The sequence below is a fragment of the Solanum lycopersicum genome, chromosome 1 (assembly GCF_036512215.1).
Source record: "Solanum lycopersicum chromosome 1, SLM_r2.1".
In the NCBI taxonomy this organism is placed as follows: Eukaryota; Viridiplantae; Streptophyta; class Magnoliopsida; order Solanales; family Solanaceae; genus Solanum; species Solanum lycopersicum.
The window spans coordinates 53,145,350-53,289,528 of NC_090800.1; the positions used below are offsets into that span (position 1 = coordinate 53,145,350).

General features: G+C 35.7%; 3 protein-coding genes and 1 non-coding gene across 19 annotated transcripts; 3 read left to right on the top strand and 1 right to left on the bottom strand.

Moving 5' to 3' along the window:
- Positions 1-16,847: 16,847 nt before the first annotated feature.
- On the top strand, positions 16,848-68,722 carry LOC101259478 (uncharacterized). 16 transcript variants are annotated; one of them, XM_069297770.1, is made up of 12 exons: positions 16,862-17,008; positions 19,644-19,850; positions 20,110-20,319; positions 28,062-28,706; positions 28,816-29,520; positions 33,529-33,618; positions 33,702-33,863; positions 41,450-41,617; positions 44,449-44,565; positions 44,654-44,819; positions 47,097-47,215; positions 54,087-54,998. In XM_069297770.1, the coding sequence occupies exons 5-11, from the start codon at positions 29,467-29,469 to the stop codon at positions 47,210-47,212; spliced, it is 873 nt and encodes a 290-aa protein (XP_069153871.1). In that variant the 5' UTR covers positions 16,862-17,008; positions 19,644-19,850; positions 20,110-20,319; positions 28,062-28,706; positions 28,816-29,466; the 3' UTR covers positions 47,213-47,215; positions 54,087-54,998. The 16 variants fall into 16 exon arrangements, 14 of the variants coding, with proteins under 14 accessions (XP_010319582.2, XP_025886027.2, XP_010319577.2 ...); XM_010321287.4 differs by lacking the exon at positions 16,862-17,008 and adding an exon at positions 29,600-29,718 and having other exon boundaries at positions 19,832-19,850; positions 20,213-20,319; XR_740996.4 differs by lacking the exons at positions 28,062-28,706; positions 28,816-29,520 and having other exon boundaries at positions 16,851-17,008; positions 54,087-54,381; positions 54,471-54,998.
- LOC138342269 (uncharacterized) lies at positions 59,189-60,292 on the bottom strand. Its single transcript, XM_069294622.1, has 2 exons — positions 59,947-60,292; positions 59,189-59,628 (listed from the first exon to the last, which is right to left on the bottom strand). The coding sequence occupies exons 1-2, from the start codon at positions 60,290-60,292 to the stop codon at positions 59,189-59,191; spliced, it is 786 nt and encodes a 261-aa protein (XP_069150723.1).
- A 43,710-nt stretch (positions 68,723-112,432) lies between the features above and the next one.
- LOC101259190 (large ribosomal subunit protein bL34c) lies at positions 112,433-113,675 on the top strand. Its single transcript, XM_004229005.5, has 2 exons — positions 112,433-112,773; positions 113,299-113,675. The coding sequence occupies exons 1-2, from the start codon at positions 112,560-112,562 to the stop codon at positions 113,553-113,555; spliced, it is 471 nt and encodes a 156-aa protein (XP_004229053.1). The 5' UTR covers positions 112,433-112,559; the 3' UTR covers positions 113,556-113,675.
- A 1,413-nt stretch (positions 113,676-115,088) lies between these two features.
- LOC104644290 (uncharacterized) lies at positions 115,089-126,263 on the top strand. Its single transcript, XR_011221073.1, has 3 exons — positions 115,089-115,601; positions 117,240-117,807; positions 125,460-126,263. It is a non-coding gene; the product is annotated as an uncharacterized protein (transcript).
- The last annotated feature ends 17,916 nt before the right edge of the window (positions 126,264-144,179 follow it).

A 144,179-nucleotide genomic window follows, 5' to 3' on the forward strand; every position in this document is an offset into this window, starting at 1 on the left:
CACTTGAATTCGAGTTTATTTCAATCATAGCCCCTCTTTTATTTTAATTCTAGCCAATTTAATTGCAATTTTATCCATTCTATATCTTTGCAATCTAATTTCAAGATTTGATCTTTTGATCTCATCCGTCCATCTTCAAAATAAATCCTAGATCGAATCATAGCCCTTTAAATCAACGGTTGTGATTAAATTCCCTTTTCTTCTTGATTTCAATACACTAAAAAATCAAAACCTAAAATTTTCTATTTTTCTCCCTCCTCTTCCTCTCCAGCCAGCTCCCCTCCCTCTTTTCTCTCCCTCTACTCCATTTTTCCCGGCGAGGGAGAAAGCCAGACGGAAGCCAAGCAGCACCGTTGCTCTTCTCCTCACCTTCTCTCTTCTCCCTCCTCTTCCTCTCCAGCCGCCATCCCCCTCCTTCTCTCCTCTTCTCCCTCTCGTTCTGCTCGTTCCCTTTCCCCTCTCCCTCCTCTTCTTTTTTTTTGCAGGATCCAACAGCCACATGAACAACCCGGTGAGCTGCCAGGCAACAAGTAACAACCAGCAGCCATGGTGAGCAGCAGCCAGGCGGCGCCTCCCCTTCCTCCCTCTCCCGTCATTCTCCACTTCTCCCTCTCTATTTCTCCCCTCTTCTCCTCTCCTCTTCTCCTTCGTCCTCTTTTTCCTTTTTTCTTCTTGCAGGTTTGACGGGGAAGCAGTCCAGCAGCAGTGACCGCCGACGACACCATAACAGCAGCAGCTACACGGAAACATCAAGCAGTCCGGCGAGCGGCAACAGTTTTAGCCACCAAGAAGCCACCGGTGAAACCCATCAGCAGCAGCACCGGCGAAACCCATCAGCAGCGGCCCCCGCTAGCCATCTCCGACCAGGTGTTCCCCAATGAGCATGTAGTGTAATGGAGCTCGTTTAGACGTAAATATTTGGGTTGGTCTAAAAAAAAGGATCCCAAACGATCCGTTTGGTTAGTTTTCTTATTAAAATTTTCAATGCTAAGTTCATATATTATAAAAGGAACTTGATTCCTATATGTTTGTGTCACATGATTCATTAGGATTTTCAGATCTTGACTGATTTTTAGTTTATTATGTGCTTTTAGAATTCTATCCATAAACTTCAATTTCAAATTGTATGTGGAAATATGCTTGCGTTCTTGCTGAATAGGTCAATACACAAAAGATGAAACTAATGTACAAAAGTGTACAATTCGAAGGTTAGCAACCCAATTCTTTTTAAGTAGGGAAATCCTCTATAGGAGAACTCCCGATTTGGGGCTGCTAAGATGCCACAAAGCAAGAGAGGCTCGCAGGCTGGTCGAAGAGATACATGCAGGCACTTGTGGCCCTCACATGAACAGTTTTACATTAGCAAAGAAGATTCTGAGATCAGGATATTATTGGCTAACTATGGAGACAGACTGCATTCGCTACGTCCAGAAATGTCGTCAATGTCAGACTCACGCAGATATGATTCAAGTACCCCCCGACGAACTCCATGTCTCTAGTTCACCTTGGCCGTTCGCATCATGGGACATGGATGTCATTGGTCCAATCGAGCCAACAGCATCCAACGAGCACAGATTCATTCTTGTCGCAATTGACTATTTCACTAACTGGGTTGAGGCCACCTCCCATAAATCAGTGACAAAGAAAGTTGTGGATGACTTTGTCAAAAATAACACTATTTGTAGGTTTGGAATTCCTGAGTCAATCATCACCGACAATGGCACCAACCTAAACAGTGACCTAATGAGATCAATGTGTGAGAAGTTCAATATCAGTCATCGAAACTCTACAGCATATAGGCCACAGATGAACGGGGTTGTTAAGGAAGCAAATAATAAAATCAAAAGGATATTGCGTAAGATGATCGATAATCACAAAACACTGGCAGGAAAAGCTACCTTTTGCACTGCTGGGTATCATACCACAATCAGAACTTCCACAGGGGCCACACCTTACTTCTTAGTATACGGCATTGAAGCTGTGATACCTGCCGAAGTAGAGATACCTTCCCTAAGGATAATCGAAGGAGAAAAATTGAGTGATGCTGACTGGATACAAGGTCAGGCAGAAAATTTGGCATTAATAGATGGAAGAAGAATTAACGCCATTTGTCATGGTCAGCTCTATCAGAATAGAATGGCCAGAGCTTTCAACAAGAAGGTTAAACCCAGACATTTCTCACCTAGGCAACTAGTTTTGAAGCAGATTTTCCCAAATCAAGACGAGGCAAAGGGTAAATTTTTTCCAAACTGGCAAGGTCCGTACATAGTCTCTCGAAAACTGACAGGCGGGGCCCTCATACTTGCAAAAATGGATGGAGAAGTTTGGCCAAAACCTATCAATTCAGATTCTGTGAAAAAGTATTACATCTAGAGATTGATTCATGCTTTTTGTAATTTGGAACTACGTCAGACCTAATTTCCGTTTAAGAGGGGATACGTAGGCGCTCTTATGGGGTTCGATTTTATTATAAATAAAACTTTCATTTCCACTTTTCTATTGATAACTGGGGCAAAGTTTTTGAAAGGATCTCAAAAATTCCATCAAGATTTATCTTGGCACATCTTCACACTGGGGCAAAATTTTTGAGTAAACTCAAAAATTTCGCCAAACAGTCAGCTTACAACGAAGATCAAATGATAGCTCTACTTTTGAGTCAGACGTTGTAAAGTCTCAATCTATGCCATGATCAAAGATTCGACATCAACTTTTACTGAATGATAATTTCAAAACCTTTCAAAAAAATTCCCTTTTTTTAATGAAAAAACAGACGCTCAAAGAGGTGTGGATGGCGAACCAAAGGAGCACGCTGCGCCAAATCATGGATACAGATCAACCTCCCCCCTTTAAACTAACTATTTTTTCTTTGAATGTAAAAAATACAGGTACATATACAAAGGCAACTTCAACAATAAACATTACCACATTTGAACCGACAAATGACACTCAACAAGGAGGATGTCCAAGCTACTGCATACCCTCCTCATTCAATTATGAAGTTGCACTATGCCTGAGATCTAGGTTTGCATGACTACATTATACCCGAGATCGCATTATGCTCGAGAAATGCATCATTGCATGTGCTCGATAATGCATGTGCCCGAAGAAATTCATCGTTGCATTGTGCCTGAAGAAATGCATCATTGGATGTGCCCGAAGATATGTATCATTGCATGTTCCCGATAATGCATGCGCCAGAAGAAATGCATCATTGCATTGCGCCTGAAGAAATCCATTATTACATTGCTCGATACTGCATGTGCCCGAAGAAATGCATCATTGGATGTGCTCGATATTGCATGTGCCTGAAGAAATGCATCATCGCTTTGTGCCCGAGACTGCATTGTGCCCGAAGTCCGCATAAGCCCAAGATTGAATCGTGCTCAATGTTTACATGTGCCCGAATCAAATCAAGTCATAAGTATCAACAGATGTCAAAAACAGATACGCTCTCTTTACTCATTACTTATATCCCAAAGGCGTCATCTTTCATGGCCTACACACATTTTCATGGCCTGAGGATTTATTTTATGCATATCATGTTCCTAAGGCGTCATAGTCTAAAGGCATCATCCCCATGGCCTGCGGACATCATATCATGGCCTAAGGTTTTAATTTCTGTCTATCATGATACGAAGGTGTCATAGTCTAAAGTCGTCATTTTCATGGCCTACAGACAACATTTTCATGACCTGAGGATACACCATGCATATCATGGACCTAGACATCATAGCCTAAGACGTCATTTTCTCACGATCTTAAGGCAAACATTCAAGGTCAACATGGGAAATGCATCATGTTTACATTTACCATTTATTTTGATTTGTATGTTCTAATTACTCTATTTAGGCTATATTACAAGTTACAGATGAGCAGATTACAGACAAAGTCGCCTTTTGAATGGTTGTTCACTTTTTTACAAACAAAGGCTCCTACAAATTCTTGGCTACTCGCACTATCGTTTTTCTACTCATATATCATTCAGGCTACCATGAAGATATCTTCGGATTCAACTCGCCATTGTGACCTACTGTCTCTTCATCTAGGCTCGTCCTCCTTACAACGTGACATCTAGGCTCGTCCGCCTTACAATGCGACATCTAGGTTCATCCGCCTTACAATGCGACATCTAGGCTCGTCCGCCTTACAATGCGACATCTAGGCTCGTCCGCCTTACAATGTGACAGCTAGGCTCGTCCGCCTTACAATGCAACATCTAGGTTAGTCCGCCTTACAATGCGACATCTAGGCTCGTCCGCCTTACAATGTGACATCTAGGCTCATCCGCCTTACAATGCGACATCTAGGCTCGTCCGCCTTACAATAGGACATTTAGGCTCGTCCGCCTTAAAACGACATTTAGGTTTGTCCATCTTATAGGACATTTAGGCCATCCACCTTAAAAGGGACATTTAGGCTTGTCTGCCTCATAAGTTATTTATTCGTCCTCTTTATAAGATATTTAGGTCGTCCGCCTTAAAATGACGTTTAGACTCTCCTTACAACTAGGTATTTTCGTCTATATTATTATACCTTTATAGTATCAAATCTATTGGAGTTTGAAGTTATTATTCAGAGATGGGTTCAATCCTCCAAGAAGTTAAAGACTTTCAAGGCTTGCACTACGTCTCAAACAGATACGCTTTTTATCACCTCTTGTCTATTTAGAACTCATATTTTATTATTATTGGTCATACTTTATCTATTTATAAGCTAAGATTTTATCTAGAATTTGCAGATATGATAGATCGCCCTTGATTACAATTATCATGCTATCATCTATCACAACAACGACTCTATCAATTCATTGCTACTCATACTCTGAACCGTGCTCAAAGGCTGATGACCTCATTCTATCATGCTCTTCTCGCTTCTCTGTCATGCTCTTTTATCCACTCTATCTTTCTTTTCTCACTACTCTAATCTTATCCATTCAAGCCGATATCGTGCCTTGCAAATACCTTAGAGCTCTTTCAACTTTTAAGAGTTTCATTTGCTCTTGAATCTAGAACTACACGCGACCTGATTCTCGTATAACCAGAGATATGTAGGTGACTTAAAACCAAAGTCTCGGTCGTACCCTTTTCAACTCTAAATCATTTCAATAAATCCCACTGACATTTGTCGTCAGTCGAACAAAATCGGCTACTAAGTCAACGTTGGTTGCCTGACAATTTCATTCTTCATTCTCAATCAACCAAGGGGCAGCTGTTGACAACCAATTTTGACCGACCTTTAACCATTTTAGGAATACTATTCAATTAAATACGTATGTTAAATTTTTTTTAAAGTTTAAAATTTTAGTCGATGTTTCTTGAAAATTATATTTTAGTATCTTTTACTTTATAAAATTATCGTAAATATTATTAAAATATTTTAAAATTATTTATGAATTCCAAATGTTTTAAAAAATAAATGATTTTCAATTATATAAAAATATTTTAATATATGTAGTATTTTAATTAAATAGTAATCTCTACACTTTCCCTAAATTTTAAATTCTAGCCTATTCTGTCATAATTTCTTTCAATTCTAGCAACTTGAATTCGAGTTTATTTCAATCATAGCCTCTCTTTCATTTTAATTCTAGCCAATTTAATTGAAATTTTAGCCATTCTATATCTTTGCAATCTAATTTCTAGACTTGATCTTTTGATCTCATCCGTCCATCTTCAAAATAAATCCTAGATCGAATCCTAGCCCTTTAAATCAACGGTTGTGATTAAATTCCCTTTTCTTCTTGATTTCAATACACTAAAAAAATCAAAACCTAAAATTTTCTATTCTTCTCCCTCCTCTTCCTCTCTAGCCACCTCCCCTCCCTCTTTTCTCTCCCTCTACTCCATTTTTCCCGGCGAGGGAGACAGTCGGACGGAAGCCAAGCAGCACCGCTGCTCTACTCTCTCTTCTCCTCACCTTCTCTCTTCTCCCTCCTCTTCCTCTCCAGCCACCATACCCCTCCTTCTCTCTTCTTCTCCCTCTCGTTCTGCTCGTTCCCTTTCCCCTCTCCTTCCTCTTCTTTTCTTTTTGCAGGATCCAACAGTCACAGGACAACCCGACGAGCTGCCAGGCGACAAGCAACAATCAGCAGCCATGGCGAGCAGCATCCATGCGGCGCCGCCCCTTCCTCCCCCTCCCGTCATTCTCCACTTCTCCCTCTCTATTTCTCCTCACTTCTCCTCTCCTCTTTTCTTTCGTCCTCTTTTTCCTTTTTTTTCTTGCAGGTTTGACGGGGAAGCAGTCCAGCAGCAGTGAGAGCCGATGACACCATAACAGCAGCAGCTACACGGAAACATCAAGAAATCCGGCGAGCGGCAACAGTTTTAGCCACCAGAAGCCACCGGCGAAACCCATTAGCAGCAGCACCAGCGAAACCCATCAGCAGTGGCCCCCGCTAGCCATCTCAGACCAGGTGTTCCCCAATGAGCATGTAGTGTAACGGAGCTCGTTTAGACGTCAATATTTGGGTTGGTTTAAAAAAAAGGATCCCGAACGATCCGTTTGGTTAGTTTTCTTATTACAATTTTCAATGCTAAGTTCATATATTATAAAAGGAACTTGATTCCTATATGTTTGCGTCACATGATTCATTGGGATTTTCAGATTTTGACTCATTTTTAGTTTATTATGTGCTTTTAGAATTCTGTCCATAAACTTCAATTTCAAATTGTATGTGGAAATATGCTTGCGTTCTTGATGAATAGGTCCTAACACTCATAAGCAACTATCAAGAAACTGATAAGTAATTAATTCCCACAATTTTTGTAGTCCTAATGTGAGTATTTTCTTGCTAAACTTTATTAATTTTCTTTTATGGATTGGTCAAATAATTGATTAAACATGTTTTCTTTGTTGATTGGTAATATTGTCAACACATTTGCTTATGTGGTAGAACTGATATTTTGATTATGTCCTTAATTTAAACTTGGTGAAATTGTTTTTACCTGCTCCATGTATGAGGAAATACGTAGTTGAATACTAAATATGGATTATCACAGCTCATATATTCGGAGTAATATTGTCTTTCCTTTGCTTGATCTCCCCTCATATATTTTTTTTTGTATATAGTTAACATCCTCATTGGTTTGAATAATTATTTGATTGATTTAGCTCTTAGTTAAATAAGGAATATCTTACTGTTCTTATTTCCTTACTTATTTATTTTGGTAATGAACATTTTAATTATTTTGTGATTTTTGGCTCCTCTTTATTTAAGGAGAAAATAAATTACTCTCTATTAATTTATTCTTACTTGTTTATATTTGGTAATGAAATATTTTAAAATTTTCTAATTTGCTCCTCTTTTATAATAAGGAAAACAATATATTTAATTGATTCCTTTAAATATTTTCTTTCTTTATTTGTTTCTCTCTCTTTGCTATATAAATAAGACCTCCTCCCTTCATTATTTCATCAACTCATACAATCATTCACTCTCAATCACAAGTTCTCTCATCACTCTTCATTCTCTCATTGCTCTCTTGCTATTCTAAATACATTAAGATTTCGGTAAACATTCAAGTGCTCTTCTTCGCTACTTTGCTATTTTGCTTTTGTTCGAGTAAAGGTTGGATCAACTGGTTCTTCCGTTGCTACCATTCCTAATCTACTTAACCGGTCAGTATTCGGAATTAACATTTAAATTATTTTTGTATTCAAACATTTGTGTGAGCTCATTGTTCTATTTTCTTTGTTATGTATAAGTTGTTAAACAATTGCATAATGTCTCACCTTGACTAATAGATGTGATCACTTGTGTAGTTATTTGATTGCTTTGACAGGTTTCAAACTTGAAGTTCAAGTTGAAGATTAACCATGAAGAAAGATTTATTTGCTTATTTGAATCTATATTTTTTCTTTCTTATTTTATTTATTCGAATGTTGTAACATTTGTAACTCCAAAAATCATATATATAAATTTATTTGGGGGATCGTCTAGGGGAGGGGGATTTACATGCCTACTTGTTCATTATGATTTTTTTTAAAAAAAGTTAGAAATCATGCCTATAGGTTTATCTTTAACCACCTAGAATTATTGTTTGTAGGTGTTATAATCTAACCAATTTTAAATTTGCTTGACGCTTTATTTATAAGTCTTTAAAAAAAGTAATAACTAGATTCCATTAATTTTTGAATGTTAAAATCAAATCATAATAATTTAGTAGGCTGATTAGGTATTTTAAAAAATGTTATAACTTCTTAGCATTGTCTTGTCATGTAGAAACCATGCCTAAGGATTAAACTGTTCATATCATTTAGGTTTACAAAATCATGCACGTGTTACTCTGTTTTTTTTGAACACCTAGAAATCATGTCTATAGGCTTAAACTTTTAACATATCCATAATAAAAATAAAGTTTGTTGTGCATATTTGTGCCCTCCCCCTAAAATAGTTAATTGGTAATCTTATTTGTCCCCTTGAATATTTCCGCATTTATGATTCAATATGTTGTTTTCTTAAAATAATAGTGATAATAAATTGAAATTATTTCATGCATTTAACAAACTACTTGGCTTTTGAATATTTCATATCAAAACCTTTGCATTTAATAAATTTCCCACCTTAATATTCTACTAGTTTTTTTTTTTACTTGCATGGTTTTGCAACATAATTTTCTTAAGAGTCATTATTCAATCATCCTTTAAAACTTTGGATTGATTATGACATTGTTTATTTTGAAAATAAATTATAAGAACTATCTCCTAACCTATCGTTAGTGGGAAAGTCAAAGGAACTACGAGGTCTAGTTCCAATTTTAAAACCCGCCGCGTTCCCGGAAGTACCACCTACTTATGAATTTCAAAAGGAATTATGTGTATTTATGTGTAAATATTTATGTGCCTACATGTAAACTAAATCTTTAAAATCATTTTCAAAAACATAAACTATTTTTAGACCGACCTCAAATCAAAATTGTTTTTATGGTGGAGGAGCGCGATCAACAATATCGTGGCATCTCCCTATAAAGAAACAAACATTTTTTAAAATAAAAAAATTCATATTCAAAACTTTCTCAATTTTCAAAACATTATTTTCTCACATATTAATTGCGTAATATTTACAAATTTTGTTTATAAGTTTGTGTCATATGCTTAAATAAAAAATAAAACTTGATTGTTTATTTATTGTTATCATCTAGCCTTGCATGCTCAAGTTAATAAAAATAATTAATTGTTTTATATCACTTAGCAAGATTAAATAAATTAATAAATGAAGTGACTTTGATTGCTAATTGTAACCCCCACATAGATTGCATGAGATACGGCCGGGACCCACACTTGTGGACCTCGAGGGGTGCCTAACACCTTCCCCTCGAGATAATTTGAACTCTTACCCTAATCTCTGGCTCGTTGACCTTAGTTAGACTTAGTTAGGTTAGATAGGTGCCCTAACGCGCCTTAATTCGTTAGGTGGCGACTCCAAACTCAAAATCCCAAAAGAGTTGTTAGGTCGTGCACAAAGCCCGTTTTCTGCGAAAATGGGGCGCGACAACTAGTGTCCAACTTTACATAGCATGTCATTAATAGTACATATCATCATACTTTAGCAATAGAGATCAAACACATATCATAAATGAAACTAATCATCATATAGTATCATCAATGTTCAAGATTATATATATATATATATATATATATATATATATATCAAGTACAATTATAAGCATATACATATATAAGAACATCCTCCTAAAACTCCCTCACGGCTAACTAATGCAATGTTTAGGTAGAGTCTCATAAACCTACCTAGACTAAGCTAAACCCCTTAGGTCATCCTAGTCAGAGTTCATTCCTTTAGTTCATTTTACCTTTTGGGAACATCTTTCTTTAAGAGACATAGGCCACATGATCTAAAGTGGAATATGGTGTCATGGAACCCTACACCGAAGGAATGCGGACTACTTGTCAAGGTAGTACACATGAGCATAGCAACCACGTGGATCCACTAGCTATTATTCCTATGTGAGCAACATAGTTTAAGAACTAGTAGATATAGTTGAGACCCTCTTTATGCTACATGAATTGTAGTCTCCAATCTTAAGAGTACATTAGCGATCCTACCTTCCCTATGTAGGAAGGGACACTCCTCACTCTAGTTCACTTGGTGCTAAGCTAGAGTCCCTTTTTGAAATGTCTTTAATACCTTTATTATTCATCGTAGCTTAATGTAGGTCATAGGGTCTATCCCTTATATAATCATCATCATCATAGCTCAATAAGATATGCATGAGAACACCTTTCATTACAACCCTCACGTATGAGATTAACACATTAACATCATTATATCATAGTAAGACATATAGGTACTTCATCACCAACTTTATACCAATACATCTCAAGCATAATCTCACAATCACATGATCAAGACATTTCAGTTCAACATCATACCAACCCTATCAACCTTAATATAAGGTATACTTCAATACAACACTACCACTTAATCACAAGTAACCATAATTGAAGTAAAGAATAGAGATCACAAGACTTACTCAATCTCCTTCACCATGCCATAATCAAGGTCTTACCATCAACCCTTAAATCAACCAAAAAATGGATGTAATATAATCACACAATAATAATAAAATAATAACAAGTCCAATTGAATCATTACACAACCACTCATCACTAGTTCATAACCTAGAATTAGAGACTTAGGTCAAGTTCAAACCTACTTCACAATCTAGGTCAATTACTCAAGAAACTAGGATGGTAGGACTACAATTCATCTCAATATATTCATAAATTGGCACAATAACATTATAGGATAGTAATTCACACATCAACCAAGACAATTACATCACTACTAGACAGCTCAATTCAAGATCACAACCTAGGTTTAAGGGGAATAGGTCATCTTCTACAAACTGGACCAATCCATCAACAAATAACATAATTGAGTTATAATACATGTTAATATATTCATGATATCCAAATGAAATCATATATAAATCAAATTGAAAGATCAATTTTGAGATTGGAAAAGACCCACATGAAAACTCATTTTTTGAAATCAATTAGAAGGAACCCTTTGGGGAAAGAAGTTTGAAAGGTGAAACGAGTCACATACCATGTTATTTGAAGAATATTGATGGATAAACTTTTAGTTTTTAAGCCATAGAACCCACCTCTAGCTTGATTTTCAATGGGGTTTCTTTGGGGAGAGAGAAAGAAGAGAGAATGAGGAGCTATTTAGGTTTGGGAAGTTATGAGAGTTAGGTTAGTTTAATTAGGTTAGGGTGTTTATATAGGTTTTAATTAACTTAAATAGACCTCCCTTCACCCCTATATAATTAACTAACCACCTAATTAATTAATTTAACTAAACTAAAAATGAGTAGCAAACCAGTTCCCTCACAAACGACACCACGACAGACGGTCTGTTTGTCAAACGATGGCCAAGGGACCAACCGTCCTGTTGGTCCGTCGTTTATGACTGAGACTGTGCAAAATGACCCATAGGCCAAATTCATTTAAGTTTCCATTGATTGAGGCCATCGACGCCCCGTCAATTGGACCACGAGTCGTCGACTGGTTCCGTTTGTGGACACTTTCTCTTGGCAGCTTTTGCCACTAATTGTTAGAGTGCTTCTCAAGGGCCCTTGGTCGGTCCTTGGGGAGTCGTACCCAGAAGTTTGGACTATGAACTAACTATAATATGTGTTAGACACCCTTCCACCAAAATTCATCATTTTCTGACTCCTAAACCTTAGTCAAATAGGCTAAGGCACACTAGCACCTCATTGAACTAGTTTCCGGACGTCATGCACATTTGTTGATGTTTTGATTTCTAGACTTGTTAAATGTCGTATATACATTATATTTGACCTTAAAACAATTTCTAAACCCTTTGACACATATTTTAGGTTCTAGAACACATCTTGACTTTCGGAGTGTTACATTTATGGCTTTGGAATAGGGTGGTACGAGTGTAGCTTCTTATGATGAGAAGTTCCATCCATTGTCCTGATATGATAACTTGTTTGTGACTACAAAGGAGGAGAGGATTCGTCTATTCATCAAGGGATTTAACCCCGAGATACATGTATTGTATATTCACATGCCCCTGTAGATAAAAGAATTAATCAGGCGACGAACTTTGTAAAAAGGTGGAATGAGTTCGATGTGAAGGGCAGGCCATGGCTTTTCCTAAGAAGCCTAAAAGCACATGCAACTTCCATGGTTCCTACTCTAGAGGTTCAAGTAGGCTGATAATTGTAGCCCATCGAATTTAGTTAGCCCTGCCCGCTTCTAAAGGTGGTTACTCAGGAACTCCGCAACAGAATTTCTTTCAGGATAGTCCAGGAGTCACAGCTTTGTCTGGCGGCAGGTAATCTTTTGACCACAAGTCTTACAATTGTGGATAACCTGGGCATATGAGTATAGATTGTCCACATCTGTGCATGTTTGACCACGTGTAGCAAAAAACCAGAATAGTGGTACCAGTGGGCAATGGTAGTAATAGCAGGGGATGTCCACAAAGAGGGTGAGGAGGAAATTAGAGAGGTCTTGGAGGCCGAGAAAATTCACCCACCTATGTCAGCTGTCAAATTCTTTTAAAAGAAATATTATTTTTGAAAAATATTTCATTTTTACGTTACCCCCTACCTCTAATCCACGAACCCCAGCCACACCCAAGCCATTCCCGTTAATTTTTTTCAAAAAAAAAACTGTTTTTTGGAAAGTATTTCAAATCTATTTTTTTCCATTCTTTACGCCACTCCCACCACTACCCCCCTACCCAGTTTTTCTCTCTTTTTTTTTTAAAAAAAAGAAAATTACTTTTGAAGAATATTTTAAATTTTTAAAAAAATCATCTTTAATCTAACACCCTCTTTCCCCTCGTGACCTGGACAATTTTTTTTTCAAAATTGTTTTTTGGAAAAACATTTCCTGGGTCATTATTCAAAAATGAGAGAACTCTCTTTATTTATAGCCAACAACATGTGTGACCGAACTTATTCAAACAAGACATGTTTGTTCATAACGTTTGTGTCTTTTAGAAAAAGAAGTATTTGTTTGGAAGAAATATGTCTCTTTTAATCGATTTCGCTGTTGTACAAATTCTCAAATAATTTCGTTACACAAAATCAATTTCATCTATTAATTAATTAATGTTCTAAATGAATTTTAAGAAGAAAAAAAACAATTACTGAGATTGATTAAATAGTGTTTGCCTAAAAAAATTATCCATCAAATCATTTGCTAAAGTCAAAGTCGAGCGAATGACGACGGCGCGAGGGGACACCTTTTACTTAACTCTTTAAGAGCTAACGAAAGTGCTTCCTAATGCAAGGACAACCCTTTCTTTTCTTTTACGGGAAAATGCACAAGTACCCCCTCAACCTATGTCTGAAATCCCAGACACACTTATACTATACTAAGGTCCTACTACCCCCCCCCCCAAGACTTATTTTATAAGTAATTTTCTACCCCTTTTCGGCCTACATGGCACTACCTTGAAAAAAACTCAACCATCATTAAGCCCACATGATAGTGCCACGTAGCCGAAAAGGGGTAGAAAATTATTAATAAAATAAGTTCAGAGGTGTAAATAGGACCTTAGCATAGTATAAATGTGTCTGTGAGATTTCGAAAATAGGTTGAGGAGGTACTTGTACATTATCCCTTCTTTTACCAATATCTTATAAATGACTTTTCATCCCCCCCCCCCCCCCAAATTGGTTCTCCTCACATTTTCAATTTCTCATTCATTCTTATTTCTCATTCACATTTTACACATTGCTTAAGCTGAAGAAATTATGCATACGTCATTTATTAAGCAATATTTAATACATACCCTATTTGTTAGAAAATAAAAATATTTACTCCAACTTTTTTACCGTAAGAAAGTTCACAATACAAGTCCTTTTCCCTTAAAATAAAATAAAAAGTTATTATCTAGAAGCAACATTTGGTGAAAATTCGAGATGAGAACATTTTTGTACCACATGTTTACGTAAAGGTTGCAGGGCCACCTTTTTAGTGAAGGTGCACAATGGAGTTGTGAAGATTCACTTTAGTCAATTACATCATTCCATTTAGATAAAATTTATAGAAATATCCCTCCGTCAACAAGTAGGTGCATGTTGACTAAGGAGTAAGCTTATTGATATTTATTAGACAGTAAAATATTTATTTATTTGTTTTTCAGTATTCTTTTTACTTCTACTAACACTCAAATGTTATCTTTTTAAGGAGTGAATATCTAATCTATTGTTAGGTATTAATACCTAAATCTTTTGTTATCCACTTCACAAATGATTGTGCATTCACTATGGGCTTAAATTTCACCTTCAAGGTTGAAATAATCAATTAACACACATGTCTATTTAGCAAATCACAATATGATATTACATTTTTTTGGCTCTAATTCTCCGTTTGTATATAATCTGTTAAATACTTTGACTTTCTAATCAAAATCTTTTAACATCCATTAACTGTAGAGAGTGAAGCAACAAAATTTAATTAATTGGAGGTCAAATATATATACTAGGAGAGTGTTTGGATTGACTTAAAAGTTGGTCAAATCTACTTTTAAGTCAGTTTTTTGACTTCTGAAAGTGTTTGACAAATATTAAAATAACTAAAAATAAGTTAGAAAGTGTTTGACAAGGTTAAAATAACTTAGAATAAGTTTAAAATCAAAAGTAGGTCTTACCCCACTTTTTATTTTTTGACTTAAAAGTCATTTGAGTTTGACTTTTTATTTTTGACTTAAAAAGTACTTTTAAGTCAATTCAAACAGACTCTAAATCATAAACACAAAGATGGAAATCACAATAAGACAGTAAAGTTAAGGACTAAAATTCCTATTTTTCCCTTTCGGTGTGCTTGGTATGAGTGAACATTTTTCAGAAAAAAAAAAGTATTAACACTTTTCAAAAAATGTTATCCAATCTTCATGACATAAAATATTTGGAAAATGTTTTCCACATCAACTCATTTTCCTCAAGTTAAAAAAATGACTTCCCTTCCAAAATTAAGGAAAATATTTTTCAAAACTCTACTTTATCATCTAATTTTATTTCTTACCCAACCCATACCCTGTATCAGATTCTCCCATTCAAAAAAAATTAAATTTTAAATTTTAAATATATTTTTATTTGTACCCGCAAACCATCTCTATAAAAAAATTATTTTAAAAATATATTTCAAATTTCTAGGTATTTTTTACCTCACCCTACCCCTAACCCTCCCCCCCCCCCCCCCAAAAAAAAAATACTTTTTAAAAATATTTCAAATTTACTTTTTAAAATCTTTTTACGCCACCCCCCCCAAACTAGGCCACCCCACTCCCCCCCGCCAACCTTGTCAATTTTTTTTTTTGAAAAACTTATTTTTGCAAAGTATTTCAAATTCATAAATTTTTCATTTTTATGCTCCCCTCCCCCCATGACATTCCCACCACGCCATCCTCGTCATTTTTTTAAAAATTATTTTTGAAAAGTATTTCAAAATTTTTCATTTATACACCACCACCACCCTGATACTCCACCCAGACCGATCTCGGTAAAAAGATTTTTTTTGGCAAATATTTCAAATTTAAAAGAAAATCACTTTTTAGTCACCCACACCCCCTACCCCCCTACCCGCACCACATAATTTTTTAAAAGAAATATTTTTAAATAGTATTTTGAATTTTAAAATTCTTTAGTTTTTTCATCCACTCCTACCCCCACTCCTACCCCCCCCCCCCAAGCGACCCCGTCAAAATTTTTATTCTAAAAAAATGGTTTGAAAAAAATTCTTGAGTCAAATCTCAGTGTCGGATTTTTGATGGTCATTGAGATCTTGTCCTAGTTTAGATATTGGGGTCTAACCTATATCAATTATCGAAGTTGATTGTTGAATCCGAAATTATTTTCCTAAAGAGTATTTTCTTAGTCTCAAGCAAAAAATAAATGATACTTTCTGAACACTTTTTTTTCCACTAACCAAACATTAAAAAATATTTTGTACTCGCCAACCAAACATTAGAAAATAAGTAGGAAATCCACTTGTTTTCCAAGAAATTTTTTCCATGGAAAACATTTTCCTTCAACCATCTCCAACCCTAGTCTAGTTTACTCTCTATTCTCTATATTTGAAAACTAAAATAGAGAATGCCCTCTCCAATCACTCTCTATTTTACCCTCTACTCTCCAATCATGGAGAGTTGAATAGTAGTTTTTCAAATTTGAAAAACTTTTATTTATAGTCTCTATTTCACTTGTTGAATATTATATCATTATTTCTATTATTTTTATAATTACCATATTATTTTTGTATGTAAGACTATTAATTAAATCTCGGATATTCGTAATTGTTTTAAAATGTAATATACATTTTATAAAATATATTAATTAATATATACTACTTTCATCTCGAATTAATAAAAAATTTTTTCTTATTTTCATTACTCTGTGATACAATTTGATGTTATTATTAATTTTCACTATAATGAATGCACAAAATTTAAATGACAGGATACAAAATTTAATTTAAAAGTACAATACGCAACATATTAATTTAAATGTAATATAACAATATAATATAATAAATAACATAACAATTTTAAAAATCACAACAATAATTTAGTAATTCAACAGTGTATTTCTAGATTTAACAGTATTCAAAAAAGGAAGTATTTAGTGTATGATCTAGAGAAATTGTGATTGGGCTTGTCGATTTTTTAAAAATTAGTCATATTTATTTTTTAGAAACTTAGAATAAAACATAATTTAATATTAAATAAACAATTTTAAAAAATTAAGTTTTCGATAACAAGGAAATAATATTGGATGGTTATTAAAGAAATAAAAAATTTATATTAAGAAATAAAATAAAAAAAGAAATAATAAGATAATATTATAGAGAGAGAAGAAAGTTCCTTTTTTTAGAGATCACTTCTTACCAAAAACAGCCTTTTATCTTTCACTATTTATCATTTCCGTCAACACACGTCTCCTTCCGGTCAGCGCCATCCCACACTCAGCCCTCAGGCGAGTGGAGTGTCTCTTATGTTTATGTAAGTTTTTCTTCCATTTTTCTTTTCATTTGTAATTATAAGTAGAAACCCTTGCTTTTGTTAGCTAAACATATAGTTTAGATTTATATACGACATTATAAGCTGTTGTTTGAAAGAGATCATAAAAATATTCACAGGGAAATTTGGCCTTAACATGTACGACTTGAGCAACAGAAGATGTTATTCAATGGTTTCACTGTGGTTTTTCATTGTTTATAGTATTTTAAATTACAGGGTACGACTCCTTGCTTTGATTTACCCATGCAAGGAGTATGTGTTTTCAGGAGTTTATTGTACAAATTTGAATTCTAACTATCAAAATTGTTGCATCTATTTATTTGCTTGACTTTTCCCAATTAACTTGTGAAATTCAAAGAGAACATACTTCACTTCATCAATTTGGGGAATCTTAATAACCCGTGAAAATTTCCACCTTTCAAACAATTGCACAAAGGGATGAACTTTCATGACTATAGTTTTCATGACATATAAAAGTTATATAGGTAGGAGAAGAAGGCACAAAGCTTGGAATGTTACTCCTCTTGCTTTTCTGTGGGTCATCTGGTAGGATAAAAATAGGAGAGATTTGAAGGAGTGGAGGTGAGTTTCACTCAATTGAGGAGTAGTCTTCGATCCCTTATAGTTTTTCTGATGCACTCATGTAGTTCCTGTTTGTATAGAGGATCGAGCGTCTTTTGGAGAAAACCATATTCTGTAGGTTTCTCCTTCCTGTATATGGCCAACTTTTTGACTTGCTCCATTTTTTGGCATGATCTTGGCCTTGTTTGATTGAAAACCCCTAGTTTACTTTAAGTGAAATTCATCCAAGATTCTTTCAGTTGGTAGTTTCCAGATTTGGGTTTCGAATTCGTTGAATTAATTTTTGGTTCATTTTCATTTAATTTTGGCATTTGCACTATGCCTCCTATGACTTTTAGCTTTGTGCACAGTCAAAAAGGATGACTTATTTCTTAATAGTCAGACATGAATTGAATTCTTGGGGTGTTCCCAAGAGATAACTATTAAGTCCATTTAAATTTGTGTTGATCTCGCGTTATGAGAACATAAATTCATCTAGATCTCTGCATATCTTTTTGGTTAAGTAGCTAATGATTATTTTTGGACCTTCCTTTATTTTCCCAATATCTATGAGAAGAGGGAATGGGAGAACGAAAACCCTGTTCATCTTTGCATTTGCTGAAGTTTCTTATTCAAAAATTGTAGCTCCTTGACTGCCCATATAATGGCCCCAAAATCAGTTTCTTCCTTTACTAACAAAGAACATGTCTCCTTCGGCATCTTGATGCCATTTTCTTTCCAAGGACGTGTTCATGTACTACTGTCGTTGCCAACTGCCCCAAGGGCAACGAGAAGATATCTTTTTCCTTAAGGTGCTACTTTATCGATTGTTTCTGAGTGGGTTAACTATTACTAAGTTTTTGACTGAATTCCACGTCCTGTGAGGAAGACAGAGAGCCTATATTGTTTGAGTGTATACTAGATGTGAAGGCTGAGACGAGCAGAAGTGTGGATTTTGATATAATCTTTCTGTTCACACATCTCTCCACATCCATAATCAAGATTCCGGAAGTAATGAAATTCAACTCTCCAACAGTATATGATATTTCTATGAACCATTAAGTTGGTTCTTAGTGTTATTGTTGAGCTGATTCTTAGTGTTACTGTTGGAAAATCAACAAAAAGGCCAAGGTATCACTAAAAGTCTTGTAAATTCACGAGGTGTTAAAACTTATACAAAGCATTAAAGGAATGTGAAAACACTCGTAAATAAAGTGAGTTGTTAAAATTGAACAGGGAGAATTCGACTTTTTTGAGAACAAGAAATTTTATATGTTGGATGTGGATGATGATGACTACAACAGTTAGCCTATTTATAAACACTAAAGCTAGCTGCTGGGCTCCCTTTCCCGCTTGACTGCTTTCTACTAGATTTCCTCCATCATTCTTGTATATTTGGATCAATGCCTAATATCTTATGCTTGATAGGCGGATGGATTGGCTGAATCCTTAATTTTAGTGGTTGGATTATCTGACGAAGAAACACTCATCCGTTCACAATCTGTGAGAACTTAGTTGTTAACTAGTTCCTCCAACTGTAAGAGCTTCCTTGAACTTGGTCAAATACGGTAACCCTCACATACCATGCTAAATTGAGTTATAGCTGTCTCTTGAATTTATCTTCTTGGACAGCCCATTCTCGTCATGATCTTTGCCAAAGAACTTCTTTATTGACTGGCCAAGCCCATTTTAGGCCTAATCCATCACTATGAAGATGATTATAGTTCTGCAGCAAACTAGCTTCAAAGGATTTTGTTTTTGACTTGGATTTTGATCCTTAAGTTGATATGTGTCGAATCTTGGCATTTACAATAGGAAAAGAAGAACTAACTTCCCAATTATAGTAATTATGATTCCAAATTCTTTTCAATCAAGGACCTATGAAAAAGGCAAAGAAAATCTAGCAGAACGATAAGGAAGAGATGAAAAAGATCTCTGTTTATACACTTCTAAATATCTACTTATTTTTTTAAGCACACTATTTAGTAGTATTTACTTTAGTATAACATTTTTTTGGTGCTTTAAAGAGAATCTTTTATATTAATATCTTTTGCAGGCTAATGGTGTGAAAGTGTAAAATCAACCAAAATCTGGAGAAGAATAGCGGGTGACTTGGTGGAGTTTTTAACAGTCAGCGAGCTGTGTATATCCTACTCTATAGTTGAAGAATATCTGGAGATATAGGATCGTTACAGCACAATGTAAATCTCTGACCAAAACAGCAATGCTCGAGAAGGAGAGGATTGAAGAAGAAGAGGCTGTTGTAAGCTCATTAATCCTACTTCTGATACGTGTTATTGTACCTTACCTTTTTGGTCCTATTTGTTATTGTGGGCCTTCAAGAAGGTTACCGAAGGGAGATTGTCTCGGATTCATTTTTTAATGTTTCTTGCTACTTCCTATCATTAGTTCTGGACAGAGTCAGATTGAATTTAAAAGCAAAATGATCATAGGCATAGTTGTTATTCTTTTTGAATATGAACCTCCTCTTGTGAAGAAAAAGTGTCTTTAAATTCTCTTAGGCTGATGGTTGGAAAGAAGATGATAAACAAAAAGATGGAGCTGAAATTATTGTTGATGTAATGGCTTCAACAGTCACTGAACAATGTGCATGCTCCCCTGAAGGTGGTGAAGATTTGTCCGTAGATATGGGGTGCTCTTCAGCTCAACTTACAAGTCAGTCGGAACCACCACTAGCTGAAGAAAAGAGGAGTGAAGAGCGAGAGACCATTGTAAGTCATTTGTTCTACTTCTCAGTGTGTACACTATTTTTTCTCTGCCACTTCACTGAACTTGTCATTCAAATAATAGAGTTTTAAGAACAGATGATAAAAGGAGATCCAGTTTTGAATTTGTGTTTAATTGCAAACTTTTGTTTCTTTTGACAATAGTTAGAGCTAAAATAGATGCAAATATTAAGTTGTTCCTTTCATAAACTATTTAGTAAGCATAATTACTTGTTTTGTGGTTACTTTTTAGTATAAATTTGCTTATGGTATTTTCAAAAGTTCTTTGTCAATGGATCTCTCTAGGGTAATGGTGAGGAAGGTTATAATCACGAGCACTAAGTGATGATGTTGTGGTGGTGCCTTCAATGGACAATTAAATCTGGTTGTCCAACAGTGAAGTTGAAGAAATGCCCGTACAGATGGGGAGCTTTGGGTTCCACTTCAACTTTTGACCAGACAAGCAGTATTTAAAAGAAAGAACAAAGATAAAGAAGTTGGGGATAATAAATTACCCTTAGGCCTAACTCAACCCCAAAAAAACTATCTCAAGAAGCGAGGATTACTCAAAACGACCACCTATTTGAGATGCTTAACACTCTTCTGCTCGCCAAAGTCTGGACATTTGGAGGAATATAACATGGGACCCAACCTTTCATAAACCAAGAATTACATGCTCATGACTGGACATCTGGAGCATGAACAACATAATATAGGGGCTTAACATAAGGGTCCAACATTGGGTAAACCAAACATATGATTGAGTATGGCTCTAATACCACGTGGGAAATAAAGTCGCATGAAAGAATGTGGACAGAAAGCTTAGATTGATTATTGCCTTAAGCCTTTTGGGTGTTTAAATAGTGAAGTACACCTATTCTAAAACGGGAAAGAAAATTAAGATTACTGTTTATTAATATTGATTTCCTGGCATAATTGTAGGAGTAATTGATATAGTATTGATGATAATTGATTATGTAATATTTCTTTCCTTATTTAGTCGTAGGTATTATTGTATAAGTACCCATTCTCATGTGATGGAAATTCATCAAGTAGTAGAAAGAACCGTTTTCTTCTCCTTAAAGTGCTCATGGTATTAGAGCCATTGCTGCCTTTTTGAGGTGAGTTATCCTCGCTTGCATCACTAGGGTTCTTTTTTTTTAGAGTGGTAACTTTTCATCTATATATCTACATGTATGCTACATCAAAAAATGTATTCCCCCATAAAAGTATTACCGTCTATATCACTGGATTTTGTTATGAAGTGAAGATCAGTGTAGCAAAATTATGGAGAGGTGGGGATTCGATATCGGAACAAGGCTACAGTAGTAACTGAATTTTGGAAGAAGTAACTAACGTTAGAAAGGAACGGCTAGGATTTAATGGGAAGCAATGGTGAGGATGATGTAGAGGAGAGAGAAAGAAAACTAAGTTTTGGAAAAGTCACATTTCTTTCCTTTCCGCTTCTCACGTTTCTTTCCTTTCTGCTTCTCTGTTTCTCTGTACTTCCTTTTGTTCTCATCCTTCTTCTTCGTTTCTCACTTACAACTTTCCTATGGAGGTTATGAAGTTCTTAGTTGATAGTTCATTACGTGTAATTGAGACTTCCGATCATCAATAAAGTTGGTTTGGTTTCTGTGATTTCCAATTCAAATTGTAAATTGAATTTGTGATCCTATTAAGGTCATAACAGTTGGTATCAGAACCTTTGAACCTGTGTGATGGCTGAGGGTACATGCTGGAAGATTATAGAGGATAAGCTAACAAGGCACGATGAAATGCTAGCCGATCTGCTGAATTCACAAGAGGAAGTACGTCATGCTCAAACTGGAATTCAAGGAACACTGGACTTAATTTTGGAGAGATTGGGAGTGTTGGAGAGAGCTCAGGTGGTTTCGAATGTGGGAGCAGGTTTACTACCTATTACGAATGTGGATAATCGCAATAGAGCTCAGCCGAATGCAGTGACATTACCTAGGTGGGAGTTACCTTGTTTCGCAGGTCAGGAATCGAAGGTGTGGATCCGAAAATGTGATAGATTTTTTACACAGTACAGAGAAGGTAATGAACAGAGGGTAGAAATGGATGCGTTGTATTTGACTGATGTAGCAGAAGTGTGGTATCAGTCAATGGTGTTAAGTGGAGGAATACCGAATTGGATTGAGTTTAAAGAGGATTTGATAAGTAGGTTTGGGGAAATTGTAGTGAGTGATGTGGCGGAAGAATTTAATAAATTGCAACAGATCGGAACTGTGGAAGAGTCTTTAGGACAATTTGAGGATCTAAAAGCTCAAATTCTTATACGAAATCCGGCTTTGAATGAAGCTCACTTCCTATCTAGTTTCGTTAGAGGACTAAAAGAGGAGATCAGATTAGAGGTGAAAATGTTCAAACCGAGGACATTGAAGGAAGCTGTAGAGAAAGCGAGAATGAAGGACATGGCAATTGAAGCTGGCTGAAGGTGAAACAGAGTAGCAAACCGAGTGTTGCCGGCAGCTGTGCAAGGAGTAGGAAAAACATCTACTGCAATGGTTAATCGGAATGGACCTTATCGGCTTACTCCTAAGATTTACGAGTTTAGGAAGTCGAATCACTTGTGTTTCCGATGTGGTGAGAAATATGGGCCGTGACATATTTGTAAAGTAAGGCAGTTGAATTATTTGACTGGTTTCGTTGAGGGTGATAAAGAAGGTGATCAAGTTTCAGAATTGGATGACAATGAAGACATTACCATTGAAGGAGTAGTTGAATAGGAGGTACAATAGGCTGTTTGTTTAAATGCATTGACGGGCCATAATATGGGGAAAATACAATTTTGGTGGGAGGAACTGTAAAGAAGAGACACTTGGAAATACTGATTGAAGAAAGGTCAAGCTATAGTTGCTCATCTTTTTATGATGAACATGATAAAAAAACAGCGAGGATGAAGTAATTGAAGAGGGACAACAGAAACTGTTAGATAAATATGGGGACATCTTTGCGGAACCAAAGTCTTTGCCACCAAAGAGATTGTTTGATCATGCGCTACCCCTCAAACTAAGAGCTGTACCTGTCAGTTTGAGACCCTATCGGTATAATTCCCATCAAAATAATGAGTTGGAGAAGCAAGTAAAAGAGATGTTAAGCAATGGAATCATACAGGCTAGTCAATCACCTTATTCATCACCGGCATTGTTAGTAAAAAAGAAGGATGGTACCTGGAGGTTCTGTGTCGTTTATAGAGGGTTAAATGACTTGACCATTAAGGACAAGTATCCAATACCAATTGTTGACAATTTGTCAGATGAACTGCATAGAGCGTCGATATTTTCTAAGGTGGATTTGAGAGCTGGGTATCATCAAATTAGGATGAAGATGGAAGATGTACACAAGACTGCATTTCGTACTCACATGGGCCATTATGAGTTTCGAGTAATGCCCTTTGGACTCACTAATGCCCCAGCAATATTTCAAGCCTTAATGAACCAGATTTTTCGATTGTTTATTCGAAAGTTTGTCTTAATATTTTTCGATGATATACTAATCTATAGTAGAAACAATGCAAAACATTTACAGCATCTGCAAGTGGTGTTTAATATTTTGAGAATGAATGTGTTGTTTGCAAAGAGATCTAAATGTTCTTTTGGTCAAGCAAAGTGTACTTAGGCCATGTTATTACTAAGGAAGGGGTGACTACTGATCCTCATGAGGTTCAAGCTATGGTGGATTGGCCTAGACCCAAGACTTTACGGGCTCTAAGGTGGTTCCTTGGTTTAACCGGCTACTATCGAAAGTATGTACAGAATTATGGACCATCAGCAGACCACTCGCTGATTTGTTAAAGAAAGAAGCCTTCAAGTGGAATAGTGAGGCTGAAAATGCATTTGAAAGTCTTAAGAAAGCTATGAAGACTACACCGGTGTTGGCTCTTCCTGATTATACTCAAGAATTTGTGGTGGAAACTGATGCGGGCCATGGGGGTATTGGGGCTGTGCTAATGCAACAAGGGAAGCCAATTGCGTTCTTTAGTAAAGTGTTGGCTCCTAAACATCGAGGTAAATCTATTTTTGAAAAAGAGTATATGGCTCTACTTAATGCGGTGGACAAGTGGAGACATTATTTACAGTTTAAACACTTTGTTGTTAAGACTGATCATCACAGTTTGAAACACTTGTTAGAACAACGAGTGACTTCGGCTATACAACAGAAAGGTTTAACAAAATTGTTGGGTCTTGATTATGAGGTGTGTTACAAAAAGGGCGCCGAGAATAGAGTGGCTGATGCTCTATCTAAGCGACAAGAAGGATTGCAGGCAGACGAGATTTCGGAGGTAGGATTATTGATGGCTGTGAGTATGATCACGCCCATGTGGATCCAAGAAATTATGCACAACTATAGTGAGGATTCGTTTGTTCAAGAATTAATGACCTTGTTATCAGTAGACACACACGGGCCTAGTTTGTGGCATAATGTTACTGGTGTTTTGAGGTGTAAAGGCAAGGTTTATGTGGGTTCTCAAGGGCTTTTACGGCAGCAACTCATTTCCAATTTTCGTGATACTCTTTTGGGTGGGCATTCGGGTCTGTTAGGTACTTTGAAGAGATTAACTCAATATTTCTATTGGACTTAAATGAGGACTATGGTGAATGACTATATGGCTCAGTGTGAGGTATGTCATCGTAACAAAGACGACAATGCAGCATATCCGGGTTTACTTCAACCTTTGCCGATTCCGAATGAAGCTTGGAGTCATGTTAGCATGGATTTTATAGAGGGGTTACCAAAGTCTCAGAATAAAAGTTTGATCTTGGTGGTGGTTAATCGTTTCACCAAGTACGCTCATTTTATAGCTATGGCTCAGCCCTTTACTGCTCTGATAGTGGCTGAATTATTTTGGAAGCGAATCCACAGGTTACATGGAACTCCAGAGTGTATTGTATCTGATCGAGACAAAGTATTTTTGAGTAAATTCTGGCAGGAAATGTTTCGGCTATTAGGTACATAGTTGCATTATAGTTCAACCTATCATCCTTAGAGTGATGGCCAAACTGAGCGAGTCAATCGATGTTTGGAGAACTATCTTCGTTGTATGACTGCTAATCTACCTATTCAGTGGAAGAAATGGTTGTCTGCTGCAGAATGGTGGTATAACACCAACTTCCATACGGGCTTGCAATGCACTCCATTTGAAGCGTTGTATGGATATACTCTGCCTCAACTTTCGATCGGGCCTCTTCTGGAAACAATAGTACAGGAAGCAGAGGATGTAGTGATGCATCCACAACAGTTTCTTCAGTTATTAAAGGATAATATCGCTAATTCCCAAGCTCGGATGAAATTTTTTGCGGATAAGAGAAGAACTAAGCGTGAGTTTGCAGTCGGCGATTGGGTTTATTTGAAACTTCAACCTTATAGGCAGACTTCATTAGCTTTAAGAAGGAATTTAAAACTCAGTTCTAAGTATTACGGTCCATATCTAATACTTGAGAAGGTGGGGTTAGTGGCTTACAAATTAGCTCTACCTATGCAGTCTAAGATTAACCTGGTCTTTCATGTATCGTTGTAAAAAAAGATGGTAGGCGATCGAGTGGTAGTACAGTCGGAGTTGCCTTATACGAATGATGCAGGGCAGTTCTTGGTGCAACCAGTGGCTATTTTGCAGCGACAAATGGTCAAACGTAACAATGTGGCAGTGGTGCGCGTACTAGTGCAATGGTCTAATCTTCCACCCGAGGATGCTACGTGGGAGGATTATGAATTTTTGCGTGCTATTTTTCCCGGTTTTGACTCTATTCCTGGAGGTCAAGGATTCTTTGATGCGGTGGGGAATGTTATGAAGTGAAGATCAGTGTAGCAAAATTATGGAGAGGTGGGGATTCGATATCGGAACAAGGCTACAGTAGTAACTGATTTTGGAAGAAGTAACTAATGTTAGAAAGGAACGGCTAGGATTTAATGGGAAGTAATGGTGAGGATGATGCCACATAGATTGAAGGTGGTTATATAATAGTGGTTAGAGGAGAGAGAAGGATAACTAAGTTTTGTAAAAGTCACGTTTCTTTCCTTTCTGCTTCTCACGTTTCATTCCTTTCTGCTTCTCTATTTCTCTTCTATCTTTTTATTTCTCTGTACTTCCTTTTGTTCTCATCCTTCTTCTTCGTTTCTCATTTACAGCTTTTCTATGGAGGTTATGAAGTTCTTAGTTGATAGTTCATTACGTGTAATTGAGACTTCCGATTATCAATAAAGTTGGTTTGGTTTCTGTGATTTTCAATTCAAATTGTAAATTGAATTTGTGATCCTATTAAGGTCATAACAGATTCCTATCTGTAATTTTTGTTACTAATAGTCAAAAACATCAAAAATATCTTCTGGCTGCTCTAACACTTCCTGTTTACATCAAAGTAATAAAGAGCTGAACAATCATCTTAAAATTCTGTAAATTGTTCTGCTTGCCCTCAAAACATCTCTGATTACTTTCTTTCCACATTGTCCACCATATACACGCTGGGACAATCTTTAGTCTCTCTTCCTTTTTCAGTAGCATTGCCCACACTGATCCAGCATTTTAGAACACCCTCTATATTCCAAGGCTTAACCGATGTTATCTTTCTTGAGCTGATAAAGATCCCCCATAGCTGATCTACCCATTTCCAATGTATAAAAAACATGGTTGACTGTGTCTGTTTGTTCCCAACACAAGTAACATCTGGAACGAAGTTGGAACCCCCTTTTCTTCATATTTTCCTGTGTCAGCACTGCTTTCTTGGCCAGCAGCCAAGAAAAATATTTTACCTTATATAAAATTTAACCCTCCATATCATCTTCCATGACCAATTCTCCTCCCTGTTATTTAAGACAATAAGATCTCCATATGCAGAATTGACAGTGAAAATCCCATCGCTGCCTATCTTCCACTGTTGTCTCCTCTTCCCTGTTAAGTTACTGAACGGTGCTATTGTGTTGTTGAAAGCATCTATCCTCTCCATTTCCCAATCATTCAAATTTCTTTTGAGATGCAGATTCCACCCTTAACCTGTACACATTTCATGCACAATTGCCTGTTGTTGAAGGCATAAAATGTGGGTGTCTGGGTCAGTGATACAAAAGGCGAGCGCCTCCTCTCCTTTGGCGAGCGCCTCCTCGCCTTTGGCGAGAGGCGAGGCGAGGCGAGGGGTCCTCGCCATTCTCTGCCGAGGCGAGGCGATGGTAAAAAGGCGAGGTGTGGCGCTGAAATGGCGAGAGAAAAGGCGCCGCCTTATTAATTAAAAAATTTTGACTTAATAATATTAGTCAAAATTAGGGTTCTTTTTTTTTACTTTTGAAATTTCTGAAATCCACCGCGCGACTCTCTCTCTCTCTCTATTGACTCTCTTCTCTTCTCCTCCATCGCTGTCTCTTCTACCTTGCTCTCCATTGCTGTCTGTTCTCCCTCTCTCTCCATCGCTGTTAGCTTCTCCTTCTCTCAAGTTCTCCTTCTCCCTCGCCGGCCGCCGGCTCACGAGTTCCCTCCGACCCTCGCGACTCTCTGTTTTCAGGTATTGTTTTCTCTCTTCTTCTTCAACAATTTTTTTCTATTCTTCTTTTTCTTTTTTTTTTCAGTTAGTGTTTTTTGGTGTAACTTGTAAGGCAGTAAGGTTGTAAGCAGGCACTAAGTGCTTAGTTGCTTACTTCTTTGTGTGAAGTGCAAACATTTTTTTTAAATTATAGGCAGTTAATTAAAAAGAATCTCTCTTTTCCTAATTATTTATTCCAATATTTCTAAACAGCGAATTAATTGAATTGAATAATCAATGGCGGATGCTAGAAAAAAGAGGGACATTGGATGGAATTATGGCACTCAAGGAGCAACGAAAGATTCGGTTAAGTGCTTTTGCAATTTGGATGTATGATGTCAGGCTCCCTTTTTTAATTGCGTCAATCACAAATCATTCGATAAATTTATTGAGGCGGTTGGACAACATGGCCCCGGAATGACGCCTCCTACATTCCATGAAGTTAGAGTCACTCACCTTAAAAAAGAGGTGGATAAAGTAGAAAAAATTGTTGATGAGCATAAAATCCAATGTAAAAGTTTGGATGTTCCATTATGATGGAAAAATGGACGACATGAAATGGCAAAATGATCATCAATATTTTGGTGAATTCTCCAATCGGTAGTGTATTTCTTGGTTCGGTTAATGCTAGCAATGAATCTACTGATTCTACCAAAATGTACAAGTTACTTGAAAGCACTATCGAAAGAATTGGACCGAAAAATGTGGTACAAATTGTCACTGATAATGCTAATGAGAATGTCAAAGCGGGATGTATGATGATGGGTGCGTATCCACACATTTATTGGACTCCATGTGCCGCTCATTGCATCAACTTGATATTTGGTGACATATTCAAGGTTAAGCCATATGCTTCCGGTAATCAACCTATCCTTTAACTTTCTTTATAGTCAATACTCAATAATTCATTAGCTACTAATTAATATAATTTAATATTTTTGTAACAGTTTTAATCTTTCTGTAACAGTTTTTAAGAAGGCCATCAGAATCCATTCTTACATTAGTCAAAGGCCATTGTTGTTAAACTTGATGAGAAAATTCACCAAAGAAAGAAATTTGGTGAAACCGGCCAAGACAAGATTTGTAACGACATTCTTAACTTTAAGAGCTATGTACATACAAAGAAAAAACTTGAAAACTTTAGTCCTCTCAACCGAATGGAATTCAAGTAAATTTGCAAAGGAAACTTCGAGGAAAGAAGTTGCCAATCTTATTATTTCTGTCCACTTTTTGAATGATGTTGTTCGGGCACTTACAGTTTGTAGCCCTTTGACAAAAGTGCTTCGTTTGGTGGATAGGGAGAAAAAACCACCAATGGGTTATATTTATGAAGCAATGGATAGAGCCAAAGAAGCTATTGCACATGGTTTTCGTGGAGTTCAGAAGCATTATGAGAAAGTGTTTCAAATTATTGATGCAAGGTGGTCAGAACAACTCCATCGGCCTTAGCATGCTGCAGGCCATGTTTTGAATCCAGGATTATATTATAAAGCTGAAGAAGAGGGAACTTTATTACAGACTTTGTGGACCAAGTATTCTGCATGTGTTGAATAGTTGGTCCGGGATACAACAATTCAAGATGCACTAATCGCTGAGCTTCCTAAGTACAAAATGGCGGATGGACTATTTGGTTGTGGTCCGACTAAAAGAGCTAGAGACACAAGGTCACCAGGTAAGTGGGTTGATTTAGATCTTACTTAAATTATTTGACTTATTTATAGTCACTAACCTTTAAATTTATTTTATTATAGTTGAATAGTGGTCACTATTTTGTAGTGAAACACCAAACTTGCAAAAGTTTGCCATGAAAGTATTAAACCTAACTTGTAGCTCATCTGGATGTGAGCGAAATTGGAGTGTGTTTGAACACGTAAGTAAAAATTTATATCCTATTTTTCATATTATATTATTATCAATATCAACTAGTTAATATCAATAACTTATGCACTGATTCATTCCAAAAAGAGGAATAGGCTTACACTATCGCGTCTCAATGATCTAGTGTACATTAAGTACAATAGAACATTGAAACATCATTATGATGCTTGTGATCTTATTGATCCAATTCGCTTGGATAACATAGATGATTCAAATGAATGGTTAGTTGGATACCCTGAAGATCAAGATGATGAACTAGTATATGAGGATGATGATCTTAATTGGGGTAGTGTTGCTACGACAATTGGAGCGGACGAGAGTATCTATCATCTTAGGGGACTTTCTTCAAGATCAACAGTACTTGACAAGGGCAAAGGAGTAGAAAGTACATCTACAAGTTCATCTTCAAGTAGGGCTAGGACACTAATTGATGAAGAATACGAGGAGGAAGAAGCTGAAGAGCAATATAATGATGTAGAGGATTTTGATCTTCAAGAGTTGGATAATTTTGAAGAAGAATAGACTTTTAAAGTTTTGGTTTATTGTATTTTGAATTGTTTGGTCTTTAAGGTTTTAGACATTTTAGTATCTACTATTGGTTTTTGAATTGAATATTTGCTAATATGTGTTATTGCTATTAAGATTTTGGATAAAATATACAATTAAATATTTTTAATTTTGGTATTAATTGGCGCCTTTATTCAAAAAGGCAAGCGCCTCGCCGCTCGCCTCTCCGCGTGGCGAGGCAGGACCTTGTCGCCTTTTGTCGCCTCTCGCCGTCAACAACACTGGTCTGGGTATAACAATTTAAAGGGTCTATGATCTATCTATCCATTTGTCCTCCCAGAATGACACTTCCAAACAATTCCCTACCATAAAACTAATTCTAGATAGAACTAGTGGTCAAAAGTTTCAGAGGGGTTTCCAAATGCATAACCACCATCTTTGCTACCCACGAATCCTCCATTTCATATTTTTCCCTGATAACCTCCTTCTATAGCATATTTTCCCGTTACAAATTTCTATAGCCATTTCAAGATTAGTTTTTTTTATAACCGAAAAATGCGTTTGTGACCCGCCCTTTGGACCAATCATAGCCGTCTAATCCCAACATTCATTCAAAAAAGCCACAGAGAATCCATCATGCCCTGGTGCTTTGTCACCTGCACATGTTTTTATGCTCTCCAGTATTCCTGTTGTCAAAGACTGCCATCAACATAAATTATGTTCCTCTTCTCAAATTATAGGGCAATTCCTTATATAAAGTTGTGGTTTCCAATCTTCTGACTCTGAGTGAAGCTTCTCATAATCTACTATCTCCTCTTGCACCTCTTCTGATCAAGTCAAGATCTCCCCTCTCACTTTCAGCTTGGCAATTGTGTTTATTCTACTTTGTGCATCAGCAGTTCTATGAAAGAAAACAGTGTTTCTTTCCCCTTGCTTTGTTTACACTTCCCTGGACCTCTGCCTCCATGTAGTCTCTGCCCTTTTAGCTATGTTTTCAAACTCCATGTTAAGTGCTAATCTAGAGGTTATTTCTTCTTCCTCTAGTGCTCTGTGATCCTGTATCTCCTCTAAGTCAGCTAGCTGCCTCAAGAAATTTTATTTCTCAACATAATTACAAAAATCAATCCAATATTTTTGAGTACCAAAAAAAAATGTTCCCAAGCACATTTTACGAGGCCTAGGTAGCTACATGCTTTTGTCTAAAATTAGATATTTTTTGGGAGCTTCTTCCGGCATGGGTGTGTGTTTGTGTGGATTTCTTGCAGTACATTTAAACTTATACCCGTAGCCGAGTCGATGGAACATAAATTCATGTTGCTGCTGTTATTTACAGTCAGGTACAACAATTGAAAGATAGTCAGCCTCATATTTTATTTATTCACACCTTTTTGTAATTTTATAGTACTGGATTGTAACGGCAGAAATATAGTTTTGGTGCCAATTATTCTCCATGTGAGAAATATTGGAAAAGAATACTATTGAATTGTTGTCGTGTCTACACTATTACATTGAGACCCTATTTATAGACACTAGAATACAATCCTTTACCAAGTAGGATACTATTTACTGGTCCTATTTCTATATGTATTCATATTTCTATTCTAAATACGGTTGTATAAACCTATTCCTATTCTAATAGGATTATATAAACCTATTCATGTTCTAACACTCCCCCTCAAGCTAGTGCATACAGTTCATGTACCTAGCTTGTTACAAATGTAATTAATGCGAGGACCGATGAGGGGCTTGGTGAGATATCTGCCAGTCTTCACAAAATTGACAGTCAAGTCTTCTCATTAAATATTTGATTTGATGCATAATGTTAGTCAATCTCAATTTGCTTAATCTTCTCACGAAATACTAAATTTGATGCATAATGCCAATAAAACACACAGTGATAAAATTACACAGTAAACTTCCCAAACCAAACTTGCAAAGAGTGTTTCAGACCCCCCCCCCCCCCCGGGGTCAACACGGTGCTCACAATCTAATATAAAGAGTCTATGAATTGTGTTGGAATCAATAGATGAGTCGATATTAAACAAGTCACCGAAAAATTGGCTGGAACATGCTCATACGTAGGAATATTAGATTTGATGGTTGAAAGTGGTCACAGACTAAGAAATAGAATTATATGGGTAGGGTCTGAATGATGTCATGACCTAACTCGAGAATAGAAATTATATAGGAAAGGCGGATTGATGGCATGATCATATTGAAAAGAGAAATAATATGGGTAGGTCGGAATGATGACATGATCCTATTAATTTTTTTTATATGGGTAGGGTCGGAATGATGGCACAATCTTGCACAAATTTGATTTGAGGAATCACTGGAAAGATGAATGGAACTACGTAAATCAAATCTGAGGAGTCACTGAAAAGGCACACGGTGCTATGCAACTAAGATATGAGAAAGTAGTTCAGAAAAATCCATGGTACTACACAAATTAAATATGAAAAGTAGTTCGGAGAGATGCACACTGCTATGCAAATGAGATATGCAAAAAAAGGTAGTCACCAGAAGGATGGAACAGTGCTACACGAATTACATATGAAAAAGTAGTCACTGAAATGATGGCACAGTGCTACACAAATTAAATATGAAACAACAGTCACCTGAAAGATTGCATGGTGCTACAAGTTATATATAAGAAAGTAGTAACATGAATTATGGCACGATGCTTACATAAATCAAATAGGAGAAAAAAGTCACCGAAAAGATACACAACAACTTTTACTTACATAATTGTTGGGCAGACGGGAGGCATATATGAGTAATAGCCTCCTGTAGACAACGGAAACTCTTTGATTTTCTACCAAAATTATAGAAGCTCTGATACCATGTGAAAAATATAGGAAAAGAATATGATTGAATTGTTGTCGTGTCTACATTATTCCATTGCGACCCTATTTGTAGACACTAGAATACAATCCTTTACCAAGTAGGATATTGTTTACTATTTCTATTTGTATTCTTATTCCTATTCCTATTCTGAATAGGATTGTATAAATCTATTCTTATTCTAATAGGATTGTATAAACCTATTCATGTTCTAACAGTCCTAACCCCTTACTGGCTTATTATTTCATCATGTGCTTGCAACTTAATGATGTGCTGAAAGTTAAAAGCTTCTCTTTCTTTTCTTTTTTTTAATCCTTTATTTCTATTGGCGACGTTTCTTCTGTTTGTGCATTGAGTGAAGAACTTGGAAGCATAAAGCTCCTTATAAAATTTTATTTCATCGAGCCTTTGGCAATTGATTTAGAGGTTTATTAAGGAGAGTGCCTTACAGGTGCATGCTGAAACAAACGCGAAACAACTGATGGTGTTGGAGACTGAATTATTTGAACAAAAGGGAAGTGTGGTGTTGCAGAGACTTCTGGTGGGTTTACTTAAAATTCAGATGTCATGTTTAAATAGTTGCTTTCAACAACTGTGATAGCATATCATTACCAATTTTCGTAGCGGCCCCCCAGATATTTTAACTTCAAAGGGAGCATATGGAAAGCATGTCAAATATGTGGTGAAGAAAATCATAGTGCAGCAGGTTGTAGTCCTCTTGAAAAGAAGAAACGTCGATGCTTTATCTGCGGTCATTATCGGCATAATGGAAAATATTGCAAGAAGGTCTGGTTACAATTGTTTCACCAGTTTCACCATCGTACTAAGTTGCTTCACAATTTTATGATATATATTATTTACCATTCTCGACCAAAAACTTCAATGTGAGTTATGTCGACACTTGGAACATACTTTTCCCTGAGTTTCCTTTTAGTTATTTCTCCCGTCCTACTCGTGGTATGTGGACGTGAGTTTCCACCTATTTTAAATTGTTATGATCGATTTGGTGCAGCTCTGATATGTATTTGAATGTTTCAAATGATATATCCACATCTATATTCTACCCATTGGACATGTATATGTCTAGGGGATGAACAGCTGGGTTAATACTTAACATAGGACTTGGTTTCTCTTTGCACCGTTGAAGAGGTATCATTTATCTAATTGATATTTTACAGAAGTAAGTTTTCTTTTACTGGTACCTTAAAGAAGTAACTTAGAGTAAAAAACCTTTACAATAGTGTCTAACTGTGGTGGGAAAATACAAAATGATATGTTAAAACCTTTCCAATTATATAGTCCTCTCTCTCTCAAGTTGGTTATATTGAGTTCTCCTTGCGCTCTTTCTTGTCCGTCTTTTATTTTGTGGTTTCTACAATGATGTTAAATGTGATTTCCATCTATTGACTAAGTTTAACATTCATTTGATTTCGTTCTCTCATCTTTCATGTTAGATGTTTTAAATTTTGACTTATCTTTTTCCATGTTTTTAAAAGCTTTGGAACACTGGCGTTCTTCAAAGTACTAGCTAGTTAAGCATCTGACCATTAGGGTTTATCATCTGTGATCACATCTTATTTAGTACAGCGGAGATACTTATGACCAATAGTTGGAGGTGTTTGTGGTAGTTTATGCATGTGCAGTCTCATGCTAAAATTTGGGGTATGCTGAGATTGTGCATGTTCACCGTTCAACCTATGATTGGTTATTCTTCTAAATCATTCAATCTTCTCTAAGTTTATCAAGGTTAATACAAATGAGAAGAAGAAAAAGAACAAGAAATAGAAGAAGATAAGTCTTTCAGCCAGAAACCTTCGTAACTGTGTCTTTTCTCCAATCACCCCTTGCTTGCTTAAGATAATGGACAACAAGATCTATTTTAGAGCTGAGTAGAAGTCATACAATATCACAAATATGTTACTCCTTTAGAAACATGGTTTGACTGGATGGAATCGAGGAACAACGTGCTTCGAAGCATGACAATCAGCTGGAAAGTCAGATCTTGGATCTGTTATTTACTGTATCAGGCCTCAGAAGTTAAAGGAAAGGAAGTCGGAAGGTGGAAGCTTAGGGACCACAATGCCATTTACTTTGCGTAAATAAATTTAATGTCTTTGGCAGATTTATCTCCATAGTAGCAGTTTGGAAAAACCGCAGTTCATTCTGGTGAAGGCAACATCATCATAAGCCACCGGAGCAGCAGAAATCTACAACAAAGATATCCTGAGAAGATGGGTGGGGCATTTCGACAGGGAAAAGATCCGAAATCAGACTGTTGTTTGCAGGTGGGCACATGCCAATGGGGAAGTTCTGTCGGAGTTTTTGAGCTTTCAGACCATCAATTTCTCTTTGATTTTCCAACAAGGATATTGGCAGAATACACTATGATCTGTGATTGGAGGTGGGACCAAAAGAAGCTGCACTTATCTTGGTGTTCTCCCTCACCCGATTGTGTTCCAAAGATGCACCAGTATTCCAGCACTTGGATATGAGTGTTGGGTTTTCCTTTAAACCTGTGGACCAAAGAAATGATGAATGAGATCGACAACAAATGCAGAGACTGGATTTAGAATAAAGAGGAGACCGAGGAGAGGAAAATCACCATTTTTTGGGGAAAGACCTGGGTCTAGGGTACATGATGAGTCAGAAGACCTAGATTTAAGTAGGGAGGTTTTCAAATTCAAAAATTTAACATGTGAGTGGAGCACGTGGGGATAAAGATTAATATGAGAGCATGCATGCAATGATTCTAGGGGGCAATGATTACAATGTGCAACAGTAAGAAGTCACCATTGAAGGTGAGAGAACAGAACACAGAACCTGAAGTTACATTTTGGGTCCACCAGAATGTCTTAAAAATGAATAAGAAATTTGGTGCTCACTGTCAAGGGTGTGAATGGATGTTCATCTCTTTTTACGAAAATTGACAAAAGGAGACATAGGACCAAGGGTGAAGTCAACAGTTCAAACATCAAGACTACACTCACAGGGAATCAGAGGAGGGTCAGGGATCGATAAGTAATATTAGATACAAGGATGGTGAACAAAGAACCAGGGGAAGGCTTTTAAAAATGGGTGATCAATGAAGCTAAAAATTCTATCCTGGAATGTGAGGCGACTAAACAGTGAGAACAAAAGGGAGGTAATGAAGCTGCTGTTATTAAAATGGTAGGCAGAGGTGGTTATTTTACAATAAACAAAGCTAGAAGGGGATGTCATTAGTGTCTTCAGTCAAATATGGGAAAGTAGATGGGTAGATTTTGTTTACAGGAAGCAACTGGAACTAATAGGGGGGATAGTGATTATGTGGGAATTGGGATAAAATGAAGTTACAAGCGGGAGCTAGTCAACACTAGTGCTTACTCCAGTACTAGTTAGTTGACAGATTTAAGCAACAATATCTCTTGGTACATATCAGGAGTATATGGCCCTCATAACAGGTTGGAGAGGAGAGACCTCCCTGGGGGAGTTTGTTGCTGCTAGGGGTATTTGTGAGGGTCCCTGGGTGGTGTGTGGAGATTTCAACACCACAAGGTTCAAACAATCCTATTTTCACCAGAGCTATGAATGGTTTCTCTGACTACATCCAGGATAAGGCTAATTGATCCACTTCTCTTTGATAGATCTCTCACCTGGAACAGAGGGAAGTAATCAAAGGAAAACCTCAAGGATAGACAGGTTTCTATTCTCTACAGAATGGGATGAGACTTTCATGCTAATCAGGCAATCCACTTTGCCCAGGACTCACTGATCATTCACCCTTCATTCTACAGTTTGTAGTTTGGAACCATAGTAAATCCTATTTCAAATTCGAGATTGATGGCTCTAGACAACAATGTTCAAGGAGTGATTAGGGAATGGTGGAATTTTTTGAGTATTAGGCAGACCTAACTTCATACTAGCCACACAACTGAAATTTCTGAAAGGAAAGCTCAAGGAATGGAATGCTACCAGTCGTGGGAGCCTTAGAAAGAAGGAGAAATAATATCTCAGGAAAGGTAGCACAAATGGACTTGATCATGGAGCAAACAAGCCTCATTGATTATGAACTAACTCAGAGAGGTCATCTTGACCTAGTGTTGTAAGAATGTAAAATAGTAAATAAAACTGTGTTCTCTCTAACAACCTAAGTCGTAACTTCAGGTTTCAGATGAGATGGTCTCACACTTCAACATCTGAAGTTGAAGAGAAACCAAAAAGCACTCAACTTGATTGTCCTCTAGCTATTGGGATTTTAATTACTATGTTTATATGACCTAAAAGGAAAGGAAATAAATACCTAGTTACAATTGGAGTACATTAAGCTACCTACTACATTTACATATATTCTAGAGTATTCAGAAGGATTTTAATACTCCCCCTCAAGTTGTGTACCATGTTTGGTACATATATAATTTGTTTTGGGATCGATTTGGTACCTGATGAATATGTAGGCAAGTTGATAATTTGACTGCACAAACTTTGTGACAATGTCTCAGGACTGAAAGAATGACAATTTATCATTATGTGTGTGGTCCTCTTGTCAAACACTAGATTTGATGCAATGTGAAGTGCAATCTCATTACACACAAGTTTCATTTCTTTTATCTCTTCAAATTTCACCCTCCGGAAGTTGCTAGATCCATATGACTTTACATGTGACCATTGCCATAGCTCGTATTCTTCTTGTGCACTCGATCTAACAACCACATTTTGTTTCTTAATTTTCCAATACACCTTAAATTTCCCCCCAACTTGAACACGCTATCCAAAAGTGGATCATTTCTAGGAGGGTCCTCCAGCTGCATCTGTATATCCAACAATTTTTCATCTTCTCGTTCTTCGTAAAGTAGTCCTTTCCTCGGAGTAGATTTTATGTATATGAGAATGTGAATGACGACATTCCAGTGACGGTCATAAGGAGATTCAAGAACTGACTTACAACACTAACCTGGAAGGCAATCTCAGGTTGAGTCTTAATGAGATAATTCAGTTTTCTACCAGGTTCCTATATCTTTTGGGATCACTAAAATGCTTCCCCTAACCTGTTAGTTGCTTAATATTTGGATCTATTGGAGTACTAATAGGCCTACAATCTATCATCCTACCACCTCAAGAATATCAACTATGTTTGTCATTTGTGAACGACATGATTTGGATTGAGCAACCTCAATGCCCAAGAAGTATATTAGTCGAGCAAGATCCTTAGTATGGCAGTGCTAAGAAGGTAATGTTTTGACTTTGTAATTCCTTCGTCATTATTACCTGTGATATGGTGTCATTAACGTAAACTCCTAAGTACATGCACTAACATTCTTACCAGTTTCCAAAAAAAAAGTATATACACAAACCTAGAGAAGAGAGGATAAAATATAGAATGATTTGCTTCACTTAGAACCATGCCGAATTCCTGAATCACAATGCTATAAGTTTTCCAAACCATTCTCGAGGAAATCGCTTGATAATAATTAGGTTACTTGAATAGAAACAAGAAAATATTGCAGAAACAAAAATAATAAGATTAAAGATATGTGAAATTCAAGAATAAAATTCCCAAATTTCAAAATTATGTGCTAAGAACCCTAATCAATCTTAGTATTAAAAAATTAGCAGATTAAAGCTAATTATGATATTAATAGAGTCAAAGGGAAGAACTTAGATAATAAACTGATCTAGATCCCTATTTGAAGAAATTAGAGATTATAATTACTATAAGACTAATTACCTTCTTTAATATACAAAAAAGAGTCAAAACATCAAGTTAAAGAATTACTCTTACTTCTAGAAGAATCGTTCTTATAAAGTTGTTAAGATATATCCCGAGTAGCCAACACCCAAAGGTAAAGAAAAGAAACTCTTAAATCATCATATCGTATCATCATATCATCATATATTACTAAAAGTGGGAAGCTCCAAAGTGCAAAGTTGGATTACCATTTTATCCTACATTCAATCATAATACTATAAAATATTTAATTTATTAAATATAAAGTATTTAATGATATTATGTTATGCTAAATACTAAAGGTGAGAAGGTGTATTAATATAATTCATTCTTTTGAAAGACAATGCATTAATTTTCTTAGTTACTCTCAAAATGTTAAGAATTTGAAAGGTTACTTTGAATGGTTCAATAATATGGACTAGATTCAAATGCAGGCATACTGTATTCTTTCAAAATCTATGCATTGATTTCCTTAATTAATTTGAAAAAATGGATAAGTAATTTGAAAAGTTACCTTTCATGTATAATTATATAACAGATTCATATGCTGCAGTATAAAATGAATTTGAACAGTCATTTCCTAAAGTTATTTAGAAGCTAACGCAATGTAATGAAGTCATAGAGATTTAAAAGTTTCCTGACACAATAATTTTATGGGCTACACAAAGACCCTGATCAGAAAATGGATTTATTCACTTGTATTTATTGTTATTACAAAGCACAATCTTATCGAAATGATATGAGATGAAGTTGAAAGGATCATTCTTGACCCATTTGTTTTATCGGGGGAATCAGGTAAGGCCGAGAGGGTTCATTCAAACCCTTTTCGATGGAAAATTACACTATTTATACATATGGTTTAAATAGTTTTTTATGCATATTAGTAGATGTTGCGCCTTTGTGTGTTTAGTTCTTCATATTTTGAATCCCTTTTGGTGTAAATCTTAGTTCTACCGCTGTTTTATTGAATATGTTTTTCTCACTGTTGAATCTATTATTAATGTCTTAAAATCATATTTTTTGTGTGTTCAACTTTGTACTAAATGACTCATGGTTGATGTTGACTATTTGTTGCAATTTAGTGATTTTTTACACATAGATTTATGCTCAATATTGGAAGTGTTGGAAACCATAACAATGAATCAGCTCTTGCTTGGATACAAGTGCAACACAAGTACCTAGAGACTAGTGATATTAATAATCATGTTCATTGTAAAATAACAAAATCTACCCTTATCCCAAATAGCATGTACTCCACATCCTTGTTTTATGGAAATAACAACTAATAAAAACCTAACTAGGAAAACAAGTAAAATATAATGTCACGCTTCCCCAAAACTAGCTAAAAGAAAAGGTAATTGTCAAATTCTTGCTAACACACCAATTTTGTGACTTTTCAACTGCTTTTTTTAGTCTTGAGAAGTAGCCATTATGGTCATTAATTGCAGCCCTTTGGAGGCTTGATTCTCACATGTAACAAACCTTCTTGGGCCCCTCCTCTTGGTCTCCATGTGGCCCCAATCTTACTCCTATTTGACTTGGACTTAAAGTATGAAATACGTGTAGCACTTAGCCCACTCCTTGGCATAATTCTTGGGCTCATTATTGGGTACTTGATCTACAAAAAGCATCTTGTCGGCTCATTCCTGGCCTCTCCTTCAATGATAAGCATCTTCTTGATTTCCCAAGCCTCATATCCAAGCCCTTTACTGGAGGTATGCCACCATGAATGCTATCATTCTCCTCTTACTGAAAAAAATTCGTTCTCGAATTTAAACCTCGCAAAATCAAGAACACATGCACTAGTAAACAACATTCATTAATCATAACCAATAATGGTAGGAACGAAATAAGGTGGTGACCATGTGTTCACTTAACCCAATTAATGCTAGCATGTATAAATAAACCTTTCTCAAGCATGTGGATGACATCATCCCAATATTAAATTTTCTACTTATATAAACACAACATATTGTCGTCTAGATGCCATAGGAAATGATACATGCAACCCTAATTTACTTCTATCAATATAGTATCCCAATGCGCATAGCAACAGTGACACAAACTCCCTAAAATATGTATAAAATTAAACATTTCTATGATATAATCAAGGATACTCAAGTACGTACACCTCCCACAAATTCTTCCACATAAAAGCTATTCACATAAGCACTAGAGCGTTCAAGAAACTTACAAGAACCTTTAAATTCCAAAAAGAGATCTCCACTAAATTCAAGTTCATTGTCATATTAGAACTCAATCGATACTAGAATACGAGAAGAAGAAATATCCAAACCATAGATTTCATGCATGTATTTGGTTTGTACATATGATATATGCATGTTTTGCAACATTATCATATAAAAAGGAATTCTTAAAATATAAAGAAAGAAAAAAATATCTCTTTTCTTAGTCTTAGCTCCTTTCTAGTGTTAGGTTAAATAGCAAATCATGAACTCGTGCTTGTTCCACAAATCAAAGCAATCTGCGTGATAGGCAACATTTTCCTCATTCATTTGCTTCATCTTCCTCCTTACCATTCTTTTTTGAGGCCTTACTTTTCTTACATATATTATGCTATCTCCCTTTTCTATTCTTTTACTTTTCTTTGAGGGGGAGGGGTAACAAGGGACAAATATTCATACAAAATCATATTTTTCATTTCCAGGTCACTGCTTGCTTCATTTGCAAGAGAAGAGGTCATTTAGCCAAAGATTGTCTGAATGCTAAAACACAGATTCTACAAGCCCAATCTTGTGAATTTTGTTTAAAATGCGGTGACAAGGGACATGATATGTTCACTTGTAAAGATGGTTATTCCTCTACTGATCTTGAGGTACGTGAGGTTTATCAACTTAATTCTGGTATTGGCATAAATCCTTGTCTGGTAAACAATTATCGTAGTTTATACGTGCTATGTTGTCTATTGAGTCATTACTTCAGGAAACTGTTCTTTCAAGACTTCTAAAACAAATAATATTCACTCCACACTCCCTAATTCAGTGACGACAATCTATGAGCTCTTACTTAGACTATTATATTAATGTTTGATTTGCACAGTGTTAATAAGAAAATCCTCTTAGTGTTCTAAGAAAATCCGTATTATTATGTATTCTGTAATTTTATGTTTTTATTTTTGAATTGAAACAACATTACTATCAGTTATTATGGATATTATTTTTGCATAACATGGTGTTTGGGCCAAGTTGCAAGCGTCTTTACTATTCCATCAGGTATTTAGAACCTCTCACCAGCACAGGCACCCTGGAACTTTAAAAGCCAAGGATTAGGCTGATCATAATTTTATTCTCCACAGATAAGAACTCCCCAAGCTATGTCCCTCCCACATACGGGCAACAGTCGGGTCATAACTAGAGTCTCGACACAACCTATTACCACACTAAGAATAAACCAGATCCAAAATATGAACCATGAAACACAATAGCTATTAAACCTATTACAAAAATACTGGTCAGATCACCAATTATCAAAAGTGAAAACTGTCCTGTAAAATTAGCCATTTACCGATCTGTCTCTACATTTCATCAAGTGGTCAAGTCAGAGAGGAAAGAAATCATAAATATTAAATTACAAGTCATGCTACCCCAGGCAACACATAGCTTAGTGTAGCACTTGGGTTCTAGTTTTCGTTGATGAGTGCCCATCATGCTTAGAGAAGAGTTTAATCCATGCTCAGAAGGAACACGGAAGGAAATCATTTTTTGTGTGCCTCTATTGGGATTTGATCCCCCGATCTCATACGACTAGTTTTGACGCACGTGCATTGCATGTGAATATCAGACCATGTATCACACTATTTTTAAAAATTATGTGAAGATTATTAAAAAAAAGTCACTCTTAAAATCTCTTAGTTAGACCTCTTAAATATACTTTTTCCTCCATTCTCTATATTGCATTACTTTGTTATTGTTGTCTTGTCAGTGTTATTACTTTTACTATAATATTTTATGATATAAATAATTACTATTATAAAATATACTACATTTGATGTTTTTAATTTGAGTATTAGATTACTTTAACAACTATGTTAGTGAGTGTTCTAATTTTACCGACCTTTGAGATTGTCAACGTCTATAAATCAATCTTGAAATTTTTAGAAAAGAAGAATAGAAAATGTCAAAAAAGCATAGTATAAAAATGTAAGAAAATCCCTCCATTTATAGTAAAAATGTGTAGTATTAGTATGTGCATATTGTTCCTTACAAAAATATAGAAGATATACTAAATTGGGTTCTTTAAGAAGAAGAAGAATAATGAATATATTTTTAAAAAGATGTAGTTTAAAAATTTGAGGACGCCCCTTTTTGATAGCCAACAAAGGCTAGTGTATGAAAACTGTTTATTGTGCCTTATAAAAAAAATCACAACCCTGTAGAAAACTCACAACCCATCAGAAAAGTCACAACTCATCGGAAAAATCATGGTCCTTGGAAAAAGTCACAACTCTTTCAAAAAGTCGAAACCCTATAGAAAAGTCACAACCCTTAAAAAAGGTAACAACTCATCGAAAAATTTGTAAGTCTTTGAAAATGTCACAACCCTTCAATGCGAAAAAGTTCAAATATAATATAATATAAAATATAGAAGATATACAACATTTGGCATTTTAAGTTGGGTAGTGTAGATGGATAAAAATAGATATAGACTGGTTTAATTTTAATTTGATATGAAGTTTTCAAAAAGTAAAGAAGACTTTTAGCTGGATCATATGTAGAATATATAAAAATATCTTTTAACTGTGTGTCTTAAAGATGCGTCCCCACCCCAAGTAAAAGAACGTTCTATGTTAAACTGAATTAAAATAAAGTACACTAAATAAATTGAAAACGAAAGAGTACTTATAAAATGTAGTTGGACTATTCAAATAAGTTTTTGATCAAATACTTTTTCTCCAACACTTTAGGACTTTTCAGATGTTGAACACCAAGTTGTAGTTTGTGCAACGGAAAATCATTGAACTTCTTGTCAAGTAAAAGTTGCTACAAAAGTATATTCTATGACTATGAAAATGAGTATATATTAATTATCAAGATACTCTTCATGTTTGAAATTGTGTTATTTCATTCTCCTTGTTGCATCAATTTTTGTTCATTTATCTAATTTATCCACAAAAAATATTGTAATTGCATAATTGAACAACTCTCACAATCTTCCTTGTTTTAAGAAGAAGAAAAAAATACTTACAAAATTCGTAAATTTAAAAGTGTGATAAACACCATCTATTTAAAGACAACAAAGGATAGTAGAAAAAAGTTCTTATTGTGTCTTTTTAGATAAGTCATAACCCTTCATAAAAATCACAACTTTTTAGAAATGTCATAACTCATCAAAAACTCACAACTCTATAAAAAAGTTACAACCCTTCGGAAAAGTCATTACCCATCAATCTGAAAAGGTGTATGCTATATATATATATAGTGTTTAAGTTGGGGGTATTTTAGTAATTTAACATTCTAGTGAGGGAATAATGCTTTTAAGGTAGTATAGACAGATACAGATTTTTAGTTCATCTTTATTGGTTTTTTGGGAATACCTTTGGGTGAAACATTCTAGTTAGTTATCTCGATTACATTCTTTCTGAAAGTAGTAAATTGTAAACAATGTTCACTTTAAACTAATGGTGATCTGATGGTCTGATGTGGATAGAAAATTCAATGCGGGGTTTGCAAAGCTTTTGGCCATCTTTCATGCGTGGATTACAAAGATTATGGACCAAAACAAGTATCTTGCTACAACTGTGGGATGCTTTGTCATTTAAGTTCAGTAAGTCATATCTGCCACTTTCTACAATTTCTATTAGCAATCTTCACATCATATTGATCTGTAATTTAATTTATTATGTTTGTGTAAGGATTGCTTAAATTTACGTCGGAACATTCAGTTAGCTTCTCCTAGCTGCAAGAAAGGCGGGACAGGTCCCTCCTGCAGTGAAGGCAATAATTCAGCAGATCATACATTGCAAGACGAAAAGAAAGGAGATAAATATCTTTTATGTGAAAGACAAAGAATCTGCAAAGGTATGGCTCAGTAGATCTAGAAGCTATTGAATTTGTTTGCAATCAGGGGGTCCCGCCTCTCGTTCTCTTTGTGGATGTATTTTTTTGAACCATTTCCAGAAGTAGGAGAGGTCTTTGCTATGTGCTATTTTCTTGCAAATATATATTTGCTTTCTATATGAATTTGTTTCGTTCTTCTTAAGTAGGATCACATTGATTGTTCTAGACTTAGTCATGCTTCATCAAAATTTTGTAGCCTCAGAAATCATGGTTCAAAAGTTATGAACACAAATGACCTCACAGAGGACACCTTCAAGAAAAATTGTACGAATGGATCAATGTTAAGTGATGACTGTATGTTACTGTAAAGGCTGCAGTCTGTACATATTTTGGAATCTTGAAGAAAAATTGTGAGAAATATAAGAAAAGAATATTATTGAATTGTTGTAGATGAGAAATAAAGGAAAAGAACATTATTGAAATGCTGTTTTTTATACATTATTACATTGAGACCCTATTTATAGACAATAGAATACAATTCTTTACCAAGTAGGATACTATTTACTATTCCTATTTCTATTGCTATTCCTATTCTATTCTAAATAGGATTGTATAAAAGTATTCCTATTCTACTAGAATTGTATAAAACTATTTCTATTCTAATAGGATTGTATAAACCTATTCATATTCTAACACCCCCCTCAAGATAATGCGTACAATTCATGTACCTAGCTTGTTACAAATGCATAATGTCAGTCAATCTCAATGTGCTTAATCTTCACATGAAATACTGAATTTGATGCATAATGTTGGTGTTGAACTTCCCAAACCAAGCTTGAGAAAAATTGTTCTAGACTATAGAGTGATCTGCACAATAGTACAAGACTACTAAATTCCCTCTGAGCAACGAAGTTCTCAAATCTAGTATAAAGTAAATGGATCGTGTTGGAATCAATCGATAAGTTGATATTAAATAAGAAAGTCACCGAAAAGTTGATCGGAACGTGCTCATATACTGGATATTACATTTGATGGCAAAAATTGGTCACAATCTAAGAAATAAAATTATATGGGTAAGGTCGGAATGATGTCAGGACCCAACTATAAAATAGAAATTATATATGATAGTTAGAATTCATGGGACAACCCCATTGAAAAAGAGAAATAATATGGGTAGGTTTTGAATAATGGCATAACTCTACACAAATCAGATTTGAGGAGTCACCGCGAAGACGAATGGAACTATGCAAATCAAATCTGAGTCACTAAAAAAACACATGATGCTATGCAACTCAAATATGAGAAAATAGTTCGGAAAAATTCACGGTACTACACAAATTAAATATGAAAAGTAGTCCGGAGATGCACGGTGCTACCTCATCAAATATGCAAAAAAAGGTAGTCACTGGAAGAATGTCACAGTGCAACACAAATTATATATGAAAAAGTAGTCACGGGAATGATGGCACAATGCTACACAATTAAATATGAAAAAGTAGTCACCGGAAATGATGTCACGATGCTACAAAAATTAAATATGAAAAAGTAGTCACCGGAATATGATGGCACGGTGCTATACGAATTAGATAGGAGAAAGTGGTCACCAGAATGATGACACGGTGCTACACAAATTAGATATGAGAAAATGGTCACCACGAAGATACGCAGTGACCCAACTTTTGCTAACATAATCATTAGCCGAACGGGCAGCATATATGGATATAGCTGCCCGCCGGCAGCGGAAGCTCTTTGATTGTTTACCAAGATTGTAGAGGCTCTGATACGAGGTGAGAAATATAAGAAAAAATAATTATTGATTTGTTGCTTTTTTCTACATTATTACCAAGTAGGATGCTATTTACTAACTTGTTTCTATTTCTATTCCTATTCTATTCTAAGTAGGATTGTATAACCTTATTCTTATTTTATTAGGATTGTATAAACCTATTCATATTTTAATAAAAATTATAGACAGTTATAACAAATATAAACATATTATTGAAGGGAGATAGTTGTATTAGAGATTTAAGATGTAGTCCAATAAAATATGTTGTTCCTCCACTCCATTAAATTGACCTGGATTAAATTGTATAGATTTAGGAGTAAAATCAAAAGGACTGTTGTATTGACTTTTGATAAAAGAACATTTAGAGTGGATTGAGATGTAAATGAATGGATTAGAAAGTGAAAATAAATAGCATTAAGATTGAACTAATGTAATCTGGTATTTGTTGTAGTATTTTGAATTGTTGGAAGGATAAAAGTTTGGCATTTTAACCCTTCTTTCTGCTCTTCCAGGTCCAGGATCTTCTTCAGCAAATGGTGAATCTGCGTTTTCTACAACCTCTGATACTATTTCTAACCTCTATTCTACAAGTGATGTTAATGCTTACGTTGGCAACTTTCAAGAATGACAGGTTGGTATTTGAGTAAATCATATAAGATAGGCGTTTTATTTTGTTTAGATTATCTTGTGATCTTCAAGTCAATAATATGATTCAATGTAACTACTAAGAGTAAGCAATATTGTCCTGTTTTTAATAAGAAAGGAAATTATGGTATGCTGAGACTGGTTACTGTTGATTCTGGCACAGCTCTGATGAAGTCATTCAGTAATTTCAGCCTAGTCTCTGGTGATGTTAGGGATGACGGGGTAGCTATTAATTGGGTATTAATACATATTTACCGTAAATTAATACATTGTAGCAGAGAATGAGAGAATAGGATTTCAACACGTGCGATGTGGCAGCATGACCAACACCTGCTTCTGGGAGGCAATTGTGAACTGGAAAGGCTAACTGCTAGTATCATTTTTAGTCTCAGAAGGGAAATACAGAGGAGAAATCCGTTCTTGAAACATGTTTGGTAGTAAGAATTTATCTTCTGCTGCAGGTGACAATAGCTGCCTGTAAAAGGTCCAGACTGCGGGGGTCTAAGTTTCTCTCTCGGTATAGTTAACCAATAGGCAGAACTGCAGAGTATACTTGTGTATATATGAATGTGAATCATGATGCATTTTTTGGGAGGAACTGTACTCTCATTTCCTTATTCAATTTGGCCCGAGTATCAATCCTTGGTCGACCGACACTTTCATCATCCAAATTCCAGGACCGCCACCAAAGTTGAGCATCACTGGACAAATACATAGAAGCAATGTTGAACTTGTCGTCTCCACAATTTGGCTTGTTTTGAAATATTGTTCCACGTCCCAAATGAAGTTCTCCAGTTCCTTGGCACTTCTCGTATTACTGGAAGACCTAGTTTCAGGGAACTTTAGTTTAGAGACATCCCCGCCTGTTGGTTTAGATGCAGCAACGGTCATTCCCAACACCTTCACCTCTGCGTGAAGGTTGCTGTCTTCCTTCAAGCAGTCTGTTGATCGGTAGTGCTGCTGCTTTACGAAAATTAAGACCTTCTAGCAGTTGGTCTTCAAATCAACACGATATTGATTCAACTATGTCGGAAATGCCTTAAATTCCATCCTCAAGCCATTAATTTGGGAGAATAGATCCAAAAATGTAGGATCAGTCCCATGCGCATCCCTTATACCAACAAATGCCTCTATATTGCTCACCAATTCTTGTAGTTCTGTGTTCGTCACCTTCTCGTACATCTGCTGCTCTAATACCAATTGATACGGGCTCAATTTTTTCGTCTAACACCACTGCACAACAACCTGCAACGCTCGCAAACTTCATCAATACACTCGAATCTGTCTAACACTTAGAGTTTTCTTTTACTTTTAGGCAACATACTATATTGAGGAACAATCAGACATTTACAGGACGAATCCCAACCTTCATTAATATGTATTCAGCAAAGGAAAGGCTTCATGAATTTGACTAAGGGACAGAACACTCTCCTGCTTGCTTTGGCCGAATTTCCACCCCATTTTAAATCTATAGATGGCGGTTGACGACAGTTCCAAAACTGCCAAGCGTCTAACACATGTCAGGGCCAAATCTGTCCAAATAAAACTAACTCTAACAGGTCCTGACAATACGAATTCAAATAAATACAATACATGAACCTAGCACATATTATTTATTTGCCTTAGCCGAATTGCATCTGCCCATACTTATTTCAGCTGTCTCCCAGCCTTGGTTTTATTTTTCAATTCTGCCAACTTGTGCCAACACTGATCAAGCTTTGTCTTGCCATTGTCAAGTCTACACGGTCTTACCTTGTCAAGCCCACATGCTGTCCTGCCTTGCCTTCATCAAGTTCCCCCAGCCTTGTCTTGCCAAGTCAGCACGCTGCCTTGCGTTGTCTTGCCGATACCACTGTTTGCATGTATGCCCCTAAGGTGCCATACGCCTGTCATTGTCATCGTGCCCAAGTCTGCGTAGCCAACACTCTAGCATCCTTTGTCCTAAGTCTGCCTTCCCATACTCCAGCATACTTAGTCTTTTAATTCAAGCTGCTTAGCCAACACTTCAATACTTCGTCGGACACCCGCATTGTTTTCCCACGCCCGTGCCAAATCCAATGCCAAGTCCTTGCCATGTACACCGACGTCGCATAGCTAGTCTAGGGTTCTAACAACCTCCCACTAGCTGCAGGTAGCAGGTAACCCTTTCCACCAAGTCTTGGACAGATTGGATGCTTTTTATTTTTTTTAAATTCTTCATTCTAACAAGTTATTTCCTGTAAGTATGGTATCATCAAAGTGCACTTGTATATCAGTGAGATCATAGGGGATGGAGTTTAGTTCTTATGAGTGTGCTTAGTCTTTTTTTATTTTCCAATTTCTCCTCGAGTAAACCTGTAATTCCTTTGTATGTTCCATGTACTTGTCATTAATTGAGTCATGAAAAGGTTCTATTGTCTCATTTTTTCATTTAAATTATTTTACTCATTATCTCGTACCTTATCTAGGTTTTGATTACCAAAAGTACTATTTCTATCATGAAACCTAGAACATTTTGATTCTCACATATTAGGTCAATAGGATCCTCATAATCACTGGAATCTATGTTACATTTCTCCCCCCTGAAGATGAGTTCCAAAAAGCAGTTGATATTTTTAAAAGGTGACATCCATTATGATAATAATCTGCCTAGCATTTGGTTCATAAGACTTGAATCCCTTTTGACTGGGAGCATAGCCAACAAAAATACATTTCTTAGCATGTAAAATCAAGTTTATTCCAACTAGGTTCCACGGACATGAAAAAGTATACTACACCCAAAGATTCTGAAAAATAGATCAATGGTCAACCTAGAAGTAGGAAAGTATGTCATGACATCATGAAATGGGTTTTAAAACCTAAAACATAGGAACACATGCTATTACTAAGATAGGTAGTTGTCAAAAGAGCTTCTCGCCAAAGAAATTTAGGAATTCCACTTGTGAATATTAAGGTTCTAGTTACTTCCATAAGATGCCTATTTTTCCTCAGTACTTAAATCCATTTTGTTGGGATGTATCATGATAAGAACTTTGGTGCACTATTCCTTGGAAGTGAAAAAATTGCCTAGTTGGTCAATAAAAAGCTCTCCCATTCTCACTCCGAAATACTTGAATCTTTTCATGAAATTTTATCTCAACTTAAATAGAAGCCTCCAACGTATGTTTTTATTTCCCTTTGTCTTTCAGTTGATACACCCAACTAAGTTTAGTGTGATAATATATGAAATTCAAAAAACATCTTTTTCCATTTACAGTTGCTACCCTAGAAGTCCCCTAAACATCACTATGGATTAACTTAAAGGTTTTTGTGGGCATGATATTTTTGAGAAGAAAAGAATGGAAGGCGATGTTAAGCCATTTCACAAAAATTAAATTGGAAAGAAACAAACTTTTATCAGTAAAGTAAAGAGGTGATAAGAGTCTGAAATAATGAAAAATAGGATGTACACGTCTATTGTGCCATAACACAAGTTTGTTATCAACTAGAACAAAGTTCTAACAAGGTGAACTAAAATTTATTGAATCAAGAAAATACACCTTTAGACTCTTTAGAGTTGCCAATCCTCCTGCCCGAAACCTTGTCTTCCAGTACACATGAAATTGAGTCAAAAATAGCAACAACAATTAAGGGTTCTAGTTAATTTACTAATGGTGACAAGATTGAAAGAAAGTTTTGGACCATGGACATCAAAAAGAGTCAAAAGAGGGGTTAATTTGATAGTCCTTTTCCAGCAATTGCTGAGAAGGAACCACCATCAACTCTGACTTCTCTATTTCCTGCATAAGGAGTACAAGTTGAGAGAAAATGGGAATTCCATGTCATGTAATCAGGTACTCAAAAAAACAGATGGTACAATACTTGGTTTGGGAAAAAAACAAGTGAGAGTGGAATGATCAGGTTTACTGGTTTGTAGTTGAGATTGGAGAAGTTCAGTAACTCTAGTTGCTTCTTGGTGAATGGTGACATTATTGGAGAAGGTTTCAACCCTGATTCTTCGAGAGCGACATGGTACTCTAAAAGACCCAGCTGCCACTGTTATCTTCCCCTTACTCTTGCAGTTAGGAAATTTCTCGTGGATTTTCTAGCAAGTTTCACGAGTGCCACTGTATTTGCAAAAATCACACAATGACTTCTTTTTCTTGTGATTTTCATTTTTGCAGCAACCAGAGCGAGTGTGCAAGTATTTTTTGCAAGGATCACTTAATGGCTTCTTTTTCATATCATTTTCATTTTGTAGCAACTTGAGCAGAAGAATCAATATTTTTGCTTCCAAATTGGTGTTTCTTTTTAGCATAACATTCCTCCTTGTTTGTTCTCGTCTACTCCTTCAAAGTTGGCTGGGTCTTTTCAAAGAATTTGTGAAAGAAGTTTGTAGAATTCTTAGTTCAATCTTACTAGAAATTTTCTTCCTTTCTCATTTCTCATACGCTATCCTTAGGACGCTCTCATTCATCATTATAACATTTATCTAATTCTTTCCATATAGAAACCATCTTATTATAGTAATAACACCTCTCTCCCCCTGCCTTCCTTTCTACAATCTGACGAACATTTTCTACATCAGAGTAAGTCTCTCTAGCAGCTCCCCAAATATCTTAACAGTGGGGAGAATCAAATATGGTTTACCTATGGCGGCAGGTTCCATTGAGTTTAATAGCCAAGCGATTACCATTGAGTTTTGTTATCGCCATGCTTTCATATTTTGTGATCTTCATGCATTCATTTTCGGGTCTCTTAGTGGAGGCCTTCTTGTCTATTTAGTTAGGTCTCCAAGTTTTCATTGACCATCAATTACCAAACAGACAGATTGTGCCCATTCCAAATTATTCTTGCCATTCAGCTTGTGACAAGCAAGTTAAAATGATAAATGAGAGGAATCGTGACTTTGCCCTCATAGTTGTCTTGGTCGGAACTTTGTTGATAGAACTCTTAGCTTCTATTGATGCTGCTAGGTGAAGCTTCCATGTAAATGTTGTTTAGAGCCTGTTTGGATTGACTTTTCTTTTGACTTATTTGTAACACTTTCAGCTTATGCTAAGGGCTTATAGGAACTTTTTTGATTTAAGCAAGCACTCTAAAAGTGGTTAATAGTTATTTTGCTTTAAACCACTTAAAATAAGCCAAACCATACAGGCTCTTAATGATGAACAACACAAGAATAAACCAGTTCCGGTACCATAGAAGGAACCAAGAATAAAGTTGTTATGATATCATATGGTATGCAAACACTATGGCAATAGAGATGACGAAACAAACTAGAAATTTGATTCTTGATTTTAGGATTTTTGAGAATCAAAAGATGATTTAAACTGATCTAATTTCCTAAATACTTAACGACATTAGATCTGATTTCTCGGATAAATTAGATCCTACAAATTAAATCTGATTACTATCAAATATTCACAAAACAACTATATTTGCTCTTATTCAAACAAATAACTAGATCTACTAATAACTAAATAGTGAATACGGAAGAGGTATCAGTAATGGACAAAATATATATAAGCAAAAGGAAATTAGACCATAACGAAGAAGGGGAAAACACATATTTTAATATTAATTAAAAGTATAGACTTTAGAAGGAATAGCTATTCGATCTCATTTTTTTACCCATTAATACCTATTTATGATAGTCACCATTAAATAATTACCTTGAGTTGAGGGTCTATCAAGAACAACTTCTCTACCTTTGATGTAGGAGTAAGATCTGCTATATTATAACCTTCCTAGACCCTATTTTGTGGGACTACGCTGGTCTCTAGGTATGTTGTTGTACCTTTAAATAATTAATCTTGTACTTATTTGATCTCATAAAAACTCAGTCTCATATCACAATTCTTGCTTTCCTTTTTTTCCAACTTGAGTTATTAATTTTCTCATCCTTAATTTCTTTCATTTCTATCATCAATTTTGCTTGAAGTGTAGGAACAACTTTAAATGAAGAGAACCATTCTTTTATTTCTTTGGGTGAGGTAGGTCACATCCCTCATTTCCGTAGATTCTCTTTAAATGAATCTTGTATGGAAGAACTTAACTCTTCAGTAGCCACATATTTTCCCTTTTTAATGTATTCATACAAGGCTCTCAAACTATTCTGGAAACCTCTTTCAAATTGTGTCACATAAGCAATGGAATATCACAAGCCTCCGGAAATATTTTCCACAATATTTATCTTTAGTCTCTAAGGAATTTAGAATAAAATATTTTTCATCAATGTTGTGTCCAAATGCACACCGAAGTGTACGTGGTCAAACAAGTAATATAGTGACTCTTAAGATCTGGACTATGAAATCCAAAGGACTTAAACAATTCCATTTGTAACTATAAGTACTCGCTAGTGTGTACATAGAGTTCAAATTGTGTACTAGACTAGTAATTGCTAATCTGGAGTGAACTTTCTTACATGGATAACTGGTCTGCAATTTTGTTCCTTGTACTTGTTCTATTCTTTCTCCGGTTCAAATTCTTGCAGTAGTAAGATCCACCTAATAAGCCTCGGTTTCACATCCTTTTTGTTGAATAGGTACCTAATAGTTGCATGGACAGTGTAAATAATAACTTTCCTACCCACCAAATATGATCTGGACTTGTCAAATGCAAAGACCAAGGGAAGAATTTCCTTTTCAATCACAGTGTAGTTATAAAGGAAAGGAAAAGAAATAAATAAAGATAAGAAATCATCTCCTTCCCTTTGCATGTGTCCCAAGAGGGATGGAGGGAGAAAAATGCTAAATGTTGCTTTTTCTTTGCGTAGTCGTCTAAATGCTTGAGTAGAATCTTATTGGTTTTGAACATGCATGACTACCACCAGGAGAGAAGTGTCTTAATGCTTGAGTAGAATCTTATTGGTTTTGAACATGCATGACTACCACCAGGAGAGAAGTGATGTCTTAGGCTCTGAAGTTGCTTCCAAGAAGGTTAGCAGATCCAGATGGAGGAAGCGCAAGTGGCAACGAAGGAAAACTGTAAGAATAGCTGAGGGTGGAAGAATGGAAAATGGCAGTCAGTGTGGCATGCGGCAAGAATACCAGTCTTCGGAAGAAGCAAAACCAAATTGTTGTTGAAACTGACACCAACGTAACATTGAGGTACCATTTTGGTGTTTACTTTGGTGGACAAAGTACTACGCAGTTTCAGTCACCATCTGAGCTTCCTAGATCAAATGTTTGGGTGAACCCTACAACTTTTATGAATCATACTAGTGAATGCTCACACCACCCATCTCTCTAAACCAATGTCCACAACAATTTTTTGTTCAGGTGAGCAGAATTAAAAACTCAACTACTCTGCAATGATCTGTACGGAAGGTTCCTAACATGAACCAACTATAACTCAAACAGTTGAAGGCCCAGTACTGTTCTGTTTACTTTCTGATTAATTGTATTAGCCGGCAGTAACAAAATCGTAGGAACCCATTTCCTTGACAATTCAAGGATACTGTCAAAGTGCAAGGTGGCTGAGAATACAGCGACCTTTTTGATTTTCAATAATTAGTTTAAGGAAGAATCACTGTTTCTTTGTCAAATCAAAAAAAATGTTTGTTAGTTTAAGGAAGAATCACTGTTTTCTACATTAAGTTCCTTTGAGAAAGCACCGCAAAACACCATTAAGGAGCATAGTTCAAGTTGTAACCAACAGGTATAAATTTTACCAACAATCCTTGTTTCAAAGAGTGCTACTATTTGCTTATTCTCACATTGTCATCTGGTTCTGCCAGTAATTTTTTTAATCGGTTGTCTATATACTTTTTTCCTCTGGATAATGAAGAAAGTCAGTTTTCTTGTGTGCCTTTAAAGCTTTCTAGTTGAATATTTTTCTGATGTTGTAGATCCTGTACAAGTACAGAACTTTCAGTGAAATGTCAAACCTTGCCTATTTCAATGTGCGCTGTTATCACTGCAGATCACTATATTTAAGTGTATTCTGTTAGTTATTATCGAACTTATATATTTAGGAGTAACGGAGGTGCAATGAGAACATTACTATCGTACTAGTATGTGCATGATTGATTACCAAATATTCTTTGAGCTATATCATGACATGAAAAACCATATATTCTGTATAGAAAACCATAATAATAAAAGAACATAGTGTGTTTATATTTCAAGTTAAAAGTCTATTGTAGACTCTGCACATAGAAAACTAAAGTGGTTGGAAAAGGGAGATACAGCTATTTCCCCTACAGAAAAAAGAAAATAAAAATATGATAGCTGTAGGGGAAATATTTTAAAAAATATTTTCAACTTTAAAATTTTATTTTTTACCTAACCCCTGCCCACCCCCGTCAGCCCCCCCCCCAAAAAAAATTATTTCTAAAAAATATTTTCAATTCCATAAATTATATTTTACTCTAATAAAAATAAAAGATGTTTCTCAAAAAACATTTTCATTCATAAATCAAACATTATAAATCATTTCTAGAAAATATTTTCTACTCACCAACCAAATATGAGAAAATAAGTCTAAAATCTACTTGTTTTCAAAATGTTTTCCTTCCCACCAAATACGCCCTAAGACTAAACTATTTCTAATGCCTATACTCACACGATTGTCAGTCGACAGTGAGGTGCATATGCATATTTCTTCTGTATGAACCAAGCAAGGCCAACAAATATTTTCTATTCATGTTAGCCAATCAATTAGCACTCCCTATGGAGTTCAAGACAAAGTTGTACTTTCTCGTATTATGTTTGAAAATTTCCTCTTTTGTGTCCATTTGTCATAGACATTATATGAAAGATGATGATATAATTAAGAGGAAAAAGAATTAAGTAACTGCACGACCCGTAGCACATATCAATTCAAATTCATGTAACAACAATTATGCAACTACCGTAACTTAGAACGAGAAGTTTAGCTCAACAGACATGAAATGTTACAAAAATAATCCATAGAAAAACATTAAAAATAGAAAAACCGATTTTCTTTGACTTCTAACATGATTTCTAGCTTTTTCTGGGTCAAAAATTGTGTCCAAAATGTTCTTTAAAATATTAAGAGTAGAACATATCCTCTCCCCCCCACCCCCTCTCCCCACCCTCCAAAAAAACTAAATCTTGAAACTAGTTAGAAAAAATTGTTAGAACAAAAATACTCAAGAAACTGATTTGAAAAAATTAAATAGAGTGAACTTATGAAATTCTTTGTGTATATTAATTTGCAGAAAGTCTGAATTTATACAAAGAAAAAACATAAACATTAAGACTATAATAAGAACATGTGACACTAACTACCATAAAAGGGGGCCACTAACAGCCATAATGGGGCCACTAACTTCAGAAAGTTGAACAACTAAAGTTGACTAAATATAGCTAGAAAATAGGAAGCACTAAATTGAAATAAGTAAAAAACAGTAATAATAATAATAAGCTGAAAAAATGCCAATTGTCTAACATTTCTCCTTGGCATTTTTGTGGCAAACACCAATTCTTTGCCTCAGATCATCAAACCTTTCCTTTGGCAATGACTTGGTGAAAATGTCAACTAGCTGGTTCTCAGATGAACAATGAACAAGCAACACTTAGATTGTTGGACTTCTCTAATAATATGAAACTTGATCTTGATATGTTTAGTTCGACCATGAAACACTTGATTTTTTGAGATTGAAACTATTGAACTGTTGTCACATATGATCTTGGTAGCTTCTGTTTGTTCATGGCCTAAGTCCTTCATCATCTTCCTTAGCCAGATAACTTGATTCACAGCAGATGCAGCAGCTATGTATCAGCTTCTGTTGTTGATTGAGTTGTAGTTTCTTGTTTTCTAGAGCTCCAACTAAAACAACTTGTCCCCAAACAGAAAAGATATCTAGATGTGCTTCTGGAATCATCAACTCCACCACCTCAATCACTATCAGAGTACCCGATCAGGTTCATAGTTACTTCGGCAGATGTTGGAAAAAAAATTCCAAACTTGCTAGTTCCTTTAATATACCTTAACACTCTTTTAGCAGCTGTGAGGTGTGTATCTCTAGGCGAATGCATGAACCTAGAGAGCAAACTAACAACAAATAGAATGTCAGGCCTGCTTGCAGTTAGATATAGAAGACTGCCAATTAAGCTTCTATACATACTATCATCCACTTTTTCGGAATCCTCATCATTGTCAAGCTTCACACCAGTAGATATTGGAGTACTCACAGGTTTGCACTCTTGCATTTTGAACCTGTTTAAAATATCCGAAATGTATTTCTGATGACATATGAAAATTCCATCACTTGACTGCAACACTTCCATGCCGAGAAAGTACTTGATGACTCCAAGACTAGTCATTTCAAAGATTTTCTCCATTTCATCCTTGAACCTTTGGATTAGATCAATTTTGCTTCCTGTCACAAGCATGCCATCCACATAAATTGAGACAATTAAGGACTCACCTGCAGCATTGACTTTCACATACAAAGTAGCTTCACTTTGACTTCTACTAAAGCCAAGTTGGATGAGATGATTGTCCATCCTCTCATACCATTCCCTTGGGGCTTGTTTTAGTCCATACAAGGCCTTTGTTAAGAGATAAACTTGATCCTCTTTTATAGGAGTTGAGAAACCATCAGGTTGCTCTATATAGATCTCTTCAGCAAGCAAACCATTCAAGAAAGCCGATTTGACATCAAGTTGATGAATCTGCCAGGAACTATGAGATGCAAATGCAAGAATAAGCTTGATTGTGTCATACCTTGCTACAGGATCAAATGTTTTGTGGTAATCCACACCATATTGTTGTGTGTATCCCTTCACCACCAATATAGCCTTATGTTTGCAAATTTTCATCAGGATTGAGTTTTTTCTTGAAAATCCTTTTTACACCAATTACCTTGCGATTTCTAAGTCTGTCAACAAGCTGCCAGGTTCCAATCTTCTCTATCATGTCTAGTTCTTCTTGCATAGCTCTCCTCCATGCCTGAGAGTCTTGTGCTTCAGCATAGCTTGTTGGTTCAGAGCTAACCAAGTTACACCGCTGATAGACATCTTTTAAGGATCGAGTTCCCCTCACTGGTACATCATCCACTAGTTCATCTTCTGAAATTTGAGGCTGCTCTATTGAAAATTAATCAGAATAAGAGTTCTTCTAATTTTTCCAATCCCAACCAGCTGCTTCATCAATCATCACTTCTAGGCTGAGAATTAGTTTGTATGATTTCAAACAGAAAATCCTGTAACCTTTGGATGAACTATAGCCCATAAATATGCCTTTATGAGCCTTGTTATCCATCTTACTCCTTTTTGTTTCTGGAACTCGATAATAACATATACACCCAAAGATTTTGATATGGAGTATTAATGGTTTGTTCCCAAACCAAGCTTCATATGGAGTCATGTCCTGCAAGGACTTAGTAGGCAATTTGTTCAGGAAATATACAGGGGTATTGATTGCCTCAGCCCAAAATTGATTTGGGATCTTTCTTTCGAGCAAAAGATATCTGGCCATCTCCATTATTGTCCTGTTCTTCCTTTCAGACACGCCATTTTGTTGTGGAGTGTATGGTAATGTCAATTGGCATTCAATGCCTGTGCTATTACAAAACTCCGCAAATTGAGAAGAAATGTATTCTCCTCCATTGTCAGACCTTAAAGCCTTAATACTAAGATTACATTTATTATCTACTAAAGCTTTAAATTATTTAAAAACATCAAATACTTCACTCTTCAGTCGAAATAAACCCAACACATTCTGGTGTAGTCATCAATAAAGAGGAGAAAGTATTTGTTACCACTCAGCAAATCTTTTTTCATTGGGCCGCAAACATCCGTATGAATGAGCTGAAGTTTCTAGTTAGCTCTTCGTACTTGATTTGCTTGAAATGGCAATTTTGTTTGCTTTCCCTATTGGCAAGTTTCACAAACTTGAGCATTAGAAAGAAATTCAGGCATATTTTCCACTAGCTCTTTTTTTTCATCTCGGCGATGCTTCTCAGATTGAAGTGACCAAACCTTTTGTGCCATAGGTTTGTACATGTTTGTGAAGTAATAGTGTAAGCCTACTCAATTATTTTCTCCCAATCAACTGAAAACATTCTGTTGCTCATCTTGACATAAAATAACTCTACTCCAGAAGGGTCAGAAGCAACACATTCACGATTCTTAAAATGCAGAGAATAATTATTTTCAAGCATTTGTCCAACACTCAACAAAATTTGCCTCATATCAGGTATGTACAAAACATTAGAAATAGTTTTGATACCTGATATTGTTGAGATAGACACTGTACCTCTGCCATTGACTTCTACTGCCTCACCGTTTCCCACTTTTACTTTAGATTTGTAAGTATCATCTAAGAATTTGAACAGTTCAACATTATTAAACAAGTTATGTGTGCAACCACTGTCAAGAAGCCATGAATCAAAGGATTCAGTGATTGAAAAGTATGAAACTGCAAATAGTTGCTCTTCATGTGCATCGTCATCTGCTTCTACTTGTGCTTGCAAAGCACCAAAGGCCTTTGCTCTTTATTTGAAGACCTTGGATACATGTCCTGTCTTCTTACAGTTGCCACATATAGCATCGACTCTCCCCCAACAATACTTCTCCAGATGTGTATTTCTTTTACAATGTTTGCAAGAAGGGAACTTCTGCTTCACATCTCCACTATTGTTTCCTCCATCATGCTTGCCCTTATTCTTTTGGTGGAATTGTTGCTTTCCTTTTTGCTTTTGTACAGAGAAATCTCCTTCAATGAACTATTCCCGTCTCAAAGTCCTCTTTTGCTCTTGTGCTTGAAGAGCCCTCATTAGTTCACCTAATGAAAGTTTGCTCAGGTCCTTGGATTCTTCAAGAGAGGAAATCTTAGATTCAAATCTCTCAGGAAGAGTCACAAGATTTTTCTCCACAATTTGTTTCTCTGTAAATTCTTCACCAAGAAGTCTAATGTTATTAACAATTAAGGATATTCGATCATCATACTTACTGATAGTTTCATCCTCCTGCATATTCAAGGACTCAAACTCTCTTTTTAGGTTCAACACTTGCATTTGACGTGTTTTATTGCTTCCTTGATATTCTTCTTTCAACCTATGCCAAGCCTCTTTTGCAGTTTTGCAAGCCATGATTCTGTAAAACACAGTATCTGCCACAACATTCTGCATAAGTGCATGGCTTTAGATTTCTTTGTCTTCTCTTCGTTGTTGGATTTGATCTGAGCAAAGGTAGGATTTGCTGGTAGAGCAGCAAGTGGTTTATCTTCAGTCACAGTTTCCCAAAGTTCATAGGCTTCTAAAAAAGCTTGCATCTTCACATACCATATTTGGTAATTTTAACCAGTGAAAGTGAATGGTGGATTTAAAGGTAGGTTGTTGGATGCCATTTGTGTTTTAGGTTAAAACTTTTTTTTGTCTTGTAAGATCAACTACAGGCTCTGATTCCACTGTTAGAACAAAAATACTCAAGAAACTGATTTGAAAAAAAATAAAAATAGAGTGAACTTATGAAATTCCTTGTGTATATTAATCTGTAGAAAATCTTAATTTATACAAAGAAAGAACATAAACATTAAGACTAAAATAACAATATGTGCCACTAACTACCATTAAAAAGGGCCACTAACAGCCATTATGGGGCCACTAACTTCAGAAAGTTGAGCAACTAAAGTTGACTAAATCTAGCTAGAAAATAGGAAACACTAAATTGAAATAAGTAAAAAACAGTAAAAATAATAATAAGCTGAAAAATGTCAATTGTCTAACAAAAATCAAAACAAAGTTGGCGCGCCGCGGACGGTGAAGTGTCAAGTGACGCAGTAGGACATTCCTCTAGCAGCTCAATTTACCTTCTTGTCGTCTTGAATTCCTTTTTTGGGCCATTTTCATTGTCTTATCTTGGGGAACAATGGAAATGATTTTTGTCCCTTAATTATTCTCCCTTTTATGTTTTAAAGTAATACTCTATATTTTATTAATGAGGAATTTTCGCATATAGCCATTGAAAGATAGCCTAATTACGCTTCATAGCTATAGTTTACTAATTATAATTCGTAGATACATGTTATAGGAAGGAGAGTGACGAGTGAGATTGGGAGAGGAAGGAGAGATGCGAGCAAGAGAGGGTAGAGAGTGGGAAATAGGTGAATTGTATATGTATATCGGTTATATAATAGTATTATACAAATGTATTTATATATTTTGGCGAGAGAGACTGGGAGAGGAAGGAGAGAGGTGAGCGAGATTGAGAGAGGGAGGAGAGAACCAAGCGAGATTGAGAGAGGAAGAAGAGAGGCGAGCGAGAGAGGATAGTAATTTTTATTAATTTGCATGTACATTTGTATAATTCACGTTTTTTTTATAATTGAGTATTATAAAGTCTGAAATTATACGAATATAATAAAATTCAAAATAACGAATTGATACAAACATAAACATATGAACTTTAAGCAATGATACAAAATATATAATACAAATTACATTATATAAATTATATTATACAAAATTCACAAATTGCACATTTTTAAAAACTTTAAAAAGTTATACACAAAAAAGATTGACTGTTATCCTTAATGCTAAATGTTTACCTTTCTCGTCCTGATACTTAATGTTAGTATTTGTGCTTTGTCGTTTTTTATCTGTCTCCGGATGTGTATTAGAAGGTCTCAAAGGTTGTATACTCTCTTGTAGATTGCGAGTCCACCACCTCTTTTGCTAGTAGATCTGACACACTTTTAGCTTCTGTAAATGCATGGCTAATTGTAATATTTACTCCTTATAACCTTTTGCTTGCCCTATTTCATCTTTCCACCAATTCCTATGGTATCTTCCATTGTCCCATTATTATCTTCACTAAACTCAAAGAATCTATTTCTATTATGACCCTCTTACCTTTTTAAGAAATAATACTACAATGCTTCCTAAGTTGCTGAAGATTCTACCTAAATATTAGTAGTATTACCCACCCCTGCAGCTCTTGCATAAATTAAATCCCCTTGTGAATTTCTTAGGCAAAATCCATATTAACTTTGTCTTGGGTTACCTCTTGATGCTTTATCTGTATTGCATTTCATCTTTTGCATTCCAAGGGGTCTCCGTACCACGCTATGATAGTGTAGTTTTGGCTTGTACCTCCTCAACCTTCTAGTTATATTTAACCATTGGGTTGACTCCAAATATATCCAAGGGTATAACCTTTTCACTAGATTTTAATCATATCTTGCACTTGCATCACCATCCTATTGAAGATTGAGTTCCCTTCATGTTTCAGATTATTTCTCCCCATCCATAAAGCCCACATGATTATAGTTGTCATAGCCCTCAAAACTCCTTGCAATTGTGGTGAGCTTTTTTATTTCTACCATGCAATGATTAAAATGTTACAAATGCATCCCTTCCATATGTAAACCTGCAAAACCAGCAAACTGCTTTCATAGTCAATAGGCTATGGAGGTTTTTAGAAATAAATATGTCATTGTTTCCTCCGCTTTCTTCTCATAACATCAATATTTTGATACATACTACCTGAATTTTCATTCTCTCTAGATTATCATCAGTTAGGACTCCTTTTCTATACACTCCATAGAAAAAGAATCACTTTAAAAGTCAAACCCTTATTCCATATATAATAAAAAATTAGTTATGATCTCCTTCTTTTTCCTCATTATCTGCCATGCAGATTTTACCGTAACATTTCCTTGTAAACTGCTCACCCACAAAGTTATATCATTTTCATGTTTTCTGTTAGGAGGAATTATGTTATACTTAACATACTCCATTTCTGTAGACATGTATTCAAATAGTTTTCCTCATCCCATATTTCCTATATGACAAAGTCCATAAATTCAATTTCTTCTTCCCTATCTCCACTTTCAGTATAATAAAGAGCCCGAAATCTTTTCTAGTTATCAAACAAACATCTTGATGTTCTTACTTTTATCTTCTACTAGATATGATGCTCTACCTCATCCCTCACCCCAATCATTTCCTAAACACATATGATGAACCCCATCCAGTAGCTATAACTGGATTATATTTCTTGCAGTACTTGTCTATATGTATCCACTTAATAGTGATGATGTTGAAGTCCTAAAATTCCACAATAGCTTTGCAAATAAAGTTGTTGATACATAATGTAATGATCTGAAATCCAAACCTCTCTCTTTTCGTAGGGTAACATATAATGTCCCAAGACACCTAATGTTTATTGTTGGCCCCATTAACATTTCCCCCAAAATATCTAGCTAGCAGTTTATGTAAATGAGTTATGAAACTGGTTGGAGGGTTCAACACTGATAGTATGTACATTGACTGTAAGCCATGTTCTGTTAAAACATGCCTTCCACCAAATGTAAGAAACTTATTTTTCCACAGAACCACTCTTTTTGCTACTTTTCTGATCAAATCTTCAAAGTGACCTTTATTCTTTTGTCCATATAATATAGGAAATTCTAGATAGATGAATGGAGATCTACCTTGTTTGACCCCAGTAATCCTTTTTATTTTATAACATACCTCTACTGTCACCTTTTCATGCCGATAGCACATACTTTTGTCAATATTTATAATTTGACCAGAGTTAACCTTATATCTTCTTAGTACCTTCATCATCATCCTCATCACTTGGGTTGTTTTGAACAAAAAAGTACAGTATCATCTACATAAGATAAATGATTAATTTTGGGACTCCATTTTGGAAGCCCAAAACCTTCAAAGTTAGTTTGTTTAAATAAATCATTTTAGTTTCTCGCCAAGACCTTAACTACAATAATAAAGAAAGTAGGTGAGAGAGGCTCTTCTTGTTTAATCCCTCTTGATGATTGGAAGAAACCATAAGACTTTCCATTCATGAGGATTGAATACCAGTTGTTACTAATCAGTCTTACTATCATGTCACCCATTCTTTCTGAGAAGCCAAACTTCCTAATAACTTGAATAAGATACTCTAAGAGATTATGTCATAGACCTTTGACATATCTAACTTCATAGACACATTATGTAGTCTGTTTCTCGTGTTAATATCCCTTATGATATCTTGATATAATAGAACTTTTTTACTTATACTCCTCTCTTTAACAAACCCGAGTGATGATACTCATCCTTTTGACAATCTTCAACTGATTAACTGATATAATCCGTGGCAACATTATTGAGATTCTCTCATGTATAAGTCTTGATATGATCTTGTCAGAAAACGTGCTCAAACTGATTGTCCTATAATCCCAATAGCTCTTTACTACCTCCTAATTTGGAATTTGGACCAAGTTTGTGTGTCTTATGTATCTTGGTAGTTCAAAATCACTGAAAAGGCCCTCTTTATGTTCCATGTTTCATCTTCAAAGATTTCCTAACAATAATGATATAAATGGCCTTAGTATCCATCTTGTCCACTCGCACAAACTTCATTTAAGTTAAAAACCACATGCTTCACCTCCTCTTTTGTAGGCATCCTCTCTATTTCGTTATTCTCATCTTTTGTGATCTTTTTTGGGATATATTGAACCATTGAAAAGTCTACTGTATCTTGTGTTTCTTTAAACTGATCCCTGGAAACATTTATTGCTTCCTTTCGCCTTTTTTCTTCCTAAAATCTTCTTCCATGTTCACATATCTCTTTGACCCTGCATTAGCCTTGCTAAGTTCAGTCCTGCTGACTTCTGTAGGTACTACTTCAAATTGCACCTTCTTTCCTTTAATCACATCCTCCAATGTTGCAATTTTTTTAAAGATGTCCCAGAATGTCTTTTTGCTCCACTACACGAGTACTTTTTTGAGCTACCTCAATTTTGTATGAGAAGTGGTAAAAGGGGAATTTTCAACCTGATTCCTCCGATTGTCCTATAAAACCTTCTTAAATTCTAAACTTGAAAGACATGTTGATTGCTCCCTGATCAGAGTTACACTTACATGTAGTGGTGTGTGATATGATTCCTGCCTTATCAAATGGTGGACCTCACTTTCTAGTGCAAGATTCATAAAAATGTTATTTCCAAAGACCCTATCAAGTCTTTCAAAGATGCAATATTTTAATACTTCCATTCCACCAAGTATATCTACTACCCATGAATTTCAGGTCATTCATAGCGCAGTTATTAATACATTGAACTAATTCATGTGTCTAAAAAAAAGACCCTATTAGGCCTCTTAATTTCTCAGTGCCATCTACTAGTGTGTTGAAGCCCTCCCCCCCCCCCCCCAACTATACAAGGTACACTCTGGTTTTCCACAAATTCCATATCCTCCCATAACTCTAATCTATGTATCACACTACATCTCGGATAGACTGATCTAAGTGCAAATATAAATTGTGTGCCTTGTAATTTGTAATTCATCGTGAGCTATTTGATGGTATGTGTATAACCTTCCTCCTCCTAGTCTTCCTCCCAGAAAGTCTAAATCTTAGCCGAGCAATTCACCTTAGAATTTGGTAACCTCAGCTTTGTGCTATGATTTTCCAGTTCAAAAGGGACTTTGAAAAGACTAGTATTGTAATATAGGAGTAGTAATGTCTTCTGCTCAAGTCGATTACTCGCTCAAAAGCATTTTGAGTTTTAACTGACTTGATATTCCAAAAAGGGCTTTATCTATTATTGATATGATGACAATGAAGACCCTATCCTGCTCCATGTCTTTGTTATTGATGGTTGATTCCCCTTAGATCCTCTTTTGTTTCTTCCTTTCTATATCTCTATATGACTTGGTGATCAGTCCCTATTTCTTCATATACTATCTATATTTTCATCCATGTTGTTTTTCTCCTCTTTATCTTGGTAGCTCCCCTTCCAATCCATGTGATTTTTATCCTCAATTCAGTGCCCTTATTTGTTCAACTTGATGTTGGATCTTTTTTCCTTGTTGATTCTCTAGTGAGTTATTTGTACTCCTCAATGTCCCTATTTCATTTGAGTATTTTTCCTTGATCAAGTTTTTACCCTCATTTGATCCTTCTCTTGATTGATTTTCCTCCAGGATATTGTGTTCCTGTCTCACTTGATTATCTTCGTTTTCCCCCCACAGTTATCCATTTATTTGTTTCCTTCCTCTTTTTTATCACTATTTATCCCACTTTCACTATGTGACTTTTGTTGTTATTCCTCACATTGGTCGACATATTTTCTGTAATTTTCATTCATTATTCATCTTTCCATTTGTTTTATCCCACTCACTTCCCCTTCTTCCTTTTCTTTATTTTCCCCCAAAGCTTTGTACATGATATGTGTTTGAGCATTTCCACCCACTTCTCCACTATTTTTCCTATCTTCTTCCCTACTTGCACATTTCTTCTATTAGGGAAATCTCCCATTAAATCCATTCCTACCTTGAACGTTGCACAGGTAGGTCTTGTTTTATTTTGGGTTGCCATGTCAACTTGTAAGCCCACATCCGATGCCAATGAGAAAATTGGTTCCTTCTAAAGAAATTGGGAGGGAGCGGTGAGAACGCTATTAACGCAATTACAATTGATGTTTCCTACTCTGGATTAGACATTGGATCCCACTTAATGGTTAATATGACCAATAGTTATGCGTGATGTAGAACTATGGTCTTTACAATAGAGTTACATAATATTCCAAATATTTAGTCCTTATTAGAACATAATTATTACTTCTTAAGCTGATGTTTGCATCCCCTTTCTTCTTGCTTTGGTATTTCAAATTATTGGTTTCGTCATGCCTAGTATCCCCTTTATGCTCCACCATTTTTTCTTTCCCTTTAAATCTTCTTTCCAGTTCTTCCTTCTTTTCCCCTGCCTACTTTCCACGATTACCTTCCTCCTATTCTCCAGGGTATAACTCCGGCTGAATGTTAAAAATTCATTTTCATTATGTCCTTGTAGCTTGCATGTTTTGCAGTATTTTGGTACGTAGTCGTATTTAATTGCCACCCAGTTCTCCACTACTTTACTTGTCCTCTTCCTTACTCCCACACTGAGTCTATTAGGGAAATCCCCCCTTAAAATTCATTTCTACCTTGACTCCTGCACAACTAGGTCTTTTTTTTTGGGTTGCCATGTAAAATTGTAAAGGTTTTCCCACAGCCAATGCCAATGAGAAAATTGTTTCCTTCCCAAAGAAATTAGGAGGGAGCGTTGGGAATGCTATTCACACAATCACAATTAATGTTTCTTCCTCCGAATCAAACATTGAATCCCATTTCACGGTTTCATAGGATATGACCAATAATTATGTGTGATGTAGAACTATGGTCTTTACAGTAGTAACATAATCTTCCAATAGTGTAGTCTTATTAGAACATACCTATTACTTCCTAAGTGATGTTTACATCCCCTTTCAGTTTACATTGTTTTGATATTAATTTCCATAACTCCTGAATCTCCATCCACCATAGGAAAATGTTCCTACCATTCTTCATTGATGATCATATATTCTACCTCCTTTTCTTCCCACACTATCCTTGATTCTCCATGGAGATGTGCCACTTGTTTCATTGGAATAAGGCTGTGTTTTGAGTTCCTTTGTTTAGTGGTATTGGAGTAAGTGATATTCGATGGATGCCCTAAATTATTAATAACTCCTTTTAAGTGTTGGAGTAAGTTCCAATGGTGGAGGCTGCCCCCACAGCCGCCGCGGTCATAATTCGACGAATCTAGGCAAAGTTTAGGGTATTTTTGAAAGAATTCATGAACAATTTGATTTATTTACTGTATTCTCCCTCTTTTTTTTTCTTCTTTTTTAATTTGTTTTTGCTTCATACTTCTATACAATAAAAAATATTATATTATGCAAGAAATCATATAATTAATACTCAAAAGACAATTGAATGTACTAAACTATAGAATAAATAATGGATAAAATATATACTTTTTATTTTACATCATGACATAACTTTAGTCATTCAATGACCTAATTTCGCTAGACATAAATTTTGAAAAAAAATTCAAGCTCAACATAAGTTTGGATAGAAACCAAATTATGTCTTTTACAACATAACTTGTAGGTTCTAAAATTGAAGTTTTGTCTTTATCGACATAAATGTTGTATGAACTAAGGTAATCCCTTTTTTCAGCATAACTCGTGAAATCTGAATTGAATTTTTGCCTCAGTCGAAATAGTTTCTATAGAAATTAAGTGGCATAGCTTATTATAACTTTTAAGAATTAACTGAAATTATAAATTTATGCCGAGCAAAAGTTAGGTGTGCAAATGAGCCAACACAAATATATGTTCTAATGTTAGTAAAAATGCTTCTAAAATTTATTAGTCAAACAAAAACTTTTACACTTTATTAATACCGACTTGGCTATTTTATGAGTTGTAATTTGTGCTACATAATTTGTACTTCATAAACACGTTTAGTAAAATATCAAAATTATGTGTACAAAATTCAGGCCGACGAATGGTTAAGACATTGAATACTTAATTGAATTCCTTTAATTTTATATGTAATTCACCACATACACATTATAGTCTAGGAAGCTTTCTTGTTTGAAATTGGAACAGATACGAACTTATTTGAAATTTAGTTTGAGATGTTGCTTCCAACTCTACTTTGTGATAGGAGTGATCTTATCCCTTAAATAACTGTAAGTACACTGGTCAATGTTGACCCAAATTTTGCAGACAATCGCACAAACGCGTTAAGATCTTCCTCATGCAAACTAGAAGATTGTTGGTGAGCTTAATGTTTTCTACCATGGAAACTCGGATGTCTTTCTTAATAATCCATTCGTTATTTCATTTATTTTGAGAATTAGTCAGAAAACATACATCTTATGTAGTTTTCAACATTTTAGAAAGAAAAAAATTCATAAATAAATATTAATATTGGATACGGTTCTCTTTGCATGTAATTTATTTTAGCATTTCCAAATATAACAAAAGAACGATTTCAGTGTTCAATTTTTAAGCATATTTCCAATTTTCAAATGTTAAGTTTATCTCTTTTCAAAAAATATACATGAAATAGCAGAGAATTATGACAAAAAAAATAAGCCTAAAAGGTCTGCTCGATCAATATTTAACTATCAAAGTCTATTATGATTCTTTCCGAAAATGAACGATAATAATATCAACCATTCCACAAATGTTAAATGTAAAAAATCAGCCCCACTTCGCACAATATATACATACATATATATACACACATGCATATATATACATATATATACATATATATATATATACATAATACATATATATACATATATGTATATAAATATTATTATTTCGTAATGGTATTATGTATTTGATACATTAATATTTTTTAATTTAAAGAGTTTCAAAACCGAAAAAATTGTTCAGGGATGAAATTTTCATAGAATTTGAAAGAACTCACTTGTTAAAACGTCATTCATGAACTTGAGGTCATGATTAATGATCTCGATTACTGAAATAAAATGGACGTTAATAACCTATTGCATGGGTGAAAATTATACATGTTTAGAGGTCTAGAGCTTAGAATAATTGTGGATATCATTAGAAAAACAATGTTGATGATAAATTTTAAGATGATAAAGTACCTCTTGAACCAATTACGCGTAAGAGAACACTTACATCTAGAACTCTTCACAATTTTATGATGCAATTAGAAAATATAACACCGAAAATTTTGGATGAATAAGAAAAGTTAGAAATGAGCTTCAACTAGATTTACTTTTTTTTTAAAAAAGAACATTATTAATATATTTCACTAAATTTTATTAGATATATTTATAGAGAAAATGGTCAAATGAGCCCTCAATCTATTACCGAATTGGCAACTACACACTTATGCTTCACGGGGGTCCTATTACTCCATAAACTATTTAAAAATGGAATTATTACATCCTTAAAAAATCACAACCACATTTATGTTGATCTATGAAATTCACTCATTTGACACATGTAATTTTTTATTTATTTTATTCTATTACCTTTTTGACTAACATGTCTTTCCTTTTTTTTCCTTTCTCTTCCTCCCTTTTCTTTAAATCCCTGACACATCAATGTCATGTTTTCTTCTTCTTTTTTCCCCTTTTTTGATTCTTTTTTAATTAAATCTAAAACTATTATTAAATTTATTGTCATGAAATAGGTGTATAAATGATAAGATTTTATATCAATTTAATTGACCTACAAAATAAATATTTTGTCAGAATCTTTTTCGATGAGGAAATTTTGAGAACTTTTTTTGAGATCTCCATCATTATTAAGTTGTTTGAATGAATTTTTTTAACTGAAAAAGTTGGTTACAATAGCTTCAAAATGGCATTTCAACGGAGTCCTAGTGACTATAAGTTGATTCTGAAAGTGGGTGTAAAGTAATTTACTCAATATTTTTATATTGTGGAGAGTGGAAAGGATATTTCTATCTATGATTTGTGATGGTGGTGATAGATATTGTAATGGTGGTGATTTCTAGATCGTGAACATGAAATTTGATGGCTGACACTAATGCTCTACTAAGTTGCTAAGAAGAAGAAAAGAAATTAGAGATGGGATAGTTGTCTTGAATGAAATTAATCCAAGCTTTTTGTGCTATTTCTATGGCAGATATGATGATGAGAGTTATATAGCTTGCAATTTCACACTAATTTCGAGTTTGGTGTGATTGAGATTGGTTAACCTACGTACCTCGATTTTTCAGCATCAATACGATGGCATCTACCATCGTTTGGAGCTCCAAGGAAGAAAGGAGCTGAGTTTTCAAATTGTTCTATAGCCTTTTTTTTCCTTTTGATTTTGTTTGTTTTTGTTTTTCCAGTTACTTTGGGTGTTTTGAATTGACTTCCCTTTTTAAGTTAAAAAAACATGAAAAAAACATTAAAAATGAAATTTTGATATTTATTTTATGTCTTAACTCTCAAAGAGAGTGAAATACCATCATTTTGCCACGCAAGCATTTAGGGAGGTAAGAATTTCAATTTTAAATAGTTCAGGAGGTAATAGGACCCCCATAAAGTATAAGTGTGTTATTGGAAATCTGCTTGTAGACATTAAAATTTTGTGGGACTGTACAAGATGCGTTCAATTCGAGTTGAGACTCTAAAAACTGTATTCAACTCAAATAAGGATTCTTGGAGGCTGCTCAACTTTAAATCTTAGTTTATGCCTATATAAAGGGTACTACATTTCCTTAAAAGGCATTATCGAAAATTTTATAAAGAGATCAAGATCTCGAATACTCCACAAATTGATGAATTATTCATATAGAGAGGTCAAATATAAATAATCCTAGTTCGAGAAATATGCCACTAATGGCCCTCGAATCATGGATAAATCTTAAGAGAGTAGAATCCAGGGATCAACAGAATTGTACCCCCAATCTATCTTGATTAATAAAATCATGTTTCTTCATATTTTATTTGTATGATTTATTTATTTTTCGTATGCTTAAAATTTGTTGGAAACAAATTGGCACGCTAGTGGGATCAAATCTACCCTTCATCTCTTCCTTCTTAAATCAAATATGAAAATCTGAAGCTGCAAAGGTGGAAGAATGAGTACTTCAAGCCTCTTCTTTTAGTTTCACAAGTCTACACTCTCTCAAGCTTTGAAGCAGGGGGCAATTGTAGACATTGAATTTTGTGGGACTCTATAAGATGTGTTCGGTTCGTGTTGGGACTCTACAAGTTCTATTCAACTCAAATAAGGATTCTTGGAGGCTACTCAACCCTAAACCCAATTTTATACCTATATAAAGGGTACTAAATTCCCTTAAAAGACATCTCGGAAATTCCATAAAGAGATCAAGATCTGGAATACTCTGCAAATTGATGGATTATTCATATAGAGAGGTCAAATCTAAATAATCCTAGTTCGAGAAATACGCCACTAATGGCCCTCGAATCATGGATAAATCTTAAGAGAGTAGAATCAATGGATCAACATAATTGTACCCCCAATCTATCATGATTAATAAAATCATGTTTCTTCATATTTTATTTGTATGGTTATTAAAGAGATAAGTATATTATTTATCTTTTGTCACATCAAACGTTAGACTTGTATGAATTATTGATTGGTCAATAGATGGGGGCAAACCCTTATAAAGTGTGAGTTTCTTTAACAACATGCTTGAAGTATTTTTTAAATAATCTAAGTATACAAGTTGAAGTCTTCAAATCTTCAAAGTACGCAAATTGAGGTGTTTTGCTTTTTTAAGTCTGACATTGAAGTCTTCAAATTCTTTTCTGCAAGATGAAGCCTTATAATTTTTTTCTGCAAGTTGAAGTCTTCAGATTCTTCAAGTCTAAACGTTGAAGTCTTCAAATTCTTTAAGTCTGTAAGCCTTCAAATCCTTCAAGTAATGTGAGTTGAAATATGTAAGTCTACGAGTTGGAGTCCCCAAAAAAAATTCTTTTAAGTCTCTAGGTTGAAGTCTTTAAACTCTTCAAGTATGCAAGTTGAAGTTTTCAAATTCTCTAAGTTGAAGTCTTCAAATTCTTCAAGCATGCAAGTCAAAGTCTTCAAATTTTTCAAATTTACAAGCTGAAGTCTCTAAATTCTTTAAATTTGTAAGTGAAGTCTTCAAGTTCTTTAAGAGTGAGTTTTGAAATCTTTTAAATCTTAAACTCTGCAAGTTGAGGTCTTCAAATTTTTCGGCAAGTTAAAGTATTTTAATCCTTTATGTATGCAAGTTGAAATCTTCAAATTATTCAAGTCAGAAGGTTAAAGTTTTCAAGTCTTGACACCTTTAGATTAACTTTCTTAAGGAGGGGATTTACATCTATCCGTTTTTGCCTTAAGAACACCATAAAGTTACCTTTCTTAAGGTGGGGATTTTCATCTATCCGCTTTCGACTGAAGTATACCACAAAGTTACCTTTCTTAAGGTGGGGATTTACATCTATCCACTTTTGCCTTAAGAATACCATAGAGTCACCTTTCTTAAGGCCGGGATTTACATCTATCCGCTTTTGCCTTAAGAACACCATGAAGTTACCTTTCTTAAGGCGGCGATTTACATCTATCCGCTTTCACCTTAAGAACACAGTGGAGTTACCGTACTTAAGGCGGGGATTTACATCTATCCGCTTTCGCCTAAAGAACACCATCAAGTTACATTTCTTAAGGCGAGAATTTACATCTATCCGCTTTCGCCTTAAGAACACCGTCAAGTTACTCTTCTTAAGGCAGGGATTTACATCTATACACTTTTGACTTAAGAACACCGTGAAGTTACCCTTCTTAAGGCGGGGATTTACATCTATCTGCTTTCGCCTTAAGAACACTGCGAAGTTACCCTTCTTAAGGCGGGAATTTACATCTATTCGCTTCCGCCTTAAGAATACCAGGAAGTTACTTTTCTTAAGGTGGGGATTTACATCTATTCGCTTTCGCCTTAAGAATACACAAATCTTAAAATTACAGCATAGTAGAGCTTAAAGTTAACTTCAAAAAATCATCTATAAAGATTCTGAAGGTATTGAATCTTGAGTTTCGGATGTGTTGTGGATCATTGTTTCTAGATTCTAAATAATCAAGCATCTTGTGATTTCGTGGTTCCTACATCAAGGCACAAAAGTTCTAGTGAAGCCACACAAATCTGAAATTTTCAGCATGATAGAATCTAGAGCTAACTTCAAAAAATCATAAAAAAAGATTCCTAATGTATTAAATTCTGAATTTTGGATATATTAGACATCGAGAAGTCTGATTTCAGCAAAATCAAACCGTTAATGATTTGATTTTTCTACAATGAGATATGAATTTTTTATGACAAACGCATCAAGCTGTAAAAAATGTGACTAACATAATTTAGAGCTAACTTCAAAAAATCATAAAAAAGGATTCGGAATGTATTAAATTCTGAATTTGGGATATGTTAGAGATCGAGAAGTCTAATTTCAAAAAAATCAAGACGTTTATGATTTCAATTTTTCTACAATGATATATGAATTTTCTATGCAGACGCGTCAAGGTGTAGAAAGTGACGAAAATCAGAAAAGGTGAAGGAAAATTTCCTTGAATTATGCCCCTTTAGTCAATGGCTTGTATCTCACAATCCGTAATTAAAAAAAGTTATGGATACAATGCGTCTATTTATAGATGTCATGTGATGGGAATTAAATTCTTTTCCTAGTCCATTAACAAATCCTTTTTGGCTAGGACAATAAAAAATATAAATTTATAAAGTTGTTTGAATTATATTAAATTAATGAATATATTAGTCCAAATAAATGTTATGAATTAATATAATTGATATAATTATTTAAATTCAGATAAAGATGAATTTAATTAAAGTCCATAAAGCCCATATGATATTTCACTTAAATCTGTAGCCGAAGGGAGTCCTGTTCCAATCGCAACTCCTCTATACTAAAAATATAAATAGGGGTCTCATAATTCCGAAAAAAAGAACCAAGAATTCTATACAAAAAGCTAGAGAAAGCTCGTGGATCAAAAGCTATAAATTTCTCTACAAGTTCAAGAATTCAAGGATTCAAGGATTCAAGAATTCAAGTGTTCAACTTCAAGATTTGAAGAAGTCAAGATTAAGTTCAAGAACGATCAAGATCAAGACCACCGGATTCAAGATCAAGCTCGAAGCCCTTGAATTCAACTAGAAAGTCAAGATAAGGTTCAAGTCAAGATCAAAATCAAGTCCAAGTCCAAGTCCAAGAAGAAGTCCAACATCAAGTTCAAGAACAATCAAGATCAAGACCATCGGATTCAATATCAAACTCGAATCCCTTGAATTAAACTAGAATGTCAAGATCAAGATAAAGTTCAAGTCAAGATGAAAATCAAGTCCAAGAAGAAGTCCAAGAACAAGTTCAAGAAAAATCAAGATCAAGACCACCGGATTCAAGATCAAGCTCGAAGCCCTTAAATTCAAGTAGAAAGTCAAGATCAAGATAAAGTTCAAGATCAAGTCCAAGTCCAAGAAGAAGTCAAGATCAAGACCACCGAATTCAAGATCAAGCTCCAAACCCTTGTATTCAACTAGAAATTCAAGATCAAGATAAAGTTCAAGTTCAAGATCAAGTCCAAGTTCAAGTTCAAGATCAAGTCCAAGTTCAAGTTCAAGTTCAACTCCAAGATCAAGATAGAGATCAAGATCTAGATAAATCTCAAGTTCAAGATCAAGCATCAAAGAATATCAAAATGTCTTCCACTATAGAAGAACAACTAGCAAGCATAACTGAAGCAATTGAAGGCCTGACAAAGTGAGCACACGAACAAGATGCTAAACTTTCAAAGTTAACAAATAAGATAAAAAAAATGATTGAAAGAAGATCAAGTCAATCACCTCTGAAGCTTGCTAAAATTCAACACAAAGAAGTGTCTTTCGTAAAGCAAACAACGATCAAAGAGATTCATATCTCAGATGAAGGTTTGATTCCAATTGATCAGTTAAAGAACTTTATCATAGAGACAATCAAAGACAAATCTGAGTCTTCATCCAAATTTTCTCCTATATATGATAACTTGAAAATGTATGAGGGTTATCAACCTCCCAAGTTCAACAATTTGATGGCAAAGGAAATCCCAAAAGAACATATAGCACACTTTACCGAGACTTGTAATGCTGTTGGGACGTATGATGATTATCTTGTTAAAGAGTTCGTTTGATCTCTAAGAGAAAATGCATTTGATTGGTACACAAATCTTGAACCTATATCTATAGATAGTTGGGAGTGATTAGAGAAAGAGTTCCTTAATCATTTTTATAGAACAAGACGTGTTGTTAGTATGATGGAACTTACAAAGGCTCATCAACGTGAAGATGAGTTAGTTGTTGACTTTATCAATCGTTGGAGAAGTTTGAGCCTCAACTACAAAGATCGCCTTAGTGAAATTTCTAGAATTGAAATGTGCATCCAAGGTATGAATTGGGGTCTTCACTACATTTTGCAAGGATTAAAGCCCAATACATTTGAAGAGTTGGAAACTCGTGCACATGACATGAAATTAAGCATGACTTTAAGAGAAGATCAACAATCTCTTGTTTATGAACCTCATGAAGACGAAGATATAGAAGAACTCCAAAGTGAGAGCAAGTCTCCATCCGAAAATGACTTTGAAGAGTCAATGTATATCGAGACGCTCCTTACCGCATGAGCTTAAACTACAAGTTACAATGTTCCTTGAAACACGAGCTTAAACTGTATATCACTTAAATCTTAAAGTTGAAAAGCTCTTGAAACACGAGCTTAAGCTGTATGTCACTTAAATCTTCAAGTTTGAGTTAAATCTTCAAGTTGAAATTCTCCTTGAAACACGAGCTTAAATTGTATTTAACTTAAATCTTCAAGTTAAAGTTAAATCTTCAAGTTGAAATGCTCCTTGAAACACGAGCTTAAATTGTATGTCACTTAAATTTTAAAGTTTGAGTTAAATTTTCAAGTTGAAATGCTCCTTGAAATACAAGCTTAAATTGTATGTCACTTAAATCTTCAAGTTAGAGTTAAATCTTCACATTGAAATGCTCCTTGAAATACGAGCTTAAACAGTATGTCACTTAAATTTTCATGTTTGAGTTAAATCTTCAAGTTGAAATGCTCCTTGAAATACGAGCTTAAACTGTATATCACTTAAATGTTCAAGTTAGAGTTAAATCTTCACGTTGAAATGCTCCTTGAAACACGAGTTTAAACTGTATGTCACTTAAATTTTCAAGTTTAAGTTAAATCTTCAAGTTTAAATGCTTTTTGAAATACAAGCTTCAATTGTATGTCACTTAAATCTTCAATTTAGAGTTAAATGTTCAAGTTGAAATGTTCATTGAAACACGAGCTTAAAATGTATGCCACTTAAATCTTCAAGTTTGAGTTAAATCTTCAAGTTGAAATGTTTCTTGAAACACGAGCTTAAATTGTATGTCCCTCAAATCTTCAAGTTTGAGTTAAATCATCTAGTTAAAATGCTTCTTGAGACACGAGTCTAAATTGTATATCATAAAGCTCTTTAAATTTGAGCTAAATCTTCAAGTTAAAATGTTCCTTAAGATACGAGCCTAAACTACATGTCACTCCTGACCCGCAAGAGTATAAAATGTGTACGGCATAACAAAAAAAATACTCAATACCATAGTACTACGTTATGACTTGATCCTCTTTATCGAGGTACGTAGGCTCTTAGAACCATATTCTAAGTTCAGTTGCATGAGCGTCAAAAAACCAAATGTCCCCATTTAATCTGTTACATGAGTTAAAGCTATAAGTAAGCTTTTATAAAACTTCATACTTGCACCAAATGTTGGTGACTCAATGGAGACAAACCCTTATGAATAAAATTATTTCAAGATGCAGTTTTAAATCTCCAAGCATGCAAGTTGAAGTCTTCCAATTCTTCAACCCTAGACTTTGAAAGATAAAATATCTCGACAAGACTTGAAGAAGGGGGAATTTGTAGTCACTCAAAATTTATTAAATATAAATTTATAATGTTGTTTGGACTATATTAAATTAATGAATATATTAGTCCGAATAAATATAATGGATTAATATAATTGGTTTAATTATTTAAATTCAAATAATTATGAATTTAATTAAAGCCCGCACATAAATCCCATATGATATTTCACATAAATATGATTGGCCGAAGGGAGTCCTGTTCCAATCGCAACTCCTCTATTCTAAAACTATAAATAGGGGTCTCATAATTCAGAAAAAAAAAGAACCAAGTCTATACAAAGATCTAGAGAAATCTCGTGGATCAAAGCTATAAATTTCTCTACAAGTACAATAATTCAAGTGTTCAAGTTCAAGAAGGATTAAGATCAAGACCACAGGATTCAAGATCAAGCTCGAAACCCTTGAATTCAACTAGAAAGTCAAGATAAAGTTCAAGTTAAGATAAAAATCAAGTCCAAATCCAAGTCAATGAAGAAGTCCAATATAAACTTCAAGAACAATCAAGATCAAGACCACCGGATTCAAGATCAAGCTTGAAGCCCTTGAATTCAACTATAAAGTCAAGATCAAGATAAAGTTCAAGTCAAGATCAAGATAAAGTTCAAGTCAAGATCAAAATCAAGTCCAAGTCCTTGTCCAAGAAGAAGTTCCAAGATCAAGTTCAAGAACAATCAAGATCAAGACCACCAGATTCAAGATCAAGGTCGAAACCCTTGAATTCAACTAGAAAGTCAAGATCAAGATCAAGTCCAAGTCAAAGAAGAAGTCAAGATTAAGTTCAAGAACGATCAAGATCAAGACCACCGAATTCAAGATAAAGCTCCAAGTCCTTTTATTCAACTAAAAAGTCAAGATGAAGATACAGTTCAAGTTCAAGATCAAGTCCAAGTTTAAGTCCAAGTTCAAGTTCAAGTTCAACTCCAAGATCAAGATAGAGATCTAGATCTAGATAAATCTCAAGTTCAATATCAAGCTTTAAATACCTTGAAATTATATTTTAAAAGGCGGATTCAGAGGAATCATAGAGATTGTAACACTCACAGTTGAAATAGTATCGATTGTTGCTATAATCTTCCGTTCTTGATTATATTTTCTTGACGCAAATTTTATTGTATACAAATTCTAGATTAATATATTTATTAATTTAATGTAATTCAAACCATTTAACAAATTTATATTTAAACATATGGAAAATAAACAAACCATACAAATAAAATATGAAGAAACATAATTTTATTGATTAAGATAGCAGGTACAATGCTATTGATCCCTTGATTCTACTCTTTTAGGATTTATCCATTGATTCGAGGGTCATTAGTGGCATATTTTTCAAACTAGGATGATTTATATTTGATCTCTCTTTATGAAAAAACCATCAATTTATGGAGTATTCGAGATCTTGATCTCTTTATGAAATTTCTGAGATGCCTTTTAAGAGAATTTAGTACCCTTTATATAGGCATAAATTAGGATTTAGGATTGAATAGCCTCTAAGAATCCAAATTTGATTTGACCACAATTTGTAGAGTCCCAACTCAAATAGAACAGGGTCCTACAAAATTTCAATGTCTATAAATGCCCCCTACTTCAAGGCTTGTTAGAGCGTAGACTTGATAAAACTCAAAGACGAGGCTTGAAGTACTCATTTTCCACCTTTTCAACTTCAGATTTTTAGATTTGATTTAAGAGAGAAGATATGAAGGGAAAATTTGGTCCCACTGGGCGTGCAAGAATTTGTAGACAATAAAATTCATGTCAAGAAAACAATAATCAAGAACAGAAAATTATAGCAACAATCGATTTATTATTTAGAGTACGAGTATTACAATCTCTATGATTCCTCTGAATTCGCCTTTTCAAATACAATTTCAAGGGTTGAAGGTTGATCTTGAACTTGGGATTTATCTAGATCTTGATCTCTATCTTGATCTTGGAGTTGAACTTGAACTTGGACTTGATCTTGAACTTGAACTTTATCTTGATCTTGACTTTCTTGTTGAATAAAAGGGCTTGGAGCTTGATCTTGAATTTGGTGTTCTTGATCTTGATCGTTCTTGAACTTGATCTTGACTTTTTCTTAGACTTGGACTTGATCTTGATCTTGACTTGAACTTTATCTTGATCTTTACTTTCTAGTTGAATTCAAGGTCTTGGAGCTTGATCTTTAATCCGATGGTTTTGATCTTGATCATTCTTGAACTTGAACTTTATCTTGACTTTCTAGTTGAATTCAAGGGCTTGGAGCTTAAACTTGAATCTGGTGGTCTTGATCTTTATCGTTATTGAACTTAATTTTCAACTTGAACTTGGACTTGGACTTGATCTTGACTTGGACTTTATCTTGATATTGACTTTCTAGTTGAATTCAAGGGCTTGAAACTTCATCTTGAATCCGGTGGTCTTGAATTTGATCTTGGACTTGAACTTTATCTTGATCTTCACTTTCTAGTTGAATTCAAGGGCTTGGAGCTTGATCTTGAATCTGGTGGTCTTGATCTTGATCGTTCTTGAACTTGATCTTGACTTCTTCAAATCTTGATTTATAATACTTGAATTCTTGAACTTGTAGAGAAATTTATGGCTTTTGATCCATGAACTTTCTCTAGCTTCTTGTTTAGAATTCTTTGTTCTCTTTTTCTGAATTATGAGACCCCTATTTATAGTTTTAGAATAGAGGAATTGCGATTAGTACAGGGCTCCCTTCGGCCAATTAGATTTAAGTGAAATATCATGTGAGCTTTATGAAGAGGACTTCAATTAAATTCACATCTATCTGAATTTAAATAATTGAATCAATTATATTAATCTATAATATTTAATTGGACTAATATATTCATTAATTTAATATAATTTGAACAATTTTATAAATTAATATTTAATAAATCTTAAGTGACTACACTGCTAATAATTTGGAAGCTCATTTCGCCATTTTATCCATATTTGTACTACTAAAAAATTATTAATGTATAACATACATACTAGTTTTCGGACACGTGCATTACACGTGTGTTTAATTCGATATATTATAAATTTATTATAACGATTAAAATTCAATGAAAACATGTGTGTAATGAGTACTAAGATGCAACAATCTAAAATAAATTTTATGATAATAATCTCTTTTTATAGAAAATTAATTAAGGAAGACTATTTTTTCAAGTTTTTGTCAACACCTTCTCTCATATCCAATCAAAATTTTAAAGTCTTCTTCATCGAGTCAAACTAAAGCATGAATCAAATAGAAAAATCACTTTTTTTTGGTATATAATATATTATACATTAAATGGTGATGACTTCAGTACTTCAACTATAAAATTAAAAGGATAATTTTAGAGGTGAGTTTCATGAACCAAAATGAAAATGAATTTATATAGATAAAAATAGAGGAATATCAAAAGGTATATCAAAGTTTTCAATTAAATATTTGAAGGTTTCAAGGGGCCAAAATAGATAAAAGAGAATAACTTTAGGAATACGAAATATATGCAATGAACCTCCATTAAAATTTGAAAGAGTGAACAATCCTCCTTTGAACAAGTGATGTCTGCATTTACTCATTGTGATAATTGATAAACACTAATATTTAAACATTTAATTAACTAAATATTTATAATATTTTAATTTAGTGTAGGGGAAAACTGATATTTCAACTTTTTCTGTTCCCACTTTTAGTAATATATGATTTCATAATAATAGTGTTGTTTTGCCACAAAATCAAGAAAAAATGCTTAAAATCACTAGCAAACAAAACAAATCAAATCAACTTTGGGGGAAGTAAAGTCCTCCTAAACGATATCTATATTTTTATTCCTATTATGAGTAAAATATCATGTCAAGGCTAATCAAAAGCTCTCAAGCAGTAAAGAGACGGCAGGTTCTAAATTCAGAATAGTAATTGTCGAATTCAGGTCAAGAGGAAAGAAAGAGGCGGCAAAACTAACTAGAGAAAAAAAAGGAAAGTAAAGAAATTAAAACTAAAAGAATATTGGACAATGTAAGCACATATCTTGTAGAACTTAGGAGCCGATTATATTTTTATTATTTTTTACACCTGTTGCTGCTTCATGTACGCTTTCTTGTGGGTATACGATTAAATGAACTATCAAGAAAAAATGGATACAATATAAGAAAACGGAACTGCTAGAAAATATCTAAAAGAAATTTAAAGAATCGCTATGCCATGTAACGAGAGATAAGGCCAAAAGAAAGCATGCTTCGACCAATCTTAAAGACTAAACTACATAATGGAGCCTAAACTTGTGAAAAGCTAAGAAGGATAGCAAAATTCAGATTTCATACTGATTCAAACTACAAACATACATGCTTTTAACTAAGAAAGTGAGTAACTTGAATATGAAATACGATTTTACGAATTACTTCAAACACTAAAACAACAAAATGTTTGAGAAATGGATAAAATTAAACAATTGAAACAAACATAATATTTCACCATGTGCTGCCAGTCATTTACTTCTTAACAAAGAACAATATGGTAGGCAAAAGGCAGCAAGAATCACTTCTTCGCAAACCAAACGAACCAAATCGAATTATCTTTGACCTTTTACAAAAAGAAAGAAATGTTCGCTATCTCAAAAGATACAAACAGATGGATATCGTGACATGTTGAATCTCACAAATATTCTTAACTCGCGACTCAATCTAAAGATGTATAGAACCAAAAATTACGACGCAACTGAAGATTTCTAAAAGGCAAAGGGAAATATGTTAGGAACTAATACATAAAATCATATGGCCCATTTTTAAAGCAAAATTGGTAATAAGTTGGTTAGAAATGAAACAAAATGAGAACTCATTATTTGACTAAATCGTACTAGCATTTTTAAAGCGCTTAACAAGAGTTAAATAAAGGACGTCAAGCCTAAACCGACAACGATCTAGAGCAAGAAAGGACATAACCTTCAACCAAAATCACGAATAACTCGACTATCACGCACGAGAAAACGAACCTAGAATGATGCGAAACAAGAAATGAAGCAAATAACCCGCAATTCCATTTCGACTAGAAATAAAACAGAATAGAAAGTAAAGAAATGGGGGCGAAAATATGTTTACCTTCTTAGGTGCAGCGGCGAGACGACGAGCTGCCGGACACGATTCCACTACCGACCACGGAAGCTTCAAGAGTTCCGGAAAAATCCGCAACCACGAAAAAGAGCAAAAAAATGTATATTGGGTGTATTTTCTCTAAACACCTCTGTATACTTATAACCGAGATTTGAGAAACCGATGTCTTTTAATCAAAGTTCATAAAAAATACTCTCTCAACTTTTTCCGCCCCCAAAAGAAATCCTCCCATTTTGAAAAAGAAAAGAGTACTTATAGGCAAACTTTTTTAGGGTTTTAATTTTTTGTCGGGGGGGGGGGGGGATGATGAAAATTCCAATAGATTCTTGGGCCCCAAATCAAAATTCAAAACTCAAAAAAAAAAGCAGTCACCCTTTAGGATAGACACTCTTTTTTTTTTGCAAAAATCGACCCCATTCTAAAAGGGGAAGGGGATATGGATGGTATTGATAGAATCACTCGTCCTTGGTGCGAAGTGGAGCGATCTCAAGCCATCAAGGACAATTTTAGCGTGCTGCCTGCTTTTGTACAGATTGATATAGATGGGAGGAAGAAAACAAAAGGGTGCAGGGTACTAACCCTCCAACCCTGATATTTTTCTAATGTATTTTGTCGTGTATCACCTTGAATTTCGATGTTGTGAACGCCATCTGCGCTACCGGGAAAGTTCTGGGGACATTGGCTCTTTGAGGGTGACAATGCACTGGTCGGGTCAAAAGAAAGGGTGTGGGCTGAAAATTAAGGGAGTTGGAATTGAGTGGCCCCATAAAGTGGGCTGGATCCTGTAGCTAAGATTTTGGTCTGGACAAATGGGTTATTGGTAAAGGAGAAATGGGTTGGGCCTGATTTTGGGAGGAGAAGGAGATGGGCTGATCGAAAGTTGCTGGAAAAGGGAAGAAAACGGGCTGCTAGAGGGTTAAGGCTAAAGCAGGCTGATGTAATTTAAAAGGGATAGATTAAAAGGTCCAAATTCTCCCTTCAAATGGTAGAAATAAATCATCAAAGTCTAACTAAATTTAGATTGTAATCAGATCAAATCTAGACGACGAATTCGACTAAAGTTAAATAACGTGAGCCAATGAAATAAATTAACGAGCTTCTAAATTTTGACGAAAGAAAATAATTAATCTAATTAAAAGCTAAATAATTTTAAAACATAGACTATTAGATAGTCGAACTAATTAGTAAAATATTTAAACGAAGTAAAATCTTTTCGAGTCGGTTCTCAAATAAACATAAATATAGTAATTGTATACATAATTACGTAAAACACATATATTACTAAGAATTAGAAAAGTGATCAGACAAATGTGAAATAAAATTAGAAAGCACTTTAACCTTATAAAAACTAATTACTTCAGAATCATTTAGAATTAAGAAACTCACTAATTAATTTGGTATGGTCAAAATTGGGTGTCAACAACTGTCCCTCATTTACTTGGATTGATGCGAGAAATTTGAGGAAATGAAATAGACCAAACCCATTTTGACCGGCCACGTCTTCATCTTTTTTGGAGAAAGGATTTGGTACGGACTTTAGGAATTATGTTTGGACCCCGGAAATGGGTCTCCTACACATCTCAGACTATATGAGAACTCAGTCTACTTGTAGTTCAATAATCTTGATTTAATGCATTATTTTCAAAAGTCATATCGATACTCGATTATGAAGGGATTGAAATGCTCGAGAATAAGATTTGAGAGCGAATGATGAAATACAACCGAGTTTTTCAGCACTAAACTCGCTTACATATCCTTAACTTCGAGAATCAGGCTGCTTGTAGTTTGACTCAATCGTTTGAAAAGGAAATCTATTGTGCTAGATAACCTTTGGCTCTAGACAAATGACAAAATTAATCGAGTATGAAAAGGAGGCTTGTAACCTCTTAGCCATGAATGTGGCGCGCTTCACACACATAATTAAGAATTTACACGGACATAATTTTCAAAGTCCTTGGTCCATTGTCACTCAAATTGGGAACTTGCTTCTGGCAGACGCCAAAATTTTGAATGCAAAACTGAAACAGAAAACTAAGAAAAATCCACATGCCTTCTGATAGGGGTGTGGTTTAATTGTGGTGGAAGTCGCTCCTCTGCTCGCGTCCTAAGAATTTGACACTCCTCTTAAGACTATGTCCCAGTTCGCTCCTAAGAAAAAGTTTCACGTTGTACTGCATCTATTTTGAGATAAAACTCGTTAATATAAAAATGCAATTCAAATGGAAGACAGTGTCTTTTACCATATCGACACTTAATTGCTCTCCTCCAATATTTATCGTCAACTCAATCGGTTCGACATAAAGCAAATAAAGTTTATGCGTAATGTTTGTGATATAACCTTCAATGGATTTTTTATTTGATGTTAAAACAATTAAAAGTTGATAAAAAAAGTAAAAGCTGATGCATTGATGATATTTTCTTTCGGTCGTCTTATCTTTCCAAATAAAAGATGAATTTGATATTGATGGGTAAATATTTCTCTTGAGATGCATGATTTCGTTCTCTAGCTGTGCACGATTTGTTCTCTGCAGTGCATGACTTTCTCCAATGCATGAATATTAACTCGCGATGCACGATCTTCGCGATGCATGGATATTGACTCGCGATGCTTGATTTTCTTCGAGGCGTAAATATCTTCCCCCGATGCTTGATTTTCTGCGGGGCATGAACATATTCCCTTGATGCTTGAATATTAACTCGCGATGCATGAAAATTGACTAACGATGCATGATCTTCCGTGATGAATGAATAATGACTCGCAATGCATGATCTTCTGCGGGACATAAATATCTTCCCGCGATGTTTGATTTTCTGCAAGGCATGAATATCTTCCGTGATGTTTGAATATTAACTCGCGATGCATGAATATTGACTCGCGATGCATGATCTTCCGTAGTGCATGAATATTAAGATAAAAGACATAAAGTGACACCTGAAGTTATCCTGAATTTTTATAACGACTCCTTAACTATGTAGATATCCTATTACCCCCCTAAACTATTCCAAACATATATTATTACTTCATTTTTGGATTAATTCCAGATTTTAAATGGCAAGTGTAATCACACACCAATCATTGTGTGACACGTGTTAATTCAATTTGAAATATTTTTTTTTATTTTAAGTTTTTCTTTATTCCTTTCTCTTATTTTTTGACTTATTTTAGTTTTATTATTTTATTTTAATTTCATTTCAATTTTTAATTCATCTTCTACCCCCAACTTTTAAGATCCCTCCATTTTCTTTCTTTATCTCCTCTTCACCTCTCATCCTCACTTAATCCCACACCCATATCAAGTTGAGCCCCTTTCTTTCTCTTTTCTTCCTCTTATTTGGTCAAATTTCTTACTTTCCAAAATTATGTTTTTCTAGACTTTATTAAGTTATTGATAACAAAAATAATTTTTTTCTAAGAAATATCAAAATTTTGATGGTATCATCATTTAATTTATCTCATTTCTATATATATTCAAAACTAGAAATGATAATTTTGAAAGCATAAAAATTCTTGAACAATTGAAAAAGTTTGATTAGAATTTTGATAAAAAACTAAATAATATCTACTAATCATCTTGAAATCTAATAGATTTATCACATTGTTTGAAATGTATTAAATATCTAGATATAATTTTAAAATTTAGAGAGTTAAACTAATAGTAGAATAAAAGAGAGATGGAGTTGTGGTAACAAGTGACATTGAAAGTGATAAGTTAATTGAAGATGACAATGAATTTTTGAAGAAGAAGGAAGAAATAAAAAGAAAAAAATATTAAGGAGAAAAAGTTAAAATAATAAGAAACATAAAAATATATATTTTATAGTGAATTTCTTGTAAAAATAAAATTATATTCATTTTTTTAATTTGTTCATGCTCTTTAAGAGAGTGCATACACTCTCCATGCCAGGTGGACGAAAAATGATGTAATAATATGAGTTCATGATTGTTTAGGGGGGTAATAGGACACTTGCATAGTTTAAGTGTCTTTTTGAAAATTCGAGACAACTTCAGGTGGGGCATGAATATCTTCCCATGATGTTTGATTTTCTGTGGGGCATGAATATCTTCCCGCGATGTTTGAATATTAACTCGCGATGCATGAATATTTACTCGCGATGCATGAATATCATTTGAGTGCCTTCTGGATAATCATGTCATCTCGACCGACAATACAGTAAAATGATCCTCCAGGTAGTGTATAGTCTTCTCAAATGACAATACTAATAAAATCACTCTTCTGATAGTGACACTATCATGTCTGATAAAGTGACGCAAACGACGTCCTTTAGGAAAAAACGTAAACTATCTTTCTTGAGATTTTTACATGATTCATCTTTGAATCTAGCTGGGCGTTCCTTATACACTTCATGTCGTTGGAAGTCGACTGAAGTAAACCATTCATATTCCCAAGTCTCCGATATAAGCTTATATAAAATAATTCCTTCATCTACAGGAAAACTATTAATTTTGGGAGAGCTTTCTCCTCCCTTGACTTTTCATATTTGTCGATTGGAGGAATTTGCTGATTTCAGAGCAAAACTATAAACCTGCTTTCACAGAAAAATTGTTAGTCATAAAGGGAAAACTTTAAGAAAAACAAATTTTCAAGAAATTGTATTTGAAAAAGGTCAATTCCAAGTGTCATGTCACGTCAGGCTTATCGAACTTCCCTGAGCATGATGCTTGGAGGTATATCTGATTATTCGTTGGGGAGTATTCAAAGTCCCTCTAGACAGTTGATAAATACCTGGGTTGAAATTTTGAGGCCATCCACAAAATTTTTGTCCCAGTTAACTATCTTGGCTTATCCTTGACTGTTGGTGAGGAAATCACGGAATTTTTGAGATCCTCTCAAAAATTCTGTCCAGTTGCAAATCTCGAAATAACTTCAATCTTGGCTTGTTGAAAAAAAATCATCTTCTTGAGAATTTTTGAGTTCCTCTCAAAAAATTTGTCCCATTTTCTATTGTAAATAGGAATAGAAATATTACGGGAAATATGACCGAACCCTTCTGGCGCCTACATATCCCGTTGAGGTAAGAATCAGGTCAAATGTAGTTACCCTCAAAGGAATAAGAAATTTTGCAAAGAAATAGATCGAAGCTAAAATAGGCCGCCTACGAATCTCATTATTGAGAATTTAGGTCGAACGTAGTTCAAATTCAAAGAAATGCTAAAAGGCGTAAATGCGGTGACGGAGGCTGACATAGGCCGCCTACGTATCTTATTCTTGAGAGTTCAGGTCAGAAGTATTTCATTACGAAGGGGATAAAATTCTAAACAAAGCATATACAAGCAAATTGGACGATTACAAGGAAATGATCGAAGTACAAACTAACTTCACACGTAGTATCTCTTGAGAGCATCTGAGTTGATCGATTTCGGCCATGCGGTGACATCCATCTCTGACAAGACCAAAACACCTCCAAATAATACTTTGCGAACCATGTACAATCCTTGACAATTCGGTGCAAATTTTCCTTTGTATTAATCTTGGTGAGGAAAAATGCGCTTGAGGACCAACTAACCAATTTCGAAAATTCTAGCTTTGACCTTCTTGTGGAGAGCATGAATCATTCTCTGTCGGAATAGTTGACCATGACAAGCAACAACCATTCTCTTCTCGTTAATCAAGGTTAACTGATCAATCCGCTTGCTGGCCTACTTAGCATTACTTAGTTCAGCTTCTTGGATGATTCTCAAAGACAATATTTCAACCTCAGCAGGTAACACTGCTTTCGTTCCATGTACTAGCAAATATGGAGTGGCTCCAATCAAGGTTCTGACAGTCGTTCGATAACCCAACAATGCATACGGCAACATCTCATGCCAGCCTATGTGATTGTCAATCATTTTCCTCAGGATTTTCTTGATGTTCTTGTTGGCGGCCTCTACAGCTCCATTCATTTGAGGACGATAGCGATTGAGTTTCGATGAGTAATATTGAACTGATCACATTACCTCTCATCAACTGTTGATATTCTCACCATTATTAGTAAGGATGGATTCTGGTACTCCAAACCTGCATATCAGATTGTTGAGAACAAAATCAGCTATAACTTTCTTGGTCACCGACTTGAATGAAACTGCCTCCACCGACTTGGTGAAGTAGTCAATGGAAACCAAAATAATTTGTGTCCATTAGAAGCGGCCAGCTTTATCGTATCGATGACATCCATGCCCCAAGCCACAAATGGTCAAAGTGAACTCATAGCATTGAGTTCGTGAGGCGGTACTCGGATCAAATCACCGTGCACTTGACATTTATGATATTTCTGCACAAACTTGTAACAATCATTCTCCATAGTCATCCAAAAATAACCGGCTCATAGGATTTTCCTTGCCAAAGTGAGTCCATTTATATGTGTGCCGCAAACTCTAACATTTATCTATCCAATAAGCTTCGCTGCTTCAACAACATCAACACATCTAAGAAGACCTAAATTTGAATTCCTCCTATAAAAGATTTGTCCACTTAGAAAGAAATTGAGAGTCATACGACATATTGACTTCTTCTGGTCGGCATCGCCTTTTGGAAAATATATTTCAATGGGTCCATCCTGAATATAAGGTTGTCGTATAAGAAGACAAATAATGTCTCAACTTCTAAGAGATACAGGTCAAAACACTACACGTTCTTTCCAAAAAAGTATAACAAGACTCATATGGCGTGAACTTCTTGCTTATATAATAAATGGCTTGCTCCTTCTTCCCTGTTTTGCCATGTTGCCCAAGCACGCATCCAAATGCATTATCTGAGACGGCCAAATACAACAACAATGGACTCCCTTCTCGCTGAGGTACCAATACTGGTGGATTTGACAAATAGTTCTTAATAGCATCAAAAGAAATCTGATACTCTTAAGTCCATTTTGTCTATCTTTATTCAACAACTTGAAGATAGGCTCACACACCACAGTTGATTGAGCTATGAATTGGCTGATGTAGTTCAACCTCCCTAAGAAACTCATCACCTCCTTCTTAGTTTTCGGAGGAGATAACTCTTGAATTGTGTTAATCTTGGAAGGATCGAGCTCAATACCTCTCCTACTGACTATAAATCGCAACAACTTGTCGACTATCACTCCAAAAGCACATTTGGTAGGATTTAACTTTAAGTTATACTGACGCAGACGATCAAAGAACGACGTCGTCATAGCTCTCATATAAGTAGTGCCAGCATTTTTGAGACCAAACAACATCACTCTATAATGATACACACCCAGGGCGTGATTAAAGCTGTCTTTTCTGCATCTTCTTCGTCCGTCAGAATCCGATGATAACCTGCATAACAATGCACAAATAAATGTCTTTCATGCTTAGCAAAGTTATCGATCAGAATATGAATGTTTGGCTACAGAAAATTATCCTTTGGGATGGCTTTGTTGAGATCTCTGAAGTCAACTTAAATTCTAATCTTCCCAGCTTTTTTGGCGACGGGAATTACATTGGCCAACCAAGTCGGGTATTGTGTCACTTCCACCAATTGAGACTTGATCTGCTTAATGATCTTATTTTTTATCTTTAAACTTAACTCGTGCTTGAATTTTCGAGCCTTCTGTTTCACTCAACTGCATCTGGGAATGATCGACAACTTGTGAGACACCACATTGGTTCTCAGCCCTAGATGTCGCTGACCTCCCAGACAAACACATCAACATATTTAGTAAGCAAACGAATCAGATACTTTCTTTAGGATTCATTCAAGTGGATGCTGATTTTGGCCTCTTGGACACACTCTTGGTCGCCCAAATTCACGGTTTCAATTTCCTCTAAATTTGGCTTATGCTGGTTTTTAAACTACAAAAACTCTTCAGCAACCTATTCTGGTGCCTCATTTTCCTCCTCGTCATCACCTACATCATTTTGTTCGTTCAGCTTGTGACATGACATTGGCAGATTTAAAATTAATATTACTGAAACAATAAACAAACGAAGTTAGGAAAATAGAATATAGCAAGTAAATAATTAAGAATTGTTTTTAGTAAAGGAGGCTTTCGATTAAATTGGAAAAGCAACGAAACATTGGCCATGGCAAAGGCCATATTTACTTTTTTAAACATCAAAAGAAAATTTAAGCGTTCAATTAAGTAAAATGATGGGTCTCGAGCCTCTTTCGGTCTACCACCAATTTAAGTATGCATAAATGATACCATTCTACCAAGGAGTTCGGGGAATCAGGATCGGCGTGGAGGTCCAATTCTGCCGCATCTCCCCGGGCTCAGCATCACGGATACCAGCTAGCTCGACCTCTTCCTTAGTAACAACATCGATCTCCTCGAAAAGGCCACAAATTCCTTCCCCAAGTTCGTCATGCTCGGCATACTTTCGGACAGGGAAAGATTGATACAGATGTGGGATTGGCTTAGACAATGCTTGATCATTGGTCTTCTTCATCTTCATATCATCATTTGTGGGGGTGTACCCCAAACCATATCTAGCTCCTTTGAAGGGGACTGGAATAAGCTCAATAATCCCTTGGGAGTTCCTTTCTAATCCAAAACCTGGTTCAAACCCATTATGCAGCATCATAGTGGCGATCATCTTGTACAATACAAGCATAAGAAGTTGTGGGGAAAAATACTCATCGGTGGCATTTACCAGGTCCACCCGGTAGAAATCAGTACCTCGCGAGACTTCGTCAATAATGGGTGTCTGCCTACCGGAGTGACTCCCTTCGCCGTGAATAACTAGTTCTTCGTCCTTCCAAATGAGTTTCATCATCTGATGCAGAGTAGAAGGCACAGACCCAGCCATATGGATGATAGGCCTTTTCATAAGAAGGTTATAGCTGGTGTCGATGTCCAAGACTTGAAACTATGCGCTGAATTCTACCGGACCCATTTGGATGACCAAATTCACCGCTCCCAATGTGTCTCTTTGAACCCCACCAAAGGCTCTTACATTGACTTGGTTTTGTTCCATCTTCCCCAAGTCAAACCTCAACTGCCTCAGTATCGACAACGGGCAAATGGTTAGACCAGATCCATCATCCACCAAGACTCGATTTATGACCTTCTCGCAATAGACGACGGTGATGTGCAATGCCTTGTTGTGTGATCTCCCTTCAAAAGTCAACTCATCCTTGCAGAAACTAATCTGATGCCCTCGGATAACTTGGTTAATCATAGCGGCCACATTATCGCTGCTTATGCTGACGGAAACATACGTATAATCAAGAGACTTCATCAAGGCCTTTCTATGCAATTGGGAGTTCATTAGCAAGGCCCACATAAGAATTTGGGTTGGAGTCTTCTACAAATGCTTGACAATCGAATAATCTTTTAGCGGCATCTTTCTCTAGAATTCCTCTTCTTCCCCTTCGCTTATTAGCCTTTTACCCTGATCCTTCTTTTGTCCTGCCAGATCCAATTCTTCGGGTGTATAACACCTTCCAGATCGGGTCAAACCCTGAGCGACAGCAGTTTCAATCACAATTTTTGGCCTGACAAGAGTTTCTAATGGTACTAAGGCAACAACCTTTGTGGGTGTCAGGATCACAAACTCTTTTTTCTCCTTGACGCTCAACGAGGCCACAACCCTTTCTAACTCGTCATGAATAACTGGAGTTATAACCTTAGCCACGCAGCAATCACCATCCATCTATATGATGTTGATATTGACGCCTCCATGATTCTGTAAAGGGTTGGTATTCACATTAGGCGCGGCTTTCTGGAGAGAAACCACCTCTTGGTATATCAAATCTTGAATATTGTGCTTGAGGTTGATGCAGTCCTCGGTATTATGTCCAACACTGTTGCAGTGATAATCACACCTTTGATCGGTCCTGTAGAATTTTGAACTAGTATCCACTGCTTGGACCCCACCGGGTGGATATATCCGGCCGCAACCAGTCGCTCGTACAACTTTGTTCGGCTTTTGGCGACGCAGTAAAGTTCCTAGGAGAACTATTCTTGAATATGGGTCGAGGTGGATCTAACTGCCTTGTTGGGAAGGGGGTACCTGTTGATAACTTCTAGTATTTGGACAGGGAGCTTGGCTTCTGAGATATGGATTTGTTTGGTGATTTGGTGATTGAGCTTGGTAGTTTGTGGGAGCTTTTTGGTATACTGGATCTTGGATTTGATATACGGGAGGTGGTGCTCTGTAGCTCGACTGAACATTGGCACGGTTAGGAGCAACGTTTTGGTAGACTGGTGATGGAATTTGGTAAAGGTGAGGGGGACTTCGGTAGACAGGAGAAGGATTTTGGTAATTTGGAGGGGCGCATTTTGGTAAGTGGAGGTGGCATTTTGGTAGGTTGGAGGAGGATTATTTAGATTAATAGCCTGCGTGTAGCAAGCTTCAGGAGTTATGGAAAGGTTGAGGTTGTTTGGACGACGATGATCTTCTGGGTGTCTTCTTACCCTCATAAGAGACAACAACAATTTCCTCTCTCTTTTTCTTCAACAGTCCCGACGATCCGGGTGACGCGACAGCACAGGCTATTTTCCCTGTTTTCAAACCATCTATGATAGTCTCACTGATCTTGACTATCTCAGCGAATTTCGCTCCAACGAGCAACATGATTCTATCATGATATTCGGGCTCTTGCACCCGTACAAACACTTACACTATTTCTTTATCGGACATAGGTGGCCTTACTCTAGCTGCTTCCTTTCTCCACCTGTAGGCAAACTCTCTATAGCTTTCAGTGGATTTTTGCTTCATCTTTTCCAAGGAGTATCGATCAGTAATGATTTTTTCCACGTTGTAAGCAAACCGATCAATAAAATCCTTGGCCAGGGCATTCCAACAAGGCCATTGTCTGATATCATGTAAAGTGAACCATTCCAGAGCTTCCCCGCATAGACTTTGGCTAAAGAGACGCATCAGCAAGGCTTCATCCCTACCAACTTTGACAAGTTGGTCACAGTAGGCTCTTAGATGGGACATAGATTCCCTACTCCTCCGAAAGTGCCAAATTTAGGAACCTTGAACCCTTCTGGGAGGTCCAGATTAGGATGAATGCACAAATCCTCATAGTTAAGACCAACAACGTTGGGGATGCATTGGAACTCCTTCATGGCTTTTTTGATCTCTTCTTTTATATCCACCAATGCTTTTTCCTTTGACCTCCATTCTCTAATGTGTTCCTCGTAATGGTCCAGCTTAGAACCATGCACATCCTACTCAGTTGGGATAAGAATCTGAAAAATTGCTCTTTTAGGTAGAGGTAGAGCCACGGAAGGAAAACTTGCTGTACATTTCTTGGGCTTCGTGTTTTACCTCCTTTGGTTTGATTACAGCTTTGGATTGTCTTCTATACTAGGAAAACTACACGGAATTGGAGAGGAGATACTTTGTAGGTCATCTTTCAACCAAGCTTTGTACTGCTTATCATATCCGGCGTTGAATCGGTCTGGGGAAATGGTGTCTTCATCCATCTACTTATCCCCTTTACATTCTCTCAGCATCTCTGAAGCATCGTGCACTATGTCGTCCCCAATATCATACACATAGTCACCATAGTACACCTCTCAAGGTATGGTTTGCCTGCTCCCAAACTGTCGAAGGACTCAGAAGGGTGCATAAGGAAGGATTCCTCGAATACCTGGTAAAGGAAGCATATGCTGTTTGCGGCCCTCCACGATGACTTCTCTCGAAATGAAGAGATCGAGCATCCATTGGAGATCTTCTTCTCTTAGTTAGATTTAGATTTTCAAAAAACAGCATGTCATTCAAATCTCTAAGGGTGTTCTTGTTATCGAGAGTATGCAACTCCTGAGTCCCAGCACCCTTCGCTAGGTGACTCAAAATCCACCACTGAAAGAGTAAATTGCACCGTTGGAAATGGTGATGCCCTTCCTTACATTTTACTAGGGCTCGGTACATGTCATAGAGTATGACTGGGGCAAGAGGTTAGTATTTCGCTTGTCCTTGGTTTTTCAATACCTTGAATAGAGTGTGCTTGAGTGTTTTAACTCGGGTGTTGATGCTCAGAATCGCGCCATGCTGGAAAAACATTATTCCCAACAACGCTATGTCAAATCCTTAAGGACGAATTTTGTCCCACTCTCTGTAGGAGACCTTGAAATCCTGATTATAATTAGTGTAAAATGTTGTGTGCCCGAACCTGACATAGATGTCTCTGAATGATATGTTAGACTCTTGGCACTAGTAGACATAATATTTTCCTAACCCTATCCAGTTTGCGATATTCTATATAGAAGGTTTGTTAGTGATGAATATGTCTTCTTGCTTTCTTACTCTTCTCTCCAACCCTGTATCCACTGTGTTGTTGTAGTCTCGATATCTTCGATAGTTGGGGTGATATCCATAGTTCTGAATTGGAACACCATTCTTTCATTATCCCAGTACCCGGCGAGGACTTCGATCAGTTTTGGCCAACCCTTCATGTTGATCAATTCGGTTAGCACACCCACGTACTTGCTAAGGGTCCTTCTATAATCTCCGTCAAGGTTGTCATGCCACATTTTGAGTAGCAGGGGTGCTTCTACAACTATGTCGAATTTTGGCAAGCGATTCAGACCTACAATATAGAAACTAGTTATGTTGACCCCCCCCCCCCCGACATTTGGTTTCCACATGTACATCATTCAAATGTTAAGAAAAATGATATGTCGTGAGGCTGAAAACCTTGGACATGATTTTGCTGGTTTCAACTAATTGACTTATTACGCCTTGGGTATTAAGTCGTCTTAGGCTAATGCTTAAGTTCGGTTTGGTTTCTCTCTATCTTAGGCTTACTAGAATTTGTTTCAAAGTGACGGTTACCTGAGTCAAACAGACAACGTGGTGAAGCTAACAAACGATGTTGGATGGCCGCATTCCAACTATTCGTTTGTTACTTCCAAATGAAATTTTGTGTATTTCTGAAAGAAGTTGTGGTTAACCACGTAGCTTCCGTTGTCCTAATGCAAACTATTTGCCATTTGGTGGAATCGATACCATGAAGATGCAACAGTTTCAATAATAATACAAAGAAAACAAGTAAACAATTATATCACGTAGCCAAATAGAATTAGTTTTAAGATTAGAATGCTCTAACTCCCCAGGAGAGTCGCCATTTCTATTTTAGACTAAGTTTGCGAAAATATTATTTTGTTGTAGGTTTTCGAATTTTTAGAGTCGCCACTTAATTTTTTAAGAAAAAATCAAGAAAAACTTTATTTTCAAAAGACTTAACAGAAAAAACATTTTTTGAAAACCTTTAGGAGGTTTCGTGGATTCCTATTCATATTTAAGGAAGAGTTTGACGGCACCTAAAATATTCGCTAATGTGATTTTCCGACAACTAATCACTATGGCTAAATGATCTAACTTAAGTTTTGAGTTTAAAATTTTTGTTAAAGTTGTTTGCAAAGAAGCACTATCTAAGTTTAGCTATTTAATTTTTCAAATCTTATTTACTTTTTAATTTGTTAAAACCTGATCAATTTGATTTAATGAAATGCCTCGTCTTGCGGGGGATTTGGATTCGCTAACCCTAAGACTAAAGACTAATAAAAACAAGCAAATAGGCGACAAAGTAAAATAGAGAGAGAGAGAGAGTCAGGTTGGACCTAAACCCGATTTCTGTCCACCTGGACCAGTGTTTGCGGCATATTTTCCTATTCGACCATTAGGCCCACTTTCTTTGTACCTTTCCTAGTCTAAACATACAATAATAACAAAAAATAGAAGACGACAAGGGCTTTAGGCCCACTTTCTTTGTACCTTTCCTACTCTAAACATACAATACGACATTGTCAAAAGTAAAACTGGACTCTTTGGCTCCAACTTCTTCAATTCCTCCACTTGCTTCGAGTTTTGACTCTAAGATCTGTTCGCCTTTTCTATGGACAGATTCGAAAGGGAGAAATTAAGACTTTACGACTTTCTTGAAATGCAAAGGGAGGGAAAGAGTTTGTGGAGAACTCCAACAGTTTTCACATGAAACATGAGGAAAAAGAAAGGATTAAAATACAATCGCATAACGAAGAAGTTTAATAATAAAACTCAATAAGAACAACACCCACTGATGGTATGGCTACTGACTTACTGAAAATCTTACATTTTTTGTTTAAAGCAAAATCATGCCCCCCTAAATCAAATTTCTTTTTTTTTTCACAAATGGATCACTGAAAGGCCACTCCTAATATAAGTTTACACATTTAAAATCACTAGCAAACTAAACAAATCAATTCAACTTTGGGGGGAGTAAAGTCCTCCTAAACGATATCTATATTTTTATTCCTATTATTAGTAAAATATCATGTCAAGCCTAATCAAAAGCTCTCAAGCAGTAAAGAGACGATAGGTTCTAAATTCAGAATAATAATTTTCAAATTCAGGTAAAGAAGGAAGATAGAGGCGGCAAAACAAACTAGAGAAAAAAAAAGGAAAGTCAAAAAATTAAGAATAAAAAAATACTTGACACTGTAAGCACATATCTTGTACAACTTAGGAGCCGATTATATTTTTATTATTTTTTACACTGGTTGCTTCTTCATGTACGCTTTCTTATTGGCATACTATTAAATGAACTATCAAGAAAAAATGGATACAATGTAAGCAAACGGAACTACTGGAAAATATCTTAAAGAAATTTAAAGAATCGCTATGTCATGTAACGAGAGATTACGCCAAAAGAAAGCATGCTTCGACCAATCTTAAAGCATGCTTCGACCAATCTTAAAGACTAAACTAAATAATGGAGCCTAAACTTGTGACAAGCTAAGCAGGATAGAAAAAATCAGATTTCATACGGATTAAAACTACAAACATACATGCTTTTAACCAAGAAAGCGAGTAACTTGAATATGAAATACGATTTAACGAATTACTTCAAACACTAAAACAACAAAATGTTTGAGAAATGGATAAAATTAAACAATTGAAACAAACATAAAACTTCACCATGTGGAGTCAATCATTTACATCTTAACAAAGAACAATATGGTAGGAACAATATGGTAGGCAAAAGGCAACAAGAATCACTTCTTCGCAAACCAAATGAACCAAATCGAATTATCTTGACCTTTTACAAAAAGAAAGAAATGTTCCTATCTCAAAAGATACAAACAGACGAATACTGCGATGAGTTGAATCTCACAAATATTCTCAACTCGCGACTCAATCTAAAGATATATAGAACCAAAAATAACGATGAAAACGAATATTTCTAAAGGGAAAAGGGAAAGTTGTTAGGAACTAATACATAAACTCATACGGCCCATTATTTAAGCAACAAAGTTAGCAACAAAATTGTTAATAAGTTGGTTAGAAACGAAACAAAATGAGAACTCATTATGTTAACTAAAACAGACTAACATTTTTAAAGAGCTTAACAAAAGTTAAATAAAGGACGTCAAACCTAAATCAAAAATGATCTAGAGCAAGAAAGGACATAGCCTTCAACCAAAATCACGACTAACTCGACTATCACACACGAGCAAACGAATTGATAATGACGCGAAACAAGAAATGAAGCAAATAACTCGCAATTCACATTCGACTAGAAATATAACAGAATAGCAAGTAAAGAATTGGGGGGCGAAAATATGTTTACCTTCTTAGGTGCAGTGACGAGACGATGAGATTCCGGACACGATTTTACCATCGACCACGAAAGCTTAAAGAGTTCCGGTAAAATGCACAACCACGAACAAGAGCAAAAAAATGTGTATTGGGTGTATTTTCTCTAAAAACCTTTGTATACTTAAAGTAGAGATTTGACCAACCGATATCTTTTAATCACAGTTCATAAAAAAAACTCTCTCAACTTTTTTCGCCCCCAAAAATATCCTCCTATTTTGAAAGAGAAAAGAGTACTTATATGCAAACTTTTTTAGGGTTTTGATTTTTTGTCTTTGGGGGGGAAGATGAAAATCCCAACGAATTCCAGGGCCCCAAATCGAAATTCAAAACTCAAAAAAAACATTCACCTTTTAGGATAGACACCCTTTTCTGTAAAAATTGACCCCATTCCAAAAGGGGAAGGGGATGTGGACGGTATTGATAGAATCACTCATCCTTGTTGCAATTTGGAGAGATCTCAAGCCATCAAGGACGACTTTTGTGTGCTGCCTGATGTTGTAAGGATTGAGAGAGATGGGAGGAAGAAAACAAAAGGGTGCAGGGTACTACCCTGCAACCCTTCTATTTTTCTCATGTATTTTGTCGTGTATCACCTTGAATTTTGTTGTTGTTAACGTTGTCTATTTTACTAGGAAATTTCTGGGGACATTGTATCTTTGAGGGTGAAAATGCACTGGTCGGGTCAAAAGAAAGGGTGTGGGCTGAAAATTAAGGGAGTTGGAATTGAGTGGCCCCATAAAGTGGGTTGGTCCTGCAGCTAAGAGTTTCCATAAATATTTTGGGCTGGAGAAATGGGTTGGGCCTGATTTTGGGAGGAGAAGGAGATGGGCTGATCGAAAGTTGCTGTAAAAGGGAATAAAATGGGTTGCTGGAGGGTTAAGGTTAAAGCGGGTTGATATAATTTAAAAGGGACGGATTAAAAGGTCCAAATTTTCCCTTCAAATGGTACAAATAAATCAAAGTCTAACTAAATTTAGATTGTAATAGGATCAAATCTAGAAGACAAATTCGGCTAAAGTTAAATAACGTGAGACGATGAAATAAACTAACGAACTTCTTAATTTTGACAAAACAAAATGATTAATCTAATTATAAGCTAAATAATTTTAAAACATAGAATATTAGATAATCGAACTAATTAGTAAAATATTTAAACGAAGTAAAATATTTTTGAGGCGATTTTTGAATAAACATAAAATATAGTATTGTATACATAATTACGTAAAACACATATATTATCTAAGAATTATAAAAGTGATTAGACTAATGTGAAATAAATTTAGAAATCACTTTAACATTATAAAAACTAATTACTTCAGAATCGTTTTTAATTACGAAACTCGCTAATTAATTCGAGGAGGGTCAAAAGTGGGTGTTAACATGCACATAGACGTTCTTAGATTTAGAAAATGTTCTCTGACCCAAATTCATCGAGTTCTCTGGTTCAAAAGTTCAACAAGGATTGGGACCCTAGAGCAAGGCCTCAAGGAGGTTCCCTTAGTGGTCAACATTTCCCCCATGTAAAAAGTGTTGGAAGAACCATCTAGGAGAGTGTTTAATTTGTTGGTGTCCACATTTTACCTGTGGTAAGTTGGGTCACAAATTGAGAGATTTCCCTTTGTAGGATGGCAAGGTTAAAGATGGTTGTGAGGCTTAGCCTAGTGCTTCTTCTAGTTCTAATGGTGCACCTTGCCTGAACAGATTCTATGCTCTTCAACTCAACAAGATAATGAGGGTTTTATGGATGCAGTGACTAGTATGTTATGAGCCTTTTAGTTTGATGTTTATGTATTGATTGATCCAGGTGCTAAATTGTCTTTTGTCCCTACTTATGTGCCTATAAAGTGTGATGTTGGTCCCAAAAAAATTTTAGAATCTTTTCAAGTCTCTACACTTGTTTGTATCTCTATATCTTCATTATTTCTAGACAAGTACATAGAAATTTCTCACTTTCAGTTTCTCATAGAGTCACTCTATTTTATCTTGTAAAAACTAGATAAGATAGACTTCGATATCATTCCTAAGATGGGTCGATTTCATTCTTGTTATGCTTTCATAGAATTTTGTACAAGATTGAACACATTTTAGGTTTTGAATGAAGCTATCTTAGAATAAAAGGGCTGAACTTCAACGCCTATAGGTCGATTTATCTCTTTCCCACGGGCTAAAAAATGATCTCTTAGGGTTGTATCTACTATCTTGTTGGGTTTAGGGATATGGATTTTAAGACCTCTACCCTTGAGTCAGTTCTGATTGTTAATGAGTTTCAGGAAGTGTTTCCCGATAAGCTTCCTAGTGTTCCTCCCGAAAGGGAAATAAACTTCTATATTGACTTTCTTCCAGATAAGGAAACTATATATATTATTCCTTTCCATGTGGATCCAACAAAACATAAGGATTTAAATGATTAGTTGAAAGATTTGTTGGATAAGAGTTCTATTAGACCGAGTATCTTACTATAGGGTGCTCCAATATTGTTTGTTAGAAAGAAGGATTATTCACTTCATATGTGCATTGACTATTGACAGAGTGAAGTAAGTGTCCTATTCTGAGGATAAGTGATTTTTTTGATCAATTTAAAGGTGTTAGTCTATTTTGCGAGATTAATCCTTTCATTAATTTAGGGTAAGGGAAAGTGACATTTTGAAGATGACTTTTCAAACTCAATATGGTCAATATGAGTTTCTGTAATGTCATTTGGTTTCACTAATTCTTAGTGGATTTCATGGACTATATGAATAGCATGTTCAAGTAATATGTTGACATGTTCGTGATTGTATTCATTGATTATATTTTGATTTACTCATAAAGTGAGGATGAACATGTTGATTACCCATGGATCGTGTTGTGGATTTGCAAGGACAATCAATTGTATGCTAAGTTTAGAAAATGTGATTTTTGGTTGAGGTATGTTTCTTTACTTGACCATATTTTTTCTAGTGATTGTATCAAAGTTGATTCTAAGAAAATTGAGCCATTTAAAAACTAGTCTAGACCTCTTTCCCCTTCAGATATTCAAAATTTCTTGAGTTTAGCCGGTTATTATAGATAGTATGTCCAAGGATTTTCTTGTAATGCTTCCCCTTTTGACTATGTTGACTAATAAAAAGGTGAAATTCCAATGGTTGGAAGCATGTGATAAGAGTTCCCAAGAATTGAAGAACAGACTCACTTCAACTCCAATTTTGACAATACTGGAAGGATTTGATAGCTTTGTTTCTTATTATGATGCTTCGACCTTGTTTGTGTATTGATGCAAAATGGTAAGGTAATTTCTTATGCTTCGAAGCGATTGAAGGTGCATGTAAATAATTATCTGACTCCTGATTTGGATTCAGCAGCGATTGTTTTTACTTTGAAGATTTGGAGACATTATCTTTATGGTGTTCATATGAATGTTTCAACCGATCATAAGAGTTTTCAATATTTGTTTAAGAAAACAATTTAGTCTTCCCTAGAGAAGGTGTTGAAATGTTGAAAGACTATGATGTAATGTTTTTTATCATCTGGGTAAGACAAATGTGGTTGTCGATTGTCGATGAATAGTGTTTCTCAAATTGTAAATGGTAAAAAAGAGTTAGTTAATGATGTTCTAGAATATATCATTTGAGTGCTCTCTTATTTTACTCTGAGAATGGTTTTGCCTTTATTTATGACTTAGAATTGTCTCTTTGTTTCTAATGTGAAAGCTAAGCAAGTCTTAATCCGACTAAGATTGAGCTGAAGAAAATGGTTTCCATAAATGTCATTGAGGCTTTCTTTCAAGGGGGAGATGATGTGATTCATTATCAAGGTTGAACATGTGTTCCAAATGTTGATGAATTGAAACATCTGATTTTATAGAAGCTCACAGTTCTCGGTATTCTATTCACTTGGGAGCCACCAAGATGTACCGTAATTTGCATGCGGTCTATTGGTGTAATAAGATGAACATGAATACTGTGGATTTTGTGGCTAATTATCCTAATTGTCAACAAGTGAAAGTTGAGCATCAGAAGCTGAGAGGTTTGATTCACAATGATAGCATTCCTATTTATAAGTGGGAAGAATAGAATATGGACTTTATTATGGGTTTACCTCGTACTCATTGATAGTTTGATTCAATTTGGGTTGTTGTAGGATGAATGACTAAGTCGGCTCGTGTTTTTCCCATAAAGACCTTATATTCAATCGAAGACTATACTAGGTTTTGTATTCGGGAAATAGTGAAGTTGCAAGGAGTGCCTCTATCCATTATCTTTGACAAGGGTACTCAATTTACTTATTATCTTTGGAGGTCGTATCAGAAAGGCCTTCGTACTCAAGGGAGAGGTATTTCAAATTTTTTTGTTTGATAATATTTTAAGCTATATCTATACTATCTTAAAAGCATTAACTCCCAAACTTGAAGGTTGGATTACTGTAATACCCCCAATTAAAAATACGCAATTTATTTTATTTATTAATTTTATTATATTGAAAGTATATATCTTTTCAAATTAAAGGATTGTGATTTTTCCAATGAGTTGTGACCTACCAAAGGATTGTGACTTTTTTGATAGGTTGTGACTTTTTCAGTGAGTTGTGACTTTTCCGAAAGGTTGTGATTTTTTCGAAGGGTTGTGCCTTTTCGGATGAGTTATGCCTTTTTCAATAAGCAATGACTTTTCGGATAAGGCACAATTAACACCTAGTCATACTACTATTTTGTATATATAAATAAAAGGATTTTCACACATTTTAAACTTCAATTTTTTAAAGTTCTCTGCTCTTGTTCGTCTTAAAAAATCTCAACTGTTATTTGCAAAAATTGATCAAATTTAAAATTCAACGAAATTCGAGGTACCTCACAAAAAAGAGTTGGTGATAATATTGTAGCAAATTATTTATCAATTCACTCATATTTTTTGTAGCATTTTTACGAGTTAACAATGACGAAAATTTGTGGGAGAGACAATAATATTAAATAGATATGAAAAAAGGCATATGATTTGGGTAAGATATTTCTTCTTTGTTTTTTTATTCTTTTCCCTCAAAAGAAGGAGTTTGTTCCTAATTTTTCTAAAACAATAGGTACCAATGTAGTCCATTGAATTATTAGTTTTGATGTTAACTATTTCAAAAATAGATTTTCATTTTTACTTATAATAGGATAACATGGCATGATTATAATTACTTTTGATCTCTCTTTCTCTCTCTCTCTCTATCTATCTATCTATTTATATATATATATATATATATATATATATTGACAATAGATTTAAATGAAATGGAACACTAGAGTGAATATATCATGAACACATATTTTTGTGTTCCTTCATTGGCTATGTATATATTCCTTTATGTAATTTTTCTTTATGTCACAATATACATTCCTTACTAGATATATAAAAAAAGAAAATAAAACAGTGATTGATCATAAAATGATCTTAAATCAAATTAATGATTCTATAAATAATACTTTAAGTTTTAATTATCTATTAATTTTAATAATTGAAAAACTTAAATATTTTATATCATGATAAAAATATATAATATACTAGATACTTTCATTAGACAACAACTATATGATATGTATGCGACAAAAAAAAGGAGAAGATTACAATTCCGTAAAGATAATGTGACACTTCGGAAGTCCATGACCTAATCTAGAGATTAATATGATGAACCAAGACTTGTAACACTGTTTATAGGCCTAATATAATGTATTTAAAGTATTTAGGAGGTGCTAGAGTCAAAATGTTATGAAACGACCATGACGGCCGGTGAATTGTGAAATGTGCACTAGTGTGCCTTGGCATGTTTCATGGGGGTTCAAGAGTCAGAATTTAATGAAAATTGGTATAAAAAAAGGTATTAATATCAAATATATAGGAGAGAGTGTTTAGAGTCTAAACTTACGGGTATGACTCCCCCAGGACCACCTTAAGGGTCCTTGAGGAGGACCCTTCCATTTGGACCCAAAAGCTGTCAATTGACAGTGTGCAATCACGAGCCAAGAGACGATCCATCATTTGATTGATGCTTTATCGACGGCCACTTAGATTGAAACTTATTCAATTGTCCAGGATGATCCAAAAATCAAGTCTCTATCCCAATAGACAACCAACAACACAGGGCCATCGAGAGACTATGGGGCGTAGGTCAAGCAGTCGTCGAATGGGGTTTGTTTTGCTGTCAAGTTTTTAAGTTAGGATTTAATTAGTTAGTTCGTTAATTAATTAATTATGTCTTAGGGGGTGGTTAATTAAATTAGTTTAGGGAATATATAAGACTTAAACCTCATTAAACTAAGTGAACACCCACGATTCCCAAACTCAAATCCTCTCCAACTTCTCTCCTCTTCCTCTCTTATTGCAAGATTCCTTTTACGAAAAATTCAAAGCTTGAGTAGGACTTAAAGACTTAATATTTTCTCTATCAAACACTAAGGAATTCTAAGTTATGGAAGTTTTTCACTCTTGGGATCTCTTTCACAAGAGGCTATTCAAAACTAATTTCAAAAGATGTCAAAACATGGGTTTCTTTCCAATTTTGTGATTTGTCTTTCAATTGGATTTGGTGTAGATTTTCTTTGATTATTAATGATATAATATGATTAATTATGTTTAATTATTGTAGTTCTTATTCCTTGTCCTAGTTCTATGATAGAATCTATGAATCGAATCTTTTATCCTAACCCTAGCTATGAATTGGACTTTTAGATGATTAGGGTTGTTAGAATTGGTTATGTTATTGTTTAATTCACTATATTATGATGATGATAAGTGGAATATTAGATAATTGTGATTGATTGAGGGTGATATTCTTGATGAAGGCCATGGAGGTGATATGGAAAGACTTTGTGATCTTGAACTCTTTACTTCAATAATGATGGAATTTATTTGGTGATGATGTTGTGCAATTGAAGTCATATATGTGAATATATTAAGGACATGATGATATGATGATTGTGATGAAATGTCTTTACTATATGCATTGTGAGATCATGTTAAGGGTATGTTGATACAAAGTTAATTATGAACCACTTATGTGCCTTACTATATTATGATTATGATGTGTTGATCTCAAAAATGAAGGAATTTAATAAAAGGAAATTCTCATGCAATACCTAATGAGATAATGACATGATATACAAGGGTTTAGTCTCCTATGAGCTATACTAAGCTAATATTATTAAGAATGACTTAAAGACGTTCAAAAAGGGACTTTAGATTAGCACCGAGTGAACTTCACAATGAGAGGTGTTGACTCCCAATTGAAGGAGATTCACCAAACATACTCATGAGATGAGGGCTCCAATTCCTAGTGGTCATGTAGGGGTCTAAGACATATCTCCTAGTTCTTTAACTATTCTTCCTCCATAGAAATACTAACTAGTGGATCCACCTAGAATGCTATGTTCATGTTTTGGTCCTAACTTAGCAAGTAGACCACCTTATTTCGGTGTAGGCTTTCATGACACCAGATTCCATGTTTATATCACATTGTTTATTATCGGTTAAGCCGATTGTTCCCAAAATTAAAATTAAAGTAATGAAGTGAGCACCAACTAGGGTGACATAACGGGTTCTACTTAGTGTAGGTATGGGTATGAGACTCTAATTATACATGGAACAAGTTTACCTTGACAGAATTCCTAGGGGGTTGTTATTATGTTTTTAAGATATGTATGAATCTTATATGATGCACATGTTGATGATTCTAGATGATGTTAGTTTCTTGATGAACATTTTATTGGTCTAAATTGATATATATGATGAAGGACCTTCATGATATGAAGATATATGAAATGTTGACATTGCTTATGATCCTTTACTTGGTTTACTTGATTATATGGGGTTATGGGACTTCACATAAGCATTACACTTGTAGGCTTGGGACGGGATTGTGATTAAGGTTCTTATATAATGTGATGTTATGAACTCTTGTAATGAATTATGGTTATGTCATTATGATGAAGTTGTTATGCTTCTATGATATTGATGTGATGTCATTCATGTTGATATAACCTTATGAATATAATTTCTATGTTGACTTGACGCTATCATGATATTGGTCTTGTGTTGATTATGGACTTGTCTTGAGTAATGTCATGTCTAATGGCTTGTATATGCTCTTGATTGTGGATAAAGGCTTTTGAAAGTGACTTAGCATGGGTTTGAACTAAATGTCTCTTTAAGCATGATTTAAATGTATAATGTGCATATGTTTCCATACTTAGTACATATGGTTGTACTAACCCATATTCTTTCCCTTTTCCCAAACAATGTAGGTATCAATGTTGCTTGCAAGAATACTTGGACTCTTTCCCAAGTTTTGGTAAGTTCTCTAGTTCAAGGATGGTGCCAAATGTTATACCTTAGTAGTGATGTTATTCTCTTAAAGACATTCATTTATTTCCTATAGTTGAAAATATTTGTTGTAAGCCCTATGTGGCAACTATGAATTTGTATGAGGGCTATGCCCAAATTTTCAACTATGTTTTAGATGGTTTAATGTGAGATGGTGTTCCTAGACTAAATCTTAATATTTTGGTTATGTTGACTAAATGAGAAACCTTTGTAAACTCCATATGTAGTGACTGAGAGGTTTTTGTATACCTCAATATATAAAAAGTTGTAATTTTCTGCATTTTAACCTATGATATGTTATGATGAATGTTAATAGGCTTGTCTAAGTCCTTTCCGAGGACGATGACGCCGGTTACGTCTAGGGGGTGCTCCCCAGTCGTGACAATCTTTGTAACAGAGCATGAGGTTCAAGTAATCTTAGGATTAATGTCTCACTGAACCACGTCTACGTAGATACTTGTTCATGGGTGTGAAGCGCGCCACACTTATGAATAAGAGGCTATGTGGCTCTTAGGAATTCTCACTTATTGGTAATGTTGAAAGTCGTGCCTTGAGAGTAATAACTCTATGTCTCCCTTTTTCTTCTAATTTTTTTCTTGTGGATATAGGAAATGACTATGAGGTTGGCAGCCACAAGGAGAGTGGAGGAATATTTGGCTAATACGGGAGTTCCTCCCCAAGAGAACCAAGCCCCTCCACAAGGCAATCAAGTTCCTCTACAATACCAAGCTCCGGTCATTCCTCCACCTATGACGGATGGAGAGATCAGGTCGGCCTTGCTAAGCTTGGCCTAAGCTATGACTACCCAAGCTCAAGCGGTAGATACTCAAGCTCAATCCATGACGGCTCAAGCAAATCAGGAGGTTGGACCCCGTGTTAAACAAAATTGTAGTACCATGTCTTTTCTCTTGAGGGACTTCACAAGGATGGACCCTCCTATGTTATTTGGGTCTAAGGTGAATGTATATCCCCAAGACTTTCTTGATGAGAAACCACTTTTATTCTCTCCCCTATATAGGGAGAAAAAAGAATCTCTCGATGTGGTCACCGGTAGGTTACAAGTCTTTTCTATTGATGTTTATGCTTTACATGACCTTTGCGCTACTTTATCATTAGTAACTCCTCTAGTATCTAAAAAGTTTGATGTTCTACCCAATGTTTTGATTGAACCATTTTCGATTACAACCTCGGTAGGTGACTCCGTTGTGGCTAGAAGAGTCTTTTGGAGTTGTCCTATATCTTTGCCTAATAGATTTACATGGGTGGATTTGGTAGAACTTGATATGGTTGATTTTGATGTCATTTTGGGAATGGATTGGTTGCATGTTTGTTTTTCTTCCATAGATTGTCGAACAAGAGTGGTTAACTTCAACTTTCCTAATGAAGTTGTCTTAAAGTGGAAGGGGGTAACTCAATTCCTAGAGGTCGCATCATTACTTGTCTAAAAGCTTATAAAATGATCTCCAAAGTGTTTCTTTACCATATTGTGAGGGAGAAAAATCTTGAGTCTGAAATTCCTCCTATAGAGTCGGTCCCTGTATTGAAGGACTTTCCGGAAGTATTTCGCGATGACTTGCCCGGAATTCCTATCAAGTGGGAAATAGACTTTGGTATTGACTTGCTGCCATATACAAATCCCATTTTAATCCCTTCTTACCGGATGGCTCTAGTGGAGTTGATAGAGCTAAAACTTCAACTCAAAGACTTATTAGATAAGGTTTTTATTCAACCTAGTATTTCACCATGGGGAGCTCCGGTGTTATTTGTTAAAAAGAAGGATGGGTTCCTTTGGATGTGCATTGATTATCGCCAACTCAATTAGGTCGCCATTAACAAAAAGTATCCTCTCCCTCGGATTGACGACTTGTTTGATCAACTCTAAGGGGAAAGCTACTTTTCTAAGATTGACTTGATGTTGGGGTATCACCAACTCAGAGTGAGAGGTGAGAATGTATCTAGACCGTCTTTTCAAACTAGGTCTGGTCATTATGAGTTCCTAGTGATGTCCTTTGGTCTCACAAATGCCCCGACGGCTTTTATGGACCTTATGAATAGAGTGTTTTGGAGTTACCTAGATTCCTTTGATATTGTCTTCATTGATGATATCTTGGTATATTTGAAGAATGAGGGTGGTATTGCAAGTCCTTAAGGAATACCAACTATTTGCTAAGTATAGAAAATGTTAATTTTGGTTTAGATCAGTGGCGTTTCTTGGTCATATTATCTCAAGTGAGGATATAGAGGGTGATCAAACGAAAATCGAAGCGGTTAAGAATTGTCCTAGACCTTTGATCCCAGCCGATATTAGAAGTTTCTTGGGTTTAGCCTGGTACTATAGGATGTTTGTGGGTGGGTTTGTGTCTATTGATTTTCCTTTGACTACCTTGACCCAAAAGAGTGTTAAGTTTGAGTGGTCGGAAGCATGTGAAAGAAACTGCCAAATTTTAAAAGATAGGCTTACCTCCGCTCCGGTGTTGACTTTACCAGAATGTACCAAGAATTTTGTGGTATATTGTGATGCTTCCCGAGTGGGTTTGGGTTTTGTCCTTATAGAACATGGGAAGGTGGTAGCCTATGCCTCTAGACAACTAAAGGTGCATGAGAAGAATTGTCCAACTGATAATTTTAAATTAGCGGACGTAGTGTTTGCTTTGAAAACATGGAGGCATTACTTGTATGGTGTTCATTTGGATGTGTATACCGACCATAAGAGTCTTCAATATGTGTTCACTCAAAAGAAGTTAAATCTCCGACAGAAAGATAGTTGGAATTATTGAAAGATTACGACATGAGTGTTCTTTACCACCCGCGACAAGGCCAATGTGGTTGAGGATGCTCTAAGTCGTATGAACATGGGTAGTGTATCTCATGTAGAAGACGGTAAGAAATACCTAGTAAAATATGTTCATAGGTTGGCCCAATTGGGTGTTCGGTTAAAAGATTCCCCAAATGGTGGTTTTATGGTTCATAGTAACTCCGAGTCGTCTTTAGTAGTTGAGGTGAAGTATAAGCAACATCATGATCCGCTTATGATGGAGTTGAAGAAATCGGTACTTAGCAAGTTCAATTAGTCATTCTCCCGGGGGGTATGGTGTTCTTAGGTACCAAGGTAGATTGTGTGTACTGGATGTTGATGATTTAAGGGGAAAGATTTTGGAAGGGGCTCATAGTTCCCGATATTTTATTCATCCGGGTGCCACCAAAATGTATCGTGACCTTAGAGAGATATATTGGTGGGATGTCTTGAAAAGGGACATAGCGGGGTTTGTAGCTAAGTGTCCAAATTTCCAACAAGTAAAAGCCGAGCATCTAAAGCCGAGTGGTTTGACTCAAACAATCGGATTTACTACTTGGAAGTTGAAAGAAATTGATAAGGACTTTGTTTTTGGTTGCCTCGAACCCTGAGGCAAAATGACTCAATTTGGATAATAGTGGATAGATTGACGAAATCTGCTCACTTTATCCCCGTCAAGTCTACTTATTTAGCGGAGGATTATGCAAGAATAACATTGATGAGATAGTGAGCTTACATGGGATCCCTTTTTCCATCATATCAGATAGATATGCACAATTCACTTCTCGTTTTTGAAGGTCTTTTCAAAAAGGGTTGGGTACTCAAGTGAAGCTTAGCACAGCTTTTCATCCCCAAGCAGATGGTCAGTGGAGCGTACTATTCAAACCCTAGAAGACATGCTAAGAGCTTTTGTGATAGATATTAAAGGTAACTAGGACAATCACCTACTATTGATTGAGTTCTCCTATAAGAATAGCTACCATTCAAGCATTTCCATGACACCTTTTGAAGCACTCTATGGTAGGCAATGTAGGTTTACGGTTTGGTGGTTTGAGGTTTGTGAGTCTTCACTCCTTGGTCCCAAAATTAAATATGAAGCTTTGGAGAAGGTTCGGGTGATAAGGGATATGTTTAAAACAGCTTATAGTCGGCAAAAATCCTATGTCGACAATAGAAGAAGAGATCATGAATTCAAAGTAGGTGATATGGTGTATTTGAAGATTTAATCTATGAAAGGGGTGATGAGATTCGATAGAAAGGGAAAGTTAAGTCCCCGATATGTGGGTCCGTATTAGATTTTGCAATGGGTCAGAAAAGTTGCATATGAGTTGAAATTACCTAGTGAACTAGCTTCGGTTCATCCGGTATTTCACGTCTCCATGCTTAAGAAGTGCATTGGCGACCCCGTATCCATTCTCCCCATTGAAGGGTTAGGTGTGGATGAGAGTATCCTATGAAGAGGTTTCAGTGGAAATTCTAGATCATCAAGTCAAAAAGTTAAGGAACAAAGAGGTGGCCTCCATAAAAGTCCTATGGAGAAACCACCTTGTTGAGGAAGAAACATGGGAGTCCGAGGCCAATTTGAAGTCCCGTTATCCTCATCTTTTTCCTCAAAATTCTATCCAAAGTTGATTTTAGAAATAATTCTCTTAAAATAATAAATAAATTTGAATTTATCTTGTTTTGCTAAAATGTGCATATTTATGGTAAAGGTTCATGCTAAAATGATTTTTCATGTGAAAGTGCTCTTTTGCATAGCTTGTACTTAATTGTGTTTTGTGTATTGTTGCCCCCGTAAATTGGTATTGAGCATGATGTTTTGAAGAATAAGTGGCTTGATGATCATGTTGAGCTCATATTAATATTGAGAAGGTAGTTCCTCATGTTGTGATGTTGAGCTCTTATATGTGGTAAATTGTGATTTGAGTTGCTATAGATGACCAAGGAGCATCACGTTGGCTTTGAAGCAGCTGCATGGTACTGGCATTTTGTAGACGTGGTTCGGTTATTCCTATTTGTCAAATTCCATGTTTGTGTGTTGAATGGACTTGTGAATTACACCTTTAATTTTTAACTCATGTTGTTTATATGTTTCTGGTTGGGCTGCTAGTATTGAGTCTCCTAATTTCCCCTACAAAAGATTTTTACTGTCATTCGGGGACGAATGTTCCTAAAGGGGGATAATGTAACACTTCGAAAGTCCATGACCTAATCTAGAGATTCATATAATGAACCAACACTTCAAAAACTGTTTATTTACCTGAAATACTATATTTAAAGTATTTAGGAAGTGTTAGAGTCAAATGTCAAGAAATGACCATGACGTTCGATGATTGTGAAATATGCACTCGTGTGCCTTGGCATGTTGCATAGAGGTTTAAGAGTCGTAATTTAATGAAAGTTGGTAAAAAGGCGTTACATATATAGAAGAGAGTATTTAGGGTTGAAATGTACAGGTACGACTCCCCAAGGGCCACCCTAGGGGTCCTTGAGGAGGACCCTTCCATTTGGACCCAAAAGTTGTCAATTGACAGTGTACAACCACGAGCCAAGCGAGGAGTCGTCGTTTGATCGACGCTCCGTAGATGGCCTCATAGGTTGACACTTATTCAATTGGCCTGGATGCTCCAAAAATCAAGTCTCTGTCCCAAACAACGACCAGCAGCACGGGGCCGTTGATGGGACTACAAGGCATAGGTCGAGGAGTCGTCGACTGGGTTTGTTTTGCTGTCAAGTTTTTAAGTTGGGGATTTGATCAGTTAGTTAGTTAGTTAATTAATTAAGGGTTAGGGGGTGGTTAATTAAGTTAGTTGAAGGACTATATAATACCTAAGCCTCATTAAACTAACCTAACACCCCACAATTCCCAAACTCAAATCCTCTCCAACTTCTCTCTTCTTTCTCTCTCTATTGCAAGACCCCATTGAAGAACAATTCAAAGCTTGAGTAGGACTTAAATACTTCAAATTTTATCCATCAAACACTAAGTAATCCTAAGGTATGAAAGATCTACACTCTTGGGATCTCTTTCCCCAAAAGGCTCTTGAATTTGGGTCAAAATGATGAAATTGGATAATTTTAGTAAATTTGGAATTTTCATCCAATTGAGGGGCATAAATGATGAAAATTAGTAACGACAAGAGTAAAAATAATTTCCTTTTAAGGTAAAAGACATAGTAAATCAATAAATAAAATTGAAAAATATTTTTACCCTTTCCACTTTAAATAAAAGTGTTTTACTGTGTCAAACCCTCTCTAAATCCATCTTTAACCCGTTTATCTTTTCGGATTACCTAAAGAGTCCCTTGGATTGCAGATAAGGCATCAAAACCTCTTATAGATAGACAGAAGAGTAAGAGGGAGAGTTTTGAAAGAGAGAAAAAATGGCTTCTTTGTCAATGGGAAGTTGGGTATGTTCAGGAATAGGAAACCACAGACCATCCGCTTCGCTTTCTCTACGTACTGGTTCTTCAACAACGACTACTTCTGTTTCTTTGAAAATGGCTGCTAATGCCTCTACTCATTCTGGGTTGCTTCACTGCTCTTTTCTTCCTTCCTCTGCACTCTCTACATTATCTTCTTCAACATCCTTTTCTGGTAAGTTCCATAAATTCTCTATCTTCCTTTTCAATTTTGATGTGGAAATTGAAAATGTGAATTAGAGATTTCAGTTGTTATTTGAATTGGTAATGTGGGGTTGTTTATTGATTCCTGTTTTAGGCAGGTAGTATTTTCATTTGAATTGCTTCTTTTGAGAACTCCTTAATAGGCAATTATTCGCTTGTGTGTATCTTGAGTCCTGTTAAATTATATACACTCTTTGAAGGTACAAGGGGGAGACAAGAGTAGGTTGCAATTCTTCATTCTGATGTTTAGTATTCCATATAACACAAATTTGTAGTGTCTATTTGTGGTCTGACATTGCTGTGCTATTGAAAAAAAGTGAATCGTATTTCTGATTTTATAGTCAAAATCCATTGGTTAAAGCTAGATTATAAAACAATTGAACCAAAAAAGTTTCAACAAAGAGGAGACCTTTAAGGTCCAAAAGACATATGATCAATTTCATATTAAATTGGCATGATGAATAGTAGCGAGCTAATGGTTTAATATGTGGTGTAGGTTCATCATTTGGCATTGGCTTCAATTCCAACATTGGAGTGAGCACCACTAAAAGGCGTGGCCTGGTGGTGCAGGCAAAGAAGTATGCTCTTTGTCAGACTAAGAGGAATAGGTCGAGGAAGTCGTTGGCTCGAACACATGGTTTTCGCAAGCGTATGAGCACCACCAGTGGCAGAGCAACTATCCAGCGAAGACGTGCAAAAGGCCGATGGGATCTCTGCCCAAAGTCTTCACCTAGAACTGGAAAACGAGCTTAATGTTTATTGTTTTCTTGCAACTGATTTTTGTTGGTAATATGTTAACTATCTTTTTCAGAATTTTGGGCTGCTGTAATTTTCATCTGTTTTATTTAAAGAACTAATTTACTAGTTTCCATATTTTTGTATTGTCCACTCTTTCATTGATTGGTTTTTGCTTTCTCCTTCTGATCTTGTTCATGAGTCTGGTCAACAAATCGACCCTGAGAAATTTGTAGACTCAGCAGGTTTTCATTTGTCTGATTCATCATAGGGCTTTTTCAGAGGTCTAATGTTTTCTTTTGTTTTCCATTTGTCATTGGAGAAAGTATTATAAGAAAGTTGCTCCACCAAAGAGGGGAATATGAGACTGACATGTTGAGGTGTTTTATGGACATCGATCGAACAAGGCCCTTATGTAAGGGTGCTATATTGTTCTCACAAATCATTCTTCACATGTTGGGTGAGCTTGGATTGTAACTGCAGTTATTTGGAAATTTCAGAATTGCATTTGTGTTACTAAATTTTGCTTCGTAACTGAGGATTTTACTAGTATGCTGCAGGATCATCCGGCTGTTGGCATGTGTAAGTTGAAATACAATTTAGAAATGTGCCCCAACCGAACCAGAAACCGACCTGTCTATGGTTTTTTTCTATAAATTAGTAGCTCGGAAAAGACAATATATGTAATATTCTATTTCTCATCAATTTGGTAATGCCGGACGTAGGTATAAGAAGCATACTATCCTAATGCATGAGAAGTTTGTATGAGCGAAATATTCACTTTATTTAGTAGACTTTGGTGTTCAGATCAGATATCCAGCATTAGTGAATTTTTTTTCCCATATCAATCCTTTTTGTTCCATCAAAGGCAAATCACAATTCTTATCTTGTTTTCACTATATGAAACAAATAAAGCGTTATTTACACTTGGAAGTACTTCTATTTATAGGATTCAAACTCTGACATGACTCATGAGCTTTTAATTGCTCTAATATGCATTTCTCTAAATCAACTAAATGACTAAATCTGCAAATATCATAAGCTCACTTCTACATAGCCTTAGTATGAAAAATAAAGAAAAACGATAATGGGAGCAACATTTTTCTAACCCAATCTAATATTATATATTCGTTTTTGTTTACCACAAGTTAGAAAGTCAAAGGGTGTCTTTGATAGGAGTGAAAATGTTTCAAATGAATTTTTTCTAAAAATTGTGTTTTAACCTTTTAGGAAAATAAGTGATAACAATTTTGGGGGTGGAAGCGGAATCGTGAGAAGAGAGAGAGAAAATTACAGTGGAGAAAAGATGATGATCTTATTATGACGGGAAGCCTTCTATTTATACAACAATTTTACAAACTTAGCCAATAGAAAATGAACGACATGCTTTACACTTGGCCTTATATTATTTGGCCGATACAAAACGACAAAATACTTTAATAATAATGGCCTTTTACTTTATTTATCACTACTTTTTAGATATGGCCAAAATGCATTATTTCCTAGAAGTTTTAGGTCTAATCTAAATTCTTATTTTACTTTTTGAAAAAAAAACAAAATTAAAGAAGTAAATCTAGCTAGAGTATTTTATCAATTTTATTAAGAACTGATTATGGAGTATTATTTTTCCTATTATGACTTGTGGTTTGATGAGAAAACGTTAAAAAATAATATTTAACGTCCATTTGGATGTATTGTTAATAACATAGGTGATTCTTTTGTATTTTTAGCCTGAGAAAGAATGTAATGAAGAATTCCAAAATGTTGTTGTACAAAATGGCTAAATGGTTGTACCCCCATTAATGGTTCCACCTACATTTTGTGATGTGCAGTGAGGGAGGCAGAAGAAGCAAGAAGCAGCTCCAATGGCGTCGGGAGTGATGTTCATATTGATACCGGCAGGCTTAGGTGTTGTGAGTTGTCTCTTCATTCTATTCTACGTTTCCTTCACTTCCAATTTCTTTATCCACTCCCACCGAATCCATCTCACATTCAACTCTACCCTCAACAATTCATTTGTTGCAAATCCAACTATTCAGACACATACGCATGTGCAATTCAATGGTATGACCACCCCACTAAAATAATTTACTCTCGTTCTGGGTGTAACCTATTCTGCACTAATTTTCTACCTTTTAATTCAAAATATTTGGGGTTTGATATTATGCTTAAAGATTGTTTCCAACTTCTTCATTTGACTGGATAGATAGATGTATTATGAGCTATTTCAGTAGATTGTTGATGTATTGATTGATTTGCATCTTCAACTGCTTATAAGAAGCTAAGGAAATCAATTAGCAGAATATGAAATTACAGATAAATGGGGTTGACAGAAATGATTTCCAATAATAGAAGATGACAATGTTCTGTAACCATGCATACAAGGATATTCTCAGGACACATTGTTGGACTTAGACCCTTGATTGACATAACGTAAAAATCGAAAAGGAAAATAAAATAGAACTCCAAATGGTATGCAAGATTTCACTTCTCTCTTTGTTTTCCTTTTTCACCTCAAACTTTGAGTATGACTATACTAAGCTGAATCTTAAGTAATTACGTTATTTTTGGAACGTTAGGAAAATCTTGTGAAGCAGGAAAAATTGGGCCACTGTTTTAAGGTGCCTTCTGTCATCGGAACTGCCTGTCCTCTCATATTTTGTTCTTTTTCTGTATAATTTCAGATGAGTGCAATTATTTTCTGTAATAGATGGCACATAAAAACATAACCCCCTTGTGGGTCCTCTAAACTCACAATGTAGTTATTCATCAGCACAACTTAGGGCTCTCTTTAAGCAACTGTTAGAAACATTTAGCATCACAACTATATTCTCACTTAGATGTCTAAGGAATCCCAGTTTTGATTATTTAAGCCACCTAATATCACAATTATATTTGTTTATATGTGTATATGTAAATAAATAAAACCTTTGGCACCCAATGTCTGTTGTGAAATGTCTTCACAGGAATTCCCAGTTTGCTAGAGCCACTGTGTGGGTTAATATTTTTATACTTCCTCACACCTGAAGTGCAATCTTTTTCTCACTTTACCATGTTTAAATGTTATACAGAAACCTTTCTATCTGGGAGACATGTCTTACAAACTACTATCGCCTTGAGGGTTGCATTAGTTTTTTTTGAGTTTTCTCTGGGACTGTGCAAAGGAGACCTTTTAAGAACTTACCCGCTATTGTAGTGACTTACAGAAAAGGATAAGTAAACAAGATGACAATGTAACATTTTCTTGTTGTGTTCTGTCTTATTATGTTGATTAAGCACGGCCTGTAGATAGGTATTCCAGTCTATTTTTGTTCAGTTATCCACTGGTTGGCCTATTTATAAGTTATACTAACATGGAAAAACCAGTATATTTGACCCAGTTTACATTTGAAAAACTAAATAGATTGTAGTGTAATGCAATTGTGGAGTCCAACCATGTCCTTTTGGCCTTCTTTAAGTTGTATCTCTTTGCCATATTGATAACTACCATTTCTTTTCTTAAGATTGACGAGTAGATAGTATATTCTGAAATAATTATAATCTATGAATGCTATAGTATCTGCTGCAATTGTAATTGCCTTCAGCCCGACAATATTCTGTCCTGATTGGCATTTTGGCAGGGTTTGTCAGTCCCGATTACTGTATTGTCTGAGATTTGTCGCTTATTTGCTGTATCTAGAAATGATTGGCTTTAAGTTTCAGGAAACCATGTGAATGACAATGACGTATTCCATGACAGAGATGCCTTTGTGGATAACTATGAAGAAATGAATAGGAGCTTGAAGATATATGTTTATCCTCACCTAAAGGATGATCCCTTTTCCAATGTACTCTTGGCTGTTGATTTTGAGCCAGGTGGAAACTATGCAAGTGAAAGTTACTTCAAGAAAGTTCTCAAGATGAGCCATTTTATTACAAGGGATCCTTCCAATGCCGATCTCTTCTTTCTACCTTTCTCAATTGCACGATTGCGACATGATCCACGAGTGGGGATCAATGGTATTAAAGACTTCATAAAAAGCTACATCTTCAATATTAGTCATGAGTACCCTTAGTGGAACCTAACCAATGGGGCTGACCATTTCTATGTTGCCTGTCATTCTATTGGTCGTTTTGCCATGGAGAAAGTAGTTGATGTTAAGATCAACACGATCCAAGTTGTGTGTACTTCAAGTTATTTCGTATCAGCATATATTCCACATAAAGATGCATCATTGCCACAGATTTGGCCAAGGCCAGGTGGTAACCCAAATTTTGCACCTTATAAAAGGTCAGTTGAGTCTTTCTAGTTATTTACTTATTTCATGCTTGTGTTTCAGATTGGAACTACTTACCTGAGGTTAATATCAAAATCATTTATTAAAAACTACATGAAATCTTACAAGATACCTTTGTTTATTTTGTCATATAATCTTGGAAAACTTTTACTGGGATTCATCGTATCCCCAACTATGGGAAGCTTTTTATTGACATTCATCATATGCCATTCTTTCTGGTGTCGGGCATGTTAAACCTTATTAGATTTTACACCTGTCTGTGAGGGTTTGAATTCCTTCAAGAGATAACCAATCATCTTCCCTTGATGATAGGGATGGAGGTTAAATTGAAGTGGGAGCCCTTCTACAAGGGACTTTGCTCCAAGGGTTTTGGATCTGGGTGAGGGTCGATGTGTAGCTAGGGGAGTTGCAGGAGTAATTCCATTTCAAAAGCTATAAGTCCTAGACTAGGAAAGAGATTTGCTTGGTGTTAAGTCAACTCTACTAGATGCAGTTGCCCAAGCCTGCAGACTGACTTGTCTTGTGCCAAAATCTGTTCATAGAACTTCAAAGCAATCAAATCCAATTTTCAGTTAGACATTTTTATTGTTATAACCTTTTTTCTTAGTTCCATTTTCATGGCTTAATATGGTCTATGTTTTGGTCTTCTCAGTTATTCCTTTTGGTCATTTGGCTTTTGTGGAGGATTGTCATCCCCTTGGTGTCCCCATATTAGTACATATATCACTGTTACGTATTTAAGAAAATTGTTAGATGTGGACATCACACCAGAACCTAAAGAGATATTTGCGCCATCAAGTATAATAACTATCCCCACATGTTACTTGGTCTTGGGTAGTTTGCTGAGCCTGTGAGGTTATCCAACATAGTGGAACAATTTAAGGTAAGTTTAAGTATATTTGACTGAATTTTTTTCTTTTTTTTTTCTAATAAGTTGATTGTATAACCATATGAACCTGGTGCTTGTCAATAGCACAAAGCTTGATACTAGCCAAAACCTCATTCTCGAAAGGTCTTTGTAGACGTTCTTCTTCTTCAACTGATTCTTGGAATGTTTTCATATGTGAAATCAGGTCTCCAAACATCAGTTTCAGCATATAAGATCTTGTAGAAATCTAATATATCACCTTTAATACACTCTGGATCTGTCATTTCTCCATTTACTTTCAGCTTGTTTATATTATCAAATAATCTTTGAGCATTTGCCATTCCATGGAAAATTATATTTTTGTCACCCTGCTTTAGCCACAATACTGGACCTTTGTCTTCATCTGGATTAGTACTATCAATTTCCCAATCAAATGATTTTCTTCTCAAATGAAGGTCCCGTCCCCAAAACGAAAAACATTCTGCCACTTTAGTTCCTTTATAAACAAATCTCAAAAGCAAATCTGGAAATTGCTCTTCTAAAGGAATGTCGTCAAGCCACCTATGTGTCCACAATTTTACCTTCTTTTATTGCCAACTTTCAGGTTTATATTGTCAAAATTGTCACGACACGGAGCTTCAAGTCACTATGGCACCTATCATAACCCATCGGTCAGTAAGCCAATCCATATCCCGGAACAACCAGTAACATGCATATTGGGCAGAACCAACAACCAACTGGAAAAGTAAAATAATTTAAAGGAAACACAATGGAAAAGAGAACAACAACAATCTATACAACGGCCAAAATACAAGATCCAATCCCACGACCTGGGAACGAAAGTACGAATCTACTATAAGAGTACTAGTCCCAAAAGTGGACCAAAAAGTACATTTTTGTCTTGAATACAAAAGACTAGTCAAAAACTATATATAGATGGAGATTGGTCGAACTAGGACTCCATCATCTCACCTTCTATCTCTGAAAACAGGCTCCAAGAAGGCTCGAATCACCATTGATAGCTAGTGCTCGGATCGGCATCAAGAAAACAGATGCAAAGTGTAGCATGAGTAGCAAAATAACATGTACAGTAGCATCATAGGCCAACTGAGCTGAGAAAGTAAAAACAATATGAAAGCGAGAAAGTAATAGCAACTAGAGGTCACAAGAACGAAGCGATAACGAAAATCCTAACTATATAGCCCACGATCTAGAACAAGGACCATATGGTAAAGTAAAACAATTTGCTATAACCTAACTGACCCTGATAAGCCCAGAAGGTACACTCGTACGTAATTCGAAATTAAATAACTCAAACATACCCCATAAACCCGATGAGTACCTATGTTGCTCAGACTCTTCAAAAATGCCAACGGGTGCGTGTCGGATTCGCTAAAGTAGTGTGTTTTTTAAGAATCCGTGACGGGTGCAACATCAAAAGTGAAGAGTCCGCGCAACTAAGATGAGAACACAAAGAGCTAAAGGTGACACTAACTAAGTCTAGTGTATTCTAGAACTGAAATGGTCATCCTTGGACTCAAACCACGGTGAAGGCATCCCAAAGAACCTAATAGAATCACCAAGTCATGGCTAGATCTCGACTAATAGAATTGATACCCATACTTAAATTGTGGCTAATAGAAATACGCCCAGACCTCGAACCATGACTAATAGACATGCACATGAACCTCAAACCGCATCTATGAATTATGCGCATCACAGCGCATGAACCTCAAACTGCGGCTAGTAGACTCTGAATGTCTCCCAATCATACGCTCTTCTCAATATAGGAAGATACCATAGAGCAAAACCATCTTCAGAGTCAACGGGAACCCACTCTAGCTCGAGTCCCAGACCTAACCCAACACAACCAACAAGGCCAGAAATCGCCAAAGAACAAATCAGGGTCGAAACATAAGAGAAGTTATGGATGAACAATTACAAGATTTGAGTTGTGGTCTAGAGAAGGATTCATAATATCATACCCAAGTGTGTTATATCGGTCTACAGAGAGTTAAGTTGTACGAAGTGACGTTAGAGAATTTCTATAGCAAAACGGTTCCAAATCGCAAGTCTAAGGAAATCACTAGCCTACATCTAGGCTAACCAAGAACAAGCTACCAATCAATACAACCAACACTAAAGATACCACAACACACGATACCATCCACGCAACCAAGTAGGCATGCTCAATTTCCGAAACTATCCGAAAATAAGGCTAAGGCTAAGGCATGCGGTCTATCACTTTAATATGATACAAGCTAGACACCCCACCCAAAGCTAGCTAATCAATTACTAACACAAGCTCAATCAAAAGACCGGTCTCAAAGTTGACCGTGCACACTTCAAATCCACTAAAACAAAGCTTTACCCTTCTGAACCACCTCCATTTGCTGCCATGCTATCAAATAAGTGATCATAACGTCAATAGAGATGTTTTGACACCCAAATCGCAATAATTGGAGATGGGCCCAAAAAAAGTCGAAATGGCATTGTGGGACCCACACCGGGAATCCCAAAATTGACTTTGTCAATTCATCCCAATCTGCTCAAGGAAGTTGTGCCCCAAAAATGGTCACAGTTTGAGCTTCTAAACAAGCTAAACGGTTCATACAGTTAAGCTATCACAAAATCACCATTAAAGAGAGAAAGAAGGGTTTCCAAGACAAGCATTTACCTCTAATCCGATTCCCCCAGTCTCATGGTTCCAACACGTAGCTCCATTAATTCCTGACCTAATGAGATGAAAACAAGCTCAATCACAGCTCTAGAGACCAAGACATAAACTTCACCAATTTGCACATTTGATTAGATTTTTCGAGAATGCTCTTTTAAAACAGACCACTTAAATGACTTCTGATGGAGGTTGTCTCAACAAAAAGTGGATCTCACACCAAAAGCCCTAAGATCCGCACCAAAGGTCCTAGACCAAACTTGATATTTCGTAGTTAGCAGAACCATCATAGTTGCATTCTGAGGCTGCCGACTTGAATTTTGGACCGAAGTCTGCAGTACAAGTTTCAAAGCTCCAAAACACGAAAACTCGCACAAAACGAAACGAACCACCAAGTGACAAAACTGTGAGTCTCATGTATAAAAAATGACTAGGGGCTGCTCTAGGAAAGTTCTAAATGCCTAAAATAACACAAAAAGAGGAAATGACCTAGACGATCATTACAAAAATTTCATCACAGAGGCCCACAATGTATTTCCTAGCAGAAGCCATCAACACTTTTAACATTGTTGGTGCACAATTCATCTCCTTTACCATATTTAAGAGTAATAGTATTTTCCTGTAAGTTATTTGTTCTGTCATTAAACCTCTAATGCCATTTTAATAAAACTATTGTGCTGCATCTTCAAATTCTTGATTCTCAATCCCCCAGTTTTTTTGCCTCTTGTATCAGTTTCCTGTTTCACCAAATAGAGCTTTCTCTTGTTTTGGCCCCCTTCTCGTAGGAAATTTCTTCTAATACTTTCAACCTTTGAAAGCATGGGAAATAAGGAAATAATGAGTGGGAATTCCATTGAGAAAATTGTCAGTATGTGTTAGCCTGCCTCTAAAGGATCTGTACTGCTTTGTCCATATTTATTCAATCACCCCTTGCCATACAACAATATCCTTCATTTTTGCACCCAAAGGCATACCAAGAAACATATGTAGAAGGATCAATCCTACAATATAAGATGGCAGCCAACTAATGGATGATGTGATTAGCATGGGGTTTCTTTACATTTCCTTAGCTTCTCCTTTTTCCCCCTTGCTTGAGATCTATTCAACAAAGGTCATCAATCAATTTGGTCTGATGTATGCCAGATGTTCCTCCTGACAACCTTCATCAAGGAATGTTCTGACCAATTCATCTTGAGTTGGACCTTGTATGTGTGCCAATGCTCATTCTTTTGTGCAGAGAGGGAAAAACTGGTAGATGAGCAAGCACTTTAACCCGGCTGGTAGTTGTCTGATATTGTTACACCCATCTTTATATTGTTTGAAGTGTGTACATGTAACCCTACTATGTGAAAAGAGGGTACATAGCGAAAAAGAGAGGGGGGCCAGGGGGGAACTATTCCAAATCTTAACAAAATTTTCTTTCTTTGTCAAGTTTGTTGTGCACTATCAATGAAAATATTCACTCTGCACTGTTAGAGTGTCACGACCCAAATCCGGGCCGCGACTGGCACCCACACTTACCCTCCTATGTGAGCGAACCAACCAATCTAAACCTTAACATTTCAATGTAATATCAACATAAAGTAATGCGGAAGACTTAAACTCATTAATAAAATCAGTAACTATTATTATTCCCAAAATCTGGAAGTCATCATCACAAGAACATCTATGATCAAATTACTAGACTAAGAGTATTCTAAAAGCTAAAACAAGTAAAAGCTAGTCCATGCCGGAACTTCAAGGCATCAAGACATGAGGAAGAAGATCCAGTCCAAGCTAGAAGCATTAGCTCACCCTGAAGATCCGATGTGACGAAGACTGGCTAGAATTGTGGTTGAGTTGAAGATGACGGTATGTTTGTTGCACTCCACAAATAAACAAGAAGAAAACATAAAAGTAGGGGGTCAGTACAAACACAAGTACTGAGTAGATATCATCGGCCAACTCAAAATAGAAAACAGTATGTATTAAGCAATATCATAAAATCAACTAATATTCTTAGCATGCAGCATTTACAGTTACCATAACCCTTGGTTACAACACCAAGCACGTTAATGAGGACTCACACCTCCTCATCATACTCATTTGGGAATTTAGTTCATTAGATTGGATATATTAACATATTTCAAGATTCATTATCTTTATTCCCCTCGTGTCAGTACGTGATACTCCGCTCCTCAATATACTATCCTGGTGTCGGAACGTGACACTCGATCCATATTCTATCCTGGTACCGGAACGTGGCACCCGATCCATATTCTATCCTGGTGTCGGAACGTGACACTCCGATCCTCATATACTATCCTGGTACCGTAACGTGGCACCCGATCCATATTCTATCCTGGTGTCGGAACGTGACACCCGATCCATATTCTATCCTGGTGTCGGAACGTGACACCCGATCCATATTCTATCCTGGTATCGGAACGTGGCACCCGATCCATATTCTATCCTGGTACCGGAACGTGGCACTCGATCCCCTAATCTTACCACTTTCGTTCATCAAACCTTCTTTTATACCAAGGCATCATCATTAACAAAGTAGATTAGGGTTTCTTTTCAAGATTTGGGGTTCAATAGCTTCATCATGCTTATTTATTCACAATTACATAATCACATCATTCATGCAAGCATACAATTAAGCATATAGAAGGTTTACAATACTACTAACACATATCGTTCGCTATTAAGAGTTTACTACGAATAGCATGAAAACCATAACCTACCTCCACCGAAGAATTGAAATCAAGCAAGTTAATCCTCAGAGCTTGGTGCTTTCCCCTTCTCTCGATCGTTTCTCTCTCTCCCTTCTTGTTCTTTCTATTTTCTTATTTCAAACCCTCTTTCTTTTACCCTAATTAGTGTATAATTAAGGATAAAAGATGACAATAATGCCCCACTAATTAACTTAAGGTTACCTCTTTTAACCCCCAAGTAATTAGACTTATTAACATTAACCCACTAACTTTATAATTAAGGCAAGAATAGTCAAAAACGTCCCTTAAAACGTATCAAGAAATCCAACCCGGACTGGGATTGCGCAACCTGTGACGGGCCGTCGGGCCTGCGACGGTCCGTCCTGCTGTCCGTCGCATAGTTCAGAAACTTGATTTTGGGTGAATGGCCTGTGACGGTCCGTCACACCTGTGACGGTCCGTCCTGCCACTCCGTTACGAAGTTCAGAGAGTCGATTTTCAGTACCCAATTTCAGATTTTCTAAGTGTTTGGAAACGAGACCCTGCGACGGTCCGTCGTGCCCTCGTTGAGTCCGTCGCCTCAGCCTGTTTTTCCAAAAATAAAATCTGCTGCTCAAGACGACTAAACAGGTCGTTACATAGAGAATCTGTTGGTTTTTTAAAAGATAGTGCAACCAAATTAGTTTGAAGAGTGACTAAAAATATTTTTGTAAGCATAGGAGGTTTTCTTAAATAGCCAAGTTAAAGATATAATTTGTAGAAAATCTGCATAACAAAATTCAAATAAAACTAAAACAATTTAATAGAAATATAAATTTAATCTGTAGATTCATTCTAAACTTAAGCAACATATTATGCTAAAAAATATCTGCACTAATTGAAAGTAAATTTTAACTTTCATTCTTTGCTTTAGCTACTGCAATTAAAAAAAATGCCCCTCAGTTTCTATTGTTTTTTAACTTGCAAATTCTATTTTTAGTATCGATCTCTCTTTATGATTATTTAGTTTTGTGCTTAAAAAATACCCCCAAAACTTAACTTTGTCTCGTCTGAAAGTTTATTTTGAAATTTTCTTAATCCGGATAGTAATAGGATTTGCATGGACTGTTTGTAAGGACTGTTCTTATTTCATCCTTACCGATCAAATTTGATAATTATCGTAGGAGAAAAAAATACAACAATGTTGTCAAAGGAAATTACTCTATTACTAACTCAGAGACATACATTTATATTTATAGTTGCTATTCATAACTGAAAAACAGGAAAAGAAAAATATGCTAATGATTAATGAAAACAAATTTCAACCATAGCTTTTGCATGCATATATTATTCATAACTTTGTTAGCCATGTTGTGGGTTGATGGAGATTCTTGATGTAGAAAAACTCATATTATTGGATGGTTTCAGGAAAAAGCTGGGATTTTTTTGCTGGATCACTAAATTCTCCTGTACGTGAAAAGCTTCTAAAGTGGTGGGGAAATGACTCCGACATCTTTGTGCACTTTGGTCGCCTCGAAAGATCTTATACTGAAGAACTTCTTGGTAGCAAATTCTGCCTTCATGTGAAAGGCTATGAAGTTAACACTGCTCGCATTGTTGATGCGATGTTTTATGGGTGTGTACCTGTGATCATTGCCAACCATTATGATCTTCCATTTGCAGACATATTAGATTGGAAACATTTTTCAGTCATTGTTGCCACACTAGATATCCCTTTATTGAAGAAAATCCTTCGAGGCATAACTCAACAAGAGTATTTAGTATTGCAAAGCAATGTTCTTAAGGTAAGAGAACACTTCCAGTGGCATGTTTCCCCAATTCATTTTGATGCCTTTTATATGGTTATGTATGAGTTGTGGGTAAGGAGAAGTTCTTTAAGGCTTCAATGAACGTTTTACCAGATGATGTCTCCATTCTGATATTAATCACATTTTCCACAGGGTCCCAATAACCCTTTTTAAGGTTCCTTTCCGAGGAAACTATTCTTTTTAGTTATTAGAATGATTTTTACCATAATGTTATAAATATACAGAATGTCTATCTTTTAGAGAATTCTTGGAATCCTAACTTTGGAACCAAGTCAATTTTTCTCTATTTATAGATCGGTTCTCTTCATAGTAAAATCACACATTCAAGAGAAATAATTTGTATTACTAATAAGTTTGTACTATATGGCTTCATAACATGTTATTAGCACGAGATTCTAACCAATTGACAATCGTTTTTTGTCCACTACAAAATTATCCCAAAGGTATAATAAGTTTTCTTAAGTACTTGTTTGTGTTCTTAAAGTACTGCGACGGAAACAATTTTTAAACAGGGTGCAAACTGATACAAATGCCTAATGGTGGAAATGATCTGTACAAGTAATATACCGTATAAGTATGTGTTTATTCATCTCTTCTTCAGAGCAAGATCATTTTTTGTAAGCAAATAATCTATTACTTAATTTTGTTCATTGATGGCAATAATGACAAATAATTAATTTTATGAATTGAATTTGAGAATGTTAAAAAACTATATGCACAAAGGATCAGAATCATACTATCATACTGCTTACATGAACCAATTCATTTATGCTAGAACATATAAACTTTATGAAATTTGATTCAAAAATTACCTCTCAAAGTGTTGGACTTTTAGTAGATACCTTCAAGTGAATCCACAAATTAGACCTTCATGTGACTCCACAAGTTAAACAACGGTTCACTATCTTCTATAGTAATTTCAAGTTTACTTCCTCTCTCAATACTTGGGTGGACAACTATCGGATATAAAACATATTTCTTTCAAGGGTTAGAAGAATTCCTAATTATAGAGATTTCTTTCCCATTGTCATCACCCAAGGTATCCCCTAGACGTAACATGTTGTATAGGACCTCGAGAGGCCCCATACAAGCCACTTACATACATAGACAAGATAATAGAAATCATGATATTAAAACAGATCAGTTCCAACATATATGAGTTTTATAGAGAAAAGCAAAAATATAAACATCGTCTCTAGCCATATAATACATAGGAGTTTATCAGGGCGCAATCGTACATCATGTTCTGAAAAATTGAAAGTAAAGACCAAAAGGGAAACCGGTCTCGGTCCTCAGAATATGAGGGCTCACCAACACTTCAATCTTTTATGTGAGATCCCTAGTCATGGAAGTGCGAATATGTAAAGTTGGACCCAATATTTTAGGAAATGTAGGCAAGAGTATGTGTTAGTACAAAATATGTACCAAGTATGATAGCCATGCATTTAACATTTGAAAACATACTTAAAAGAGATCCCTTCATGAGATGCAAAGATCAAGCTAAAACATGAGATAAAGATTTAGAAAACATGAGTCATAAAACATTTTCAATGCACATAGTTATCATCTTAAACATGTATGAGATATTTCCTTGAAGTAACCTTAGTTCATCATATCCTACTTGTGGGAAGTATCCTTAACCGACATATAATATCATGGGAGCAATCAACATGGAATCCGGTGTCTCCACACCGAAAAAGGGGTGTCCTACTTGCCAAAGTTAAGGACCATGAATTTCTAGCTTATTTGGATCCACTAGCTAATGTCTGTCTAGACAATCCTATGTTGGCTCATAGTTTATGAGACACAGATGATCGCCACTTGTCCAGACAGTTCTAAGCTTAACTTCCATGAAATAGTTCTTGATTATATTCCTCTATCTTTTAAAAGAACATGTGTAATTGCCTCTTGTCTTTCAATAGAGAGCATGTGTAATTACGTCTTGTCTTTCAATTGAGAGCATGAGTAATCGCCTTTTGTCTTTCAATAGAGAGCATGGGTAATCGCCTCTTGCCTCAACATTAGAATAACTCCTTAACATTGGTTCATTTCAGGTGAGAACGTCTTTCAACCTTAAAAACACTTTTTATCTAAGAGAATCCTTTAATAGTAATGCTTTCATGTGTATGTGAGAATTTTTTTCAACAACAAAACAACAACATCAATGATACTACACTCTCAAAGCATCCTTAAAACATTTACATCAATTTCATAAGAATATGCATAATTCTATAATTCACCTTTCATAGTTCAAACCCCTCTTTTAATCATCAATATCTAGAGAACATGGGTTGGACATGGGTTCATGGGAATTCATCATCAAATCATGTAATTATATAAATGCATGCTTGATTATTCATAAAACAATCAAATAAATAAATATTTGAAGTAACCCATGACATGAAAGAAAATCCTAAATCATTGGGGAATTCTAACTTAGTAAAGTGAAGAATTTGGAAACTCCATGCAAGAAATGGTTCCATAGATGAAAACTATCATACCTCAATGCCAAAAGTTTTCCTTCAATGGAGGAATTGAAGACTTGACTAGAAACCTTAAGTTGATCCCTTCTTCTTCAAGATTTCTAGAGAGAGATGTTTTATTTAAAAAGAGAAAACGGCGGTTAAGAGTCGCCACTAAATTTTAAAAGGAAAATTAAGAAAATAATTTTTTCAAAAGATGAAAGCAGATGTCAATTGAAAATATTTGAAGGTTTCGGGGGTTCATATTAGCATTTTGGAAAGGGTTTGAAAAAACCTGAAACGCCCACTAATATGTGGTTATTCGATAATTAACTATTTGACTAAAAATAAGGTGACTTAAATCAACTGAGAGAATGAATAATTTTGAAAGATAAGATCATCTGAAGGGGGAAGGAAAAGATTAAGACATTATATAAGTAGGACACTTTGCAAAATTATTTTTTAAGTGAAGTAAACGATGAATACTTTAGTTATATAGTTAATTCAAAATGTCTGTCTTTTGGAGATTTGAATTTTAAAACCTCAAGATTAATAGAAAATATTGACAAGTAAACAATATAACAGAGAAACTTCTGCCCAAGTCTGGTTTTCTGGCCGCCTGGACAATACTTGAGCCTTCTTTTGTTTTAGGTCTTCGGACATTTAGATCACGTGTACCTGTTTTTGTCTAACATAAAGAAATGTTTTTCTTTGGGCCTTAGGCACAATTCTTCCGCCTGTCCTAAAAAAGTAATAACAATTAAAATGACAAGGGCTTAGGCCCAAAATGACAAAATACATCTTAAATAAAGAGATGTGTTTTTGTGCCCCATTCTTCCACAACACACAATATATACACTTAGTGTATATTGTTGTATATTCTTAGTATGACTTCAAATACTATACGCCAATATTAGTTGGAATTTATCTTCGGATTACACGGCTGGCTTACTCAATAAAATAATTTTGAGGTCTTCATGGCCTCCTTTGAAATGCAAAGGTAGAGTCCATGAGGACTTGGCGAAGTGTAACACTCCGAAAGTCTATGACCTTAGCTAGTGCCTCACATGTTGATATAAGGTTAGTAGCACTTTCTTAAAGCCTAAAATAATGTTAATTAACCATTTAGAAAGTTTTGGATTCAAGACATCACGAAACGTCCATTACGTCCGGAAGCTAGTCTAATTTAACTAGTGAAACGTCCTTAGGTTTCAAGAAGGTTTAGAGGTTTTTTTATGAGGTATAAAACTTGTAAAAAACTTTAAATAGTTAAAAACTTGTATATAGAGTAAAAACATCCAGGTCCGACCCCCAAGGGTTTCCCTAGGGGTCCATGAAGGGACCCCGAACTTGGCCAAGCAAGCTGCCTAAGGCAACAAGAAATTACACATGGGGGGAGTGAGTCAGCGTCGCAAACTTGGGAGGATTTTGGGAAAAACTCAAGTCTGCGTCGTGGGCAGGAAGATGACTTCACTGTCTAGAAAATTAAATTGAAAAATCATGCGGGAACAGCTCCGCATCGCGGACTTGTTCCCCGACGAAAATCTGAAATTTGGATTTGAAGTTTGACTTCATTAAAGGGTCAACTTAAGTGAGGGGTCTTTTGGGTATTTAATTTGGGGTCTATATATTTATTTCCAATCAGTATTCCCTCACATTTACTCACTCAAATCAAATCCCACATCAAAATCCAAAAGCTCTCACCTCTCTTTAGTTTCTCTCCTTATCCATCCTCCATTAAAAGAAGAAGAAAGATGGAAGAAGAAGACCAATTTCTCTAGGATTCCACTTCAATTTCGTGGAATAATCTTCATTAAGGTATGGGTTATTCACTCTTGGGATTGCTTTACCCAAGAGGTATTCTCAAAGTTTATTTCTAAATTCCCCAATTCCTAGGGTTTTTCTATTCTAATAGTTTTCTTCTAAACTTCAAATTAATGATTGATCTTGATTAATTGTTGATTACTTAAGTCTAATTAGGTATATATTGTTGGTTAAGTGATGTTAATTTATTGAATTTTATATTGATCATGTTCCTTTCCCCAATTCCCCAAATCTTGGGTCTTGATTGTAAATTGATGGGAATTGAAGTATGAATTGATTATTAGACTTGTTTTATCTATTCTAATTAATTCATGGACTGCCTAAGATAATGTATTGTTGGTATTGAATCTATTTCTTGAAGAATTCATGATGAACCCTATTCCCCTTAACCCTAGGTTATGAATTGATATTAATTGGATAGTGATAATGCAATTGACCTAGTTCTTGTGTTTATTACTATTGATTGATGTTACTACACCTATTGTTAGATGTAATTGGTTAGTTGATGGCAAAACCATGAACTTGTCTATTGAAAGAGATTGATTAAGTCTCTATGATCCTAATCTTTACTTCAATTATGATGACTTGTGGATAGTCTAAGTAGGTGTTGGTATGATGTTGAATTGAAATGTCTTGACTATGGTTTTTGAGGTGTTTGCTAAGATATAAATATTATAAGGATGGTGATAATTTACCAATGTGCCTTAGTATAAAGTAATATGTGACTGTGCTAACCCCACCTATATATGTTACGACCGGGGTCTAGACCCTAGCCAAAACCGACGTCGTTGACCTCTCAGAGGTCGCAGACATGACTACATACGTCATCATTACATCATATAGGTTAATTTTAGTGGAAAATTTAAAACTTTTGTTTGCTTTGAAGTATACATAGAATTCGTAATAAGAATTGCAATATATCACATCAGTTCACCACAACCATCTAATAGTGAGATGTTCAAATGAAGGAAATAGTTCATAATTGCATAAATATAAAGATACCAAAATAACACCAATAACGTCTGAAATAAGTAAGAAAGAAATGCTAGTGGAACACTCTCCACTAGGTCATGCCTACGTCTAAGGTAGAATATAAAAGATAAGCATCCTCAGAAACATGAGGGCCTACCAAGTCTGGATGAATGCTCCACGTCTTGATAGCTTCAACATAGTCTCATAAGCTCTAGCGTTCACCTGCACCTGCACCTGCACCTGCACCTAAAAGTAAAATACTGTATGGGATTAGTACACACTTATACTAAGTATGAGTGTATGCAAGTACACACCAAGGACATGCATGATTAAGGAAAGATCTCTCCTAATGATATGAGTTATGGAAAACCTAGTCTATTGGACTTATCAAATCGGTTTAGGAAAGTCATGTTATGAGAGTAACATGCATCATCATTCTTTTCATAATGCACACAACAAATAACATATTTCATATAGCACATACATATATCATATATCATTCGTTCATATGCCATGAGACTTTGGAATCATGGACTTAACATTAGGACTTCCCAAAATGAGGTCTCAACATATAGGACCTCAACTGGGGATCCTTCTCTAGCAAACACAGAGTCTACTTCATTCATTCATGCATACTTCATTTTCATTCGTTTAATTTATTCATAGGATGGTGTAAGCACTAGCTATACCTAGGATGTAGTTTAAGACTCTCATCGGGTTCACTGTGCAATGACCAAGAACAACCTAGTGTCATTACTTGAGTCTAGTTCACCTCTTGATTATCTTAACCAAACACCTTTGGTATCATTCATTTCATTTTGGGCATTACTGAGGCTGGCCTTATTCTTTCTTTGGGAACTTTAACTTTAACCGACATAGATCATGTGATCTCCATGAAATGTCTACCCCACACCGAAAAGAGGTGAAATCACCAGCCAAGATGAAACCAAAACATTGTCGAGTAAATAGGGGATTGAACCCTGCTAGATCCCTATGTTGGCTGCATAGGTTCAAAGACTAGGAGATATAAGGAGACCCATACTCGCCTAAACGGAGAGTCTCATATCATGAGATCTACATGAACCTCTGCCTTCCCGAAAGAAGGAATCGCAACTCATATCTAGTCTATCGGTGCTCCGTATAAAGTTCCATTACATTCAGCTCACACATCATAGAAGCTGACTTCTAGCATAAAGGCATCATTGCTCATTAGATGATTTCTCATCTCATCATTAGTATTAAGTGTGCATTAATCTCAATACTTTCATTAGAGTATTTATTAGTGACTAGTTTCCTCATTAACTTTACACTCTCATATGTGAAAACGTTATTGGTAACACTTACGTAGGCTCATATGAGATTGATCTCATCTTTCACATTAGCCTTTTATCATGTTGTCACCACATTCATTAACTTTAGCATATTAGCTCATCATAATTACTCACCCTCTTACGTGAATGTTCATTTCATCATATGCCAATGCACTTGGCTTTTACTGTGTTTCACACCCTTACTTAACCCTCTTGGGGTCACATCAATTCATCACATACATCTTACGTTCACTTACTTTTACGCGCTGGACTTATGATCCCATGCGTACAAGCCATGAGGCTTCATTCATAATCCGTCTAAGTGACTTATACTTACCCAAGATTATGTGGTACAAGAATTATGGTCTCAATTTAGTTTCCTTTAGGAATCATTCATTAAATATTTAATCACATAAGACTTATGTGTCAATACAGAATTTGGGCAAAGGAACCTGATTTAGAATCTCTTGTATAACACTTGGTTTTTTTATTTTATAAATTCTTGATTTTAAATCTCCAATTCTTCAACTTAGCCGAAACCAAATTTCCAGCAAATCTGGAAATTTGATCACGCTTTCCAGTCCATTTCCTCAACATTTGATACGTTAGATTTTTGGACAATTCATTGGACATTTCATACGTTTATTTTGTGCATTTTCGTTATTATGTTTGATCAAGAGTTTTCACTCAATTAAGCAACAGTACACCACTTACGAACATCATGTTTACTTCAAGTAATTGCATATAAAACACAAGAATTTAACATGAATATTACACACTTCATGCAGTGACAAAGGTCATCGCATACACAATGCACATACATGCTTAACACATTGTCTCGGAAAGCATGCTTATTACTCACATAAATCCGAACACACATAAATGAACATAATCATCACAAAAATACATCACATCCCTAAATTCTACCAGCAAAACATACCCAACTTACAAAATTCAATGGGAGCTAGTGACAGGGACATGCAACGGGGAAAATTCCTAGTTTTAGGATTAGAATTTGACTGAATCCTAGGGGTCTCTTGGGAAAGGGACCAAGAGGAAGAACAACCCATACCTTTTGTCGATCAACACCCTCCAAATATTCTCCAATGGAAGCCCACTCCACGACACCAAAGCCTCACTACTAAACTTCAAGCACAACCCGTCAAGAACAATGTTTAGTTTTTTCTTTTGAGTTTTAGCGTTCAAGTTCTTCAAGAGTGATGAACTTTTGATTTTTGTTCTTTTTACTTATAATGAACGTGAATGAGAGTAAATAAGCATGATAAAGAGAGTGGAGAGAGATGGGAGTAAGTGTATGAGTAGGAGTTTTAGTTGAAAACTTAGTCAAACTAGCACTCCTTGTCATTTACTATTAAAAATCTGATTTTTTAAAAGGTTTAAGTGAAATGACTAATCATGCCCTTACTTAAATAATATAATTAATATAAATTAATTAGATTTAACAATGCTTCCACCAAGGATCGAACCTGAGTGAAGCTTAACTTGCGAAAAGGGTCAAATTCGGCCAACCCTACCGGAATGGTCCACCTTTTTATATTAATTAATTAGTTAATTAAATACTTAAAGTAATTACAATACACCCCTAGCCTTGAAAATACCATTTTACCCCTAGACCCTCCAAACTTTAGATTACCCCTTTCAAGTCCGGTTAAGACTCATCCGGGTGAATCTTAATATTCGGGTGCCTTACAAGGCTAGACCCAACCTTGACTAGATAAACTAACTCACCAAGTTAGTTTTCTTGGCTGGTGCATAGGTTCTGAGGTCTGGTACCACGCGCATCAAGTAGTGTGGACCCCGTCTAATCTAGGCATTCTAGGTACGTTTAGGCATTACTTAGCATAGTCATTTTTGGGTTGTTACATTATGCCCCCTTAGGAACATTCGTCCCCGAATGACACTTCTAATTATCTAGCATAATGTCGGTCATATCATAACATAAGTACTTTACACAGTCAAGCAATATCAACAAAGAATACAGGAGGCAAAGAAATAAAATTTAAGAGTAGGAGGTCTAACCTCAAAAGCTGAAAAGATGAGGATGGTGGGATATCATATCGGTCTCGGACTCCCACGTAGAACCCTCAAGTATATGGTTCCTCCATAATACCTTCACTGTTGCAACCTCCTTGTTTCTCAACCGCTTTACCTACCGTTCTAAAATCACTACAGGAACCTCCTCATAGGACAAGTTTTCATCACCCCCTAAACCTTAAACAGGCAGAATCGATGCTGGATCTCCAAGACTTCTTTAACATAGAGACATGAAAGTCTAGATGAACAGAAGCTAGCTCCGCAGGCAACGCCAACTCATAGACCACCTCACCCACATGCTGTAGAATCTCGTATGGCCTAACGTACCTCAGACTCAACTTCCCCTTCTTGCCAAACTCATCACCCCCTTTATGTGTGATATCTTCAAGTATACCTGGTCAACAACATCAAAATCTAAGGGCCGCTTTCTATTATCTGCATAAGACTTTTGCCGACTGTAAGTAGTAGTCAACCTGTTCCTCATCATCCTGACCTTCTCTAAGGCCTCATGAATTATCTCTGGACCCAAAATGGATGACTCTCCAACCTCAAACCACCCAAGTGGAGACCTCCACCTCCTACCATACAGTGCCTCAAATGGTGCCATCCCAATGCTGGAGTGATAGCTATTATTGTACGAGAACTCTATCAATGCCAGATGGTCATCCCAACTACCTCTGAAGTCGATCACACATGCCCTCAACATATCCTCCAATGTCTGAATGGTGCGCTCTGCCTGCCCATCCATCTGAGGATAGAAGGCAATACTGTGCTTTAACTGAGTGCCTAAGCTTTTGTGGAAGGATCTCTAGAAATGAAAAGTGAACTGAGCTCCCTATCCTAAATGATAGACAAAGGAATCCGATGCCACCTCACAATCTCATGAATTCAGAGTCTCGCATAATCTTTGGCCCTGTAAGTAGAATTCACAGGGATAAAGTGGGAAAACTTAGTCATCCTGCCCACAATAACCCATATGGATTCACACTGCAACCTAGTCCTCGAAAGACCAACTACAAAGTCCATGTTAATGGCCTCCCACTTCCAAGTTAGTTTCTCAATCATCTGAGTGTGAACCCCAGGCTTTAGGTGCTCCGCCTTAACCTACTGACAATCAGGACACTCGGCCACATAGTCAACAATGTCTTTCTTCATGCCATCCCACCAATAGATCTGCTTGAGGTCATGATACATCTTAGTCGAACCTGGATGTATCAAATACCTTGAACCATGGGCCTCTACAACAATCTTGGTCCGCAAATCATTCACGTCTTGTACATACAGCCTGTCCTGGCACCTAAGTATGCTGTCACCTCCCAAGGGAAAGGACTCATTCATCTCTATCAACACTGAGTCCTTCAACTCCATCAACACAGGATCATGATTCTGACCTTTCTTGACTTCAAATACCAAGGATAATTCAGACTCAGGATGAACTGAAACACCCCACTAGTAGAGACCATCAACCTCACACCCATTCTGTCTAGTCTGTGTCCATGCTTCAACAACTCCTTCTTCCCATCATAAATGTGGGTTGTACTCCCCATTCTCAACATGGTCAAAGAATACCCTACAACATTTGCCTTCCCTGGATGGTAGTGGACACTCATATCATAGTCCTTCAATAACTCCAACCATCTCAGTAGACGTAGATTCAACTCCCTTTGTGTGAACACGTACTGGAGACTCTTGTGGTCTGTGAAGACATCCAGATGCACCCCGTACAAGTAATGTCTCCACATCTTCAATGCAAATACCACAGCTGCCACTCTAGGTCATGAGTGGGATAATTCTTCTCATGAACTGTGAGCTGTCTGAACGCATAGGCTATCACCTTACAAACCTGCATAAGAACACAACCCAAACCAATCCTAGATGCGTCACAATAAACAATGTAATTCTCACCACATTTAGGCAACCTAAACACTGGGGCTGAAGTGAGTCTGTCCTTGAGCTCCTTGAAACTTTTGTCAAAAGTCTCCGCCCATTCAAACTTGGATTTCTTCTTAGTCAAAGCTGTCAGTGGGGCAGCAATGGAATAAAAACTCTTCTAGAACCTGCGGTAGTAACCAACCAATCCCAGAAAGCTACAAATATCAGTGGGAGTAAGAGGTCTTCGCCAGTTCTTAATAATCTCAGTCTTCTTGAGGTCTACGTCCGAACCCTGATCGGACATAACATGACCCAGGAAGGTCACTAATCAAAGCAAGAATTCACACTTCATGAATTTGGCATACAACTGATATTGTCTAAGTACCTGCAAGGTTAGTATCAAATGTTGTTCATGCTCTTCCTTGGTCTTACAGTAAATGAGGATGCCATCAATGAATACTATGAAAAAAGAATCAAGGTATTCACAGAAGACTCAGTTCATAAGGTCCATAAATGCAGCTGGTGCATTAGTGAGACCAAATGACATGTCTAGGAACTCATAATAACCATAATGGGTGCGAAAGGCTGTCTTAGGATATCTTCATCCCTAACCCTAAGTTGATGATACCCGGAATGAAGATCAATCTTCGAGAAGAAACTAGACCCTTGGAGCTGATCAAATACGTCATCTATGTTGGGAAGTGGATACCTGTTTTTTATAGTGACTTTGTTGAGCTACTGATAATCGATACACATCCTAAGGGTTCCATCCTTCTTTTTCACAAACAACGCTGGAGCGCCCCAAGGGTATACTGCAACTTCAACTTTTTGAGTTCAGCTTGATCCTTTATGTAGGGAGGAATTAAAATCGGTTAGGTATCAAGATCTAGGTCGATACCAAAATCAATCTCTTTATGGGGAGGGACTCCAAACAACTTATCAGGGAAGACATCTTGGAACTCATTCACTACTGGCACAGAGTCTATGGAAGGAACATCATGATCTAGATTATTGACACTCACAAGTTGCCATAACGATCGTTCGGACATCATTTTATTATCTTTTAGATTCCAATTTAAGGAACCTGAATGACTAGAATTTAACCCCTCCCTAACCAGCTCTACTTCATTAGGGAAACAGAATCTCACAACCCTACTACGACAATCCATAAAGGCATAACATTTATGGAGTCATTCCATACAAAGTATAATATTGAAGTCATTCATGGGTAACTCAACAAGGTCTGCACACATAGTCTTACCACATACTACTATTGGACAGTCTTTATGAACCCTATCAGCTCTCACATTTCTCCTGTAAGACCCCGAAAATGATATAAGTTTTATAGGGACTAAAATGTTTGTATTAAGTTTATAAGGTCCTAAAATGTCATATAATATGGTTTAGAGGCTGTGTGTAAAGTTTGAAGTGATTTTTTGGAAGTCGAACGTCAAGGGACGTCCAAGACGTTCGACGATTAGTCGCTTATGTGCCTCATGTATGGATGCATGAATAAATCTGTATTAAATGCGTATAATAAGTAATTAAATGGTTTAAAATGATTTTCAATGTTTTTATATGAAGTTTCGTGAAGTTTGGAGGTCAAACGCCCAAGAACGTCCAAGGCGTTCGAAAGATAGCCCCTAAGACGTTCATCATATGTCATGATTTTGACTGTTTGGACGTCTTATAGGTATTTCTTTTGGATGAAATTTATGTTTAAGGTGTATAACATGTTAAGGTTCAATATAACATTATAAATGTCTGGGTACGAATTCTAAAGGGTCCAACAAGAGGCCGCAAAAGAAGGACCCAAAGTTGACTAAGACACTGCCTGGCCAGTGTCCATTGACGGACCCAACGACGGATCGTTGGTCCACCAACGGCCCTTCGAGCTGGTATCACCGAGGGATTCATTCCTTGGACAGGTATTAAGATAATTTTTTCTAAGTGTCAGGCGACGGAGGCCGGGCACGACATGTCATGGCCTCGACGCCCTGTCATTGCCATCGTCGAAGGTGGCCTTCAACTGGCAGCCCGCGTCAGTTTCATTTAAGGGGTGAATGGGAAATTCACCCCACATCCTAACCTGACCCTAATAGGTTTATTTAACTATTTTTGGGTGTATCTAAGTCATCAAAAACGTGATCACCCCATTCTAGAATCCTCTCACACGATTGAAACCCTACCCTTCAAAAATATTTCCCTTCAAACCTCCATTGTTGGTGAAGCTCAAGAACTTCTTGGAGCTGACTTAATATGTTGTTGATAGCCATTATGTGATCATGCTGACCAATTCACACACACACTAACTCACATGCATGTTACAATTAGTATAGGTCATGTTGTCTTAATAAAAGGTTGTTCTCATATTCACTAATGTCTATTTATATGCATGTAAAGTATATGTATGTGAAGTATGTTTTGTATTCCTTACTGGGATGACTTGATAGGTGTACTAGTATGGGAAAGGGTATGGGACTTTGCCTATGCATTGCACATGTGTACCTTGATAAGATAGTTCTAGTTTTGGTTTCTATATGTATGAATATGTATGTATGAACTTGTGTCACTTAGTGTGTTATGTGAAAGGTTTGCTCACATATATGTATACACACACATGTATGATGATATAATTAATAAAGGGTCATTGAGAGGTGTTCCCAAGAATAATCTAAACAAGGTAGGTGCTTGAGTATGCTATAAGCATATGAGAATCAAATATAATAAGGCTATGTTTTATAAATAAATGTAACAAAGGCTTTTCAATATAGGGAACTTAGCTTAGAACCTAGTGAAGTTGACATTGATAGGTGTTGACTTTCTTGGAGGAAGATTCACCTTTTGTCCCTTATAGAGTGTTGACTTACCTTAGAGGAATACTGACCTAAGGACCCACATAAGGTGTTGACTTTCCTTGGAGGATGATTCACCCATGTTTTCTCATACAGTGAGGCCCCAATTACCAAATGGTATGAGGAGGGAATACCTATCTCTTAGGATATAGCAAGGTGAATTTACTTAGGACACTAGGATATGTGTTAATGTTTTACCTTGGCTAGGTAGAAACACCTTCCATTGGTGTAAGGCTCTACAATACCAAATTCCATCTTTAGCACCCATGGTCTTAGTGTTGGTCAAGGCTATAGTTTCCCTTAATTAAAATGGACAATGGAAATAATTGAATAGTATCCTAACTAGGAGGACTTAAGGTAAGTTACTTAGTATAGGTGGAAGTAATGAACCCACCTAGACATTGCACAAGTAGCTCCTTAGGAAGTCCTAGGAATATGACTAATGTGTATGTTTATGCTTATGTCCATATGCATGACTTGTTATGAATATGTTCATGATATGAGTCTTTATGCATGATGTTGATTTTGTTAACTATATGATGAAGTCCTTGACTTAACTGTGTCTATGTTGTATTATACTTCTATAATGGTATGTATTGTATTATGTAGATGATATATATGATTTTCCTTGTGTTCCTAAGGTGATAGATTGAACAAAGTATCCTTAAAGAATTACTTGGGAGACTAACGCATTAAAAGGGAGAGTTTCACCGTAAATCGGAATGAGCTCACTGTAAAGTGACCTCAAATTGGACTTAAATTTTATATGTGCTTTTCTATGATGTTTGACCTTTGGTTGTGTTTCTATGAAGTATAAAAATGATGTTAACTATATTTTTAAAGGTTTCATAAGTATTTACTCAAAAAGGCATGAAAAATGATTTTCAAGAAAAATGTCCCTTTTAAATGCATGTTTTTGCATGGCTGCCATACTAAGTAAATTCTTGTGCTAATCCCATTATTCTATACTTTTTACACAAAGTGTAGGTTATGTATTCTTAGAGGATGTCTTGAATGATAAAGATCTTTATAGGTGATTCCCAAGCTCAAGGAAAGGAATCCTTAAGTCCAAGGATGTCCTAATGTGTACTTATTGTAAAGTCTATTAACTATTGTATAGTTTTGTATTATGTCTTAAGAGCCATATCCCTAATGTACTCCAATGTCGTTGAGTCTAAGATGGAAAAGAGACTCAGAGTCTATGTATGTATTATGACTTATATTTTATATGTATATGAAGTAAGTTTATAGCATATGAGGTTTCTATGAAAAGTTTCAAATTTTCCGCTAAATTTACTATGCCGATGCGATGAATGATAACTATGGGCTTGTATAAAACCTCCGAGAGGTCAAGTACGCCATGTTACTTCTAGGGGGTGCTCCCCGGCCGTGACAAACATGGTATCAGAGCACGACGGTTTTTTAAAAGTGGTTTAGTCCAAGAATTCTCATATTGCCACGTTTAGTAGAGTCTTGTATCATTGGTGGTTAGTCACGACACATCAAATGGTATGAGAGGCTATTGGACGATAGAGTTTCCCTTCTTCATCATTCTCATGTCGTGCCATAGAACTTAACTCTATAAGACCTCTCTCTTATTCCTAAGGGAGAAAGGTGAGCTTAAAATGCTTATCTTTGTTTTATGGGTTGAATGAGTATCTGTGAAGGTGACACTTGTCCTTATTTGATGATGTATAAACTAACGAAGGTGACTTGAAGGGTTAAATAGACTTAAGTAGGGGTATGGGACTCTACCTATGTCTTGCACTAGTTTGCCTTGATGGAGACCTTAGGAGGTTAATATTATGTATGTGTATGATGATAAATGTAAATATCTTTATGTGATAATATCTATGCTTATAAACATGTAAATAGCCTAGTGTGCTCAAGATATGGAGTTATGCATTCATGAAGGTTATAGATGATTGGAGTATGGTGCTAACTGTAGTTCCTGTTGGGTTATTTGATTTAGTAAGGTTATGGGGCTTTACTTGATCATTGCACATGTTAATTCTATGGGGATTATGATTGGTTATCTTACCTTACTATTTATGAAATATCTCTTATTTGATGATGTGATGCCAATTATGGAAATATATGAAATCTATGTGAAATAGCAAGTGTCGAATAATGTATGTCATGATATAGTTAAAGCATTCTAGAAGTTATGGTTTTGTATGATGGTAGACAAATACTAGGATTTGAACTTGGAATTTTGATAACTACCTATGGAAGCATGTTATCCTATGAATATATGTGATTTAAAGTGTGCATTGTCTCCTTTTGTATATACCAGATACTTGATAAGTCGCTAGTGTAAATTGGAGTCCTTTGTAAAGACTTGATCCTAGTTGTGATGATAGTATGCATGCTTATGAAAGATGAGTTGGTAAAACTTTGTATCTTATATTGCCATGCTTGTCCCTCAATTGTCTAAATGTTGCATTTTTTGGATATTTGGAAGCATACTCAAATACTGGGCAACTTATTGTAAAATGTTTGGAGAATCAACTAAATATTCCTTTGATTGGATTTTGTTGAAATATGTGTAGAATTGATGAATATAAACATGATAATGAATGTGAAAAGAAAATTTGCTATTTAGATTGAAGAATGAGAATCTTATGAAATGATGAGTTGTAAAGTTATTTCTAAACTTCTTATTGTGTTATGAACCTTCTTGTTGTTTTCCTCAAATGATGTATAACCTTAGTGTCTATTGCATTGTAGGAAGACCTTATGTGAATTTAATAGTATGATCAAAATTGATGGTTGAGGATGATTTTTGCCAAAAATGATAAGGTTTTGAATGCCTTAGTGTTGCTAAATTGAGTAAATGAAAATTCCCTCTAAAATAGTAAACACTTTAAGTGATGAAAATGAAGGTTGTGTAGTTAAGATCCTCTATAGGTTGGTTTAAGTTGCTCTTAATTGGGTTTACCCTAAGTGGGGGATAGTGATTGAGTAGTGAGGTTGTCGAAATTGTCTACATTGTCCTTCTATTCTTACTTGAATTGGAAAATGATGAATTCTTAGTAAGCTTGTTCATGAATATAGTCTTGCATAAAGTGTGAATTGCATGACCTTTATATGTTTGGTATGAATAGATTGACATAATCTTTGAGACATGGTGAATTTTCCAAAGAGCATGACAGGTAATTTTTGATAAAGTCCATGTTTTCTCATTCTGTCTTACATTTTAATGTGCTAATTGTAAAGTTGACTTCATGAGGTAAGACAAGTAACTTGGTAATAGTCACTTTAGAGTAAATTGTTTAGCCTTGTAATGTAAGTTGAGTCTCTTTTACGATGAAATATGTTGAATCTCTTGAAAATAAAGTGATTTGATGATTTGGAATGCAAAACTTTAGGCTCACTCTTGAAAGATGAAAGCATGTTTAGCTAAGTGTCCATGTGTGTGCCTTAATTTGTGTTATTTTTTTCCAAAAAGAGGCTTACTATAAGGGTGCGTATTATGTTAAGAAAAGAAATTTATGGAATGTCTTCCTATTTGTTGTGTTATGCTTGGTGTGACTTACCACTTAGACTTCACTAGGAAGGAACTATGAGCCTTTCTTGGTTAAAAGTTGATAATTTCTCATTTTAAGAGGAAATTGACCTTGTACTTGCTAAGGTGTGAAACTCATGATACATGTTAGTCTGTTGAGGATAAGGACATTCCTCCATTGACACCACTAAGAATGGTATGGTTGAGTATGACCTTCATGGTACTAGGTCTAACTAATGAAGATCTTTGTGATTTAACTAACTCAAGTTTATGCGCATTAAAGGATGAGTGCGTAAGTAACTTTGAGTATAGGCTATGATCTTCCCATGAGTATCTTTTCAAGATTTTCTTGTAATGAATCAAGATGTAATGATCATGTTATGATTAGGAGAAGGATGTTCTCCTATGAACATGAAAAGGACCTTTGTGTTTGATGCATTAAAGAGTGACAGAGTAATGGTTTTGCTTGCTTGTGTGCATTTAGTGCTAAAATGATTTGAAGATATTTTAAATGATATGAACTTTTATTATATTCATTGAAGTCCTTGTTGTGATTAAAGAGCCCTAAGTGTCATTTGAGGACGATTGTTCCCAAGTGAGGGATATTGTAAGACCCCAAAAATGAGATAAGGTTTCTAGAGCCTTACATGTTCTCCTTAACTTTATGAGGTCCTAAAATGTATTATCATATGGTTTAGAGGAAGTGTCTAAAGTTTGAAGTGATTTGGAAGTCGAACGTCAAGGGACGTCCAAGACGTTCGACGATTAGTCGTTTATGTGCCTCATGTATGCATGCATTCCTAAATCTGTATGAATTGAGTCTAATAAGTCTTGAAATGGTTTAAAACGATTTTTAATTTTTTTATATTAATTTTTGTAAAGTTTCGAGGTCAAATGCCCAAGAAAGTCCAAGGCGTTCAAAAGATAGCCCCTAAGACGTTCATCGTATGTCATGATCGGGTTTGGACTGTTTGGACGTCTTATAGGTGTTTGTTTTGGATTAAATTTATGTTTATGGTTTATAACATGTTAAGGTTATTAATAACACTAGAAACATCTGGGTACGACTTTTAAAGGTCCCCACAAGAGGCCACAAAAGAAGGACCTAAAGCTACCTAAGACACTGCCTGGGCAGTGTCCATTGACGGACCCAACGACGGATCGTTGGTCCACAAACGGCCCTTTGAGAAGGTATATTCAAGTTATAAATGCCTTGGAAATGTCTTAATCCAATTTTGGCTAAGTTTCAGGCAACGGAGGCCAGACACGACCCGTCATAGCCTCGATGCCCCGTCATTGCCATCGTCGAAGGTGGCTGCAACTGGCAGCCTGCGTCTGTTTCATTTAAGGGGTGAATGGTAAATTCACTCCACGTCCTAAACTGACCCTAATAGGTTTATTTAACTATTTTTGGGTGTATATAAGTCATTAAAAACGTGATCACCCCACTCTAGAATTCTC

Excerpts from the sequence above, each read along its gene's own strand:
- LOC101259478 (XM_026030242.2), top strand. The coding sequence starts at position 19,812 with ATGCTCGAGAAGGAGAGGATTGAAGAAGAAGAGGCTGTT. Across the intron at positions 19,851-20,109 it reads TTGAAGAAGAAGAGGCTGTT|GCTGATGGTTGGAAAGAAGA; the intron begins GTAAGCTCATTA and ends AAATTCTCTTAG. Across the intron at positions 44,566-44,653 it reads TGCTTTGTCATTTAAGTTCA|GATTGCTTAAATTTACGTCG; the intron begins GTAAGTCATATC and ends TGTTTGTGTAAG.
- LOC138342269 (XM_069294622.1), bottom strand. The coding sequence starts at position 60,292 with ATGCAGAATGTTGTGGCAGATACTGTGTTTTACAGAATCATGGCTTGC. Across the intron at positions 59,629-59,946 it reads CCTGAGCAAACTTTCATTAG|CACAAGTAGAAGCAGATGAC; the intron begins GTGAACTAATGA and ends GTGCTTTGCAAG.
- LOC101259190 (XM_004229005.5), top strand. The coding sequence starts at position 112,560 with ATGGCTTCTTTGTCAATGGGAAGTTGGGTATGTTCAGGAATAGGAAAC. Across the intron at positions 112,774-113,298 it reads TTCTTCAACATCCTTTTCTG|GTTCATCATTTGGCATTGGC; the intron begins GTAAGTTCCATA and ends TATGTGGTGTAG.